This window comes from Siniperca chuatsi, linkage group LG10 (assembly GCF_020085105.1).
Source record: "Siniperca chuatsi isolate FFG_IHB_CAS linkage group LG10, ASM2008510v1, whole genome shotgun sequence".
Lineage (NCBI taxonomy): Eukaryota > Metazoa > Chordata > Actinopteri > Centrarchiformes > Sinipercidae > Siniperca > Siniperca chuatsi.
The window spans coordinates 12,292,855-12,437,033 of record NC_058051.1 but is presented as its reverse complement, the minus strand read 5'-3'; the positions used below and the strand labels follow the sequence as shown (position 1 = coordinate 12,437,033).

At 39.0% G+C, this 144,179-nt stretch overlaps 6 protein-coding genes and 1 long non-coding RNA gene across 14 annotated transcripts in view; 3 read left to right on the top strand and 4 right to left on the bottom strand.

Annotated features, from left to right (window-relative positions):
* Positions 1-2,010: 2,010 nt before the first annotated feature.
* Positions 2,011-3,345, top strand: her3 (hairy-related 3). The gene is made up of 4 exons (XM_044210511.1): positions 2,011-2,166; positions 2,284-2,379; positions 2,512-2,593; positions 2,713-3,345. Exons 1-4 carry the CDS (start codon positions 2,113-2,115, stop codon positions 3,183-3,185), a joined length of 705 nt encoding a protein of 234 aa, XP_044066446.1. The 5' UTR covers positions 2,011-2,112; the 3' UTR covers positions 3,186-3,345.
* Positions 3,346-7,639: 4,294 nt separating this feature from the next.
* Positions 7,640-41,963, bottom strand: LOC122882768 (probable G-protein coupled receptor 153). 3 transcript variants are annotated; one of them, XM_044210509.1, is made up of 7 exons: positions 41,496-41,963; positions 26,745-27,370; positions 21,607-22,036; positions 15,697-15,886; positions 13,661-13,690; positions 11,274-11,293; positions 7,640-10,663 (listed from the first exon to the last, which is right to left on the bottom strand). In XM_044210509.1, exons 2-7 carry the CDS (start codon positions 27,116-27,118, stop codon positions 9,818-9,820), a joined length of 1,890 nt encoding a protein of 629 aa, XP_044066444.1. In that variant the 5' UTR covers positions 27,119-27,370; positions 41,496-41,963; the 3' UTR covers positions 7,640-9,817. The 3 variants fall into 3 exon arrangements, with proteins under 3 accessions (XP_044066444.1, XP_044066443.1, XP_044066445.1); XM_044210508.1 differs by lacking the exons at positions 11,274-11,293; positions 13,661-13,690 and adding an exon at positions 12,927-13,111; XM_044210510.1 differs by lacking the exon at positions 13,661-13,690.
* A 3,511-nt stretch (positions 41,964-45,474) lies between these two features.
* On the bottom strand, positions 45,475-106,795 carry acot7 (acyl-CoA thioesterase 7). Of its 5 annotated transcripts, none has more exons than XM_044210502.1 (10): positions 106,458-106,673; positions 99,337-99,454; positions 96,399-96,555; positions 83,207-83,298; positions 82,763-82,877; positions 81,610-81,624; positions 81,323-81,409; positions 66,493-66,609; positions 57,390-57,574; positions 45,475-45,909 (listed from the first exon to the last, which is right to left on the bottom strand). In XM_044210502.1, exons 1-10 carry the CDS (start codon positions 106,505-106,507, stop codon positions 45,811-45,813), a joined length of 1,035 nt encoding a protein of 344 aa, XP_044066437.1. In that variant the 5' UTR covers positions 106,508-106,673; the 3' UTR covers positions 45,475-45,810. The 5 variants fall into 5 exon arrangements, with proteins under 5 accessions (XP_044066437.1, XP_044066435.1, XP_044066439.1 ...); XM_044210500.1 differs by lacking the exon at positions 106,458-106,673 and adding an exon at positions 101,263-101,522; XM_044210504.1 differs by lacking the exon at positions 81,610-81,624 and having other exon boundaries at positions 106,458-106,795.
* A 655-nt stretch (positions 106,796-107,450) lies between these two features.
* Positions 107,451-108,935, bottom strand: LOC122882767 (transcription factor HES-2-like). Of its 2 annotated transcripts, none has more exons than XM_044210506.1 (4): positions 108,780-108,935; positions 108,581-108,676; positions 108,380-108,467; positions 107,451-108,269 (listed from the first exon to the last, which is right to left on the bottom strand). In XM_044210506.1, exons 1-4 carry the CDS (start codon positions 108,867-108,869, stop codon positions 107,953-107,955), a joined length of 591 nt encoding a protein of 196 aa, XP_044066441.1. In that variant the 5' UTR covers positions 108,870-108,935; the 3' UTR covers positions 107,451-107,952. The 2 variants fall into 2 exon arrangements, with proteins under 2 accessions (XP_044066441.1, XP_044066442.1); XM_044210507.1 differs by having other exon boundaries at positions 108,380-108,464.
* Positions 108,936-118,496: 9,561 nt separating this feature from the next.
* Positions 118,497-119,950, bottom strand: LOC122882765 (transcription factor HES-2-like). The gene is made up of 3 exons (XM_044210499.1): positions 119,708-119,950; positions 119,414-119,597; positions 118,497-119,303 (listed from the first exon to the last, which is right to left on the bottom strand). The coding sequence occupies exons 1-3, from the start codon at positions 119,933-119,935 to the stop codon at positions 118,969-118,971; spliced, it is 747 nt and encodes a 248-aa protein (XP_044066434.1). The 5' UTR covers positions 119,936-119,950; the 3' UTR covers positions 118,497-118,968.
* A 7,613-nt stretch (positions 119,951-127,563) lies between these two features.
* LOC122882764 lies at positions 127,564-129,806 on the top strand. Its single transcript, XR_006379454.1, has 3 exons — positions 127,564-127,951; positions 128,705-128,750; positions 129,623-129,806. It is a non-coding gene; the product is annotated as an uncharacterized LOC122882764 (long non-coding RNA).
* A 225-nt stretch (positions 129,807-130,031) lies between these two features.
* The window catches only part of espn (espin), a 53,192-nt gene continuing 39,044 nt past the window's right edge, over positions 130,032-144,179 (top strand). Inside the window, 2 exon segments of the mRNA XM_044210488.1 lie at positions 130,032-134,416; positions 137,448-137,641. Coding sequence (XP_044066423.1) covers positions 134,117-134,416; positions 137,448-137,641 — 494 coding nt within the window. The 5' untranslated portion in view covers positions 130,032-134,116.

Sequence of the window (144,179 nt, the reverse complement as noted above, 5' to 3'; positions counted from 1 at the left end):
AACGCTTCAGCATATGGCACCACAATTGTGGCCCGCAAGTTTTCGGTACATTTCACGCAATTAGTGTCTTCTGACACAAGCTTGACATGCCTGTGCTTCAACTGTAGTCTATCTGAATGATCATAGCTTCGACATTAAACTGTGATTTAGTTGTGGGAGGCCAAATCATCCAGTATTAACAATGGGAAAAATGCATCGATTTTAGAGCTATGTTATGCAATAAACGAAAATATCTACTAATTTGGTTTCAGCATATAGATAATGCCGTTTGAACTACAGTATTTTAAACATCGGGTAGCGCCTTGGTGGCACTTCAATCTGCATTTCATGAAACTATAGTTCACGTAAAACAGCAGATTGTACAGGAAGTCGACTTTATCCTGCTAAAACGGAATGAAGAGAGGAGTATGTTGGTTCACTTTAGAAGTGGAGGGAATCTTTTGATGCCCACACGTTTGTGGTCACAAAGCAGACGAAAAGAAAAGATCAATGGCGCACTATTATAAACTGGCCTCTTTTCATGCGCGCGCTGCCCAGACTGAATACAAATGCCCCTCCTTTACCCGGGTCCTCAGTCATTTTAACACACGCATTGTGTACCGGATCAGGCAAGAAGACTTGGGCAATGTAAGTAAGGGTTTCTCAGCGTTGTCGAGTGTCTTTCAAAACGCGCCATCTAAACCAACCGTCTTTTTTTAGTTCTGGAAGTACTCAAGCAACCCTAAATGACACATCAGTTAATTGGATACAATGAACACCTTTACCTTGTAACGACAGTGATACATCCTAGAATTCCATAAGTGGGTGTTTATAGCTTTAATTCATTCCCATTTAGTATTTTCAGATGGTCTGCGTGTGAGCACAAGATGCGCAGTGGACTGCATTGAGCCTATAGTCAATACATTGTTTCAGCTGGTATGACTTTCCCAAGCCTTCGCCCCTTTCAAGGAGCAGTGTGGAAAATCGGGAGGCGAGGGACCGAGGACAAGGGGCGGCCCGCGATTCTCCTCGGTGCCTCTCCGCGCCTGGTATGAAGACAAAAACTGGCGACGCACAATAGCCAAAGAATCCTAAAGTTTTAACATTTTTTCAAAATATCTTGTGCTTTTAGTGCTTACACGTTTGGTGGGTATAAACAAAAGCATAGCTGCACATTTTGCCTAAAAATAAAAGTAGGTTAGCTGATGTAATAACATTTTGCAGGTGTAACATTTTTACTACAAGTGGCCACCAGAAAATCGAAATGTTGTGGGGACACGCAGGGAATTACCACGGTGCTGCCTTCGACCTGGTGGCGTGAAACTCACATATAAAAGATTGAATACAGGAGTCAGTAGTCCCCACACCATGCTCGCCAAGTAGAACCATTATGATTACCCATTATGTTTATGATTTTTACGCTTCTCTTTAGCTTCTTGCCCCACACGTTGTTTCTTGGGTATTTGCACTTAATATATCCATTACGCAGTGGGCTATATAGGCTACTGCACCTACCTAGATTCGTGGTCTGTGTATGTTTTGTGTTTAAAACCCCAATGGTGATGATTTCGAGTTCATAGATAGATAGATAGATAGATAGATAGATAGATAGATAGATAGATAGATAGATAGATAGATAGATAGATAGATAGATAGATAGATAGATAGATAGATAGATAGATAGATAGATAGATAATCCCAAAGGGAAATTACAGTTTTTATGCACAACATATATATAAATTGTGATGTCTGACTATTCCTCTGCAATCTAAAGGGCCAACAGGCTGTTGTTAGTTGACTAAAATTAACTAAAGAAACAAATTCAGAAATCATTCCGTGGTGACGTGGGTTTGTAATAAAAAACGAGGACTGATAGAAATAACATACAGTAATTTAAAATGTATTTTTTAACAGCATACATTTATTCACTCTTCTGTGGTGCGTTTAAGTCTTTGTGAGGTTTTGGCTGTCAAATGACGCCAGTGTTGCTCATTTGAGCGCAAGAGACAGGCAGGACTGCTTGTATTGAGATGTTAAGTGGGTGTCTCTATATAAATCCACTCGGGGTCAACTCCTTCATTCGTGCACCAGAGAGGGAAAGAGATTATCTTCGAGGGAACCAGAAAAAACACAATGGTGGCCACAACAGACTGCGTAGAAAAGTCCAAACCCATCGCTGGAAACAAGGTGTGTAGAATAACGTAGTAAGAGGTACTGGATATAAGAGTAGAAAAATAAATACCACAAAATTGCTGAAGTGTATTGTATGCAAAAAGAAGTTTACCCGCTTTTTTTTTTTTACAGGTATCCAAACCACTCATGGAAAAGAAACGAAGAGCTCGCATAAACAAGTGTTTGGACCAGTTAAAATCTCTTCTGGAGAGCTACTACAGCAGTAGTGTGAGTATGCAGGCTGTAACTTTAGAATTTCGACCACAATGGTTTTGTTTTTTTTACTTAGTGACAGTTATTGCAATTAATGCTTAAGTAATGCTAAAGAAAATGGCTCAATAATGTAATCTCTTTATTCAGATTCGAAAGCGCAAACTGGAAAAGGCTGACATCTTGGAGCTCACTGTGAAACATCTAAGGAACCTCCAAAAGATCCAGAGCTGTGAGTTATAAGCCATCAAACATTCAAATACTCGGATTTTATGGATACCTCAAGTTTAGCTTTACGCACAACTTTTTTCACAGATTATTTACCTTAACATGTCTTTCCATTGCTTTCAGGCACTGCCGCTGCTTCCAATTTGTCTGATTACCAAACTGGCTTCCGCAGTTGCCTGACAAACGTCAACCAATATTTGCTGATGGCGGACAACTTGAACGGGAGCGACCGCTGGATGTTATCGCAGCTTTCCAGTAAGCTCTGCCGCTCTCAGGCACAAGAGGAAGTCTTCAGCACCACGGACAGCGGCCTGGGCCAAGAGGAGACACGGGATAAGGCGCGGAGACTTCTTCCATCGGCAGCTGGACCCGAGGAGAGGAAAACGGCCAAATCGGAAGCTCTGAAACGCCATACCCAGTCTCGCTTTTTTCCGAGTGAAGACGCACGGCAGTCGTCTGGGACCAAACAGGCTGTCCTTGTTGCGGCGCCCACACAAAATACTCATGAAAAAAGTTCCAGTCACAAGAAGTTTCACTCTGTCAGTCACACGAATGAAGTTGCAAACACTCAGCACAACGTCTGGCGGCCTTGGTAGAGCTGATGGAAAGCTGTAGATACCCTAAGTCATAGCTTGATTGAATGTTTATAATTGCACTGTAGAGATTTCCACAATATGCTATTACCTATATAGGTTATACTGTACATGTTTTATTTTCTTAATAAAATAGTCGAAAGAAAGAACGTGTTGTCTTGCTTATTAAAACTTTATAGATATAAAGAGAATAGATCTTAACCTTCCGCTAACGTGAAAACGGGTCGTTTAGTACAAGGTGTGGTAGATTTATAGCAAGTGATGGCTGATCTGTAGTGTCAAATGTTTATTTTTTTCGACGTCATACTGGTAAAAAGAGAGATCGCAAGTGAAAACATGATTGATTGTGGGTTATAGTCCTTACAGAAGCTAAATTGATTCGTGCTAAAACTGTCAAACTGAAGGAAAATGACATAAGGGGCATTCTGATCCTCAAACAACCAGGTGTATTTTTCTTTTTTGCATGGCCAAAGTAAATGTGTAGGCATTGAATTAAAATGTGTCTTACATTCATCAAATTGTGCTAAACATTTGATAATTCATCATTATATAATCACGGAGGTTGTGCCATGTTTTCAAACTGCATTTGTCTTTTTTGCAATGCATCGAATTTATTCACAATTAAGAAATAATTTTGTGGAGTTGACATATAGAAAAAAAAGAGCCTGGAGAGTGGGGTTTGACTGCTATTTCTTCCATTCTTCTCTGGTTTCACGCATAAGTACCGAAACAGTGGCGGGCAAATCAGATGCTTGTCGGACAGCACAACAATTTTCTGCTATAGGCTACTAATTACACGCCATGCTCTCTGCTCTGTCTCCTCTGGACCTGGAGACGGTGAAACGCTGAAAGCTACATTGAGAAAAGAAAAATTGTGAAACAATGCAGTTTAAATTTCTGCTTGTAGTTGAAGTTGAATTTCTGCCGGCTTAACTGTTACCCCCTTTTCTGAAATGTAATTTAGAATACCTCTAAAAGTCAAAAGTAACCTCATATTACGTCCCTCAGGCGGCTTATTACTTCCTGGAGTGCCAGACAAAATTCATAAAATGTACTGTAATCTTCATTAATGTAAAATAAAAATATCACCTTCCTCTTCCTGCATGTCAGGAAACAGGTTTAATGTCAGGTGGCGTTTTTTAAAACAAACCAGAGACACAGATATTAACCCACAGTTACCTAAACTAACTGCAATTTCTCATCTGAACTATAGGCTAACTTACTAATGAAAATGAAATGACATATTTGAGTAAGAAGGACAACTTTTATTTTGGATAATCCATAAGTGACTTTTATATTTTTTGCGTAGTAGTAGTAGTATTCTTGTATACTTAAGTAGTATTTGTACGTCTTATACTTTCTGTATTTTTAGTATACTGAATACTGTAACATGCAGTACCCATCACTTTGTTGCACTACACTGATTGCAATTATATACTATAGGTCATATGCTCAAGACTGCAAACCTGTCTATCAATCAGCTTTTTTAAAGTACCCTGTAGTTTTCTTCCGCTGCTTTGGCAGGGATGTCATAAATTGTCTCTCCATTCTTGAGTTGCAGCGCTGGAAAGGATGGCACCTCACAGCGAGGAGAATCGTTGAAACGCCCACAGCTCAGATGGTACAAAGACACTGCTGCCCCATGGAAGAGGGGTGCTCGTGTGCAGTGCGCAAGGACAAAAAAGTACACACCGTCTGGTTCAAGTTTTTTACCCACAAAATAACAACTGGCCTAAACGCACAGCTCCAAACCCTCTAATGGCAAGTATTTGTTATTCCAGCTTTTTGTTTTAGTCTGATCAGCTCATAATCCCCGTCTGTAGATCTTCTTACAAAGTCAAAGCTACTCTTTTGATGAGACCAACAGAGGAACATGGCACAAGAAAAGTTTGTTTTATCCAAGAAAGGAAATGCCACGTGACTTTCACACTGAATGCCCTTAAACTTTTTCTAAGAATTTCTATGAACTCTTCTCAGCATTGTTTAAGTAACCTAGTTTGGTTTGCCACTATAGTAGCAACGCATATTACAGCTGAGAACCGAAGGGAGGGAGAGAATAAGTTATTAGCATTAGACTGGGCCCAGTCAAGCGCTCTTAAGAGAGCAGACGTGGATGAAGTGCGCCGCAGACCCCTGCGTTCACTGCTCATTTTGCTGGTAAATATGCTCTTACTAGGACAGGTTCAGCACGACTGCTGAATAGCAGTATGCAGTGTTATCACTTGATGACTTGTGCATTTAAAATATACAGTATGTGACTCATCCAAAGACTCAGAATTAAGCGCGAACCTTATATACCTTATACAGCTGTTTCCAGCTAGACCCACACACCGTGGAATTACCTTTTGGCTCGAAAGAGCCGTGTCCATGTTCACTGCTGCGGGCATGTAGGGCAACAGAGAGCGCAGACCTCTGCACAAAGCTTTAACCAGGGGCTGCAGGGCAGAATCAGCTGATAAGAGACACCTGCATCAGAAGACAACACTGCGCTCTTAGTTTAAATCAGTGCACTCACTACATGTCAAAAGTTGAAACAGGGATCTAGTAAATAAATAAGCTTGAGTTAAATGTTCAGTAAGCTACAAACAGAGCTTGCTAGTCCGTATTCCGTTATTAATACTTGTGAGACAATAGAGGAGTAATTATTGGAGTAGCCTACAGCAAGTGAAAGGAAGAAAGGCAAGGGATTTTAAATAGTGGGAGGTGTTCAACGTTACAAATGCATTTTTACACAAAACTGAAATTATTTTGCGAGTAAATTGCTTAAAGAAGAATAGTAATTGAATTTGGGTATTTAACTTAGGCTATACGGTTTAATGAAGTCGTTATAATGAATGCCTACACATTTAAGTAGCGTATTAACTACTTGAAATTCGAAGACCCATAGTGGGGACATGACGAATCTGCGGAGCTCATGTTTCATTTCCTCTGCGAATTTAGTCTGGCGACGTCGGGCTTGGGCTCTGAAAAACAAAAAAATAATAAACAGCTAGCAGAGGATGGTTTCGATCCATCGACCTCTGGGTTATGGGCCCAGCACGCTTCCGCTGCGCCACTCTGCTTACAAATATGAGTGACTTTACTATATATATAGATACACACACATAGATAGATAGATAGATAGATAGATAGATAGATAGATAGATAGATAGATAGATAGATAGATAGATAGATAGATGTTTCGAGGGTTATTTTGTGTATATAACAGAGCACAACGGGTAATAATAAAGAGATGTTTCTTGTGGGATAAACTCAGTCAAACGATGTTAACAGTTAAACTAGCTTAACGTTAGCTGTTATGTAAACTAACTAGACACCGTGGTTCCAAACGCAGTTCTTGCTGGTTTGTCTTATAGCCTATAGCGGTTATGCCAAAATATCATTAACCTAATTATGACATTTGGTGTTAATGGTAGCTAGTATGACGCTAAACGTTTAGCCTGTTACAGTAGCTAATACGTGTTCACGTTATCATTAACTTACCTGCATCGTCATCATCACATCTCCTTTATGAAGGAAACACGCATTAATGACGGAGCTGGCCTCACTTGAACTTCCGGAGCTCAAAGCTAAATACAGATATAGGCCTACACGAATACAACAAATAAAAAACATTCTACCTCAGTAAGGAAGGGAAATAGCCAAATGAAAAGCTGTAACTAGCCGAAACAAGTTTCATGTCACCATGGCAACCACCTTGTTAACTGCTACTGAAACTCTAGTCCTTTGTAAAAAATCTTCATGGGGAGTATCCCTTCCTTTTCCAGCTGACAAAAATTACAAGGCTATCTATCTGTGTATCTATCTATCTATCTATCTATCTATCTATCTATCTATCTATCTATCTATCAATCTATCAATCTATCTATCTATCTATCTATCTATCTAACTCTGCGTGGGTCTGAGTGTTATGGTAAGCTTTAGTGAGTGGCCTAATAATTCAAGACTCAGTTGTTGGTTTAATTCATTCATTTTCTTCAGTGTTGCCATGCAAATTGGAGCGAAATCAGAGCAGATTCCCTAGGGTTTATCATACAAGTTTTATGTGATGTTCAAAGGCAAATGTAGAAAATTAGTAGCTCCATCAAAATTTTGTTATAACCAATATTTAGTATTAATTGTTTCTGTAGATGTGTGTCATGTCCTACTGAAAGCAGGATATAGCCAAAATGAGGGACACGGATCAATCGTATCTCATATCACTGTGAAAGACACCAAAACTTGGTCTTGGTCTCCTGGAGAGCTGCCTGGGTTTCACTTTTATGTGGCCATGGTGACAAGTAGAAGAATGTTACTTCACTATGTCCATCACCATGTGCTCAAACTCCTGAGAAGAAATAAGAATTAAAGTGAAAAGAAGAAAAAAATTACCTCTCAAATGGATGCATACTACTGCTCCATATAACAGTATAAAATAAAGTGCATCTGCCTCAAAATTCTAAAAACACACTCTGAAGCATCATCTTGTGAATTTAATCAGTCATATCTTTTTAACAAAGTCATCACCTGAACAAGAAAATCATAACATTTAACATCATTCATATTTCAGTCATAAATCTTTGAATATGTTACAAAATTATATTTTAATATTGTAAACACAACAAAATGCAAAAATCTATGACATAGCAAAGTCTGACAGGGAAATGTGATGTTATGCTTCCAAAGAAAGATACATTTCAGTTCATTTGGCCAATGGAAAAGCAGTGTGTGAGAGGTACACTAATACATGAGAATTCAAACTAACATTTAAAGGACCGCAGATGAGTGAAAATGTATATGCCAAACATGTGCAACTTTATAACTTGGATGGTAATAGCAAAAAAGTTTCACAACCCCATAAGGCTGTCAAAAGGGATATTTTCATTTCATACTGTCCTTATACTCTTAATAATTCTTTTGAAAACTTACAGCTAATTTGTGCAAATACATTCATGTTAGCAGTTACTGCCCATGAGAGGTCAAAGCCCAAAGTTAGTACTGCTATTATTTGTCAGTAGAAGAGCTTTCACTCCTTTTAGTCAGCATATTGTCACATTTGGTAAACATCAGAAGTTCTTCATTAATTTAACAGTTAACTTGCGTCTATTTTGAGTGAGGGTGCTAAGTGAGAATTTCTCAAAATCGTGGGGCATTAAAAGGCATAATACTATTTTTGTCCTTGACCTTTTATACTTTGCTATGATGTGAAATCATCACATTCTCTCTCCAAATACATATTTATAGAAAATTACTAAATATAAACTTTAATTTTCCCACAGCATCCCACACTGAAGCTCTGGGGATGCTCACATTGAATTTACATTACTTCATGGGGCTTAGATAAATTGGGTGTTAAAAAAGTCACTTCACACTAAAAAACCTCCCAGAATAAGACCATTAGCAGTCTTAGTGCATGTTATGAGAGAACATACAAACATCAAATACAGTGTCTGTTAATTGACATTATACTCCATTTCCATTCTATTCACAATGTTCCTAATTTGTGCTAACATATTTATGGATTTTAGTATGACACTAGCGTTTAAGTTATGCTACATCTAGTCAGCCTGAAGGCTGTGATTATTCAACTTTTGGGCCATTTGACATCTTTTAGACGTTCCCTCTTCATTGGCTTTTAGAAAATCACTATGGGTGCTTTCTAACACATTTCCAGCTGCATTCGTCTGATGTATGTAAATATGTAATGTGGTGAGCAACTGCTGTGGCTGATGAGCTCTTAAGTAAACACAAACATTGGAATAATAAGAATTGGGAGGAAATGTTCTAAGCAAAGGTCTCATTAAACAAAAAAGAACACCAAAACCATAAATCCAATATCCTTCATATATACATGACATGTCAATCTTCAAACTGACTTCACATTTTCATTAAGAATTTAGGGGTCTTCACGTTATATCTCGATATCTCACACAGTAACTGTAAAACTATTAGGCATTCAAGAGTTTGGGATTACCACTCTCAGTTTACTTCAACATAGGGTGCTTGAAAAAAGCTTTTCATGTCTTTTTAATAATAATGTTAATAGAAAAGTTGTACATCATGATCAAAATAAAATAAATATGTATAATGTGTCATATTCTTAAGGTTTGGTTTGAAAGCAAATGTGTCCATACAACAAAACACACAGCCACTGCAGGCCAAAAAAAATACAATTTGAAAAAAAAAGGGGGGGGAACAGAAACTGAAAGAAAAACCACCACCCTAATAACTACCTCCTCCAATTATTTGAGCATTTCATAAGAAACAACATCAAACAGCAAAAACAAGGTGTGGGAATGTTCACGCCATTTAAAAACAGTTTATTTGTGCCAGTGCTGGAAAAAAAAGTGTCCTCAGCGGATATTTTGTGATGTGAAAGTTGAATAACAGGACTACCCAACCTTTTCACCAGCCAACATCTAAAATCAACATTAGCCCCATTCACAAATTATGTCCAAAGCTCCCAAGGCCATTTAGCATAACAGATATTTATTGGTGGTAAATATAGGCTAGTAAAACAGAATAGTGGCACAAGTAAAAAGGTCAAATAATCCAGTACCTATGTCACTTCCCCATAACCACCAATATTCCAGTGGGTTTCAGTATGATAATAACTTCAGTAATAATGTTGATATTAACAAGGGAAAACTTTGCTTTTAGGTGGTGGAGCCGACAGAATCGGAGTGAAAGGTGATGTATCCCGAGGACGATGCTGAGGGTGTGCTTACAAAACTGTTAGTGCTTCCTTTACTCTCAGCCTTGCTCAGGTGCTTCTGATGCCCCCAGTCAGCTCCAGCACCAGCCCGGCCTCCACCGCCTGTCCTGGGCCTACAGGCAGGCTGCCCTGGAGTCTGCTGGCTGCGCCCAGGTGAGCCCACTTCACACTGCTGTTTCCCGTCTCGCGGGTGCTCCCGGCAGCCTTTACCAGAGCCACAAGCCCCGGGGCTCTTCTTTCCAGCAGGTCTGTCTGGTTTGGGGGAACCCTCAGGCGAGTTGCCCCGACTACTGCTCCTTTTGTGTTCTGAGAGCCGCCTGAGCACTTGAGGCTCACGCTCAAAGTCTGTGAGCGGGAAGTGAGGGAGGATGACTATGTGCTGTTCATACACATTGGGGATAAGTGAGATGGTGGATGTGCGCCGCGGGCTCTTCCTGGGGCTCGGCAGCGGCGTCTCATCTATAAAGTTAATCACCTCATCGCGGCTGAAGCACCGCAGTTCGTCCTCATAGTGTTCCCCGCCACAAACCGCGCGTGGCAGGTGCTTGAGGGAGTGCATACTATCTTCAGAGCGTCGCCGCTTGCGGTGCGGGTGATGGTGATGGTGGCTCTCCTCGTGGTAGGAGACCAGGCTGTTCCTGCGCCTCTCGTGGCGCGGCAAGGTGGAGCTGTAGTGGGCACTCACTATCATGTCCTCGGTGGAGCCCCATCGGTGAAGGTATGAGGGGATCCGGTCGCTGGTCCACATGTCGGTTTCGTCGTGGGAGTATCTTCTTGTAGGGGGCACCTGGACGCAACACACAGACCAAACCCTTCAGTCTATCAATAACTTTGACATTCACCTACAATTCTACAGCAACACATAATCACTCAGCATTGTGGCACTGCACATTAAATAAGTAGCCTAACATGTCATATAACATTATTATAGATTTGAATACACCTACATTATCAATTATAAAGGATATTACATGTAGGATTCTTCAAGGTTATGTGGCTGCCAATGCCACTGTGATAGTACACTGCAATTTTAGTAATAACACTGATTTGGAGTAGTCCCAACTGCTTTGTGTAAATATTTGGGGTGATGACATATAGCTCAGTGAAAAACGTTTTTACAATGTTATCACTACAGAAAACTGGCTAGTTTCAGAATTCTTTCTTTTTAGTACCCTGATTCAGCTGTTTGTGTTTGTGTTTGTGTAAAATCCTACATGTTGCACATAGTGCAATTTTAACTTCTTTTTTTTTTAAATAATCCCTCAGACATGTATGAACGTTTTTACATTTTAACATTCTAACATACATCAACAGGATTATAACTGAACTATTATTGACCTCCATTATTTGGAGATGAAAACTGCAAAAGTTGATAGTTCCCTACATGTTATACTCACATTCCATTCTGTTCTGACAACTATGCAAGAGAGAGAGGGTTTGTGAGGTGACGTCAAGAGCCACAAGATTGATATCAACCTGCCCCCCTGTGGTGGGTTTTATTAAATGCAGAGAAATGAGACAGCAGACGATACAGTAGCATTGAGTGTGTTGGGTGGGAGGGCTGAACAGCAGAGGGCAGCACAAGCATTAGAATGAATTAAGATGCAGGACAGACTTGGCAAGATGGAGAGATAGAGAGAGACTCACACAACAAGCCAATAAAACCAAAGAGGCTTTATTCTGCAATCAAACCACTTGAGAAGTGCCATAGCAATTCTCAAATGGAGGTGCTACTTGATAATGATTTGAAGGGTTGATTCATGATCTAATTGGGCCTTAACCCTTGTAGCAGCAGCTAAAATAGTGTGACTGTATCACAGTTCAGCCAGTCTTCCTGTAACTGAAATCAAAAATGCACCTTATTTGTTCACCATCACACATATACAGCAAGGATTAACACAGCTAAATATTACTTTACAATCAAATGAATCTACTGTCATGTGAAGAGGTGTATCAGACACAAAAACAATGGATGGAGTAATGGTTTGGTCTAATGAAGTGATAGCTACTGTATACATCTCTGTTTCAAGGCTTCTTAAAAGGTCAAATTGAATAGTGATCCAATCCTCAAGGAGCATTAGTCTTTGAAATGTCCATTATAATGTTGGACACCTGAGGTGTTATACTGTATCAATTTAAAAGATCAACTTTTTTGTGATATTCAATAAGCAAATTATTCAAGTAAATGTAAACTGCTTGGGCTGCAGGCTGTACTGAGAAAAGTGAAGCCCTTGTTAAGTTGTTTCTGACAAAGATGACACAGTGTTAAAATGCTTTGTTAAAGTTAATATTGTGTGGGTTGCATCAGTTGGTTCTGAAGTTACATGCCCTCACCACAGTCTTCCAGGTCAAGTCCAACAAGATTTTCATCATCATCACTGCTTTAATCAATAATTTTCATCAATTTTGATCCCATATCTGATTATGGGCCAGAATTTATATTTTACAGCGTTAAGGCAGTATTGGAACCAAATCAAAAAATACGGTTTTGATGAATTGCCCTAGAAGGCTGCATGTTAGAACAAGTTTTGGTGTTAATGCAGGCTAAAAAATGGAGCATTTCACAGCTCTGCATGTGACTGGGATGGATGCCGGAAACAATGGACACAATGCTTTTGGGTAGAACATGAGCAGATGTTTATAGTGCTTTCCTTAAACCTTGAGGCATTCCTGAAATGTAGAAGGTAAGTCAGTTATTAAACTCTTACCCGCTTACAAAATAAAACTGTTTGCATGTAGGTCCATGGCTAGGACACACTAGTCAATAAATGAAGCACATCTAATATGTTGATGGGACTGCCGATGGTCATATTTACCAAACATTAGTCAGCCAGAGTATATTTCTGATTCACGTAAAAAAGACCAAAAAGAATTGGCGGCATATCTGGGGGAGATAGCATAACAAAATGTCTGATGATTCCAGAAAATTCAAGCAAGGTACTGTAAAGGCCCATAAGGCCATTTCACCATGCACATAAGCAATAAAGTGTCATTTAAAAATAGTTCAATTGATCAAGTAAAAGAAATGAAGAAAATCAATAAAAATATACCTGCAAATACTGCATTTTATCTTCCTGTTGTTCCCTCAATGGATACCCTTGCGGAACCCCCCTTTCTAAGGTTGAGAACTCATACTTGGCATTACGGTCTACGGTCACGATTTCAGGCGCCGAGCTATAGTCATATGGTCTGTCATATATTAAGTCGGCATGAATTCCTCCATCTTGGCTGTTTTCTGCAAAGTGCAGAAAAGCACGAGCGTCAGGATTAGAGAGCAACGAACTCAATACACAAGACAGACAGACAGACATACGAATAGATAAGAGAGACAAGTTCAATTGTTCTCTGATTTGTTGAATTTTCCTACGGGTCTGTTCAGGAATATGGGGTTTTTGTTTCAAAAAATGTTTTGCTACAAAAATGACCAATATTTCAGTTTAAATGTATAGTAAGGGGATAAAAAGCCCCATATTGGTTCTAAATTCAGAAACCATGCGAAATAGTTGCATAAAGAATCTTTGAAAGTATAGGGTTTGCATTCTAAATAACAAAATCATACAAACAATGTCAAGTGTTCTTGGTGTACTAATACCCATCTACCAAGTTTATTTTCCCAATTACTGCATTCATGTTCATTAAAGATCAATTGGAGATGGGTGTAAAATGCTGATCTTGAGGAAAATGTTGGCCAAAAAGATGAAAGATGAAAGTAGCTATTTGCACAGGCAGCTTGGCATGCAAGTCAGTAGCTTTGGAAAAACAGGAAAACAATCCTTATACATACAACTGTGATGAGTTATACATGGCAAGCCCTCTGGAAAAAAGCAGAGAACTGGCAGTGTTAATTATCACACAGAATATGGACTGCCCTGTGTTGTTTTATGGCTCCTGCTGGACAATGAGCAGTTATCAGGGAGGGTGTCAAGAGGGAGAGGATCAAAAGGTTTGGAGGGTTAGAAACAGGAGAGAAGGGGTTCAGATCGGGTTGAGTTTAAACAGTGCCAATAGAAAAAAAAGACAGATGGTTCATACTGTCATCAGTTTGCATGAATTGTGGAGATCTGGTCTGTCCACGAGCCTTTTTCTATGATTATCATGTGACCTAATTTTGGGACCAAATTTTGTTGAAGTGTCTGTGATTCCTTGGTGAAATGTCCCCCCCCCCCCCAGAATACATTTATATTTCTGTGATGAAAGATGCAAATCTTTCCACTTTCTTTCTCTTTTATCTATTAGTCAGATATTTACTAAGTGCAGTTTCATTTTGCTCTTCAAGTCATTATAATCTGACCAGTAGGTGGGAGTCCACATCACACAAATAAATATAAATAAATAAAAAACAAACAAAAGACCAAAATAAACATATAAATACAAATAATTAATTTGATATCTATTTCAGTCGTGTTTCCAGACAAAAAACTTGGGTATATCCCTTTGTGACTTGAGGGAAATATGACCATCATAATGACATGAAAGTGCTTTTCAGCTTTACTGCAATCTTTCCAGTTTCACTTTGGATCCTAACAAATAAATGGGAAACCATTTATTATATAATTCTCTCATGCTAGGGCATTCTAGAGGAGGATTGCACAGTTTAAATGCACTGGAGTGAAAAAGAAAACAGTGCTGCAAGGTAAATATGTCCTTTGTCCAGCAATATGTCTTTTTTTTTGTAATGACATCAATCTCATAGCATGGTAAAGTAGAGCATTTTATAAAGTACACACCACAAACAAAAACACAGAAAAATATATTTTAGTATAGAATATATATATATATATATTTACACAGACACTTGTCACTTCACATCAAAGGTTGCATGATAGGTCACATGATAACATTTGACCACTGATTTCAGACCTCAAACTACAACAAAACATAATGTAAGTAATAACGACCATTCAAAATAAATAATAATATAGTATGTGTATAATTCTTCATTTAAGAAACATGCACAAACTGACAACTGATGTGCCAAAATCACGATTGATATTGTAAAAAGGTCTTAACCACATAATTTAACCAAATGTTAAAAATGTCCCTCTAAATAGGCTGTAAATGTAATAAATGATGTTATTTTTGTGATCACTTATTGTCATTTTTATGTTGTTATTATATATTATTATTTATTATAATATTTTATTTTAAACTTTCCCTCAAAAAAAGGGATTGGTATTATGAATTACAGCATTTCTTAGTTGCTAATGCACAAATGCGATGCAAGTAAATTAACTTCTGAGGACTGTAAATCACAGAGATGACACCATACTGTACCTCTAGGACCGGAGGTAGAGATCTCTATCAAACATCAGGCTACAAACTAGAGATATTTTAGTGTTATACTAACCTCTGTTCCCTTCCTGCAATATTGCTTCCCTCAATTTACCCAGTACAACTACTCCCTAGGCTAAGAGACAGAACTATTCAGGTTGATAAATTACATTTGTCACTGTAATTCCTATGGCTAAAGGCAGTGCAGCACACTTCAACACAAACAGCTCTCTGTGAATTCAGAGAGTCATGCCTAGACTATAACTGTCACTTGGATTTTGTAAACTCAGGCAAATTACCTGCAATTTCACTTCAAAGTGTCTTTTAATTTGAAACACTGCAAAAATATACCAAATTTAATTTAGAACCACCATTGTTCAATTTGTGCATACCCTTAGATAGCATTTAAAAGCACCAACTCTACTCTTTAGAGCTTTTACTAGTGCACACTGAGCTGTCTTAGGAATTAGGAATCATCATTTACATCATCAGGTGAAGAGGAAGGAAAAGGGAGGCAGGACAAGTTGGAAACGCCTAACAGTGGCTTACCCTCATCCACGTCGTCGTTGGACATGATGGCAACGCACTTCTCCCACACCATGCGTATGTCAGCCCGATAGCGGTCACAAGCCCAGAGGAACATGGGCAGCAGGATGGACTGGGCAATGGAGCACCACAGCACACACAACACCATCCAGTTGTAGGAGCGGTCAAACTTCAGACTAGCAAAGCTTACCACCTGGTCAGGGTCAGCAAAGAGTTAGAAAAAACATAATCAGCTATTATACTCTATGGCGAAGTCTCGGACTGCTTACTATGGTAAATTCCATGGTCTCATTAAAATCCATTCAGCGATATTCAGAACACTGACAATAACATGGATTGGGTGGACAGGTCAGTAGACGAAGCTACTATTTTTTTAGTCTGTAACACAGTTAATACACTGACTAATGCTCTAAGACAGGACTCATATGTTTACTGCAGCATTGCTTTCCAGGCTGTTTTGTTTAAAGGTTAGCAAAAATAAATCTTGTCACCATGCTAAAAGACTGATTTGAAATGGATCATGTTATTTTATTTTAATGGATCGTGTTATTTTAGCAATAACTCTAATGATGACTCTCCAAAATCACCTGTTGCATGTAGTTTAATAGTTTGTAATTCAATACAGATGATGTAGAGAACAGGTGGGCAAGGGAGGTGACTGAATGAGCTGCATGGGCATCCTCAACTGCTCCAGCAGGGCTGCTCAGTGGTCAACAGATACTACTGTGGTTGTACTGGGGTCCAAGTGTAAATAGGTGTATTTATCAATAAAACAAAACTCCATTCAGACATCCAAACAATAATGTATTATCAGACAGTGGTGACTTGAGAGGGCATAAGACGTATTCTACAGATTCACCAGATAGTATCATTGATTAGGTCAAATAAGCAAAATGAGTGAGTGCAGATACATCACTTTGGTCATTAAATGACACACTTGCCGTTTGACCTACTCCTGCTACTATATTTAGGGTCAAATAACTTTTCCAAGTCACTCTTAGAATACGAAAGAGGAACTATCATAATTAGATTCTGCAAAACTTCCACAAACAAGTAAGCTGCTGTAGAAATGATTTTAGTTCAGATTGAGCCTGATCCAGATGACAGAACCTGCATTAAGTATTCTGAACTTTACGTGATGCTGTTATTGGCCTAAATTCAGTGAAAGATCTGCCATGAGAAGTGTCTCTGTTAAAACATTTAAGAGATCTTGCTCTAACACCGCACCCTCTGTTTTCTAATATTCAAGCTGTAGTGGTAGGCATCCAGTCCTATATATTAGTAAATGTGACTATGTAAAGGCAAGAGCTCTGGCATTAACCAATTCTACAAGCAGCCTACATACTGTTGCGACACACAGTATACACAGGACAAATACAGTGGCCACTGTCATCACTTGAGCTGGTGCTGCAACTAATGGATTATTTTCTTTATCAATGTATCTGTTCTTTTGTTCAACTAATCGATTAATCATTCAGTCTACAAAATGTCATTTTTAAAAATACAACATCACAAAATATTTAATTTACAATGATGTAAAGCAGAGGAAAACAGCACATTCTCACATTTGAAAAGCTAGAATACCGGAAAGACTTCGATCAACATAATTAATCACAATTAATCAATTATCAAAGCAAATATTTTTCTGTCGATTGACTAATTGATCAGTCAACTAATCATTTCAGCCCTTACTTGTACTGTCATTCAAAGTAAGCCAAGTTTAAAGTATGAGCAAATGTAATATGCAAGTATAGTCACATCATGACTGAGCTCCAACACTGACCTAACACAACCGTCCGATAAATCCTATGCAGCATGTAGACTCCCAATCAAAATACAGAGAATGAACCAAATATGAGGAATTATATATTTTATATTTTGTATCTAAAAGCAAAACCATGTCCCATATAGTTCAGGTGGTGAAATACAACAAAAACAAAGCTGAAAGCTTTATGTACAGGTTGCTACTGTATAAGAAATAATGAATTTTGATGTTTTTGTGTTTTCCAACATCATAACTGGTTCAGATGTATTTAGGACACTCATTAGATTTTGAATTAACATAGTTGCATCTAATTATCTTTTTATTTAAATGTCATCTCTGCATTCAGCCACTGAACTGTTCCTTAGTGTAGGGAAAGGTGACCTTGTTTTGGGCACAACACAACAAGCATTAGAGCTAATATGGGTTACCACAGTGAAGCAATAGAGTGTATTAGGTGATCATCAAAGTCGACACGTTCAGTGGCTAATCCTCATCTCTAACGCATCGGACCGAGACACTGATAAGATTGATTAACTCAAACTTATTTTCTCGAGTGTCACCTCCTCTGGTCATACCTTTAACTCAAGCACCAGCCATACAGCAGCAGCATCACTACATGACTTGATGAAGTCTCAACCTGATATTGATCTCGCTTGTCTACTGAGCTGACCCAATCTAAAAACTGCCAGACAGACCAAGGACAGTGGAGACAACACAAGACATAACCCATCACCAGCTGATTTTTAACACACTTGCAGCGAGAGAGCATAATAATTAAATGCAAATCCAACATAAGCATTAAAACACTCATTCTGGCATCAGAAAATGTTGTAACGCAATACAATGCATTATGATTCTGGAAAAACTAGGTTGTGATGCTGTTACAGCTAATGTATCTTCCACTTACGGGTACTTATTTTGTTCTTTAGAAAGCTTATGAGTGGTGGAGTTCTTATCAGTGTACCACAGTGTGTTTTAAACTAAATATAATATAAAATAAATATAATGATGTAACTACTACTCTTACTAGGAGTTATATATTGAGTGTTGGTGTTGCAATTTCTTAGATAAACAAATATATGGTGGCCACTGTTTTTAAATATGACATATCATAACAGCTTTCACTTTCATATAAAAAATGTTGGGAGTATAAGTAGTATATCACTTCACTGGCCAGTTCTTGAGTATATGTTCATATAAGTAATTCTATTTGTTTTTTGTTTTTTTAGCATCTATAATGGTTTTCCAACAGCGGTGATGCTATCCTGTTCTGTTCATATATAAACTCCTCAGTATTTCTCTGTGTGTTACAGCTTTCCATGCATTTAAATAGCTCATTACATCAGATCATAAAGATGGCTAACAGACCTTTTGTTGTTTCTGCCAGTGCACTGGAAATATGATCTTTTATCAGTACTATACAACCCTCTCTGTTGTATGTGTGTTATGCACACACATACAGAAACACAACAGGATGTTGTTGTAAAAGTAATACACCACTGTCTTTTCAAATCAACTTCCAGCTTATGAAGCAACAAGAATGCAGTTTCACCTCTGATACTGAACTCAAACATCTCAGTATAGAGGTGTGATGTTGTTAAACCTTACAAGGGAAAAGAATGACACACACACACACACTAATTAAGCTGCACTCAATAACGACAGATGCATTGTACAAAGAAATGGTGGCATTTCTTCTATTCATATTTCATCTTACACAGAAATTCATTAATTCATAAAAAGCATTCCCCAGAGTTCTGATTCTTTTTGAACCAGGAAGAGCAGCTGTGGTGCCTAAAGACCTGTGATCTCATCAATGCTGAGTAATTGCTCATACCAGCAAGGATTTAATAATGAAGTTCATTCAGTCTCTACACCTTTATTCACATTATTTTTTGGTGCAAACTTTTGGTGCTATTTTTTGGTGCAAATTTTTTGGTTTTTGCTTCTGGTAGAAGCAAAAACATGCAAACATTGCTGTTTGCATGTTTTTGCAAACTAAAGAAAAAGTGCCAAGGTAAAGGGAACTCAAGTAATGTGTGCTCTATACACAGGAGAGGGAGGGAGGGGGAGCAAGTCCTGCTTATTTTTGTCAGCTTATTAAAACAGAGAGCATTTTTGGTAACGCTTATTATAGCTCAACTCTTGGTGGGCAGATATTGGCAAATAGCAGAAAACCGAAAGCATTACTTTCAGCCTAATTTAAGATCACTTTAAAAGCCAAGACCTGAGGATGAGAATGACATGATATTGTTATGGATATTTAGAATCTCCTGCACTGCTGTTTTCATCCACTCACACACACACACACAGAGAAACAGCATTGGAAAGTGCATTCAAAAAAATAATTGATTCTTCTGTGTATCTTTGAAGCAGTAAAATACTGTTGGGCAATGTTATTATTACTCAAATGGCCACATTCCTTTTGAATGGTTCCAACAATATCAGGATATGAGGTGTTTCTTCTAAGTCATTGCTGGAATTGAAGCAAACAATGACGACCGCACAATTAAGAACACTAAAGCATATTTCTCCTGTGATTATATGGCAAAGTACTAGTTATCTTGCTGTGTGCTCCATATTTCAGCATTAAAGGCTTGTGCAGATAGTGGTGCTTCGTGCAGACGTTTTTGTTTGGCTTGCCTCAGGTGTACAACACTTCATTAAAAAAGGTTTGTCTAATGTAAAAATGACTACTAACAGATGGCTTGTACAAATGATAACAGAACTGAGGCAATGTATTATATATGAACTGATGCTGAGGCACTTTGATACACATAATGTTCTTCTATTTAGAAATAATAGAGTGACACCATATACAAGTCAAACCTCATTTAACAAAACCTCTACTGTTAAAATAGACACTTGCAATTAAAGTGTTCAGACTGTGATCCACACTTAAACATGAGCAGAGGGTACTTGATTTAACAAAAATAATAGCTAAGTACATTTTCCTCATGGAAATAGCTCTACCATGGCCACCAATCCTGTCATCTTAAAATCAAGTCACCATGGTAGAGCCAGTGCTAAACTGTAACCTATACATGGGACCTACACACATTATGTCACAGGCCAGGATAAATGAGACTGTTCGAGATGTTTCTAATTATGTTGGCCAACATATTCTTCTTTTTATTTTTATCATTACTCTTCTCCAATAGACATACACTATAGACTGTATATAAAGACACACACACACACCATCTATACACACTAAGCCTGACCTACTACAGCCCCAGATGAGCAGAAACATGTAAGTAACTGTAAATAATAAAACAGTATGGTATGGTTACAGGAGCTACAGTGGATAAACTCCACCCTCAAACCGTTCTTTTCACCTTAATTTTTTTATTTTTACCCCAAACAACCCTGTCCACTGTCTCTCTCTCTCCAGTGCTGACTCAATTAGCCTCCCTCACCCTAAGCAAACTGTCTGAGTGAGGACAAAGTCATAAAAATGGCTGCCACCAGCCAGTAGCCAGTAGTGTGAGTAGCTGTAAGTCATAATCATAACACACGCTGTGTTAACTTGGTGTATATGTGCAAACCTTAATTCATATGAACTGTCAGGTTTAAAGATACACTGCACTTTTTTAAAATGCTTATATAATAATGCATTTATATTTTTTGCGTCAAATTGAAAAATGGAGATATGTTTCTTGCAGCTGCCATGTTTGTTTGGATTAGGAAATACAGTTGCAACTTTGGAAGCAAGTGAACAATTTTTTTTTTCTCGTGCAGAAGACAAAATATATTTTTATCCAAAGGGGCAGAAGACTCTTTGAGAGTCCTGGAAATACCGGCAGGCAGTGTTGTTAAACAATCTTCTGGGTTTTTGAAAGATCACTGGGAATTAGTGTTTTAGACGAACAGATGCTTAGCTCTGTGAATCAAATGTCATGATACTGTAAGACATGAGAGGCACAATCTTGGGCTACAGGAACACTAGAGATTTTACAAAACACTGATGAAAGCCTGAAACCATACACACATTTGCGTCTAAAGTCTGACCTGTTAGCCCACTGAGCCCATGGTAATACACAAATGTTTTCATTTGGAATTTTGATTTATCAGCCAGACCTTTTAACCTGTTGGTTTTTCGATCAGCTCCATCATTAACTGTAATCATGTTTAGGCAGTGAACTCACCAGTATGGGGAAGCCAGTCAGAAAGTCGTAGATGAAGACGATACCACTGATCAGGTAGGTGATCTGCAGTGACGTCTTCAGAGGCTCTGATCCATCGATGGATGATCTGCGTTTCCCCTGGGCGTCCTCCACCACTATGGTGGGGACGTTGAACTTGTTCTTGTCCGCATTGTGGCCCGCCTGAATGGAGAAGGTCTGGAAGAGAGCGATGCCAATGCAAATCACACCCATGGCCACGCTACCACCGATCAGCAGCAGAAAGCACACGCCGAAGCCCAGACCAATCTCTGTCACAATGAATCGGCAGTCAGAGGTGTAGAAGCGGTCAATGGTGTCGTGCCAGCCCACTGCTGGAAGCGTGGACAGGATGAAAGAGACCATCCAGATGCCCATCACTGTGTGCACTGCCTGCTTCTTGGTGTTACTCAACCTGGAAGCAGAACCACAGATTTTAGCATAAAGTAAGTCGACCTGCTGTCAGGCCTTCAAGTGAAATGGAATTTGGCTTTTTTTTCTGCTGTGTACTATATGTCCTGTAGCACATAAGAGTCTTAAACTGGTGACTCTGCCTAGACTCTGATACTTCTGGATCTAAACGTCACGATACTACTTCTGATCAGACTTTAACACAAACTGTGCAGGTACTTGGACAACTAATACTGAAAGTATATGCAGGAATGCAGGAAACTTTAAACAAACAGTTTCCAACAAGTGAAACCTGTAAAAAAGACAAAATTAGGAGATGGTGAAAGGTGGGCCCCTAATAGTAATTACAGCACATTAAGTGTCACAAACTCACACCACTGTGTGAACTCAGTGTGTTGCACAAAATAATTCAATACACACACACACATAATACACATAATAATTCAAACGGGCACTAATGAGACGTCTGACAGTAAAGTTATATTTTATATGGAGGAGACTGATGGTGAAGAAATATGTCTAACTGAGGAAGTCAGAACCTTTGTAAAACTACAATATACCTTAGCTATGGCAAAATGCTGTAAATGCCACAAAATGGCAGATCTATGGGACATATAAGCTTGAAAAAGCACTATCCCACACAGTCATCACTTAGATAAACTGGAGTTGAATGGCGGGAAATTGATGCTTTGCTGATGGCAAAAGATAGCTTTTCACGTCCCTCGGTCTATTTGTCATCTAGGTCTATTTCAGCGTGAGGGGATTTCTATTTCCTCTCACCTCCAAGTAATTGTTACAGTCGAGCAATTTGCTGAATGTTTTTGTGTCTTCTGGCAGTGTGGCACTTTTCAAGGTTTGCAAAAGCACACGTACATCTAAAAATATGGCAGGCAGTTACTGGTGTTCTCATTTCCAAAACTTGAGAAAGACTGAGCTTTCCTGCCAAAACATTTACACCTAAGGCTGAGCTGTTCAAGGCATCAGCAACAAATCATATATAGATACCAATCCTTTTTAGCTTGTAGAATGTACAGTCTGTTACGTTTGAAACTTTGTAATTTTATTGTCACTTCAGTCCAGCATCTATAAACTGGCCTCCTTTAAAAGTGGATTTAATAACAAGGGATAGGTAGATATGTAGACAGAATTCTACAGTTTACATAAATGTACCTCTCCTGCTTCATTTGTGTTGGGAAGGAATACAGTGAATACTCTGTTAAGAGTCAGTTGTCCAGGAGCAGTTTTGGCAGGAAACCCAATCTGTCTCCCTCAAGAGAGCCAGAGCACATGTCGCCAATCCTCTTCTTCCTCTTATTAAAATCATCTGGTGGAGCACTGGCTAGATATAGAATTTATCCCCTCACATACAAAATGAGTCAAAAATATAGTTAAAATATTTGTAACTAGTAATGTATTAGCTTACATGCACTGACACAATATGAGTGGCACAGAGGGGGCAGCAGTAGCCTCTATCGTTGCACTATCACTTTGTGCAAAGACAAGTAGGTCTTATTGTCACTGTGAGTAATTATGCTAACCTTTCCTGAATGTGCCTGGGGTACATATGATGGGGAGGTTGCGTCACCAAGCTGCTTGAATCTATTACCAGAGAGAGAGCGTTGCGAGGGAAAAAGCTCCTAAAAGATTGTGAGCACATGGTGATGAGAATAGCTGCCGAAGTACAAGGTTGGAATTCATAATTCAGGCCTTCGGTGTGTGTTAATGTCAGAAACAAGGCAGTCATGCTACCTCAGCAAGGGCAAATGTGGAGCGATTTAAATGAAAGATGAACAGCAATTACACGGTGCATTGCCTGAGCTATCACTCCACCATATCGTTGTTAAAAGTGACTTGAAAACAAGAAGAGGAGCTGCTGAGTGGAAAGTCAAAGTTTCCAGACGGGAGATGAGAGAGAATATAGTCAGATGAGTGAGACAACAGATGAGGAAGATAAAAGCATTTGTGTAAAGCCTGATATCTCAGGCATCAGCTAATAATGACAGCTGCACAAGCAATATAGATAGCAAGATTGGGCATAGATTTAAGAGGAAGTTTGCATTTCTTATTTGAACTTCTGCTAATCTGCAAAACTGGCCAAGCTGACTGTAGGCTGAGCATCTGCAGGCCTGATGCCACAGGAAATACAATGACTCTTTGTTTTTCAGCAGGGGAGGGAGTGTGAGGTAACAGAATACTGATCTTCACCACATGTACCACAGTATCAGTTTCTGCACCATTTGAATAACCCACATAGTAGCTTGTTTGTATTGTGCAAAAATGAATACCGAGTTCATATGTGCTTCCGCCTGTATTTACCACAGTATTTGCTCTAGAAATGCATTCATCTGCAAATGACTGTTCTGTGCCTAATGACCAGAAAATAGCCATGAATAGCAATGTGGCTCAGGAGGTACGGCAGGTCGTCCACTGATCGCAGGGTTGGCAATTCAAAGTGTCCTTGGGCAAGACACTGAACCCTAAATTGCTCCCGATGGTCAGGCCAGCATCTTGCATGGAAACACGCTGCCATCGGTGTGTGATGGGTGTAAATTGATCATTGTATGTGGTCAATATACTTTTAGGTTTGTTACTGTACATTTATCATTATCATGTATCATTGCAGATAAAAATACCAAGCTTAAATCAATGACATTATAGAGCAAAACCCTGGTTTTGAAATCAGAAATGAGTGTAAAATGTAAAAATAAGGGACGCCTCGGTACCTCACCTATAGTATTAGAGCCCGTACTATGTATCACGGCTGAGTCCTTACCACGGTGGCCCAAGTTTGATTCCAGCCCGGGCCCTTTGCTGCATGCAAAGCCCCTCTATCTCCCATGCCTTTCCTGTCTCTCTCCAGCTATCGCTATCATAATAAAGCAGAAATGCCAAAAAAAAACTTTTAAAAATTTAAAAATCAAAGCAATCCAAATAGATTTATCCTCCTTAATGATAATGGTGTAATTTAAGGCTGCACGATATGTTAAAAAAGTTTTGATAATATTGCGATTAATTGTGCAGCTCTACAACATGTTACTACAGTGGTTCATAGGCTGGTAAATTTAAACACATCTTTCATTTTAGAATAAAAGCATTATCCTAGCCATTATCAGCAGTGATCTGAATTTAATTTGTACCAAATAATAGTGACTACTCTGATTTATTCTTTTTTTATATAGATGATAAAAGAAGTTAATGGAGCACATGATCCTTCTTAGTTTTCCTTTTTAAATTTAAATCAGCATTGTTACAAGTTTTTTATTTTCTGGCTAAACAGACGAGATGTAATCAGATTACATCACCCTTTGTGAGTAATCCAACAATCACATATTCTGTCAATGTAAATTGTAATCATTACTGGAAAATGTTTTCCAAGTTGTCAGCATCACCCTAAAATACAAGAGTAACCACCAAAGCTAATATAAATAAAACCTGTTTTGGCTTTTCAAACTCCGAAAGTCTCCAAACTCATTTATTGAGCCTGTTTACATTGAGGCTGTAACAGGTTACATTTATATTGGGCTTGTTTTTGAAGCTGCGGTTGCTTATTTGTCTTGCGATAGTTGGCAACACTGGAGAAAGAGTAGATTTTTCAGAATTTGTTTTTTTTTACTTTTTATGTGGGAAAACCATGTTAAACTAAATATTTATATCGTAGCAGAGTATTTTTACAGGGGAACTTTAATAACCATTAGAACAGGTAATGTTAAAGCAGCACTTGTGCATCCCTGAATACAGACCGAAATAGCATCAAAATCTTGTTTCAAGGGAAGCAGCAATGTTGCTCAGAACATCTGATTACGTGTGAACAGCAGATGTCCTGGGAGTCTAACAAGACCAAAATGGTGTTACTGCAGCAGGGTGCTTGACTATTAATGTGAGGTGAACCTGATCTTTATTATTCAGTGTTACTTAGTAATATCACTTGTTTGTTGTGAGGAGCCAAATGAAGCTAGAGCTGACAGATGCTCAGTCTAGAGGGTTTTACATGGTGTTACCCCAAATAACTACAGCCAGCAGACGTGTTGGCAGGAGAGAGATTTCACCTGATGCAGAGCATCCCTCTCAAAAACTGAGGTAAACAGGCTGACAAGTGACATTAATCTAAACAGTGTCCCCATCCCATCTGAGGGATCTGCTCAGAAATGCAGCAAGTAGCCCAAAATTTGCAGATTAAATGCCAGAATGTTCTTTTCAGGTGGTTTTGGCAGATGTTGTGTTTATGGAAAGCCTTAAAAGAGGTTAGAATTTAAAATGTCTTTTTACAAATTTGATTGCTAAGTATTTTAAAATACTAAAAATGGATGGTTGAATGTAAAAAAGGCAAAGGTCTGTAACCTTATCAGAATCTACAAAAAGGTGTTTCATTTTCAGTACATTGGTATCTACAGTATCTAGCTTAGTAAAACACAAATTGATGTTACTTTACTTACATAATTACAGAATATACTGTATGTTGAAATGTGTGCGATGGAATGTACTGACACATCTTAAAGGGTGTGGTTCCCCTTAAATTATAAATAAAACATATTTTCTCACTTTCCTCTAGTGGTATGTAGCCATGGAGATAATCTACAAAACACACTGTCAACAGTTTTCATGGCGACTATTTCTTCACAAGAAAGTAGTTCCTATAAAAATAGTTTACAGTGAGGTCTTTGGATTATCCAGAGTAACCAGTCATTTTTTAATAACAGACTCATGTGTCTTACCTGTAGTTTACAGGCCAGCGTACCATCCACATGCGGTGATAAGAGAGCGAGGTGACGGAGAAGCAGGTGACCAATGTGAGAGTGTAGAAGGTGGAGACAAACACCTTGCACAGACCCTCGTTCCACTCGTAGTTGGAGTGCTGACGGCGCAGCGTTATGACACAGTACATAGTGATGGGGATGGCCATGTTGAGGATGTGCGTGCCCGCGAGCGTGCAGATGAGAAACTCCAGCGGTTTCCACTTTTTCTGCTTGGCACTGACGCTAAGGATGCTCCAAGTGTTGGCCAGGATGGACACGCCCGAACAGACCAGCCAAGCCAGCGTGTTGGCGTTGATGACATCATCCTTCATGGTGGTTACCTCATCCACCATGTTGGAGCAGGGCGGAGCCTGTAGGGCCGCAAGGAACTGTTGGCAAGAGCAGGTACACGCGAGGAGAAGGAGGAGGTGGTGATGGGCAGGAGGGGATGCAGGGCATCGGGCAAGGCAGGCATCCTATCTGGGTAGGCGTGCACTCTCCATGGGATGGGCACAGCAGGCAAAGGACATGGTAGTGGTGCGACACAATGGGATGTTAGAGGGAGAGGATGGAATTGCCGGGCCAGTTCCCTTACAAGCCTGAGACTGGAGAGGGGGAGAAAACAAAGACAGTGATCAGAGGAGTGAGGATGTATAGAAAATTATATGAGTCAGTACTATTCAAAATAATCCTTCATCGAACTACTAGGGTTATGTTAATTACAACAGTTTAACTATTACTGTTAATACTGAAAACCATTAATTTCATGTGGTTAAGACAGAGCAATAATCAGTCAGCAGGGCTTATTTTAAAAATAGCATAAAGCTACAGTCATATGCAACTGCTTTTTTACAGAAAAAAAGTGAATCACAGAAGTGAATCTAAAACTGCTCTAATGGTCACAATTGTGCAGGAAGAAATAAATACTGAATAAGGACATGATGGGAACAAAAGTTATTTTACTGCTGCTGAAACTTAAAATCAATTCATTGTTTAAGTCATTCATCGAGCAAAAAATGCGAAACATCCACTGGTTCGAGCTTCTCAAATGTGAAGATTTTTACAGATGACTGTAAACTGAATATCTTTTGAGTTTTGGACTTTTGGTCAGAAAAGACTTCACCTTGTGCTCTGCAAAATTGTGATGGACATTTTTTTTGACAATTTATAGACTAAATGATTAATCATGATGATATACAATCAACATATTAATCTGTAATGAAATGCTGTCAGAGGTGTTTTCAACTCTACAGCAATTTTTTAGGCAGCAGTTTGTAGTGTCGATGTACAGGGCTTCATTATATTGTAAGGTGTTCCTGTCATTTTGTCTCACCCCTATACCCCTTTAAAAGGGTGACATAACACAACTGAATCTTATGCAATCTTGTTACAGGGAGCTATCAAAAGAACACATACAAAAAATAGCTTGCTACAGTTTTGGTACGTTTTTTAGGGCCATGTACAGCATAACACAGCTCCAGCCAGAGAATCATCAGAAGAGAATGACTTTGGTTCCCCCACTGTAAAGTGAAAAATGCTTGGCACAGCTGGAGCATTTTGTCACATCTATTTCCTGTCTTTTGGCTTGTCCAAACACTCATGTGCTGTAGGCAAGACCCCTAAGAGGGGACACTGGGAATGACAAAAACCACATCATCATCACCCTGCTCTTACATCCACTGCTCTAATCCTCCTTTCTCACTCTTCCCTCCAGTGGCACCCTAACTGAATTGAATTGAATTCAGTCCTGCTAATGCAAGAGGTTATGAGGCAGCATCTATATACTCATCCAGACCTGTGTAACCATATGAATCAGGGGATGATCCTGTAAACACATCATGAAATATTCTGCTGGTTCAAGAAGCTGCATTTTCACACCGAATCATCCAACTCTAGTGACTTTACTATTTGGCCGGGGGAGAGCAACACCAATAAAATCAACCCAAGAAAACACACTGTGTTAAAAAGTGTTATCACACTCTCAAAAACCATAAAAAACACATTAAACCAGGCTGAGATATAAAAACAATGATTCATTGCTTTGATCCAGGAATCCCGAGGTGGGTGGGATGGACTGAGCCGCAGTCTGTTGACTGTGGACTGAAACCTCAGTTGAGTCAAACACTAAACACAGAAATTGTGCCAAACAATCCACCAGCCTTGAACCAAATCCTTCCCATGTCCACCTAAACTTGTGCCATGAGGAAAAATACAGTAATTCTGTTTTGTTTTTAGAAGCACCAGAGACCAGAGAGTCAAAGTAGCACCATAAAGTATACGTGGGTAATGTTGTTTTGCCTGCCAGTGAAGAAATAGTAGGGTTTCTTAATGAGGAGTTAAGTTTGGTCACAGTGAGAACCATTTTCAATTACAACTGAACAGACGAGAAGTATTTGTCTGACTCTCAGCCAGTAAGAGTTCCAGTTCAACGCCTTTTCAGGTCTTAGACCCGGAGTGGATTACTAGCTCCCTCTCAGCCTTTGGTATTTTTTGATAAAACATAATTTCACCTTTTCACATATCTCTCAACTTCTGAATCACAGACGTCTGTTGCCAGTATTGCAGCACCTGAATTTTCTCTGTCGATTACCCCACAACTCCTCTCCATCTTCCCCACAATGTGAAAATGCTTTACTGTGTCACCCTTAAATTCCTTTACATGTTAGCATAACTATCATATACAGTATGGACACTGGGGATAAGTATAATGTCTGCAAGTATATACAAGTAGTCATCACATGACTAGCTGTAGGTCAGGATATTTCAGTAGCAGATGAAAATTACTAGCTGTATGGATTCCAGACTTGCGTGTACAGTACATTAGTGATTGCACTACCTAAAATAAGTGTACCTAAATAAGCCATCTGAATGTTAAAAACACTGACTGTGTACAATTTCTTTGAGGGTGTTTTAAATGTCTATTAGATTAAATGTATCAAGAGCTCCCAACCTTTCTGCTTTGGTTCACTGTCATACTGTCTTTCATAATGTCACTAGCAGTTGCAGGCAGATTTCTTCAGTGAAAAAGCTCTAAAGGCAGTGGTGGAATGTAACTAAGTACATTTAGTCAAGTACTGTACTTAAGTACAAATTTCATGCCACTTTTTACTTCTACTCTGCTACATTTCAGAGGGAAAATTTGTACTTTTTATTTAACTACAATTATCTGTCAGCTTTAGTTACTAGTTACTTTACTAATTAAGATTTTTGTATACAAAACATACAAAGAAAATAATGTGAAGATTTGCTTTTTTTAAATGATTTTAATCATTTTAATTTATTTTTAATAATTTAGATTTTTGTACTGTTGGTTAGACAAAACAAGCATTGTGAAGGTGTCACTTGGGGCTCTGGGTATTTGTGATGGGTATTTCTTCTCTTTTCAGAATACAATCAAACAATCAACTCATTAATCCATGAAAATGAAAATCATTAGCTGCAGTCTTATACAAAAGAGTTAAAAGTTAGCTCCATCTAAACCAACTACAACAGTAAAATCCTGCTTTTAAATTAATGGATGGGTAATAATAATCTAATGAAATAATATATAATAGTATAACACTGAGTACTTGTAATACTTTAAGTACATTTTCCTGACATACATTTAGTTAAATAACATTTTCAATGCAGGACTTTTATTTGTAACAGAGTATTTTTACAGTGTGGTATTTATAAGTTAGTACTTTTACTTGAGTAAAGCATCTCAATACTTCCTACCACTGGTAAAAACCTTATACAGTCTATGGTAAAAACCCAGTGTACGCTACTTGTCCAGCACCAAACGGCATACAGACTAAGTTAGCGACTAGCTGAATACAGTAGTGGAGCATTTAGCAGTTAACCAGCTGGATATTTCCTTAACTTTCAATTAGTACTTATCCTTCCATACTTGAGGCTTCGTACCTGTCACCACTTTACTTCCGGCGGGTCAGTCTTAGTCTCAATGAATCTATTAACATTAGTTCTTATTGTCCAAGTTTATCCTGCAGATGAGAATTCAGTTAACAGACTGCAAATTTATCAACTGCATTTCTCTAACCTTCTGCTGTTGTTGTTTCTGTTCCCCCTAAAGCTGTCAAACTGTGCATGAAGTTAAGAAGCTATCTTTGCATATTGAGAAATCTTTGTATATCTGTTATCGTTGTTTGTCAAAACTTTGTACCTTGTTTGTATATCTGTTAGGCATAGGGATATGATTTGTGCCCTACCAATTACAGTAGAGAGTTCAATCCTTTAGATAAATAAACTGAATATGCTATTTTTAATAGGCATGGATCACAAATTGTCTATGGTTTAACATCAAACTTTGATTTTGGGTTGTTGTGCCTTCCTTACAACCACAGAGTTAACTAGAAATAAGAAAAAAAACATTTAAATTACAGTGAAGGAATTAGCCTCTTGGCTTATTTTGAGTCATGTTGAATAAAACATTTTTTGTTATTCTGGAATTTCTCAAAGACTGCTACATTATACCTCTTGCAGCCACAGCAACACTACAGAAAAGACCACACAACCAACAGTGTGCTCCATTACCAAGTCATGTTTCAACTTGGACACAATATACCAAAACAATTCCCCTTCAGGGGCATGTCCAGGGGAGTCCACCCCATTATTCTAAACTCTGACTGGCTATCTGCCCAGTCAGAGGCGGGACCTTTGTTTGAACCAACTGTTCGAGGAGTAAACCGGACTTTCCTTAATAGGTCTTAAATCTGAGAGGCAGCAATGTGCCGGAGTAGCGCCTAGCCTGCCAAAAACCCAGAATAAGAATAGGATTTTGGTAATTAAAGTAGATATGACTGGTCGAGACAGATGGTAAATTAATGCTATTCTGACGTGTACCCCTGCATAAGCCAGCGCTCCACTTGGGCCACCCCAGCCAAAAAAGTCTGAACACGACACTGTTCCCCTTTCTATCTATCCAGCTGTGTTTGTAATTTACCAATGTAGGCAGAGAGCAGCAAAAAATATACTCTGAGGCTTTCTGCTTGGGTGACTCATGAGGCTGAAGAGGGACAATGACAGCTTTCAATTAATACAAGAAACTGCAATAAGGTCTAACAAGATTATTCTGGGATGTTTACAAGCTACTGCAGTTTTTCTACCTCTGGGAACAGCTGGAGGTACTGTGAAGACTTAAAACAAACAATACATGGATGATATTTTTATGTCAACTTTGATCTAATTTTTGCTGGTTTCTCATTTTGATCGTTCCAGCCTTTATGTAGTCACTCTCTACCTCAGTTTGAGCTTCAGAAATAGGATGTGTTAAAGGGCATTATGTGTTAATGTATATGATGTAAGACTCCACTGAGAATTCACAGATGACTTCTAGATGTCTGTGAGCCTATTAATGCCAATGTTGATGCAGAGCATGAGCACAGTTTATACAGTCTTCAGCATCTTACCAGTTCTGTTTATGTACATTTGTGCTTGGTGAAATTCTTCATCATTCTTGACTAATATTCAATTAAGCCAGCCAGTCTCCTCAAGCAGCACTTAACCAGGCCATAACATGCAGAAAAGTCGATTAAAATGCACCTAATCACTGTGCTGTGCTACACTGCCTTCAAAAATATTTTTTTCACAGTGCATATTCAGAGACCAGTAATGGAAAATTCACACAGTTAATTATGTCTATAATGTGGGTAAACTCTGCAATACAACCCAAAGTACAACACCAGCCTAGACTACGAATTAGATTCAGATAATCTGCCGTTAACAATTTTGTTTGAGTGTCAAATTTAAACTTCACCACATTCCTCTTTTGTGTAAGTTGGATGGAAAAAGCAAGAAGAGCTGGCTACTGAAACAGAAACCTAGTGACAAATACTAATACCAATTCAGCCAACCCTATAACTAGACACAAACGTTGATATTGCAAGATTCTGCAAAACCCTGGATTACCTCCAGTGACATTTTTATACATTCAATGCCAGCGTTGTCAAAATCTTGCTTTCTACAATATCTAGGCATGGCAAATGAGGTATGCTTAAGTTTACGAAAACATCATTGATAAAGCTAATAAAAAGGCAAAAGATTTCATTCGAAGTCAGATTTGCTCACCCATCACAATCTGCCTCACAACATAAAGGGCACACCACTTCATGCATCAGCACTGAACATTGGCATTGGACGTAAATTATGAGGTGCAGAATCATCCAGTATGAAGGTCATTCCTAGGATATTGGGCTGAATTAAACATGATCAGTGGACTGTATTACTAAAAATTTGGTTTACCTTCACTTCATGTTTGTTCATTTGGATCCCCATTAGTTGTTACTATTGGCAACAACTACTTTTCGTGTTAAAGGGGAAAGCATAGATGAGGATGACTTAAAGTTTATCCTCTGTTTGGAAAATGCACTGAAGGCAACATGAAAGGATTCAAAAATACAAGACTCAGGAAATGAAATGTCAAGAGGACGAGATCGCCCTTGGACATGGACCTGCGCAATATCTTTGACAATTATGTTTGTGTCTGGCTTATTCTAGTACCTCCCATCCAAATGTGAGCGGGTCTATTTGTGGAGTTTAATTTCTTGGTTTAAGGTTTTACAGAGACAATGTTACTCACATTATCTGTAGTAACACTGGAAATGTCCTGGACCATCATAATGATGTGGAAACTAAAACAAGTCTCTCTCTTTTTTCAGCCTCAGAGTGACACTAAAGAGCACACTCAGTAAAATATTTGCAATTTTCTCATTACTAGCCCTCATTAGTAAACCTTCAAAGAAATATGTAGCGCAAATGCTCTGTTGTTTAAGTTTTTTAACTGAAAGATTATGGACCATAATCAGCTGCTCATTAGCATTTTCTCTCCATTCTTCTCTTCACTTTCTCTTACCAGAGGTATATTCTGAGCTAACTTCACCATAAGAAAAACCTGTTTACTGTAAACTGCCATGAACAGGAAATGCAACTTTTGTATGCATGTTAGACATCACATTTGAGTGTAAATCTGGTTTAACCAGTCTTTTCTAATTACAGAAATCACACAAATTATATTGCACTTTGAGCACTGCTATATACTTATTTGTATATATATATATATATATATATATATATAGAATATATATTATACTATATACTATATATGTATATGTAGCACTGGTTTTATTTAAACACTGACGGGCTTCCTGACCATAGTGGAACTAACAGCTTGATCACCCACAATCCCGTGGGCCTCCAAGTCATATCTGTCCTTACACAGGGGAAATCAGCACTGACAATTTCACACACGCTATAAAGACTTTCACTCTCTAACATCAAGATGTTGAATGTTGATATTCATTGAGGAAGATCAGGAAACACAAATGTGTCACGGTAGCTTTAAAAGCATTTTAATAATGACATGTTTTGCACTTTGCCTAGCTTACGTGAACTGTTTGTGTCCAAACGTGAAGAACTGCTTTAGAGCAAAGGTACGGTAAATCATTTATATTTTGACCTGATGAAATTTGGTGGAACAAGCCTTGGAACAAGGAATAACTGATTTCTGAGACTTCTGCCATCAAACAATGCTTGTTTCTTTACCTATAATAACTATGACACCAACCAAGCTAAAGACTTTGTTCCAAATAATCAGGTTATGCTTACTGGCTCATAAAATCAATTTATCTTAAAATTCTAAATGATAGAAATGATGCCTTTGGGTGTAACAAGCTGTGGTGGCCAAGGTACATTCTTCATAGTGCTTTAGTTCCTAATAAAGTACGACTAATGTTTAATCAGGGTTTTACATTATAATGGTCAGATTAAACTTTGCAAAATTATTTCTCAGAGTAGCATATTAAATAGCAATAAAATAGGTATATAAACAAAACTGGTTAAAAATAAAAGTATTATAGGGTTAAGTGTTTCTTTCTATTAGCTCTGTTAGCTAGAAATATCAACAACTTCCCTCTGCAAGCTGTAGAAAATATTAGAAAACACCAAAAGGACTCCTGATAGCTTACTTGTATGTATTACATTGCTTTTCCACGCTATTGTTAAAGTCTATAATATTTTGTTTGTGTTTCAGTGCAGATTAGTCAGCATTGCTTTTTTCATTTCTAGGCACAGCATAAGTCATTTACTGCTATAATGTATCTGTCAGTTTAAACATAAAGGTCGACAGTCTGGTCAAAAGCATTTACAGAAATACCAACAGCATTGCGAGGGCTGGTGAAAGCTGCTGTGTAGGATACTGCTTTTCTTCTCCTGGGTGACAAACTTATCACTTTGCACATTAGTCACATTTTGAACTGCTGAAAAAAGGGACCAAACACTTTTTCATTCTTCATCTCAAACTATAATCAGCTGAGATACAGAGAGGAAGAGACAAGTGTGCCTAGACAGATTTTGGCAGGCATAAAGACGGATGTATCTGTTAAAACAAAGGCCAAAATGGATGACAATGTGTCTGAATGAGATCAGACCAGTAATTACATGGAAACCTGTTCCAAGGAATATGATGATTTTCAAGGCTCTGTCTAACCATGCTCATCAGCACAATGTCGGTCAGTGTGTTGGGTGTGGAACAGAGTTACAGGTACAAAGCTGGCGTACATGTGTGGTTCTGACCCACATCTCTCAGCTTCAAAATGGCAGGAGCTGGAGTAGATGGAGGGAGTGGACCTCTTTAATAAGCTCCCTTGACAGGTGTGATACATGTGGTCTTATTGTCCGACCAGCCACTCATCCCTGGAGCTGTCAGAGAGGAAAATACTCTGCCCCTGGAGGCTGCACAGCTTTCCCCAGAAAACAGCCTCAGTGTTTAATATTACATCTCTGATGCTTACACATGACAGGTGCTTTACTTTGAAAGTCAATTCAGCAGGTATTCTTTTATTGCAGCAGCAATAAGTCTGCTTGGTCTGTTTTGCCCAGCTGTGGTCTTTGTTGATTGCTGGTCCCAGGTCAGCTCCACCAAATAGAGCTGAATGGTAAACCAAAGGACTACATTTAAAATGTCATTGTCACAGACATCACATGGTTATCCAGAGTTCATAGTTCATAGAAGTGATTAGGTGAAGACCTGCAGGTATTTACTGCAGTTGGGTGAACCTCAACCTCCCATTACTAAGTGCCACCTTGGCCTACTGTCGCACCAGTCGGTAGCAGGAAGGCTACATAAATGTTTAATACTTGATGAATATAATAAATTCTCTCAGTAAAAACATGGGGTGTTGGTTTAATGGAATATTCACAATGATATCAATGTTATTCAACTGAATTATTGGGTTTTAAACATTTTCACAGATCAACCTGGAGAAATGCCATAAACAAATCTCCTGACCTCTGAAGTTACACTCCTTCACAAGATCTTTTATGAAAAGATAGAAAACATTTAGTGTGCAGGCTTTCCATTTGCTCTCTGTGTGGACCAAAGGATCACTCAGTCAGGGAGATGATTTACAAGAAACATTTTCATGGTTTTAAAGGGGGTTATTAAAGGTTATTAAAAATGTTCAAAGTCATGGCCTCCTGGTTAGAGGGAATGGGGATTATAAAAGAATAAATAAGATAATTCATCAGCAGTTAAGGAGAAGGAAATTATCTTTGATGGAAGAGGACACAACAATTTTGATTATTATAATTAGATAATTAAAATTATAACACATATCTCTATTCTAACAACTGATAATTTTTTACAGGACAAAACTGATATGTGTCATTTTTATTATTGTATCAATATAGTTCGATAACTTATATAAATAATGATGTGTATGAAATATAATAGAAAACCTGGAACTATTTCATCACATTTTTAATATATTATCATAGTTGCAGCCAGTTTTCACGTGGTGCATGGTGTTACCCACACAGTGCAGGTGAAGAGCTCTCCTTTACCCCATGAGGGATTACAATGGCCCTCAGAGGCCAAAACACTATCAATCTTACTCATCTCCTGTGAGCGCTCATTATCTAGTTATCAATGAGAGTCCAGGAGAGGTTCCTCCTTGCGTGACAAATGATCAGCAGGACCAGCTTTAACCCACTGTCCTGCAGAAACAGATACCTCTGAAAATGAAGGTGATTAACCTGATATTTGTGACCTCTTTAGAACTGTTTAGCTTTTTAAGAAAGAATTATTCCTGGAAGAAAGGAAATGACAGCCCAGTCATGCCTTTGGATTTTACCCAATAGGGCTTTTTACTGGGTGGGGTTACTTTGTCATAAACACAGATTCATAAGCACAAACAGAGTCATAAAAGAAAAAATAATTGAATTAAGTAGAAATGTCCTCTTTCATCCCTATTACCAGTTTGTCATTCTCATGATCGGCTGAGAGTCATTTCCAGGAGCGCCTACCAACTCTATGACCTCATTACTTAACTATCTGTCTATCTATTTTATTATATGTGGTTCCATTCAAAATGCACATGTATCAAAGCCCAAAATGGGCCAACACTCTATCAAGATTCCTGTTACCTCTGTCAGCCCCCTCTCACTGTGTTCACACTGGGCTCTATGCCCAAAGGAGGAAGCACAGCAGAGTATTACAAACTTCATAAAGCAGCCAGTAGTAACCAGCTCAACTATGACCTTCCCACCAGAGTCAAAATCCCTTAGACCATGACCACGCTTATTGTGTCACCAAGAACTGATATGTCCTTATCATCCCTTCACAAGATCAGCCATTGGTAAACCGCTATCACATTAGGCACTCTGCTCCACTGTACTGGAACCAGACTGGATCTCTTATTGTATATGTTGCATAGCAACTGCATCAGTCTTGAAGAAAACATTCAGCATAAACTTTGGATCACACTAACTGTGTGTTTCCCTTATAAATATAAAAAAATAAAGCTGTGAATTAAAATGTTATGTTCAACATCAACCTAGTCATATTTTATGCTGTTTTTGAAGTTGGTTGATTCTACATTACATTTATTTAGCTGATGCTTTGATCCAAAGCCATTTACAATAGGTGACTTCCATCATCTGCATTCCAATATAACCTCATCATTTTGCTGGTTTGTGTAGTTATCTACATTTGACCTATGAAATCACTGCAATAGTTTTTTTTCCATAATTAGGAATGTTGAACTGCAGTGTAGAAAGTTAATTTGCCTAAATACAGGCCAAACCAGCCTCATAGAAAGAAGAAAACTTCAGCTCCATCTCCAACAACAGTTAGTCTATTAATGGCCTGTCTGTATATTTGAGTAGGATTGCACTCAACATTACATTTCATATACTGTATAATGATCTTCTTATAGTGAGTAACTCTCCTTAGTTGCTGTCATTGTAAAGTATCCACTTACAGCATACGACACCGCACAGCAAATATGCACAAGCACTCATACTCAAGGACTGAAACAACAACAATAACATGTTGTGAGCAAATGCCCCTTCCGTTTAATCACAGCATTTCACTAATGCACAGCAGGGAGGCAGAGTGAGTTGGCAGTCTGCTCTCCAACCAGCCCTTGTGTCAACCCTGCTCTACTGAAGTCTCTAAACCGAGCCAGTGATACAATATCAGCTCCAAACAAAAGAAAATAATAATAACTTCTGAAGAAGATGAAGTTGTCCCCCCCCCCAATAAATAATTTCTAAATAAATTATGTAATTGAAAATATATATTTAATAGAAGCCAACTCCACTTTTGAAATAATTCACACATAAACACAACACTTTTTGAAAGTTTTGTTTATGCCCCCCCTATGTATTCTGTTCAGTGGTCTGAACCGTTGTATATGCTAAACTAAGTGGGAAGTTAACAGTTTACTTCATCCTGATATATTTGCTTGCTATTGGACTACATTTCCCAGATTCCATCTCTAGAGCATCTCTGTAGCATCTCTGTAGCATCTCTGTAGCGTGTGAGTTGCATCTTCAGTGAGTCTAGTGGCTGGTGACTGCTAGGACCATAGGCTAGTCCTGCGACAGATGCCATGTAAGTAATTTTGTTCAAACAAAGATAAAGTCTACCCATCAACAGAATAAAAGGTTTAAAAACTTAACCAGACTATGTTTACCGCCTCAAGTGAATTAACTTATACCCAGCCAGATCCATATTTAGAGATAGCTAGCTAGCTAGTTTAGCTAGCTTGCTATTTAGCTTGATAGCTAATGTTACACTGATCATACCCATAAAACTTCATGAGAAAATTCCATGTTTGTGGTTCCCCCCTAAGCTGTAATGAAATATGTGCCTCTGGAAAGAGCCATAACCATCCAGCTCTAATTGGCTTTTTCAGTGCAGTAAAATGGAGTCTGTTGTGTTCTTCCATCAAGATATCCTCACTGGGTAGTATTTGCTTCCAGAGTTAAAATATCCAAAACCTATATTGCAACTCATTGGAGCTTGGAGCTTGTAATTTACTGGTCTATTAAAAAGCTACATAAGTTTTGACTACTTCACTTGCATTTGACATAGAAAGCATCAACAAACTACTACTGCATCTAAACCTGACATAATTTTCTTAAATACTGTGTGCAGTCATTAGAAAACAGCAAGCACCCAGCACTGATTTCCATAATTCCCTTCTTGCACTTAATTTTCCAGTAACACAAAGCTGCAGTAAATACCTAAGATTGCCTGCCGTACCACTGCAATCAGTGTCAATAGGATGCCTAACCACAAATGTACTAATAACATAAAAGTTATTAAAAGGTCACAAGCCAGAATCCAACATGCTGTTTGATGTTCCTGAGAGCAACCAGCTTGTCACAGAGTAAGTAGTTAAATTTTCCATCGCAAATGTAACCCTAGAGGCTCTCTTCCTGTTTATGATAAGCTACCTCCAGCTATGACTGTAGCTGGATCACTGGGCACCATATGGCAGAGGGTTTACAGTTTGTCTTGGAAACAGGCATACAATTTAAGTATATTCAGGTGGTAGAATAATGCCCTACAATTAAAAAAAAAAGATGAATTAATTAAATTCAAACTGGTGCAAGGGACTTAAAGCATCCAGAATTTTTAATCATTTTTAAATACTCTTCTCATTGGCATTAATATACCATAATGCTGCCTAAGGGGAAGTGGACTCGGATCAATGTGTTGTGTGTGAGCACAAAATAGAATAGTGTGAACACGGGCTAACGCGGTCACAAAATGACAGAGCCAAACGTGTGACAAACAAAATGTCACATATGCCCTGTGAAACACTGAGATCTGCTGTGTGGCTTTGTGGTGTAGCAGAAACTGTCACATGTAGGCTACAGCACTTTCTCTGAGCAGTGAATGTGATCATTGGCTTGTATGGCCACTTTCTGACCTGTGACTGCATGTAATCCACTCTCTTGTCTATTTCTACTGTGACTTCTCTAGTGGGAAACTAAAATAGTATTTGAAACAATGCAAAGATCACCTGCCTGCTCATTCTCTGTCTTTTATAATTAACATGGGCTACAGTAAAAAATAAAATAAAATGGTGTTGACACGGGTGCACATACAACACACAGTATATAAATGAATAATAAATATATGCATTTTATTAATATTTAAATTTAAATAGTATACATTTAAAGCATGACTTCACTTTCTAAATCTAAAATATAACTCTGGTATCTTACTTCACTTGTAGTCTAGTCAGGAGTTAATGTCAAGGAAAGTTCTCAAGAATTAGGAAACATGTAGATTGTAAAGAGTAGGCAATAATTTTGTTTCTTTGGAAAAGGCATCATTGATTCAAGTCACTTCCAACCAATCACTTGATTGAATGGGTAAATCCTTTGGCCTAGTGTGGGAGTTGTAAATGTCCTAATCAGTGTCAGTTATGGCTAGTTAAAGGCATCATTACTGTGAGTGCTACTGTAAAGGCAGGTGTCAATGTGTGGCAATACTCAATACTTTCATTCCAAACTTTGGATCTTTGGACTGAATGCAGTTGAGAACTCTGTCAGGTGTGTAAATCATGTTCTATGATTGTTTTAATTCTGTTCTGCTGAATTTTAATATATACATATATGAGTATATATGTTTAGCTTTTTAGCAGCTTGATTTTAAGCTTGAATATCGACAAATTACATGCACCATTCTAACATTCCAAATTAAAATATCAGATTATCTATTACATCTTGATAAAGACAGATATAAAGAAACACAAGGAAGACAAAAAGTGTTGATAAAAACAAAAGTGGAGGTGTAAAGCTTTGTTAAAATTGTGGTCATCACATTGCAGAAATTGCCTGCATAAATTTGCATGTCCTTCTTGTAACGCTATGTGTAATAAGCTTTGTGACTGCAATATACTCAATATTCGTATGTCACAAACTGCCTATAGCCAATGTAAGTAGCCTACACTATCTGGGTTATTTGTTCCAATTACTGGTGCGTTTTTATTTCTATCAACAACAGAGTGTTAACTAAGTGTCTAATCTTGGTCATTTCTGGTAATCCCACACCTAGCAGCTCTGTGTAATTACCATTCTTAATCCAGCACACAGATGTGATGTAAAAGACGCTCCTCACTCAGTTTAAGTTAGTGTATAACTGTAATTCAGCCTTTCAATTAGGCCACTTCCTCATCCGCATTTGTCATTTGATTATAATGCCATCCTCAAAATAGGTCAGATTTGCACGGCAGCTCCGCAGGAATGTTACATTTTAATTCAAATTATTTTCATTTACTTTTCCCTCTCATCAGTCGAGCTGCCCTTGCTGCAGGACATCACCTGTTTGGATGAAGCCTTGTTGTTTTCTTACACCTATCAAAAAAAAAAAAAAAAAAAAGCTAATCGCCAGTGAGTCTGACATTATTACAACTAGCTGTGTGAGTCTTATCTTACCTTTCACAAGACGTTTAGGCTCCTAACGGCTCATTGTTCCGGGGGAAATGAAAACACTCTCGTTGAGTCACATCAGTTCAGGTCCGTTAAAGTGGCTTCCCAGCGTTTACATCCCCCAAACTGAGCAGCGTCAGGAGTGTCTACAGCATCAAGTTAAAGGAATGACCTGCGAAATGAAGGATGAGCCCTGAAACACCACATTACCACAGCTGTATTCCTCTTGTATCTTGTTGCCCTCTTTGACTCATTGACGGGGGGGGGTGACAAATTATCGACGAGTTTGGATAAAAAATGCAGCTTCTTCACCACGATGCGGGCGGTAGCGCGACAGCACGAGCGCTAAAAGACCGGGTAATTTTAGGTAAAAGACGAATTTCTTCTATTTTCCGACACTGGTGAGGCGAGCGACGGATGAGGCATGATTGCTGCGCGCTCCCGACACCACAGGCTCGTTCGTGGGTCAGACGCTCAGTGGCCGTGGGAGTGAACCGCAATAAGAAATAATTCATGGAAAAGAGGTCGGCATTTTGACAGAGGGAGAGCTGCTCCTGCATGTTGTACATTTGCTTTGAATAAAAACTGGTCATTTCATTCCTGCGACGGGAAGGAATATTTTTCATTAAAGGGCTCATTTGAATGTGTTGATTATAAACTGACTTCACTCAGCTTTCATAAAGAGAGGATGGAAACCAGAGAAAATAAGAGATGGCTATAATAACCTATTGCAGTTATAGCTATTGGTCTCTAAATTCCACTGAATCTAATTTGCCATAGCATCCATTTTCATTATCCAAACATTTTTTAAAGGGCTACTGCATTGAACCTCCTATATGTATCAATCGCATTAATTCACGTTATATTCTCATGTTATTCATGCTCCTTTAAATGGGCCAGTTTCATTGACATTATACGACTTGTTATGTAAGACCCCTTCCCTGGATGATTCTGTAAGAGCGGCTTTCCTCCCTCAGGGCTTAGATTGTACCCAGTGAGAAAAATAATAGGCCCTATATGAGAGGAAAGATAGAGAGGCCCCTGGTGCCTTGGTTTTTGCCACTATTATAAAGATTATTTTCATTTTCATTTATTTGGTGGATGGTCTGATGAGCAGCACACGTACTCCCTGCTTCCCATTCATTAAAACAGATTCACACACCACACCTGGGAGCTGCCCAAGCAGTACACAGCCAGGCTGTTCAGTACTGAAGTGCCTTAAAAAGAAAAGCTCCTCCAGGTGCTGAGGCATGGTATGAAAATTTCCCCTGAGCTTCACAGCTGGTCCAGTCAATACTTACCTAAAGCTACAATGCAGCCTCGAGGTTTACCTTCTTCCTTTTATTCAAATCACATAATGGGACAGAAACAACACATTCAGTCTAAATAAATACTGTAGATTTGCCCTGTTTGGCCAAAATAATTGCAGATATTTAAGGGCAAGATTTTCTTTTTAAAGTTGGTCCAAAACCACAGTGAGAGTTGTGCTGCAGAGAAAGCTAGACTTGCTAAAATTTTCTTGTCTCCTCAGAGGAAAACACAAATGCCAGAGGGCAAGGACTTGGAAGGTCACTAGAAGGTAAAATGAAAAATCCTTCAACCTTTCAAAAATTAAACATTTTTAGAAGTACAGCATCTCTTGCTACCAGTTAGGAACTTTAAAGCTTTAAAATTCCATTATGTTTAACAACATGGGTCTTTAGCCATAGTTACATTCAGTTATGACATTTTGCTCACCAATTTCATTGAGTGGCTGGAAAGCCAAAACTGAGTGGAAAAAGATGTGTTTTTAGATTTAGCTGGCTTACTTCCAAGTGTGAAAACAAAGAACATTACAAGTTTCCTGTGTTACCAATTGCTATTATATCTTCCATAACACTTCCTGGTTCAACTTTGACCTCCTGCCCTTACCAGCAAGTATGCAGTTTTGTGTGCAATGGACCGTTACAACACACTGTTTTGGGGTGTTACATTTTTGGTTTCACTTCAAAGTAAGTGGTTTAAACAATTTGTATAAACTGGAGATTTGAACTCTGGTATGTCTGAGTCTGGCACTCATGTTGCTTGCCTTGTTGGCCTTTATTGTAAAGCAGTGTCTAATCATGTCACTGCGTCCCCTGATCTCAGCAATGAAATTGGAAATAGTGGTCATGTAAACAGGACCCAGGTTATGGCCCTAATCTACCTTTATCTCAGAGACTCTTTAAGATGTTCCTTATTAATTCGCCAGGGTAAAGTGCGTGCATGAATTAGCAATCCATTACAATGGGCGTCAATTAATTCTGGCCTCCTACACTTTATAAATGGTTTGCAGCAAACAAATCAAACACATTTCCATTACCAATTCAAACCATTGGTAATGGTTTGAATAATTTTAGATAAAGCGTGTAACAAAATGAGCAGATTCTGAGACTCCTGGGTATGATGTGTATGGGTAAAGACAGGTGCTAGGTGTAGACTGTTATGGATGCTTTATTTTTGTACTTTCAACTTAAATTAAAGTCCATCATTAGAACTGGATAGAGCAGGAGAGCTTGAGTTTGTTAAAAGAATCAGACTGCCCATCTCCAGCCTCGCCTGTGTGATGCTAGGTGACCTGGAAGTAAAAAGCAACAGAAGGCATTCCCGCCCACTGGCTCCACTGGCACCGGGCTGCCCCCACTCTCACCGTCAGCTCCACCATCACACATCACATCACATACACACAAGCACAGACACAGCAGCTCTTTAATACTTTACACTGTTTTGAATGTCCTGCTGATGTGCTCTCTTACAATCTACTTTTCCATGTCCTCTCAGCATTGCCACCTCTCTGTGTGGAAGAGTTTGTGTGCCTTATAGTCTGCGGTAGTCTAATTTAGTAGTAAGGTCCCCTGCGGCTGAAAAAAGGGAGGTTCCAGGCCAGACGAAGTAGGGCCCATCACCTACTCCTCTGCAAGGAAAGCCCTGCTGGCTCCAAGCCCAGATAGCAGAGGAGGGCTGTAGGACTCGTATCTCTGCTCTGTGAAGGTGTTCCAGGAAGCACAAACAAAACAACGTTTACAAAGAAAAGGAAACATTGAGTTGTTTGACTGTTTTCTGTGTGAGGATGACGTCTTTGAGCATCTGCAACTTCTGCTGACACACTTAAAAGAAGCGGTGCCTCATACAAATATTGACAGACTTATTTTCACGAGTGACCTTGAAGTATAATGTGCATACGGTCCAAGTTTCTGTGTCTTGTCTCGTGTGGAAGTAAAGCCTGTGCTGTCAGAAAATGACTGACGATGGAGACGTTCCCGAGCTGTGCGCACAACGAGGAGAAAATGCAAAGCGGGTCACTCTGTAATGAAAGCAGAGAGTTTTCTCAACCGCCCCGCTTTATCATTTATCCTTCCTTCAGAGTCCTTAATGTTTTTTCTCCTGTACCAGAGGATCATTCATCTTCTAAGTAGCCTTGTCAGAGAAGACTGCTAGTCCTCTGATTTAGATGCGAAGACATGAGAGGAAATATCAGCTGATGCCATTGTCATACTGAATATATACTGCAGCTCATGTGTGGCAGGCACAACGATTACTTACATGTGTGAGTCTTCACATCTCATCTGGAGACAAAGGCAGTGAGACAGTGAGAAGACTGGGGGAGACAGAGGGACAAATAGAGAGAATGAGAGGAGGAAGAAAGTGACATTGCAAGAGAATGGAGATGGATGAGGACATGACGGTAAACAGGAGAGGGAAAGGAGAGCACGGTAAGGCAGAGTGAACGCTGGAGTCAGAGTGTGACAGACAGGCAGAGGAGAAGGAGAGCAGAGAGGAAGGGAGGAGGAAGGGCAGGCGTAGGAGGGATGCGAGTTGAGTCAAAGCCCCCGAGCTCCCCTGATTTCTCTGTGAAAGACACAGTGCTGAAAAGATAGATAGCATGTGCCCTCTCTGCCAAGGCATGCCCAAGACAATGACATCATCATCATCAAACTAGCAAGGACACGAGTCGAGAGCCCCAGACTCACACTTGGATCTTTTATTCATTATTATTCACTCACTTATTCATCATTTTCCTTGTGTTCAGACTATCACTTTGCACTGACACAGATCATGAAGTCTTCATACATCAATAAAAATCTCCCCAAAATAAAATATGTACTCTTACTTTTACATACATATACAGCTATATGTGGACACTTTGGTGTGCAGCACAGGAAAAATTAATCACAGGTTTAGGTTTAACAGGAGGCTACAATTACAGAACAGGAGAGAGGGTTTGTATTCCCTTTATACTGTATGTGTTGTGTGGGGTTGATATACTGTTGCTGCAGGCGTTTCATTCTGGTGAGCAGCGGCGTCACTGCTGGCGCTCCTTATCTGCGAGTCTCTTTGCTTTATTCTGGAGGTAACGTGCTTTGCCCTCCTCGAAACGCCTTTGCTCCTCCTCTCCATCGATCTGAAGAAAAAAGACAAAAGATTTGTTTTCAGATTCCATTCATCATTCACACATATGGTGCACTGGAATGTTTCTCCTGCTGTTATTATATTAACCGTGGGCATGAAGCTCTGATCTAATTTGCCATTCTGTGCTATTGTAATTGCCATTCATCTTCTTGATGAAATACAGAATGAATGATTGAAACTTAGAGAGGCTCTGCTTTATATGCATACAAAGTATGCAGTAGAATGCAAATTAAAATGAATTAAAGCACATGAGGTGATTTGCAAGACATTTGCAGGACATTGACACATTTGATATTCCTTAAACTGAATGCTTTTCAAGGCATTTCAACAACATATTAGACAACACAGAGAGCTTGGTGACTGTATGTGTCGTCTACAGCAAATTTTGTATTTCTGCATCGCCGACAGCAAGGCCTAAGGATTGCAATGTGAGTCAGCCAGTCTGTCCATGAGTCCAGTTCTTTGGTCATAAGATATCACATTATCAAGACTACTTAACAAGATTGCATGAAATTTCAGGTGAATATTATAGTTAAGTTACCTAGAAGATCCTTCCTATGATTTTTAGTGACTAATACCACCAACAAGTCAAACCTTCTTTAAACCAATATTTTGGTCCATGACAAGGTAACTCATGGCAGATTGCCGTGAAAATGGATGTGGATATCCATAGGCCCCCAGCTGAATGAATCCTAATGTTTTCAGCTGTACCATTGTACTGTACTGTAGCACCATCATCTACTTTCATAACAGGCGTATTCTCAATTCGTTTTAGCATACCATATACAAAATATATTGCTGCTATGAATCACTTTTTCATTTCTGTTTTTATTCTGGGCAGCACTTTGAAGCCTGTGAATAACAAATCTTCTCTTTCTCCTTCACTTAGCTCAGTTCGGCTGCTGATTCGTGGGAGGAAGCACTTGCTAGCCTCCACAGTTTAATTAGACTGCCTGGCAACCCTGTGACTTAAACAACAATACCACCACCAGTGTCAGCACTTACTTTTATGGTGCTGACTGCTTTCCCACTCCCTCATCTACACACTGTTCTAAGGGAACAGGGCATTGTGTTGTATGTGGGCATGTTTGTGTTTCTGTATGTAAAATATACTGTACAAGTGAATACTAGTATTATTGACATGTTCAGATGGAGGCTATTTGCTATGCACATTCCAGGTCGTTGGCAGATTCATGAGCACCTGCCACTCAGCAGCACTCTGGGTGCAAAGCTGACAGATGGCGCCTTAACTTTATGGAGAGAGCAGGGTGATAACAGATATGACAAAACATCATGCCAGGGACAAGCCCAGGGGTCACGACTCAGATGTGATGAGAATATTTAAATAGTGACAGTGAGCTACAAACACAGCATCGGTGGGAAGATCTGATCTGTAGAACAGGTTCAGGAGCATACAGCTGTAGTATTGGTGTGTTTGTTGTATGCTGGTTATATAACAGTCAACATACTGCTCAGTCAATTTTTCTTTTGCCACTCAACTGAAAGTAATGGATAATTCCAGTTCATTGACTTTCAAAAAAAAAAAGAGAGCGAGAAAAAGTTTTACCACAGTTCCAGTATTTTCAATCATTTACATAAATGCAGAAAATGCTGCTCAGATAATCTATTTTTCAAAAAGTGAATTTCCTTGTTCCAAATCCGTAAAAATGTACACAACTGTGGATTCTTGTTCTAGTGTGTAAAAGTTGCAAACTGACTGTGTTACGTTGCACAGCAAATTCATGGATATGAAATGGACTAACAAATAGTGTAATACCTGTAGAGGCATTTCACATACTAAGAGGAATATCAGTTTTTACCTTTGTTGTTGGGGGCAGCAGTTTCTACATACAAAAGTGTTGCTCTCTGTTCATATGTGACAAATATACTAACATAACGTATTTAAGTGAGTGCTATATATTGTAACAAGTCACAGTGAGACAGTAATATGCTTCTCCTACTTCATCACTTCACAGCGCAGAAAGCTTGCTTTCTTTGTGCAATTCTGTGCATTCTTTTGAATGGTCACCTGTGGCCATGTTGGAAGGAACAAGGCCTCAATTATTAGAATATCTTTTGAGTTGTCTGACTCTAATTCACTGCCTTTATCCATTCATGCAAAGTAGTAATTAGACAGGAAGATTGGGCTATTAGTTAACATTTCAAACTGGACTTCAACCAGCAAAATGTAGATGCAGCTGGTCATTAAAGTATTATTAACAATAAGTCCCAACAAGGTGATTTGGGACCCTGACAAAAAACAGAGGTTTATGAATCATCCTATCACAGCTACTGCATGTACCAAAGACATCCATCATAGAACACAAAACACTGGTGAAATGATTTCATTATAAGCCCAAAAATAGTTCAGAAGGACTGCAGAAGAAAAAGTCAGAGATGCAAATCAATGCATCAAGAGTGTGCACACACAACCACAACCTCTCATATTCCTCTCTTTCTCTCAGGCCCCTGAGGACCTTTATTTAATTACAATTTTAAAACCACACTAAGCTACAGCTTGAGATTGTTTAATGAACACGGCAATTAAAATGAACTGTACACCTGACTACTGCTAATGAAGAATGACTGTTAATAACAATATGACATATGGCCCTCTAAAGTTTATGGCAAAGGAAATAGATGATTCTGGCAGGAGAAAATGTGAGACTGACTGGGTGACAGACAGGTTCATGTAAGCACTGGCTATTGATATACTGGAGTTAGTAGTTTGTTATAATATAAACTTTTATGTTCAAGTTCTCCTAAACTCATTGGTTTTGGTGTTTCTTGTGATTGGCTCAAAATGCATTTTCACTCCTAATGAACCAATTTCCAACTAAATATTTCCAGGTGTTAAAATTATATCAGTCTTATCTCACTTGGCCAAACAAAACTAACGAAAGACCCAAATGTTCCAGATATTTTTTTATTCCAAGAAACCATCCTTCAGGTTATCAGCGGAAAACAGCTTTATCCAGTCTGAAAAGAAGAAATACTCACCAACTGATTTGACTTGCATCATAAGGTGATTCAACCTGCCTCTACAACTTCTAAATGCTGGTTTAAGCAAACTACAAAGTAAATGTTTTTTTTTTAATTATTGTTGATATTGCAGGTTTTTAAATGGCATCTTTACTCTTTTAAAGTAATAGTAGCAGATCATGTGCTAAGTGGACCACAACATCAGCGCTATCACATCCACAAAGCTTCAATACTGGTGTTTGTACTTTTTTGTCCATGTGTATGTCTACGTGTGCACAATATTTGTCAGTCTTATACTTTGTGTGCATTCCTGCTAGGATGCACGTGTGCATCAATATGTTTACGCTCATGTGGATTACATTTGCATAACTCAGTGAAACAATTCAATGCTAGGCTCAAAATGTCCTTTTGGTGTCCCCATGTAATTGGTATTCCCACAGTGGCTCCAGTCTAATAACTATGATTATGCAGGATCATCAACTACTACTGGTGACTCTCTGATGCAGAACCTATCAACCTCACAAAAAGCAGTCATGCTTGTTTTTATAGTGTCTTCAATTTGAATGTCTCCAATCCCATTGCTTTTAAAATTTAGACGGTGTAGTCCCTCATTGGGTCAACCTTTTTTAAAATTTTAGGCAACAAGAAAATTCTGCACTCTGCCTTAACTTGTAAAAATTACCCTATCTCAAGGCAACAGATGCCATGTTTTGGTTCATAAACCATACATGAGGCATACTGTAGCATGAGGGCAGTTTGAAGGACTTGTTTTCTGATTTGTAAAGACTGGTTTCGTTAGTCCCTTTGCAACCTTCTCTTAAAGTTCAACTTAAAACCCATATGGCATAGATTATTGTATTAATGTTTTTACAGTATTTTGTATTGTAATTACCATTTACAATCAGTTAATCCATGCATAGGATGCAGTAGTAGATAATAAATTAAAATGAAAGATGCGGTTATCATATGATAATGACACTAAGCAGAGTTTCTTGTGTTTCACAGTGCATGTTCATCTTTAAATGACCATTAATAAAATAAACATTGTGCATGTACAGTATTTCTTTGCAACCAAAGTGAATGTATGTGTAACAGTTCATACATGGCAAGAATGACTCGTGTTCCACGTTGAGTAAAACACAATGGCTCCTCTTTGAACAAGACTAGAGTTTATAGCCATGTTGGAGGCTCTGAGAGACTGTATATACATTCAATAGCTGATGAGACATTTCACTGAAAACCACAAATGTGAAAAGTTAGGGGATCATTGAAGTAATTAGCATACATTATATAGGAACCCTGAATGTCTGTACAAGTTGTTGAGATATTTTTGTCTGGACCATAGTGAACCGTCAGACCTACATTTCTGTTCCTAGACCCATGCTACTAGCGTGGCTAATAAAAAACACATTTGTTACAATACGAAAAAAATAATAATAATAAATGGTCGTCTGCAAAAGATTGTACTGGAATACATGAAATTATCAATTTGAATGTCATCCACTAGACAAAGTCAGACCTCAGTGCTTTGGCTGATCAGATCAAACGGCCAAGAAAATCAGCTGTTTCACCTGGCAAGCTGGTCGTCCATTAGGTGAACAGTTGAATCGAGTGTGACAAACCAAATGGTGTAAACTTGGAAAAGGGACAAGGCTTGTAAAAGGGACTCCTCGGACAATGCCAGCAAAATGCCAGGGGTTCCTTTGTGTTGGCACAAGCTGTTATTAGAGTGGGCACGAGGCATCAGTGGCACAGCCAAATGCCTCAAAAGTAGCACTAAGCTGTAAGCAACTGGCTGAAGAAAATTAATAGCCATCTGGACTGGCATGAGTGAGAGAGAGAGGGGGGGGGGGGGTACACTCATACACAAAGGGTGACATTTTAGACAATGCTGAAAGGTGTTTCATTTGTAGACATAAAGCAAATCCTTTCAAATACTCTACGCTGGCTTTTTCTGAATGCTGAAAGGACCTCTGTCCATGGATCCATCAGTTCAGTCGTGGTTAATATTTTATACTGTCAGTTTTTTATGTCTGTAGTCCAGCCTGTTATGCAATTATCCCAAATTATTCAATAATCTTCATCACAGTTTCAGCAACAGCAGTGTTGCATAAGTGACAACATGATGTATACAGCTACAATAGGTAGTCATCATTTCATCATCATTTGTGTATTGGTCTGTTGTGGATTTGTAGCCTATCTCATGAATGCAAAGCAGTAAATGAAAGCACAGCACTGGATTTTTCAAATGAGGCTTTCAACTGCAATATCGGGCAACAAACAAAACAAGATAGTCACTGAACTACATCACCTTGCTCAAGCAAGTTTCAATTTGTAGGAAATTAAAAATGGACACAGTGTTTACTCTATGAATGTGTATTTTTGACACTCTCAGAAATGGATTATGCTATGTTGTGTGTCTTCACAAAATGGACTGAGAACTGGCTGTAATTTAGTTTTGGCTATGAATATAGAAAATTATAGGCTTCTATGCATATTTGTGAATAAGGTATAATGAAAAACTCCTAATAATTCATAATTAGCTATCCTTTACAGATTCATGGACTGAGGCGCAATGAGAACAAATGTCAGTATGTTCTCGGTGTCGTGCCTTGGATTACCACAGAGTCAGAAATATCTGCAACTCTGGCACGAGTGTACCCGTTAACCCGTTAATGATTGTCTTGAATGGGAGGCATCTAAAAATAAATGTGCATCACTTCATGTGGACTACAGGAGGTTGCCATGACAACTGGGCTTGTTTTCATGTCAAGAGAGGCCAGCTGAGTCTCTGCCAGCGAGGAGGAAGGAAGGGAGGGCAGGAGATAGAGGAGAAGGAAGAAGGGAGATATGAAGAAAAGAAGGTAAAAGAGTGATGGAAGGGTGGAACAGAAAGCGAGGGGGTTAGGAAGTAGAAGGAGTGTGAGATGAAGGAAACAGAAGGCAGGATATGATAAAACAATTAACAAGAAGGGACATGAATAAAGAGAAAACAAGATGTAACAAGGATCAAACCTACTGTACCAGAAATGAATTCACTTATTAACTGTTTACTCACTTATTTTAACCTTTATGGCTCTGCAGAAGGATTGCTGAATGTGCACACAGTTTTGAGCAACAACCATCTTTTCATTCATACCCTAACACAAATCCACATCTGGGCTCTGTCCAGTGTAACCACAGTACAACCACAGCCTTCCACCACCAGCTGTTATTTAGTATGCACTGGCCACTAGCTGAGGATGCAAAGTGCTGACCTTCTGGTAATGAGCCAGTTTTTTTAACCTTGAGGCAACTGCTACCCCATTAAAATCATCAGAAATACAGAAAGACATACGCTAGTATGGTAAGGTGCTTCCAGGCATTTTCGATTATTTCTACGCTGGCCCAGCGTGCACATATATTATTTCAGTACTTTTCAAGGGTACTGTTGCAGAGAGGCGAGGCATCCCCCCCCAATATCCTCCCTTCTGCTCATGATGTCCTCTTTCCCCACTTCAGCATTATCCACAGTCTAACGTTAGTGGCAGCCCATCTACAACCCCCCACATACACACACACATACACACACAGTCCCTAACCCCCTGCCGAGGTAACAGGAAAATCTAAAAATAGTAAATGCAGCGGGCTCACTCAAGAGAAAGCAAGGGTAAGAGAATGGGGGGGAAAGCACCGCCAGTCAAAAATAGCAGAAGCTGTCCTTTCGATCAGGCTATTTATAGAACACATCTGGAGCAAAATCTGTCATGAAAATTTCATTAGTGAAGGTTTGACAAGGGGGTGTTTTTATGTTTAAATTGAGCAGGATTCAGTGGAAAAAAATAAGATAATCAGTGACAATATACATACTTTAAAGAAGAGGAGGAGACTTGCCTGGTCCTTTGAAATATTTTGAAAATAACAGCAGTGTCTTACAGTGCAAATACAGTATGTGTCATTGTGTGAGTGATTTTGTTTCAGTGTAAAAGGATTTTGAGGAGAACACATGACCAGAGAAACAAAGCAGAGGAGGAACGTAATCTCCACATAATTTGTGTCCACAACACATCATTTAATCCTTTCATGACATTTTGTCAGAAGGTACTGTTCAGAGTGCATGTAATGAATGCTGGTTTTCAGCTCTGGTTTTAGCTGTTTGGTTCATGTGAGCTTTGTACAAATGAACCATCAGACTGTGCTGCATATCTGGGAGAAATGGCAAACTATAGAACACCGTGAGCAAAGACTGAGAAAATGAGTCTACATCTGGGCTTGCATAAAGTTGGTGAATGAAGAGAGAGATTTGGTAAAGACAGCTGTGAAGGAGTGGAATTAGGTGTTATTGAAATACATTTTAACCATTTACAGCAGATCTTGTTCTCCAAAGTGCCTTATATTGAGTTAATGTTTGTGATTTTCAACACTACAAGTGATCAATATTATGGTTTCAAAGTCACAGTGCACTGAGGTACATGTAGACAACCCTCCTTACTAGAATCATAACCAGGCAAAGAATAAACACCTGGAAGAAATAGTAGAAAAAGAGGTTTGTTTGTTTTATAATAAGACATGAAGGTTTTCAGTACAACCAGATGAAGATGAGAGGGATGGGATTTTTTGGGTAAGGAAAAGGGGGAGCAAGGAGGACATGAAGGCAGATTTATTTTTAGAAAATCATACAAGATAAGATGATCTGTAGGAATAGTTCAGCACTGCGTAAGTAAATATGCTTATTTTCTTTTCTTGCCAAGAGTTAGTTGAGGAGATTAATGCACTCTCGTGTCTGTACAGTAATGCAGTAATTTCCTGGAGCCTTGAAATAGTCTCACACATAACCTTCTTTAAAACCACAACTTGTCGTTTTTACACTGCTAGGTGCTGGTAAACGGATTGTGTTACCTTTAGACAGAGCCTGGTTGGAGCTTCATATTTAGCGTACAGATACCAGAGTGGTATCAATCTCTCGGCAAGGTGCGAATATGGATTTCTATTTCTTTAAAAAGACAAGAGAAGGTTTTAAAAAAATAAAGTATCAAAAGCACTAACATACTATATATGGAAAGCTAAATTCAGTCTTTAATATACAGGTACATTACAGAAAATAAAACCAGTGTTCTTCTCATACATACATGTAACAAAAACATTGGTGCGTTAAATAAATGGCTGTTTGATAGGTAAAGATTTTCTACTTAAATCTTGATGTGTGAAACATTTTGTGTAACCAGCCATGTTGTCATGTTAACACAGAGTAGGAAAGCATTTTGTTCTCTGGAGGATGATTTTTGGGGGAACTTTGTTGTCTCAAAAACAGTATAGAACAGCATTTAATATACTTAAACGGAAGCAAATCGACAGAGCTGATTATCCTTACAAGGTTTATTCAGAAAATGTCAGCATTGCTATAGTTTATTGGTCACTCATGCCTACAACCAATTACAATTTATTTTGGGTTGCTTTCATTGTTTGTCTTTTCAACTTTTCCAATGTGGAACAAAAACAACAGTTATAACAACAAGCACATAAATGCAAGTTAATGGGACAATTTAGAATAATAGATGGTGATAGTGGCCCCAAGGAAAATTAAAATGGAAGGACGGGAAGGCCAAATGTTTGTCACGCTTTGTTCAACTCTGTATTATCTGGCATACTAGGCTAATTAATGTCATCGTTGCATTTCCATCCCTCACAGTCCCATCTCCACTGTTATGGGAAATACAGGTGTTAATTGGAGTGAAGTGTTAAACCGTATTTCCTGCATGTGACGCCTCTCTTTTATACACCAAGGGACTGACATTTATGAATAGGTTTACTGGTGTCAATAGAGTTTGGATGGGCACCCCCTTGTTTGGGGTCAATCTCATCCTGCATTTAAGCCCTCAGTAAAGAGTTATAAAGCCAGAATTAGCCCTGATTGAACCTCGTCCTCTTTCTCTCGCTCACATAAATAAACACACACGCATTTGTGCTCAGTGATCTGTTCGGGCACGTGCACATCCAAACGCAAAGCCCACTCTTTCACACACAAACACATAAAGTCTGTCTATATTGTATCTCTGGCCAACATTTTCTCTCTAACATATGCACACACAAATTTCTCTGTTCCTGCCCTTGTTTATCTGACATGCTACATCACAGCTCTGGCAGCCCAGGCTCCATTTAGAGTTCCATTTATAGTGTGGAGGATGAATTATTAAAATCACCACTTTTTTTAGCCTCTCTTTTCCAAAAAATTGAGGTGAACAGAGAAATTACAATGACTCTAATCATCGCTGCAATTCCCTGCTATTAAAACAAAAGCCACAAGTAGCTTGTGCGAGATGGAAAACCAGGTAATGAATGCATGGAGGGAGGCAAACAATGGACGAACCAAACGCGGGGTTTTGTGAAATGGAAATTGGGAGACTGACGGGTGCTTTTGAAAAGGCCGACCAGTGGAGACGCACATTCAATGCACATTTCTGTCTGGCAGAAGCAGAGAAGTCTGTTTTCAAATAGACATGTCATGGCGTTAAAGGCCTGCACCTTTAAGTGTGTGTGAATGGTTAAGGTAAGAGGGGTCACTGCAGCACTTGGTGGCATAACAACACACCTATAACAACCCTTTTCCATGCTTCACTGTCATCCACACTGCCAAACTTGGCTTTCATCCTGTAAATTTCTTATTAGACGCTTGTGTTACTTGAAACACGGCAGGACATTGTGTTATGCATCACTTTTCTTTTAAGATCTTAAGGTGAGTTAGACAGCAATTTTTTAGAATACATACATTATCATTTTCTACATGCTTTGGTTCATTATCTTAGTTAAGGTAAGAGGATAGAAGCAGGTTAACCCATAAAACAGCTTTGTGCTTGACTTCTGTTACTTAAAATATTGCTGCTTGGTCTTCACTCTTAATGCATTTTCATGGCTTACTCAGTGCTCTGCACATACTTAAAGTTTAATGATTAGCTCAGGTGCAAACTCTCTGAATTTTGTACAAGTGTGCACTTGAGAGAATAATGACCTGCTGTTGGTCTGTCAAATTTCACTGAAGCTGCCCACTCAGCCATTGCTATGGACTTCGCTTGACTAAAAAAACAAATTCAATGCCTATCATTACCAAATGTATCAAGAAACTGGTTCATACCATGCTGTGCAAGGCATCCTGTTTCCAAAAAATAACAGAAACCATTCAGCCAAACAAGAAATGTCCAGAGACATCAAATAGAATATGAATTGTTAAGTCACAAAATATGGAGCAATAGTCTTTATCATTAAAGTTAAATAAATGTTAATGTTAAAACTAATTGCAATCCACTACTTGTAAATCCTTTACTTAGTGCTTTGAATGTATTTTTAATGGCTCCTCTATTGTCTAGATACTGCTGACTACCTAACTTCATCTCACATAAGTTGGATGTGTTTTAAAGCGATCAGCACAGAGACTATCAGGGTGTTTGAATGGCAGGAAATAATTTAAATGTGCTGACTTAAACAGATGGCCTGTGTGTACTGTTATTGCATATAAACAGGGTCTGGATCATCGTGTACCGCCGAGCCAGACTAAACAGCAGGCATCTCTCTCCAGTCTGCAGGTAAATATGCACAGTTTACATCCTGACAGCAAGTGCTGAGTCAGTCAGACATAGATGTCCAGGGATGCTGTAGAGATATTAGCATTTAGCCCGCAGTGCTTAATGATAATATGCAGACATAGCAAAGAATTTAATGCACAGAAAAGACACTGATGCGCAGGATTGCCAAATGAGGGACAGTGTCTCATGCTGTGAGCTTTCCAAAAGTCACAGGTGTCACTGACTGAAGGAATGTTACTATCAAGGCAAAGGGCAGAGAAACAGAGGATCAACATTTCTGAATAAGAAGAGAAGAGATAACATTAAATTGGGATGTGATGAAAAATCTACCACTTGTATTTGCACAGAGTTTCACTGCAAACTAACTAGAGAATAACATTTATTCAATGTTGGAAGTAATTAATTATATTTACAGCAGTTGAGTTTAATATAAAGCAGTTATCTAATCTTTTTATATGTAACTTATTTTTGATAGCCTGCAAAACTTTTTTTTGTCATTTCTTTTTAAATACAGAATAGTCAAGATCACGCCTGCTCTGTAAAGTACATTTTATATTTCATCATTTATTTTTATTCAGTGAGTTGCTCAAGGACAAGTTTCCAATTGAATCCTTATCAGCACTCATCCTAAACAAAACTGAAAAGGGTGTACAGACTTTAAAGGTAATGCCTCAGCAGAAAGACATGATGAAAGTCCATGGCCTTTTAAAACTGAGAGACTAAGAAACCAAGGTTTTAAATAAACCTGTGTGCAAAATAAGGTGCACCATACTTGGACACATCAAACAATTTATGTTTATCTCTCAATCTGTGTAAGACCTGTGTAAATTTAGCCCTATGTGGGTATAAAATTATGTATAGGATCACATTAATTCTACATTCAGGTTTTAATAAACTGACAGACTTTAGAAAGCAGAGACGGGATGGTACCAACCTTAAGAGGAGGGACAGGCAGAGGCTTTTTGTCCTTGTCCAGGGAGATGAAGGTGAAGAAGGCAGAGACAGCGCGATATTTCCCTTTCTCTGCCTCCACCAGCGAGGAAGCATCTACCAACACTTCAATTTCCATAGACTTGTTACTGACAAACGTGAGCCGCCCCGTCACCGTCACCACACAGCCTTGGGGAGATGAGGAAAAAGAGGAGAAAAATATGTTGGACGTTCATGCACTATACTGGTTTTCAGTTATTTTAAATACACCTAAGCAATCTTCCATATTTTCATTTCAGTAAGGATAGAAGGTCTCAAACATCTTTCATCTTGATTTAATATTATTTCCTAAGACTTTAACTTTAAAAAAATCTTTATGTTTGATTCAAGCTACTCTGTCCTTCAGCCATCCATATAAAATGTATTTTGTTGTTACTTAAAGTTTTACAAGGGTTAAAAAAATAAGTTGCAAGAGTTTTCAAAAAGTAGAAATATTGCACTGCAACTACCTCACACCAAAATGACTGAAGTTTTAAATCACCTGAAAACATTGAGTGAAAACAACGACATTCTAAATTGCATTTAAATAATGCAAGTTGAACTCAAACTAAGGACCTTCATGTATAGTTACACTGAACACACAAGTGTAAATGAAATAAGCTGGTGTGATATAGTCAGTGGATGAAAATTTAGGATCTGCTGTTGCAATCTACTTCACATTGTTGCATCATGAACTTCTTGAAGTCTGTGCCACCGAGAGAGTCAGCAGAGTGAGACAAGCCGATGATCTCTGGCTGAAAGAATTTAAGAACTGCAGCCAATCAATCTCTCTTGCTGCAAGGTTTTCAGATTAATAAAAAAGGTGTTTAAAAATAAAGCTTTTCGTGTGCTTAAAGTAAATATGTAAAAATTAAAGTAGCATTTTAGTTGAAACCTTTTTTAAGATGTTAATGTTTATAACCACACATTAAGAGGACACATCATGTGCACTGCTGCAGAGCATTTGCAACCCTTGCTTTTGATTTCAACCTGAGCCCCATCTAATCCATCTAATGCATTTGACTCATCAAAAATTTGTGCTCTTCTCCTTTTGTCACTGCAGGGATGTGAAAAAAAAACAGTCAACTAATGGTAGTGGGCATTGCTGATGTGTTTCTTTATTCTCTTTGATGTGCCTGTACTGTATTATTACTGCTGTTGCCATAGAAACGAGGAGAGAAGGTGTTCTCCCAGCAGTCTGAGACAGCTCTCGAGTATGTGACAGTCAAAGTCATAAATAATAAAAGATGTACATGGGAGATGAAAAAAGGCTTTTATCAAAGTATGTTCTGCAAACAATTTCTACAAGAATTAGACTTGAAATTTCAGCGGACTGTTGTGTTGTGCAGGCAACTCTTTAAAAAAAAACTCATGATACTTTGAGTTTGAAGCAACACTAATTGTTTTTGTTCAAATGGTTACAACGACCTATGTTTGCATTGTCCTTGACAAGAGACCTCTTGCGGTCATGCCAATAATAGCTGTACTCTCCCAGTAACTAGGCTGAAGTACAGTGTGTGACTTTGACACCAGAGATCAATGGTTTGTTTCCAGTCTCCTGCTAGTAAGCATTGGTTTCTTTTAATTGTGACATAAATGTTTTATTTAACCTTAACCATGACCACAATCATTCTTTAACCTTAACCAAGTAGTTTTATGTTGTCTGAACTTAACTAGGCCTTAACCATAGATGCCGCTGATCAGAAAATGCTCAGATGAGTTGATTTTGTAACATATGGTCGGTTTTGAAACCACTGATTAACAGCCTACTTTGTCATTTAGGTATGAGGACTTGTTGGAAAGTTTCACTACGATTTTAAGATATGTGGAAGAGTTCACAAGACATGTGTCAACAGAATTAATTTGGTTAAAATTATCTCAGTGTGTGGAGCCTGCTGGAGGAAATTTGGAGAACAATCTGCAAGCTATCTGCAAACCTTTGCGATACCGCAAAATTTGGTGCGGTATCGCAAATTGGTCAATTCTGATACCGATACATTTTATTAATAAAAGCTTATGTACTTTAATGTAGGGGAGGGCAGTGTGTCATCATTTATAAGGTTAATGCATCATCAACAGGCCGGGTTTGATACACACATTGCAGTTAGCAAAGTTTTCATTCACAGCTGTGAAATAGCTCCAAACGATGATCGTCTTTCATTCAGCCATCACTGCAATTATGTGTCAGATTAAACTAGTCAGGGCACGCTGCAGGTGTGTGACACGTATATTGTTTGAGTGTACAGAACAGGACAACAGCAGAGCAGAAGCAAAGAGTACACGCACTAAGATGTGTTCACGACAATGGAATGTTGTTTGCATAGACAGTTCTACACTTTGATGAAATACAAGAGAAAAACTGATCCCTTTTTTGGTATCGATCCTATCGAATAGGATCCTAGAATTGATCTTCAAAACGAGACATAGTAGCCCAGTCAAGCCCAGAACCTACACTCGCCGTCTCTGTCCTCAGAGCCAAGCCGGTTCTTCACAGACCGTGTCTACTACGTCATTACTGGCTACAGCGGACTACACCGGACTCGCCCGCTCTGGAAGAGCGCTTATCCACCCGTGATTGCTTGTTGTTTTATAATAAAGACTGGCACTACTACAATCCAAGTTACCACTTCCTTGTGTTCTGCATTTGGGTCCTTAGATCGTGCATTACGACAGTTACTCAATTACCAGCTTTCATTGGAATAAACAGGTGCCATCTTGGAGTCTAGCATCCAATTCTTATAATACATTCTTGACAATTCTCCACCTTCAACAATGACAACTGTATTTCCCAGAATGCCACTGCCAGACCACAACATGTGTGACAGAAACGGGCACCCCCTAAGGTTTGTATTTTTTTTTCAGGCAGCTGGTTCAGGCAGTTTTCTGTGTACTGGGGAAAATATGACAGCTCTAAATTAGATTTTTTTGGTGAGTGATAAAAAACACTGATTACTAACCAAGACCCCACAAAAAAGGTGATAATGAAAATCCCGCTGAGTGAAAAAGTGTCAAAAGGTGATTAAGTGTAATGATTGTATAAGTAATCAGGATGCGGTACTGCAACATATTTCTATGCAGCTTGCTAACCCAGCACATACACTGAAAGTATTTATTCTCTCCCTTGTTGTTGGCCCATTGGGTGTTTTTACATGTTACTGCAAGGAGCGAGTCCAGTTTCATTCAGGTAAACTATCTCTGGCACAGATGTATTAGGCTCAGTGAAGTGTGCTCTGCTCAATGACATGACACAAAAAATAAGCCTTGATGAGACTGGGTGATTTTTTTTTAAAGACCTTCATGATTAATAATTGATTTATGCAGAAAGTAGATCTTGGACTTGTGTAGCGGTGAAGGTCAGCTACCGTGAAAAACTGGCAGAGTACCATCTCTGAGGAGCTGTTTGATACAGCTAATCTGCTGTGAGGAGAGTCCATGCCCGGGCTTCATGTGTGCAATAAACTATAATACCTTTGAGCCATAGATTTGGTATTTTAGCTACAGCCTGGGTGAGTAGAGTTAAGGTTTTTCTATTACTCTTTTCTATTCCTGGAAATTGCATTTTTGCATTTGCAAGTGGCCAGAAAAGGCTACAAAAGAAGGGAACAAGGCAATATGCAGGTGAAATAACAGCCCTCACTTCTGACAACTTCTCCAGAAACACACGAGGCAGATGAGATTGTTTCTTTTGTCGCAGGGAATCAAAGAAGGTGTCTCATATTCAGACGCATACTGTACTGTACCTTTACTGCACACCAAGGAACTATTCCAAAAGTGTGGTCCAGATAAACATACTGGTCCAGTATGCTGTTTGCCTCCAAGATAAATTCCCCAACTTTATGGATTTCTAAGGCTTATTTTAATCTAAAATGCCATATGCAATATTACTATTACTCTTTATTAGGATGGTAAGTACTATTGCTCACTTTAGTTAGCATAGTTACCATAAATGTACTTAATTCTTTTATGTTTTAAACCATTCACATAACTCAAAACCTCAGTTCATGTTTGTTGGGTCAATGGGTGCTCTACACTGGTTGTAATCTAAGGTCTGAGCAACAAACAGCATTAATACATTTTAAGGGTCAATGCTCCATTTCTTTCCCATGTAAACAGTAACATATAACCCACAGAAACTTTTGCTTTTAAGTTGGAGTTTCTCAAATCCCAGGCTCCAATAATACCAGAAGTCCTCCCATTCACATGTCGCAACACTGAACAGGTCAAGTTGCTCAAAGTCCTCCCAAATCCATAGTCTTCATATATGTTTACAATCTATCTATAATTTTGTCATCCTGATTGTCCATATGGTAATTTTACTATGATGGTCCATCATGTACACACAACATCTATTGTCTGTCCGTCCTGGGAGAGTGATCCCTCCTCTGATGCTCTTCCTGAAGTTTCTTCCATTCTTTCCCTATTGTTTTTGGGGGGGGAGTTTTTCCTTATCCGAATCGAGGTTCCAAGGACACAGGGTGTCGTATGCTGTGCAGATTGTACAGCCCTTTGAGGCAAATTTGGGATTCGTGATATTGAGCTATATAAATAAAATTGACTACTTATTTGAGCAAACAATACATAGAAATGTCAGGTTTGTACAAATCATGCTGGATCAATTAAATGAAATTTTAAAATAATCATTGTGAGTATTCATTATGCAACACTGTTCCCTTTATTTCTTTCTCTTACACTTTCTCTCTCACCTCCCTGAAATCGCCTTTCATCCAACATTCACCTTTTGAAGTTGAATGCCTTTCTTCTCATTCTTTGTACCTCTGGGCATTTTGTTGTAATGGATAATGGAGAGGAGCAGTGAAAGAACACTCCTGTGGTACATCAATGGCCAGCACCTCACTGACTTATATTCTCAGTGCCAAATAATACACATACTTATACTTATCACAAAGTCTGTGGTTAGGGGGAAAAATGAAATGCATCACTGTGTAGGTGAAAAACATAGATAAGACACTATTAAACAAGTGACTCACAAGCTGTAACATGAGTGCAACCATTTTCTAATGTTTAAAAGACTCAACGTAGTGTCTCAGCTCCTCAGCTTAGACACTAAGGTTAACTATTCATACTTCTTTGAAAAGGAAAATCAATCCACTCAACATAGATGCTTTAGCTCTCACACAGCCTGGGATCTTTTGGCTATGTATAGTTAAGTTTTACATCAAGCGTTATTATAGAATTTGGGACATTTTTTAAAGTATTATATAATATCTATACAATGCACAAACCTGCATTCCATCTCAAAACATGCAAAAGAAAAGTGTTGCAAGACAAGATAATACTGCAAACACAAAAGACACAATCTAAGAAAACATTCACTGTCCTCAACAGCAAATCAAAATGCCGTTTCTGCATATTGGACCTCACCAAAATTTTTGTATAGCACACTGTCTGCATGTCTTTACTGTACATCAAAAAGAGACCTCTTGAAGTACAACAGGTCTCTTGACACCTTCAAGTGTTGGTAAAGCAGAAATTGCAAACAGTAATTTAGGTGACAAATGAGGTGTGAGACTGAATAAGATAGGAAGACACATTAGTAAATGGAATAACAAAAAGTTAAATTACAACATATTCATTAAATCATAATTGCTTAATTGAATGCTAATTCTATTATTTTTTTAATAATAGTTTTTTAATTGCATACATTAATGGCAAATGCAATTACTTTCTAAATGGTTCTTAAATGTGTCAGTTAATTCAACAATTAATTAACAGTGATTTTTCTGCTGCTGAACCCCACGTGACAGAACATCTGTGCTATTAGTTAAGTGGACTGCTCAAGCTATACACAGCGGGACCTCCAAAAACTCATAAACATATCATCGGAACATCCACTACATCAGCCATGTATAGACACAGACCTTGGTCTGTTTAATGGCCTGAGTCTTAACTTCCCATCTCACTGTATATAATGTTCATTGTGTCTGTGTGTGTGCTGGTGTGTGGTCCTATAGCTTCACATAGATTTGCATGATATATACCTTAGTTAAACATTATCATACTCTTCGCTTATGGCAAAGTAGCGATGGCCACTTAAAGGAAAATTCTACCTTCAGATATTTTTCCTCTGTCAGGTATCAACAGTCTTTCACCTTTCCAGGAGTTATTTTATCATGAACAACTACTGTCTTTTCACCTAGAAATAGAGTAGAACACATTAGACCAGTTCTTCAGACCTTATATTGGCTTCCAGTGTTTTACAGGATATAATTCAAAATTCAAAATCACTAAATGGCTTAGCACCAAAATATACTGCTGACCTGTTTGTACAATATGAGACTGCCAGACCTCTTAGATTCTCTGGAACTAACTTGCTTGCTGTTCCAAGAATGAGAACAAGGATGCTTAGTTATTGTTGGCCACACTTTAGGAAGAAATTACCAGAGAATCTAAGGTGTACCCAAACTCTGACTGCCTGTAAGAGCAGGCTTAAAACCTTATTATTCTCTGCTGCCTACTGTTTATAGCATGTATATATTTATCTTATCCATTTTCTTTTACATTCTCTTTTAGATTGACTCTTTCAAAGTCTATTTTTTATTTTATACACATGTAAAGCACTTTGAAATTGCCTTAAGTGTATGGATTGTGCCATATAAATAAATCTGCCTTTGCCTTTTAGTGATTTCCTGTTTTTCCCAGAATGCCTTTCACCAGTCCGCCTGGTCTCCTTGCATGCAGCTGGCTTTTACAAATCAGTGGAGAAATTGTAATTATCATGGTTATGGAGCTTTTTGCCCTGAGTTTAGCTTCCCAGGCTGGTCCTACCATCTTAGCCAGAATTGGCAAACCCCAACCAAACCAAATACCCTAAACTTTGACAATTTATAGTTTCAAATATCTAAGTGTTGGAAGTTATTGTGGTAGTACCCTTCTTGTGAAGAAATTCCACCTAAAAGGCTCAGTTCAGGACACAATAATTAATCTTCTATTGGACTAATGATAACATTAAGACTGCTGCTTTCAGTGGAAATGTTTGTTACTCTTCGATGGACTAAAGCAAAACAAAGCCTGATGTTTACCACTGATGTTCACCTCCCTGAAATCTCTTTTCATCTGACATTCAGCTTTTGAAGTTGAATGCCTTTCTTCTCATTCTTTGTACCTCTGGGCATTTTGTTTTAATGGCTAACGGAGAGGAGCAGTGACTGAACACTCCTGTGGTACATACTAAAATGTTTGACTTCAAACTCTACTGTAGCTGTGCTGAAAATGTCTTATCATATATATTTAGCTGGTTGTAGAAAATAATGAAAAGAAAAAACATGGCCTAAAATTAAAAAATAGAATCAGAGGTGCAGCCTACAATGCCAGTGGCTGTTTTTGGGTGGCTTTTTGTTTTGTTCCTTGACCATTATTTTTCTAAGCATACCTTTTGAGTTTTTTGTCTAAACACCTTAAGAAAAATGGGAAATCTACTGGTGACATAACACCTAAGTCACCGTGGAAGCCAGAGGAAATCATGTCACCACCACCTAAACTCAGAGAGGCAGCAACTGGAGCGACTAGAAGCAGCTGAAAGATGTGGACGTTGATCTCAACCAATCTGTACTGTTCAGTTTTCTGGTCCTAAAACTCCCAGAAAGGTGTGTGTTTTAAATGTTTTAAACATCGCCTCCTTCACATCCTTCTCAGCCACTCACTCCTTACTCGGGCCTCCTTGAAAAAACGCTTTTGAATTGAGTGAATTACCCTGATTGAATAAAGTCAGCTTTATTTGAAAATACATGTACTGTAAATGCCGTAGACTTACAGCTGACCTGGCACAGTTGTGCTGAGCTGTGAAGTATAAATATTTTCTTACCACTTCACAATTCAACAGTGGGGAGAGATGTAGCTGGTCCATTGTTTACATCATATCCTGAGGTAATCATAACATCTGAATGTTAGCACTAGATGTCTGGATCACATCATCTCCAGCACATGAACAGATAAAACAGACACTGAGCCGAGAAAAACTGTAACCCATAAATATTATACACTGTTCTACACCACTTTGAAGACACTGCTTTCAGTCACTTTTGACATATTTAGATTCCACAAAAAGTCTAACAAACAAGACAAATGACCAAACTGTAGAAACAATATTTTCATTATTAAATCACCACAAGTTTTTTGGTCCACAGTCTTACTGTCATAATGCTGATTGTCCTTAGAAATTTTCTCTCAATAACAGTATTTAATAATCATTGTTTCAAAAGCATTTCAACCTGACTACTCAAATCATATTCATCAGGAGTTTCTCTCAGGTATAAGAGCTTGTGATGCTCAGTTTCACCTTTATTGGACAGTTTACAGCGAACATACATAGGTCTTGTTTTGATCCAGTTTGTCTGTGGGTGTGTATCTGTAGGAGAGTATGTTTGTTCCTTTTGGATTTATGTCCTAACACTGTCCTGACACTTTGGATTAACTGTGTTGTCCAAACTGTGCTGCCAATAAAACCTTTAACCCAGCGTTGAACTTTCAGGATGGAAAAGCAGTATAAATGGTATCAACATTGTGAGTGGACACTTCTCCCCTCCATTAAGATGTCAAAGGCTAAGTGGATAATGGTGTTGTCAAAATCCTTGAATGAACTTTAAAATAAGAGGCTTAGAACTCGTCCGTATGGAAATTGTCGACCTCACAGTCTGAGAAGCAGGGAGACAAAGCTTGGTAATGGAAAATAGTTAAATCAAAACATTGATGTGTTTTTCCAGTTGTAGCGGCAGCCCTACAAAACACAACTGGTCTTGATTAGCAACAGTGTGACAACTGTTAATGCTTGCTAGCCCAATTTAAAACAGCACTGTCTGAGGCTGAATCTATAGACTGCTGAGTTTTTCCACATTATCATGTAATTGGGTTTTTAAAGAGCGCAGTTCATTTATGGGTAAGAGGCAAAAGTAAAAGAAAAGCAGCATCATGAAAGGTGGAGACACAGCTTCCTGCAGCCTATTACCAACACTGCAGTACATGTTTTGGAGAGGTACACATCCTTCAACCTCTGGACATTTTTATGTATCAGTGACTTAAAGCTCTGAGTAGATTCTCTACGTCATCCTCACCTTTATTGATCTTGCGATGGAAGTTGATGGCATCCACAGAGGCAGTGACAACGTTGGTGTTGCAGTGCCGAGCCGCCACAATGCCGGCAACCTCATCCATCAGCTTCATGGTCACACCTGTTCCAGACACACACACACAATTTGACTTTTGTAAACTATACAGTGGAACCATACCAGCAGATTCATAGATATTTTTGACTTGTTCTGATTTTTTTTTCTTTGTTCTTTGATTTCAATGAGGCTCTCAACATTGTAAAGAACATGTAACATTACTGTGACTAGTTATAAAAATATTACCTTAACACAAAGTCTGTCCTGTACACATAACATAATGTCGCAAAATATTTCACTGATAACTGCTAATGTAGCCCTGACACAGGAGACAAGCCCTGCTGATTTAACCTGAGGAAAAGTTTCAAAGTCATTTCTCAACTGATGTAATTTCCTCTCTCCTTATCAATATAACACCATTATGTTATTAGTTATGAAATTCTTATTGAAACGTCTGTACGGAACAGGTCTATGACAACTAAGCAGACACAATCTGGTGATGACATCAACACTAACGACTTCAACCCAGTGACTATTGATGAAAATGAGCTTTTAGCTATATCTAATGCAATAAATGTATTGCGTTGTCCCTGCAAATAACCAATAAAATAAAATAAGGTTCAGCCGTACATGTTCGAGTCTGATACCAAAACACGGGCAGAACAACCCGAACCAGCTTCACAACTTAGACTGGAGCAAGACGTTTCAGAGTGGTAAGTTATTCATTTGTAAATAATTTATCTTTCATAGGTAACGTTTTAACTGTGCACTGTCTCTACATGACAGTAATAACTTTATGCTCATTGACTGCTAACGTTATTTTAATTTCACATTCAGGTGTGCTTGTGTAAACTGCTCAATTCGTGCATTATGATGCGTGTTACATAGTGACGTAGATACGTTATGGAAGTAAAGGCTGGACTACAATCAAGCTGTTTTCAGGCTGTTCAAGAGCAGTGTTTTAGCTCCCTTTGGGGTGGACTTTGGGCTTTTCCACTTTGCAAACCTATTACATGCACAACAAAGATATATAACACAATAAGGGAAAGGGGAAAAACCAAAAAGCCTAATATGACCACTTTAAGCTATGATAAATGTAGTCATTAAGTTGGAGGGATTCTCTGTCGTGTTTGAGGCACTATATCACTGAGATGAGATAGTTTGAAGTAAAAGCTAATGGGTTTCCTGATGCAATTAGAAAACTATCCACCTGAAGCTAAATTATGAATGAGTCTCATTGCCATGTCCTCAACATTAGCTTCTCATTCAGACTCATTAGTCCACTGTTGACAGTTGATCAGCTGACTACAAGAAGTGTTTCAGTAGACTTTCAGTTAGCTCTCAGATGACAAATCAGAGTGAATACTTCATTGCCATTTCAAGACAGTCGATAGGAATTTGGTTTGGTGAGCTCACACTAAGCAAAACAAAAACAACAAGAACCCCACCTCACATACTGTGTTGTGAATGTGAATTGTTAATAAGCTCTCTATAATTTATGTTACATTCACGTTAATGTCAATAATTTAAGTTCACCTCGTGCAAATAACGACTGTCCTCTCTAGGTAGCAAAAACTGAAGTAGCGTGACGTTGCTATACCTGCGCAAAAAGTTTAAAGAGGCAGTTGGTGTGTTGTGTATACAAAATATGTGACTGAAACAAGAGACAGGCATTTCTTTTAAAGGAATAGTTTGACATTTTGGGGAACACGCTTATTTGATTGCTTGCCAAAAGGGGTTAGGGTTAGTAAATAAGTAAGTATTTGGAACAAATGAGACGGACTACATGAAATTTGATTATGTTGCAGGAGAGGTCTGAAAAGGGGGATCTAGGCACACTGAACCAGTGCCTCAAAAGACATAAAAATTACACGAGATCTGGAGCACATGGCCTTCATCTGAAGAAGACATGCTGATTGTACTCGCTGCATGTTATTAAAAGTTTTATTTATGATCGTGTGCTCTAGATCTCATGGTTGTTTGATAATTTACACCCTGCCATCAAAATGTACCACAATTGAAATCCATTGTGAGAGAAATAAATCCAGGCTGTTCAGTGTGAGAGATTACAAACACTTAACAGCCACCTTTCAAACCTACAGGAGGTGAGTATTTGATACTAAGATACATTTTGGGTGAAGTATCACTTTTAAGATGTGAGAACACTTCAAATAATCCATCATCAAAAAGTTTACAGAGCACTTTGCCAACTTTGCACTAAAAGCTTGCACATGATTTGAAGAGCAAGGAAACACTTTGAGCAGGAAATCATAGTTACAGATTACAGTAATGCATGAAACCCATTATTTCCCTAAAAGAGCAGGGCTCACAAAGTGGACACAGAGGAATTCACAAATCTACACCTGCATTTGTCTGTGTGTGCCACACATACGGCCTTGGCAGCTTGTGTCAAGTGTGAAGGAAACAGGTGTTTGTGGGTTTCTCACAGAAAGTGGCACATCTTGTAAGGAGTGGGTGGGTTGGAGATGAGAGAAACAAGGAAGAGGGTGGCATCTGTTTCTCATCTCAGAGAAAGTGTGCGTGCCTGTGTAATGTGCATGTGTTTGTGAACGTATGCTCATTTAATGACATTCAGACCCTTTACTAGACCTTCCAGTTGTTCCCTCTGAGCTGCTTTTTATATCTCTCATGCTACAGAAAATCAATAAGTCTGCTTACTGGTGGCTGGTTTGGTTCCCAAAGGCTCCTACCATCTGCACTGTGTGGCTCTATTTATCACAGCCAAATGTGTGGGAGTACAAACAGAATGTGCTGCTTGCTCCCAAATGCAGTATTCACTGTAAAAGTGTGCTCGTTGAGTTGATTGAGAATTAAACATGCCATTACTTTGACATTCTCTTATCCCAAATGTCCAGAGCATCACTTTTATTTTATTTAGCTGATAATACTGATATGTACTAAGGTTTAGTTTGGAAAGTAAACTTATTTTTCTGTCCAAGCTAAACCTTTCTCAGAGATAAAAGAAAAATGCACTTAAATTTCCAACAGGATATTTCAGCTAGCTCTGACTTTGATGTGTGATTATGTGGTTAAACTCAGGTCAGGCAGTGTGAAAGTGACAGATCATTTGCTCCATCACACGAAAGGCTCCATCATCTTTACCTCGAACTGAAACCCTGTTGATCGGGGAAGTATAGCCATTAAAAATGCTCTCTCATTAAGGCCGATGATGTGGCCACAGTTCAAAATGGTGACCACAGCATGTCAGGCCTTAAAGTGTGTGTGGACATGGAAATATATCACTTCTTTCCTTAAGCCGGTTGCAAGGCATTTTCCAAAACCCATCTTGGTTTTTTTCCTCATCTCCACTATGTTGTGAAAATTGATGGGATCTCACCTAAGATTGAAAATGTCCCCTGGGTACAAGGTACAGCAGGCTGCTGCTATTCAAAGCCTGGAGTGGTCATGTCTGAGCATGTAACACTTAATGGAGATGGATCACGACCTGACAAGATGATGAAACTGAACGTAAACGTTAAACTGATCCTAAACAGTTCAATTAAATTTAAAACTCATCTATCTATTTGGGATGGGAGCCAATGGGTACTATAACAAAGTCAGCTTGTATATTATACTACTGTATACTGCTATAATAATTTTTTCTAGTGATGAACCCACAGAGAATTATAAACCAACGATGCAGTTCCCCTCAACTTGGACTCTTTGGACCTCACTCTCACCGCTATCATCAGCATTGTTTTCACCCACAACAGGCAGCTGTTTTCTAAAAACCCACTACCTGCTCAGCACCAAACAACAGACAGATAAAGTTAGCAAATAGCTGGTGAACATAGTGGCGCATTTAACAGCTAAAGAGACAGATATTTCCCTCAGGAGTCAGTAGAGACTAAAATAGAACTAAAAGAGATTGAATATTGGACTTACATTTGCCTGGTGGACAGCCACACGACTCCAAATTAATGCTAATGTTGTTCTGTATCTGTTGGAAGTGTTAATAGGCAACTGTTTGCTGAGAAGTTCTCAACAAACAGTATCAACTTAAAAAATGATATGTCAATGGTATGTTCAAAAAAATCAGTTACTGTAGGTTTAAAGAGGACAAAAGTATATTTTAAGACCATTAATCTAGTCTAGAATATAAACTCTTGCATCATATGTTGTAGTGTTACACGTTAACCATTCCTTTAATTAACTCCAAAAGTGACATGAATTCCCACTTACTGCTGGATGGTCTTGCACACTATGATAATAAACCCTGTTTCCCTATTGCTACTATTGAATTGCACTTTCTTGCATTGTCTCTTTCTTATTATACCAAGTCACCAATGTCTCTTTCCCTTAAGCTTCTTAGGTGTAAAAAGACTGCTGGATTAGCTTAGTGCATAATGTTGCATCAACGACTTAACTGATGACCACTGAGACACCAGGCTCTGTTTCAACTGCTTCTGAGGGACAATGTTTTAGAGAAATCTGTTAAATAATTAAATTGCTTGTTTTTAAAATATCAAGGCATTTAATTTCTATCTGTGAAAATAATCTATTGTATTACTGTTCCTATTAGATCCATAACAGTATAGTCTTATTAAACAATTACAAATGAAGTAGCATTCAATAAGATGATGATCTAACTGAGACAGATAAACTTCAATAAACCTAATATTGCCTTTACTACAAAAATATCATTGTTTTTTGTCATGATCATCTCATAGCAGTGCCACAAAATAGCAGCTTTGGTAGCAGCAGTCATGCATCAGCTGATAAGCTTTGATGATATTAATGATATTAATATTCCTAAAAACAAAGACCCCACATTTTTGAAATTTCATATAATTTGATCTTCCATTTGCAAATATTACATAAGAAGAATAAGATTACATTTTTATTCAGTTTCTCTGTAATGGCATGAGGGCTCTTATCAGAATGAAATGACCTTTAGGAGGTAATTTGGGGTAAATAAAAGAATCATAAAGGATGGAGAGAAAGCTCTGCTCAGCATGCTATGGCATGAAGTGAATGCTAATGTGCTAAATGGCTAGACTGGAACAGTCAAGAATATCATTTTATGACATGACATGAACTTTGTAACTTTGTAAGAAAAGAATAAATAAGAATATACTGAGGACTTGGTTATTTCTGGTTTGGATTGTGAATTTGCAACACGTTCTCATCCCAGGTCGTCAAGTCAAGTTTTGGTGCCTAAACCTAACTGCAACTGTTTCACAATATTAATCACGTGTTAAAATGGCGTCTCATACAGAAACTGAAGGAACAATGTGAACAAAATGCTGGTATTTGACGACCTTGGAATGAGACCATGCTGGAATTTCTGAGGGATTTTGAGACCAAGTGGAGCAGTGAGAGTGGGCTCCCGTGGTCTTGTTCCCCGGCTCCCCAGTGTTAGCAGTCTCCAGATGCCTTGAGAAAACAAGGCTGGTGGGTGTGGGGGGATAATTACCCCGGTTTGCTCATGTTCTTCACTTTACCACACTCCCTTAGAGACTTCCCACGGCCTAAGACTAGGCATTGCTATAAGTAGTAAAAAGCTGCAAGTTTAGCCATTGGTTGTTGAAAATACTCGTTTAGCTAGATAGTTCTGATGGCAGAGCTGAGAAGCAGTTATGTACAATGACTGATAAAGGTCTTCATTATCTAAACTGTTGGAATTTTAGTTTATTTTAAATTTTGCTTATTTTTCCTCACCACATACATGTCACATTGTGGGAAAAAGCTTCAGCAATTCCCCAAAATGGGTCATTAGCATTCCTCATTGTCAGCAGCACAGCGACTGTAGATATAAACACAGATGTCTATTCATTTCAGAGAGGAATATTATCATTTCATTAAGCTGTTATGGGGAAATGAAGGACAAATGTGGATGTAGTGCATTGAGGTCTGAATTTTAGATTAGTGTACAGATCCTCCTACAACTCAAAACTTGGATCAAGTACCAAATCATGGTAAGAACTTTTAAACTGTAAGTGCAATGTTCACTTTTTCCAAAACCATTTGCTAATCTTCACCCAGTCTTACTTTTTGTTGCCTTAACTTAAAACTCTAACAATCAATATTTCTAGAATAACAATGAATCGAGTCTACATGTAATGTGAAAGGGGTCACCCACAGTCACAAACCCACATGTATTTATCCCCCAACTCTGCAGTTCCATAAGCTTTTTAACCTCTCTTAGCTCAATGTTTTGATTTTGCACATATTACTGTGTGATTCAGTCTCCCATCGGTAGAAAGACAAAGTTAGCAACTATTTGGTGAAGAAAGTGGAACATATAGCAGTGGACAGGAACACAACTCCAAATGAATCCTAATGTTGCTCTGTCTCATGGATGTGTAAATCAGCACATCCAGCACATTGCTAACATTGGCCATAACAACTTTAGAAAGCGATTATATGTCAGGCTGTGTGTTTGTCTGTTTGTTATGGAGTTCTTATGACTCCAAGTGGCCAAAGAAAGATTAATACAGGTTTAAAATATTAATCCTAAAGACAAGAAAAAACAGCCTAATTTTAAGCTTTTTCTTATTACCTCTAAACATAATGGAATATGTAATGCAAACATATTGCACACACAAGACATCTACTAACACATAACCCTTTAAATTCCAAATAACCTTTTAAGAGTCTAATCTTTTAGGAACCTGATTAAAGCTCTTATATACTTGCTTTTTAACAACACATTCATGTAGATAAGCGGTTGCCAGGCAAGCAGCACTGGTCACACACTTGCCTGCATACTTTGTGTGTACCTAGATTATTAAAAAGAATATCCACTAGGAGACAGATCAGGGACAAATTATTCATTGCCAATACTGGAACATCTTTGACAACTTTCGATTTTGTGCAATGTAAATAAAACTAAACATGATGAAACTCTGGGAGGTTACAATATTGTTACTGTTGATAATTGTGGCAGAAAAAGCTGCAGCAGCAAGAGATATCACATAAATGCAGGTAATTGCTAACAAGCTCTATTAGTTTCTTTTCAAAACTTCCTGCCATTGCTGTTGTCGTTTGTTCACAGTCTGCTGCTGCCCTTGCCTTACATCATTATACACCTCCCCCACGTATCATGTGCTTTATTGCATCTTGCAGACATATAGCATTTATTCTACCAAAGATCCAAAGGAAGCATTGGTTCATGTTCATTTCACAAAAGAATTACGAGATTACGAAAAAAGTGGAGGACTGTACTGTCCTCGAGTATCAGAGATGCTTGTCTTTATTAATCACTACCATCAGTGGAACTGTTAATGCAACTCCTGCAAAAAACCCTCTCCTTGTACAGTCAATGTAAAAGGCTGAAGTGAGGCTCAATGTGAGACTGCAAATGAGGACAAGCGAGGCCAAGACAGCCCAGGGCCTGCCGTTACACATTCACAGGGTGACATGGCACACTATGACTCTCCCTTTGCTGTAGGGTGGGAACTCGAACGCAGAGTGGGGGGTGGGGTGGGGTGGAGTGGAGTTGGTGTGTATGAAGAGGAAAGACAGCTCACTCCAAATGGGGGAAAAAGGGCAATTAGTAACCAAGTCCCTAGTGCAGCCCAGTTGGCCACAGGGCAGAATACCTCTGTGATTAGATTCCTTCTGACGATTTCCCCAAATCTTCTCGCACAATGCTGTCCATCGGCAACAGGCATGAGAACAGTGAAGGGAGTCTTCCGGGCAGCTCTTGTCGCTCATAAACCCTGTCTACTTACTTCAAGCCCTTTTAATTAGAACCAGCTCAGACACAGCACACTACGAAAGGCACCCACTGATGTGAGGAGAAGAGAGTGCGAGACCAATAGATATCGACAGTGAAGAATGCGTGACCTCTGCCTCTCTCACATATTCTCCCATCACTTCCTAAACTTACACCTTCCATCTTTGTATCTCTATTTCTTCCCTGTCTTCCCTGTTCTTGCCCTCTGCCTACTTTTATCCACCACTGACAATTCCCTCTCTCTTTCTGTCCTTCTCAACCCTTCCCAACAAGAGCTTTAATCATGGACAGTATCAAACAGCTCAAACTGCCTCCTAATGAGCTGTTACTATAGAAACAGCTCCTGTTAACATTACTGCCACGCAGCAACCCACCCACATCTTCTTAGAAAGTCCCATAAGCTGCATATTATTTTGTATATTTTACCATTCCAGCTGTAGTGAGCTTTACTAAACACCGTAACAAATTAGTGAGTGGCTTTAAGTTCTGCAAATTGCAAGCGAGCGCTGTCATGGTTACTGTTAAACTGTAAGCTCCATGCACACCACAGGCCTGGGAAAATCACTGAGATACGATTCCTGTAATGGAAATTCTGTCAGATAAAGGGCTTTCAGATAAAATGCACCTCTGGCTGTGATGGTAAAGGTCATCGGCTGCTGCAGATTACTTTTCTAGATGTAGAACTTGGCCTTTGTAACAGTAATAAACATGGTACATTTCTGTTCTGCTTTTAATTGGATAATGTTCATTGAAACATCTGCTCCATTTCGTGTTTGGATAATATCAGCTTGTCATCTAGGTAATACTGGTACCAGGCAAGATACTGGGGATCAACTAAATGTGATTTTAAGTAGTATAGTACATTAACAATACAGTAATTTTCTAATTTCTAGAATTTCTAACTACCATTGATATGGAAAGCAGGCAGAGAATAGCAGTTGGTTCTTTTTTTTCTTTCATTGTGTCCATCCCCCAAACCTAAAGCTAAATTCAAACCTAAGTCCATGGTACCCCATCAGGTAACCAACGCTGTGTTGGCTACTTGGGGCATCTTTAGACATTTTAGGGCCCCTGATCACAGATGATAGAATAAATGTCTTGATGTAAATAATAAATATCTATGTTCCAGGCCCTTTGTGCAACTCTGTGAGCCCTTAATCATTCAGTGTTCTCTGCCTCCAGCTGAACCCCTGCATCATTACATGAAGACCAGTTACTTTGCAGACAAACCCGAAACAAACTATTTGTGCGATTTAACGAACTGGTTTCCCATTTACAAACAATAGAGGATGCATGTAAAGCCGAGGAGCAGAAAACACATTGCTGATGATCATTTTCTGCATTTAGAAAAAATGCAACTTGCTAGAAAATAATATGAATGCATTTTTAAACAGCAAATATGTAGGAGAATCTAACAGCTTGTTGGTATCACTCAACTTATGTCTATTTCCTTCTGTCTGGGTTAAATGCTGTACACATACACATAGAGTCAAATACAGGCCTTGTTACACCATTCTTTGGGTTGTTGTGCTGAATCAATTTGGTTCAGGTCGTTAAAGTTGGTGCTTTTTCTCTCTTGTATTGATTCTATGTTAGCGTTTAGCACCAGTAAACAAACTCTCCATTCAGTAAATGACTGGTTTGAACGTGGTGAGGCTGCTCTGTTGTGTTTTTGGTTCATTAAAGCTCCTCGGTCTCAGACATTCAATATAGCTGTGGGATTTGCTGCACATGTCACAATAACCATATTCAAGTTTCCTCGCTGATTTCACATATAACTGAAAGCCAGACAGAACTATGGAGATTTTTTAACTTTCGTTTGATGTTTTTTTGTAACTTATGTACATAGATTGTTACATAGATTATATGATGCATGTATATCTATACAGTATACATATAGATTTAGAGTATGGTTCTAGTTTTTAATTATTGTTCAGTTTCAGTTTACTTATGTTTTCTATTACTTATTTCTTATTTACCTCTGTCTTTAGTGTCTTTATGTTCTTTTTGTTTTGTGATTTTTATGTGCTATTTGATTGCTGTAACTCTGCAATTTCCCTTTGGAATTAAAGAAGTACTCTATCAATTAATATTCAATCTACCAGGGTAGGAGCTTGGTTTTCAAGACTCTTCTCCTGAGTCTCTAAAAGGTTCCATCAGTGCAGCTGATTCAGTATTATATTTCCGAATCAATGTTGATTTTGGAGGAGAGAAGGCTAGAGGTAGTGGAAGCAATCCACACACACGCACGCACACCCACTCATAACAAAGGTCGATCACACAAGCTCCAGTGGACATATCCCTGTCTCCCTGAATTCCTCTGTCTCGGGCAGTGACATGTTTATATACCCACTGAGCATAGATCAGAGCAGAGGGCAGATAATATAGAGCCACTGCGATGGATGTGTTCCTGTACTCAGGCAATCCCTGGCTCAACTCTGTCACATACACACATCCTGCATTAAATCTTTGCACACCAACCACTTTATAGGCACACATCTGTATTTTCTCTTCTCTCTCACACACACACACACACAAACACACAGTAGAGTAGATACGTGGAATGAAGTAGCTTTACACAGAAGTGAAAAAAGTGTGCACACAAATACTGAGAGAAAACACAGAAATGCAAACATAAATTTGTGACATTAGTACACACACTGACAACCACTAACCAATGATTTTTTGTGCACAGATAAAAAAAAAAAATTTAAGTGTCTTAAACATCAAATCTTGATTACAGGGCAATTCAGTATATTAACCGTACAAGACACATCACAACATCTAACAATGTGAGGGTCATTTTGATTTTTTTCTCGATTTTTTTTTTGTCTATTTGTTTTACTCAGACTGCAGTGGTGTCCACCTGTGGCAATCAACTGCTGTTCCCATGGAAACAGGTGGTACGCTTCCTTAGAACATGAGCGAAGGATGGGAGCGAGTAGGGAGAGAGGAAAGGAGAGCTTGAGATAATGAGGAGAGGTGGGCAGACGCTAAATAATAAGCAACAAAGAAAAGGGAAGTAAGAGAGAGAAAGAAATGTTGAGTTATCATGGGGAGCTCAAGTCGAAGTTTCTGATCCTGTGATCTTTCCAGCATTTAGAAAATGTTCAGGCTTTTGTTCGGCACATTGGAGACTTTCATTACATATCTATCATTTGAGGAGCAACTGTAAAATTGCAGGCCTTGTCCCCACAAAATCTGGCATTGTAAACATTTGGGGTATTTATTAGAAATGTTTCAACACAGTGTGCAGGCTATTCTCCTTTCCTACTGCCAATCACCTGCCAAGCAGTGCATGCATGTGTTATCGATTGATAAATATTGACTCTGAAAATGTGATCCATTCCCCACAAACCTTAAAACTACAGTTCAAATCAAAAAAAATATATATACTGTATATATATACATATATATATATATATATATATATTCTCACTTGCTCCTGGTGGTATCTAGTCACGCATATAGTTTCGGTTTTGTGTGATCAATTTTTGAGATATCTGTCCTTAATCTCCTGCTGCCACCGCAATATATGGGGATGAAAGGAAATTACTGTGCCACTCAAGTCATTGAAAAATAAAATATTATTAATTAATTAATTATTTAATAAAAGCAACCTGTGATTCCAAAAATGTTCAGTTACTCTGGATCATCCACACGTAAAACATTTTTCACAGGGACTATTTCTTCAGTAGAAAGTTGGTTGTCTTTTGAAAACAAATAATTGAAAAATGACTTGCTAAATGAGGAATGTGATGCCCACACAATGCAGAATGGACTGTCAAATCATTCCTGACCAAATAGATGGTATTACATAATTTGACATAATTGTCAAATCTCTGGCTGGATGGATGTGGTGTCATTTTGGCTCTGCTATTATCATCTGCTGTCAGTCAGTCAGGATTCATAGGTGTTTATAGAGAAAATAATTATGAATTGTTTGCAAGGTGCATATGCATCCACTTTGTCCGTTTACAATATGAAAATGCATGCATTGAATGTTCATGTGTTTGTGCATGTGCCTTATGTCTCCTTAGGCTCAAGCTAAGTAGGCCCCCTTTTCCATCCCACAAAAGCAAAAACATAAAGTAAGTGAAAAGTCAGTTTGCTTTTCCCCAACAAGAGTATAGAGAGAAGGGGGAGCGAGACAGAGTAAGACACAGTAAGAGAGAAAGTGAGAGCGAGCACCCTGGCAGCCTGACCTGACTCAGTTATGTAAACAAAATAAGTGTAGTGAAAGCAACAGCAGTGAACAACAGGGAACATTGCCTAATGAGCAATGGCATGTACAGAGAGAGAGCGTCGGAGTGTGTGTGTGTGTATTCCAAATGACCTGCATGCTTGTTCCACATTTGCTTTTTAATTGGACAGATTTCTCAGTGAGCTCGCCAAATTAAAAAGGCAACCATGACACGTGCGACACTTATCTGTCCCGCCCTATTCCCTCTTTCTCCCATCCTGCCGTCCTGTCCAATCTCCTTTTCATTGCCTCTCTTTCTCAGTCAACATCTCGCTTCTGTTTTTCTTCCTCACTATCTGGTGTCTCTCTGATGGCCTCTTTACATAGCTGACCTCAATAGAAATGGCAGTATGAGGCAAGAATATCCTGCCAGAAACAATATACCTTGAATGATAAAAAGCATCTGTTCTGAGCTGATAAACTGCTGGATTTGTTACAGATGCAGTGTTTCCCAGTGAGGGTTTGCTTTTTTATGTTGTTTGGGACATCAGATAACTAGGTTTTTGGCTACGGGTGGCTAAACCATCAAATCTGGATATGCACTCATTAAATTAATTGTTTGTCTTGCTTTTAATCTTAGTTTGCTACTTTCTGTACTGTTTTCTCAGTGCTTTGGGGGGGGGGGCACTCAGGGAGAAACAACAAAAAGACAACAGGAAGCGTCTTGCCTGCAAAATGTGAAAATATTTATTAAGGATTCTGATGTGCATCCAGTGCTTCAATTGATGGGCTTCTGTGAATGTATGCAGAAGAAATGTTTTCACCTTTTGCAAGCAAGGGGCCTCCAAATGCCTTTTTTGCAGGCACCATCCAAATAATAAAAATAGTTTTTCTACTTAAAGATGACTGAATTGGCCAGGTCTGAAATGTTAACGAGGTCAAACGACGAGTCACAGAGGGACAATTTAAGCCTCTGAGTCGTCTAGCTTGTCAGCGAAACACAGAATTGGAAACGACATCAGCACCATACACTTCTGTTACAAAGGCCTTCTATTTTCCATTTGTTGTTCTAGTTGTCTATCTCCTGCTTCGTCCTTGTCATTCTGTTCTTCACCATTACAGCCATGCTCATAACAGCACAGAGTGCTGTCAATGCAAGTAACACAGAACTACAACAACCCGAGCAGTTACGTCAGCAACGCAACAGTGTACACATACACACAAATGCAGAATAATCACTCACTACAACCCCAAGTATTCACACTCACTCCCAGACATTACAACCTAACGACAATTTTATTCTCACTTCCTTCCTCCATTCACTTAGGAGAACATAAGTACTAAAAGCCATAAAATTCTTTGTCAAGGACATTTCACTTTGGATTAAATTCAGCAGTATTTCTTCCTTTCTGCCTCCACTGTGTTGCCACAGGACACGCTGTATCAACGTACAGTCGGGGGGTTAATGCCAAAGGTTATAAAACTGGGCAGAACCTTGTCAGCGATTCATGAGCAAACTGCTAAAGGTGGAATAAATGGAATAATGTAGATACTGTAAACACACGTGAACATGTACTGTATACTGTATATGTGAGTGTGTGATTGTGAAATTGTGAAATGTTTCACTCTTATTATAGATGTTTCTTTACACCTCGCATTCTATCTTTCCTCAACTTTTACGTATATATTCTTCTTCTGCTCCTATAAATCTCTCTCCTTCTGCCCAACCCTCTGTGTCTTTCTATCTGTTTTCCACTGTTGTGTCTCTGTTTCATCCTCTCCCCTGCAGTATTTCCATACTGTACTGAGGCTGTGGATGGTCAGGTCTGTCCCTGCCTTGAATACCAAACAGCCTGATGCTGTTAATGAGCTCTTTGTTTCACATGTGTGAGAATGACAAAGAAATCTAACAGATACTGGAGACCAAGTGGCAACACTGGGCTCTGAAACGGCTTGTCAGCAGCTATTAGTACTGGATCAATCACACAGTGTGGTTGTACATTTGAAATTATAAACTAAAAAATGTGCTTTGCATTGATCTGAAATACTATGGGAATATCAAATAAATTTAAGTTCACCGCTCCGTGTTTCAGTGAAGCCAGTGTATTAGATATTTGTTACTTTGCATATCTCCCTTTGAGTTACATATATGGGTGTGTTTTTTTTCAGGAGATTAAACCAGGATCAGCCATGGTGTGGAACACGCACATATGTACGTAGCCATCATAAGAGACCTACAGTATATTTCCTGCAAGCTTTACCTTGTAATGCAGTGTCCTTGTATAGACAAATATAACAATTCACACTAAAATCATCAGTCTGTAGCCTATTCTTTCTGCTAACAGAGGGTACAAAAGTTGGAGAGTCTGAATAGTGGCCTCTACCACGAAAAGGTAAATGAAGACACATTGGTCAGCTTAATTGAGAACAGGAACTGCATCCTCTTCTCTTACCATACAGGTTTTCATGCACCATCAACCACTCCTTGTTGTTTTTGAACACTTTAGTCACCAGTCAACACTGAATTAAGTTATTTTTGACCACCAGGGGCAGAAAAATTCCATGCCATGAGACTCAACCATACATTGTTTGGTTGGAGAACTAAATCAATTAGCTAAACTTGGCTAAAAGCTTATTAGAGCTGAGTGTGAGAAAGTTGGGTGTGAATTCTCAGTGGGTTTGGCACTATGAGTGACCCCTCTCACATTGCAGGTAGTCATTTCACAGAATTGCTTAATGGCCCATTAAAGATTCCTAATTTTTTTCAGTAACATGTTACGGACAGACTCTGGAACTGACTGCAACTTTCTGGTATTAAGACTGAAACTCAACTGTCCACGTAATGACCTGCTCAACCTGCAATCGGGAAATGAAAAATAAACAGTTAGACTCACCTCCATGAACATAGTCATGTAGTGTGCAGTCAGAGGGGCCCACCAAATGGATCAGACTGGACTGGCTGAAGCCAACTGTGTGTTGTTCTGCAACGCAAATGCACAAAAGCACACACACACACAAAACAAAAGAAATGTGAAAATGCAATTTTTGCATTGGAAAACTTGCTACTGTGTATTTTGCCCAAGCAAGCCAACACATGCTTGCATGCACACGACATGCTTCTGTATGGCGTCCCGGCAAAGTCACTGTACTGACATGCAGCTTACCAAGCAAGTCAACATACCTTTTGGTGGATCCTCTGAAGTTGAGTGAACATGACAAAAATTAGAAAATTTGTTATCAATTTTACTATCACGATGATTGACTACATTTACAGGGCAAATATGCACCTCTGATCAACTTAACTTTTACTTAAAAAAAATTTAAAGTTCTTTTTGTGTGTCCAATGTTTAGTGGAAGGCACAAGTTAGCAACAGTGCACCATAATACATTAATTACTGAAACCACATGCAGGATTCTTCACTTACTCCATAGACAGTTGCCATTATTTTACCTCAGTATTTAGCAATAATATGTCAATGTAATTATTTGTTTCACAGTGTGACAGCAGAAAAATTTAATTTATCTGAATGTCCAAACCAATCATTCAGACATCTTTAACAATTATCAAAGCTAGCTAAAATAAAATGTCTTACACTGAAGAGAATATTTGCTTTTGACTGCAGTTCATTATCTTATATCTATATTCTGTGTAATACTTCCCTGCAATATTAGTTTTCCCCTTGTTAGTTTTTTCTTATTTATTGCTACTGATATTATATACCTCAATTACTCTTCGGCAGTACATGCACCTCCGCTTATTAATATTATTTATTACATAAGGAGTTACATTGTATTTTAGACTGTACTTTCATCACCAACCAGTAAACCCACTTAGTACTTGACACTTAGTTTATCTTATACTTATACTGACAGGATACTTAATTTATTTCTGACCTGTTTTATAGTGTTTATTTTTTTCTAGTACTTTCTCCTGTGTGCACTGACGTAAAGACGAGCTACTGTAACAAAGAGTTTCCCTACGGGGATCAATAAAGTATTTCTGATTCTGATTCTGTTCTCCTTTTACTACAACCACTACACCTTATATTCCTGCACACTGATTGTACAAAAACGGATATTAATTCAGGCTGAAATAGTTCTGTGAAGTGCCTCTGTGTTAAGTGGAGGTGTTACAGTATTTGCAGGTTAAATCATAATGACACTTTCAATGACAGCGTTAGCATCAATCATAACAGACAAGGAATTTCAACTGATATTTGCAACATCTTTCAATCCAAATGGGAGCAAGATTATCTACACCTCAGATTTCTGTTGTATATTAACTGCATGTTAGGATTTGATTTGAGCCGGTAGTAGCCAGGGTAAGATGTCACCTGTGTTGGGTGGTGGTGGCACCACCTCTTCAATCCTTGCTTTGGTCTCCAGTCTCTCCATCTTCTGAGCCTCATAGCGCTTTCTTCCTTCCTCCTCTTGCTCTGCACTGGCATACTACAGACAGAACGTATACAGTATGAACATATGCACAGGTGTACACAATACCTGTCTCTGCATTGGTGCATGCAGTATAAGCAAAGAACTTTACCACATTGACATTCAAGACAAACAAGACAAGTTAAATGGACTTTTCACACTGTTAAATGTCAATATTTTTATCTTGACCAGATGGCCTCTCTCATGGATTCCCTCTCATTGACTTCTGGTCATGTCATTTCTGATACATATCGAGAGACAGAGTCAGGTAGATACAGAGAGAAGCTGACAGGTAAAATGCCAAACTTCGGTCCATGAAGGTCAAAGCAAACCAAGTTTCCATGTACCTTGATGGGCGGCACCTCCATGATCTTGTCGACATTCTGCAGAGAGCAGGGGACGTACCACAGCGCTGCCTTGTTGGCCAGCTTTTTGGCACCTGCAGTCACAGAGAAAAGGTTAAATTCTTGTAACAAGGAAAATGTCAGCAAGGAATTTAACAGCTTTCTTCCACCAAATAAACTGACACAATTTTCTCTGAGTTTTGTGAATGTAAACCAATAAGCAAGACGTTTTGACACGTCTTTTAAATAAAACAACAATGGAGCAAACAATTTTGAAATAGCTGTTGTCAAAACAGACACTCTTATTGACACCCCAATAAAAGCCATTCCAGTTTTTAACAAATCCAGTGGCACTGCCTGCAGAATAGTCTTTTTCATAAGCAGCTTTTAGGTGAAAATATAAGGTGTCAACTGAAAGTTATCATTTCAGTGCAATGTCTGAATATATGTGCTATACATCAATGATTACTTAGTTTTTCTTACTTTTGTTTTGTTCTTTACCCAAACCTCATTTGGACTGACAAACATAAGTGTTGAATAAAACTGCTGAAATCCTGAGAATTTTTTATAGATCAGGTCTAAGCTAATCTTTGGGGCAAATTGACCATCTATTAGTGATAAGAAAGGTCAGTAAATAATGCTCATTATTGGAGTATTTAGTACTCCTTGTGAAATAATGGACAATTATTTGAGTAGTGTCACTGTTTAGATATTAGATCTTGAAGTCTTGTTTCATTTTCTTGTGCATTTCTGGATATTACGTGTTATTTTTTGTCGTATGTGTGAATATCTTGGAAAAATGTCGAAAACATTTTATCCCTTAGATTTTCCTCTCTTGTGAATCCCTAAATAAAACCATCTTCATCTTCAATTAATGTAGTGCATGTATGCATATTCCTCTGAATAGATAGGATCTGATATTTCCATATACTTCCATATAGTACATGAAATGTTGTGGTGTTTGGAGGCTATAGCATTAGCGCTGCATTCCTACGGAAAGTTAAGAACTAGAAGATCAGAAGACAAAACTCATGGAAATCACATCTCATAGCAATCAGGCAAAGAGGTTGCCATAGTGATATCTGTTCTATTCTGCCTACATTTTTTCTCTTAATTCGCTAACAGAGAGAGAGGGGCTATTTTGAGGTTGTGTTGTTATGGCACACAAGGGAGGCACACAGATTAAAGACAGCACAGGACCAGCAGGTTCAAATTTATTCACTGTCTTTAAGTGTTAAAGGCTAGTACTTGTGGCTGCACCATCTGATGAACTTAGTGTGTTAATAATGTACCTTATTAGGACTGATAAGGTTTATATTCAGATTCATTTATTTGATGCTATGGAATTAAAGTACTATTTATTTGATCTAAATCTTGATTGTTGCTTTGCCCATATTTTTACTATACTTGTGTCAAATACATACAAACTTAAGGCTGTATAAATGTGCACTGCATCGACGTGGATATCAAAATAGGACATCTCATAAATAAAGAAATCTTATCAAAAATAAAGAACTGTGACTGTGTGCACTGTGATCAACGATAAACCAGACTTTGCAGAAGGAAAAGTGAAGTTAAGAGAACAGCGTGGGAGCAGCGACTTATGGCAGGTTACACTTGGGGAATAACATTTGCAGTTTACACCCGAGTTAAAACCATGCAGACAGCCGGGCCACGTTGCCATGCCGACCGCGCTTCTCCCCTCCTCCTCCTCTCATTGGCTGCCACCGTTGCCAGCAACCAGGAAGTTGCCCACAGGAGAAAGGCATATTTACATATTCTTGACTCTACCAAGAATGAGTGACTCTAGTCTATTATTGGCTCCTGCTGGACCTTATAAGTGAACTGTGTTTAGGATGGAGGGAGGAAGAGTAGGAGTGAGAGAGGGACGGAGGGTGGAGGGTGAAGCACTGGAATGAAACGGCCGGCTAAGAACCATTCCCAGTCCAACTGATGACCTTTCTGAAGATAATGTAACCAGGGAACTGGCTTTGAATACCAAATCCCTCTGCATCAAATGAAGACAATGTCATTGTTTGACCATGCCATCGCCTGGACTGCACCCTTATTACTTTCACAGCATGCCTTCTAAAACAGCACATATTACTCCTCATCATGCGTGCAGTATCATGCATATTGTTAAGGGAATACCAACTTGAGACAGACCACAGTCATAACATGTACCTTACTACTACATGTAGAAAATGTATCTGGATTCCATTCATCTTGTTTGTATTGTAAAATGCCTGTATCCAGTATTATAAATGCACATTCATCAAATTTCTGTGATCTGCCGGCAGGTGAGCCTCCATCTACTATGACATTATTTAGTTTGACAACAGATGATGAAACTGGTGTCACCATCTACAGTACATGTGCACTAGACCCTGTTCCTACCACCCTGTTTAAATCCAGCTTCCAGTGCATCTTCCATGAAACAACAAGAAAAATTAACACATCTCTGCAGTCAGGTCCCTTCCTCTCTGCTTTAAAAACAGCTTTAGTAAAACTGCTCCTTAAGAAGCCTGATCTGGACATTAGTAACCTTGCTAATTACAGGTCTATCTCAAATCTTCCTTTTATAAGTAAATGTCTTGAGAAGATTGTATTTGAGCAGTTACAAGGTCATCTGAATTCCAATAATACTTATAGATAGATAAATTCCAGTCCGGCTTTCGATCCAACCATAGCACTGAAACCGCTTTATTTACAGTAGTAAATGACATAAGAAATTCAACCAACTCAAACAATGTAGTTCATGCCTGTCTGAAAGAAAATTATTTGTTAGTTTAGGTAACTTTGTGTCACAGACACTTGACATCAAATACGGCATTCTGCAGGGAAGCATTCTGGGTCCTATTCTCTTTTCTTTATACATGCTCCCTCTAGGCAACATAATTAATCACCATAATGTCAAATATCACTGTTACACGGACAATACACAACTTTACATCTCTGTTTCACCAGACAACCACAGTTCCTTAAATGCTCTTTTTACCTGTCTTACTGACATTAACATTTCGATGAGTAAAAATGTTCTAAAAAGAAATGAGGAGAAAACTGAAATTCTACTCAAGACGAGTCAGTGCTAGCTAGCTAGATCATTTTTAACTAAGAACGATGCTGAAATGCTGACACATGCATGTATTACTAGTCGCTTAGATTACTGCAACACTCTTTTTACTGGTCTCCCTAAAAAGTCTTTGAGAAAATTACAGATAATTCAGAACGCTGCAGCCAGGATTTTGACCAATACAAAAAAAAGAGATCACCCTCTGCTCGCATCACTGTACTGGTTTATTTATTTTCTTTCTTCTTTCTATTGCCTTTGTTGTTTATTAGTGATATGATATGTCTCGTGAAGCACTTTGGCTTGCATCTTTGCATGAGTTATGCTACACAAATAAGGTTATTATTATTATTGTCAATTACGCCCCAAAGCTATCGAACATCACTACCTATTATCAGCCAGCTCGTTAAACTTTTTTTAAAAAGCAAGCTAAAAACTTCACTAGCCTTTAATTAGCTTTCCTGATACAAGCCAGAAACTCTGAACTAAAAGAAGTGCAGCAGTTCCAGTTCATTGCACATTGCACGTCTTTCATGTGAAGCACTGCATGTAATTTGCAAGCAATTGAGCTGCATTTCTTGTATGAAAGGTGCTATACAAATAAAGTTTATTATTATTATTATTATTATTAAAAGGATTTATTGTATGTGTCGGTTTCTATGTGATTACAGAGAACTGAATTCAGTCACAAAGGAGGGGTCTCAACAAACAGGAGGGACAGCTGGCTTACTTAGTCAGCATTAATGAATTAGTGAATAGGAAGGTTTTGGCTGCATCCACCCTGAACACAAGCTCCACAAATCTGCTCACTCAAATTTCAACATTCTATGGCACAATGCTCAATAAACTGTTCAATAGCACAGTGACTGTGCATGGTTTTTCAAATTCATCTGGTGGAAGCTTTAGGAGCTCCATGAAGGGCACTCTGGCAACTATGATGACACCTGAGCCAAATAGCATCTTTGTTTAAATTGATGGTGTATTCGGTGCAGTAGTGCATACAGTGCATAAATGTGCAGGAAGACAATTACATGTGAGCGGAAGGATATTACACCCCAGACAATCCAACTAGCATCACTTGGCTGATTTTACAGGAGTATGACATCAACAAACAGAAAGCACTTAAGTGCTTATCACCATAAGCAGTGATAAAACATACTGATGTAACCATAGCAACAATGGAAACTACAGCCATAAAGTCTGGCAGTCTGCTGTGGGACAAGCAAAAAACAAAACGAATCAAATTAATCAGATATATAGGATTTAGTGGCATCTAGAAATTGCAGTTTGCAACCATTTGAATACTGCTCACATCACTCTCTCCTTCCAAGCGTGTAGGAGAAACTAGGGTGGATGAAAATCGCAAAAAACGTGAAAGGCCCTATCTAGAGCCAGTGTTTGGTGTGTCCGTTCTGGGCTACTGTAGAAACATGGCAGTGCAACATGGCAGCCTCCGTGGAAGGGACCCACTCCCTCTGTAGATATACATGGCTTATTCTAAGGTGATAAAAACACAACAATTCTTATTTTCAGCTGATTATACACTAAAAACATACTTATGAATATTATATTCCATTTCGGCCAATAGATCCTCCTAAATGTTACACACTGGACCTTTAACTATAAAACAAACAGCACCAGTAGCTGTTGTCGAGCAGGCTTAGACACACAGGTAGACTGTGCTTTTTTTAACTATATGATAGGTAGCAGAATTCCCCAACGCTATGCTCTGTCATATTTAATTATAAATTAGAGCATTTTTGGGTACTAATTTGAGTATTCACATGGGTGCTTAAGTGGGTGAAACGTCCCTTCAGCACTACTTATGCATGATCCAATCCCTTTAATCTAAGTTTAAGGCATCAATCATTACTTCATACCATTCTTGAAATTTCCTAAGTGCACATTTTCTTTTCTCAAAGGCTTTGAAAAATCCTGAATCCCAGTCTGCACTACCCTAAGATCTTCAATCTCTCATCTTCTTGTTCTTTTCCTCTTCTTTTTTATTCTCTTTCTCCACAGTCTCTTTCCCTTTCCATCCACTATGCCCTCATTCATTTCTTTCAGCTCAAGCACCTTCACTTGATTTATTGTTGTCTTTTTCTCACTCAGCCCTCTGCTCTGCCCTCCCCTTTGACTCTTACAGAATCAGAATCAGAATCAGAAATACTTTATTGATCCCCGAGGGGAAACTCTTTCGTTACAGCTGCTCACTATCACGTCAATGCACACAGGAATAGAGGTACTAATAGAATAGAAATCGAAATAATAATAAAAAGTCCGCAACAAGACAATTATTTCTAGTAAGAGATGTGCAAATCAAAATATAATACACTATAATACAGCTAAGATAAATTAAGTACAAAAGTGGATATAAAGTATAAAGCTAAAATAAGTGTAAAGTACAAAAGTGGATTTACAGGTTGATAAGTATAGTACGGTATAATACAATGTAATAATATAAGTAATAAGTAATAGTGCAATAATGAGTACTGTCAAGTTAAGTGTAGCAGATTAACCAGATTATTAGATGGTGAATATTGCACAGCAGTAATATAAGTATATAAGTATATATAAGTATATATATCACATATATATATCACAATTGAGAATGACTTCCGGATGGGAGCCGAAACGTCTTGATTCTGAAAACAGTGTCCAGATGACTACGACTGAAACCTTTTCTACGATAGAACACTCCTGGACGAATGAGGGACTACACCGTTTTATATATAAGTATTAATAAATATCAATAAACAGGGAATATTAAACTGAAAACAGAAAATATTGCACGGGAGTATTAAACAGAGAATATTGCACAATATTTCAAGTGTTGCAGTGATGTTAATGATCCAATGTCCAGTTTAGTGACTTAGGGTCATATAGACTTAGAGGGAGTAGTTAAAGAGTTTGATGGCCACAGGCAGGAAGTACTTCCTGGGGCGCTTTGAAGTGCATTTTGGGGGGATGAGTCCTTCGCTAAAGGTACTCCTTTTTTTGACCAGCACGTCATAGAGTGGGTGGGAGACACTGTCCAAAATAGCATGTAGTTTAGCCAGTGTCCTCCTCTCTAACACCACCGACAGAGAGTCCAGCTCCACCCCCACAATGTCGCTGGGCTTACGGATCAGTTTGTTGAGCCTGTTAGCGTCTGCTACCCTCAACCTGCTGCCCCAGCATGCAACAGCATACAGGATAGCACTGGCCACCACAGACTCCTTCAACATCTGTCCGGCAGATGTTGAAGGAGCCTCCTCAGAAAATAGAGGCGGCTCTGGCCCTTCCTGTAAAGAGCTTGAGTGTTCTTAGCCCAGTCCAGTTTATTGTCCATGTGTACTCCCAGGTACTTGTAATCCTCTACAATGTCCACACTGACCCCCTGGATGGGTCACTGGTGCCTTGGCCCTTCGTAGATCTACAACCAGCTCCGTTGACTTTGTCAAAGGAGCTTACACACTACCTTTCATTCCTCCTCCAAGCAGAAAAAAAATCCTTGTTTTCTTTTCTCCTTCCTGAACAGCATGTTCCAGGCTCAGAGACACTGCAGTGAGGATCGTTCTTTTAGTGCCTGATCCCCATGATCTAAACCACAGATTTTCCATTGTGCTGAGCCAAGGCTCCATTACTTTTAACTAGACTACAGTCCCACTGCGGGGTGTTACAGCCTGATAGAAATAGATTAAATCATGCCAGGAGCAGAGTTTGGAATGGAGCATTTTGACTGAAAAGTAATATACGATACTCAATTTAAGCATTATGGTATATTTCAACTGTACAAGAATTAGTATTGAATATTGATATTGTGAGAACCTCTCTTCTTAAGCAGAATTCAGAACTGAGAGGCCCAACTGTAAAAATAATCTGCTCCACAGTTGATGGATTGCAGAGTGATTCTACATACACATAGTTTTCTGTTGTACTCAAATGACCTTTATTTTGTGGTAGTGTTGTCTGTCCTGCTACAGAACTCAGTTATGCCCTCAGGAAAATCTTCTGTGCTCCAAAAGTCAAGCCAGTCTCATACTTAATTGTTTAAGGTCTTAAAGTATTTTTTTAGTTTTACATCTTTTATTCAATGTATAAATTTAGATTTGATAGATTTTCCATCGTAAAAGCTACACATCTTATTTCTCCTACTCTTGGTGTTAATGACTGAACAATTTAATTTAAAAAAGCATGAATAGTTTTGCAATGTGCAACAAGCTGCAGAGCTTAATAGAAACCTCAAATTACACTTTTTTTGATTGTGTGTATGTATGTTCACATAGCACTCTTTCAGTATGTGCAGTTATGTGACCCACTAGGATCATTGCAGGAACTGTCATGCTTATTTTAAGCCTCAACCCACAATGCATTGCTCTCAGCTGTGTGTGTGTCTGTGTGTGTACTTGCTACATAATGAGGACATTTTTGGAAAGTGAAGACATTTTGGCTGGTCCTCACAACTTCAAAGGGCTGTTTGAAGGTTAAGACTTGGTTTTAAGGGTTAGGTTAAAATTAGGTTATGTTAGGGTAAGGGTTAGGGTTAGGCATTTAGTTGTGACGGCTAAGGTTTGGGTAAGGGGCTAGGGAATGCATTATGTCAATGACAGTCCTCACAAAGATAGAAGTACAAGTGTGTGTGTGTGTGTGTGTGTGTGTGTGTGTGTGTGTGTGTGTGTGTGTGTGATTGTGACTGTGTGCGTGTATATGTGTATGAGACTGTGCAGTTTTCAAGGTATGTATGTGTGTGTTCATGCATGTTTGTACATTCATGGATATGCAAATCTGTGTGTGCCAATGTGTGTGGGTCTGTGTGTGAGTGCGCATGTGTGTATGTCAGTGCGCATGTGCAATCCCCCCAGCGGGGACAATCATCACGGCTCGTGCCCACAGTAGGCAGCCTTCCCCTGGGGGGGCCGTGACTGAGGCCTGCCTGACGAGATGCTGCCTGACTGACTGTGGAACCTGGATGCTTGCCTCCACCCCCAACACATACACACGTGGAATAAACATGAATGCATAAATACAAAGATGCATGCACACAGAGTGTAATATACATGCTGTCACAGTATACAAGGAGCATGCACGTCTACATATACACAAAGCTGCAAAAACATGCCTATCTGCACAAACGCAGACCCTCTAATGTTCACAAAGGTGCATAAAAATATAAACAGAAACCACATATGCAAGTCTACAACCAAACAGTAAAATTCCTTCTTCTGTGTTCCATTTCAAGCCATCCACCAATCCTTTGCCGGAAATGCGTAAAACCCTGCCAGTCCTGCCTCAGTTTGAGACTTCTTTTAGAAAGAAGGGAAGTGTGTGTGCTCAGTGTGCATCTGTGTGGGTGTGAGAATGTGTAGGTGTGTGACTTTTTCTATGCAGAATGTGTCAGCATGTGCATATCAGGCTCTGTATGCAGGCAGGTTGTCCCTACACAACCGCATGTGTGTGTGTCAGTATGTGTCGGGTGCGTGTGTGTGCGTCGTGTCGGAGCATGTGTGCAGGTACATCCACTTGGCGTCCGTGTCTGACTGGGCCACAGTGTGCGAGGCCTGACGTTAAGCCGACATGACAGAAGCAAATAATGTCTGCTCCCGTTATCTTCTCTTCCCCCTCGGCCCCGCAGGAACCTTTTAAAGGGCCAAACACTGATGAAATCACACACAGATACCCATGCACGTGCATGCATGTATGCAGTACAGATGTGCACATCCACTGTGCATATACATACTGTGTTACACATGCACACATGTGCAAGGCGCAAAGAGAAACACACAAATCTAACGCAACCTTTCTCAATTATTGACTATATGAATGAACTCCTGCAGAAATCCACCATCTAAAACCTAAACATGTACACAAACTAAAACATGTGCTCAACCATTTATTTACACAGCCCCACGTACTGTGAATAAGAACGGACAATTCTTCAAGGTTTGGATAGAAATATATCTGTAAAAACACACATTTATATGGAGAACAGCTGTGTCAACTCAAATGCACACACCCATTTACACAAAATGACTTCCTATAGCTATGGAAGACCACCAAGTAGCAGCCTGTCCTCTGGCTCGCCTTTTAATGTTGTTGCTGCTTGTATTTCTGATTTGAGGACATAAACTAATGTGTTCACTCTACCAGTACTGGAAAATAATCTTTATATACTGCTAATTCATTTTCCTAGATTGGGATAGATGGTTAATATGTGTTGTACTTTTACTTTTTGTAAAAACACGAGCTGGAGCTACGCTCATCTACACTACACCCACACTGCCCTGACACTGAACCTACACTTAGACTTCAGAACTACTGACTCTTTTTTTTTGTTTATATATGCATAGCTTCTTAATTATGAACAACTTATCATTTTCTGATACTAAAACAAACCCTAGTTGACATAAAATACCAATATGGCGAAGAAATATTAAAATAGGCTTCTAAAAGTGGAAATGTCTGATATTTATAACGAAGTATATCAGGATGTCTTGGCAAAATACTTTGTTTCTAACATTGTTTTTGCCCTATATATGAATAAACATAGAATACAGGAATAAACCGTGGATTCCATGTTATTCAAATGTGATGACTGCACTGAATCATAAATCCTGTTATGTGCATCAAACCAAACGGTGCCATGAGAGTATTTGTTCCATCAGCTCTCTTCCTGATCTTCCCTTTTCGGGGTCCTTCCTGAGAAGGCCATGTACTGTAGCGGGCTGTCCATGCCGATGCCTGTATGTATGTATGCTGCTCTCCACCTGTCATCTCATATTTCTGCCTCCGCCTCCATCAACCTGCTTCCAGCCCAGCAACCAGCCAACCAACCAGTAAAAGCCTGTTGCTAGGGCAACGGCTGTCTAGGGGATACTTCTTTTGTTTCTCACACCTCCTTTCCTTCATCCTTCTTTCTCTCTCTTCCCTACTCTCACTCGTTCTCCCTCTTTCATTCCCTCTATCTTTTTGCCCATATAACAGATATGTCTGTCTGACTCTCTCCTCACATCTGTCTTTCTCTCCCTTATTCGGTCTCTTTCTCTGTCTCTTACTCTCTTGATGATGGACAGGTTGCTCTGATGCTACAGTACCTTCTCGCTACAAATTCATTAAAAAATCAAAACCCAAAGTGAGGTTTCCTTTGTAACATATCAAGAAACTCCCCCTATGATACTGAAACTCTGTCACAACCAGCATTACCATGATACATGTATTAATAGGTGTAGACATCATCTCTCCATCTCTCTCTCAAGCAGTTACAGTACAGTCAGCACATTACATTTGGTTGTTAGAGACAGTCTGTGCATCGCTGTTGCCACTGGCATTTAAAGGTTCAGAGATAACGCTAGGTCAACCCAATGTGATCCTCCCTGCATCTTTACTCAAAGGACTCTGGGCAGTGTGTGTGTGTGTGTGTGTGTGTGTGTGTGTGTGTGTGTGTGTGTGTGTGTGTGTGTGTGTGTAAGCCTGCATACACATATGTGTGTGCATGCTTTTACGTGTACATAGTGCACATTAAATGTGCACATATCTTAATAATAAACAAGAATTACAGACTGCATCACTTGGCAAACATTCTAAAACTGGATACCAACATGGCTCTTAGTTTCTATTCCCCTGTCACATCACATAATGCAGCACCTCATGAAAGCAGAGTTTCATCTTTCATGCTTCTCAGGGCTGTGTTACTTATTGTGTGCTGCCCTCTACTGATCAAACAGCAGAACATCACAGTGAGGTCTCCCCCCCCCCCGTCCTGATCTATCCAGACTCAGTGTTAAGTGAAATATCCAGCATTTGGACAAATTACACTTTTTCTAATTAAAAAAAAAATTACCAAAAACACAAACAGTAGGATAGTAGGTTACATGATTTGTTAACTTATAATAACAATTAAAAATCTACTATATACAATCCCGATGACAGTAAGTGACAGAATTAGATTCATGATTCCACAGTAGCTTTACAGCATTTAAGAAAATAACTTTTCCAGTCCACATATGGCCAAATTCATGGAACTTAATGATTTAAATTTTGAGCATTACAGTGAGATGAAGAGTATGTACTCTGACAACCTGCAGCCAGAATGATTCTGACTAACAAATGTAATCAAATTTAATCAAGAAACTATAATTTAATAAGAAACTATAGGCGCATGCAGCATTTGGCAGGGTCTGTTTACAGATAGTAGATTTTGGTAGTAGTAGTAGTATTTTGTTTTGCATGCTGACTATGTAATCGCAACATCCCAGGTTCCAGTCCAGCTGGGGACCTTTGTTGCATGTCATTCCCCAGCTCTCTCTCCCTTCATTTCCTGTCATCTCTACTGTCACCACTGACACCAATAAAGGGGATAAAACAAGCCTTTTTCACGGAACACATTGTGTTCACATGTAGAAAAGCACAGGTGTAAATAATAAAATGAATCATGGCTGAATTACATTTAACTGCTTCACTTTTAGGGTCCTGGTACAGTATTGTGAACGTTGGCTCACTGTCACACTGTCATAGCTTACTGGGACGCTTAAATAGAGCAAAGCCATCATAAATGTTATTACAACACCTGTGCTTATCAAAATGTCTGCTGTACATTCACTTGTAAAATAAATAGTAACAGGTGCGTAGGGAAATAAAATCATCTTAATCATAATACAAACCTAAATCATATCGTAGAATATTTTGCCCCAACAATAACTGTTTTTTCATTAGAATCTACCGCAGTACGAAAAATCTGTCAAATATATTAGCTTACACTAAAAGTGCAATACATCAATGTTGGTGACTGAACAATGTGACGTGTCTCACTTGCCTACATTACTGACAAACTGACTGGTACTGGACTTGTGCTGCTGTATTAATTGATACATGGTTGCTATGAATTGACCTCTTGAGTTTGTCAGAAAATCAGTAACCTGATATGTAAAAATTAATTGAAGCAGACGTGGCACCTTGTAAATTAAATTACAGAATAGTTTGACACTTGCACTGCTAGTGCTGTCTTTGTAAGATCTTACACAGTGAAAGATTTGAACGTCCTTTATACTGAATTATATGGCCTTAAACCTCTGTTTAATCTGCAGCAGGTCAAGTTAAACATAATACAGTCTATGTCTAAACCTCAGATATACTTATTGACATTTAGATGACTTCAACAGGACTGAACCTGAACTGCAGATAAGCTAATAACAGAGCAACAGTCCCCATGTCTCCAGGTTTTGGATTGTTTTGCCTTTTTGCAGCCTTCAACACTCACACACCTACTCACATACACTTACCCTATGGATGCAGCTCACCTTCACACCCCACGCTTATCCTTTTGTAAATAGTTATTTTGGTTTAAATACACATTAACTGTGTTAATGAAAATGGGCATTTTCACTATTTTCTGACATTTTATAGACCAAATAATTAATGTATTAATCGGTTAAAATAACCAATCAATAATGAAAATTATCATTAGTTGCACCCCTAATTATTATAGCATATATTGTAGGTGGCAAGTATTTTTATACGTGTGTATGTGGGTGTGTATCCTTGTGTGTGTGTTTGTCTTCCTGTCAGTGAATACCTGTGCACCTGAATTCCTGTCATTCTTTTTCTCCTCTGCAGCGATGTGGGTGAGAATGAGGCTAAAGGTGAACCTGCTGCACAGGTGAGGCAGCAGGTTCAAACAAAATATTCAGAATTCAAATATCTTTTTTTAATTTATCATATTCTAACCAGAGGTGTAACGGCATTATGAATATTACTTCTATAAACCAAGGCAGAATTTTAATAATTTGCCTAGAATGGTATTGAATTTTAATACTCATTTGAATATATTATCAAACAGTTTAATATGTTCCATATGGTCTAGCGGTTAGGATTCCTGGTTTTTACCTAGGTGACCCGGGTTCACCTCCCTGTATGGGAATGCTTTCAGTCAACATTCATTCTATCCTGGCCTTATACACACACTTTATATCCTGCACTTGCTTATTGTACTTCTGGTTAGACCTAAACTGCATTTCGTTGCCTTGTACTTGTACATGTGTAATGAAAATAAAGTTGAATCTAATCATCTAATCTTAAGGACAGCCTGAACTTACTATGTGGCATGTGCCTGTTGTCAAAGTATCAAATGCCAGCATCAAAATTAGTCACCTGTGAGGATGTTCTCAGCCATGACTTTGACCTGCACCTCTAGTGAGTGCTTGGAGGTGTAAGTGATCTCAGCGGTGACGTGGGCTACCTCGCCAATGAACACAGGGAACAGGAACTCTGTTTTCTCCACCCGAACCAGAGCTGCCAAGCAGCGGTCCTAGAGAGTAGAAACAGCAAACTTAAAACTTATACAAATATACATACATACAATTGCAATTAAGTAAACAATGACTTTCATCACCCTCCACTGATGATCGGTACAGGAAGCAACAGCATTAGCAAGCATCTGACATTTTTGTTCCAAAGAAAGTGAACTGCAGGATTTGGTGTGAAAGCCATAAATCTCAGCGAAAAAAATCCCTAATTGTCATCGGTATTGATTTACCCTGTAAATCCACTACTGGTGTAATGTGGTAATTTTGTGCTTTAGGGTAAAAAAATCTAATAAAAAATCTAAACTTGAAAATGTATCTAACCTGTTTAGTCCTACTGAAACTAATTATCTTATATTTAGATTTAAAATCTAGTCGGACTTGTTTTAAGTATGGATTGGATTATTTAGTGCTGACTATGCAAGGCTGTTTGACTTAATTCAAGAAAAGGTCACTTCCCTTGTCTTTCATCTTACTTGGGGTTATGTTTTGCTAGATACAAGAGACACATCTGTCACAGGACCTCCAGTATGCTTTGACACTTATTTTAAACTCTGAACTTTCAAGACCAAAACATCTTATTCCAAGTTTTAGTCTTTTGGTTTACATGAGGATATATTCTCATCTTTATCATGGGACATTCATTTTTTTCAACCTGTCACATTCCATTGATAACAATAGTGCTTCAGATGGTTTACGCCCCATTCAATACAATACAAAACTCAGAATAATTATTAGACCTAACACCCTTCTCTGATGATGAAAATAATATAAACCAGAATGTGTCAGCATGTTAGCATGCTTAACATGTTGAGATATTTCACTAGATAAGTGAAAACTTTGACCTGCTGGTGGCACTAGAGGAAAAGTCAGAGGGTCACCAATGTCATTTAGATTCATCCTCTAGGGACCATGCATATCTGAATTTCATGGCAACCCATTCTATAGTTCAAACTCAAAACCAAAAAGGTGAACCTCATGGTGGTGCTAGAGGAAAAGCCAGGGGATCAGGGGAAGACATCATCTCGGGAACATGAATGTCATGGCTACAAAGTATGTCATGGCTATCCAATAGCTGATGAGATATTTCAGTCTGGACCAAAGCGGTGGACTCACTGATCCAGGGGCTTCAATTTCAATTTCAATTTCCATCATTGACATGTTTCATGTTCATCATCTGAACTGCTTTTAATTCATTAAAAGTAAGTAAGAGCAAGGCCAGGTGAAGAAACAGGAACGGAGTGGGAAAAAGAACTGTATTCACCAACATTGGACTGTAATGTCTCCAGTGCCACACCACTGAGATGTTAATCAGACAAGTTTAAAGGTACCATGATGTCTGTAAAAGATCAATACAAAAAACACACTTACAAAATATGTGCGACTTTTGCAATCAGTGTAAAAAGATGACCAGGAGAAACTCAGACCTTAAGCATATACATGACCGTTAAGGTCATACTCGAAGAAAAACTACTAGAAAAACACATTGTGAGGAGATACAGCACATACAACTGATTATGATGACCCATTTCTTCTGTAAGTGTGTATTTTCCTGGTTTACACACGGTGTTTTTATGTGAAGTGTAACTTGATGGAGCAACTGTTCAAAACAGTTCGAGAGTTAAACAGTTCTTAGTGACTCACTGTGAGCTCTCAGAAATCTTAGATGTTTCAAAATCAATGAATGGCAGACACTATGATTTTTACATTTGTAATGTCTTATTATCAACTTGTCAGTCATATGTAAAGCACTTTGAATTGCACTAACCTGTATGTATGAAAGGTGCTTTACAAATAATGTTTGATTGATTGATTGACTGATTGTGATGGTCTACATATACTATGACATAACCACTAAACATAAACCATGTAATTTGATATAAAAACATGAATTCATAAATGGTGTACAGTATTATAGGAAGTAATTTCTAAATTTACTTTCACTTTAATATTTTAGATGATTTCAAGAGTACTATACTACCTGTAAGTATTTTCATTCTTTATTACAATAGTTCAATGTGTCTTTATGAAGCAGAGGTGTACTGTAATATATGCAAAAACACAATGTGTCCATAAATGTTTTTGTCTTAATGGCTTATCTGAACGGTAAAAGGACATCGGCAACTATGATCACAATGTTGTAGTAGGTGAGATGACAATCAAATGATGCAAGTCAAAAGCCGGTTAAAGTTCACCAGGTGAAAAGTAAAACCAAGACAGTGAGAAGGAAAACAAATCTGGGTGAGGCAATACTGAATAAAAATAATATTAATGCAGCCATGCAGTTTGTAAATAAGAGACTCAAAAGCTGTTATACAAGGTAAACTGTGGGATTTTGTCAGGGTTTTCTTATTATTTGAAGACTGCTTCTCAAACTGTGTGTTAATAAACATTTTATGTTCTAAAGTGGTTCAAAAAAAAGCTTTCTAACTCTAAATCCCATAAAGTAAATGACCCAATGACCCTTCACATGCTGGAAAGAGAAACAACTCTACAAAGAATCATTTTTCCCTTTTAATGTTCTTCATTTGCCTAATTTTTCATTTTCTTCCCAATTTTTCATATTTTCCATATGTATAAAAGAAGTGGTTAATATAAGTAATTTTATTTGTTTATTCAGGAACATATAGTACTGGACAAATGTATGATTGTACAGATCATATATCTTTCTGCTAAAAATTAACATTATAACAACTTAAGGAGAGAAGTCCTGCGATCTTTATTTACCCACAGTAGTACAATAACATAGTTAATAGTGGGGTCTGAATGTAGTTGTTGTCTCTTACCCCGTTCTGTGTGTTGCAGTGTCGTGTGCCAACGATGCATCCAGCTTCCTCGATCATCTTGAGGACAATGCCGCCGTGGACGTTGCCCACAATGTTGGCATCATTTGGCCTCATGATCCTGCAGTACAGAGAAGATTAGTTGGCATGACTGTGGATCTGGTAGGACTACATGTGTTATTAGCATTATTATAAGTGTTATTGGCATCCTGTTGGAAAATAAAATACTATTGATCAATAAATGTGAAAACCTGACCAGCCATGCTAAGTGATAATTTAACCTTTCACATATTTTTTAAAACTTTTGAAGAGTGGGAGGCTGCAATAGGTAGAAACATAGTTATGGAATGATTTCAAGAGGTAGCATCTTCTTGCTCTAGAAACATCTGGTACTTTAAATCAAATTCTTAAAAATGCAGGACTGAGGCAACAACTTGAGACAGTGGGCTGTGGAGGGCAGAAGATGTGTTAATCAGCACAGTTTAACAAAATGTTTAGTTATTGATTTATTCAGTTGAATAAGGCTGACACTTAGTGGAAGCAGGCATTAATGTATGACAGGTTGTTTGTTGAAACCAAAAGGCTAGGACAACTATCTAGGAACATATCTGTTGTGATGTGTTTCTAGATAGTCACTCATGAGTTGAAAGGACTTCTATAGAGCACTTTTCATATGGTGTGCAAGCTCAACAAAACATGTTGTTGGAGTATTTTCTACAAAGTCAAGAGTATCATGTTTTTTTGACTTCAGCCTCACCTCTCCATGTCTATCTGATGACTCTCAGTATCATTATCACTGACAGTGTTGTATGCTGTCATGTACATCAGCTGTTTCCAACTCTTTAGTGTGTGGATTAAACTAGTTTTACCAGTTACAATCTAATCTGTTTACAGGCTCAGAGAGTCACAAATGTCAAACCAGACAGGAATGCACAGTTGCACTGAGATCTGACTAATCATGTGAATCAGATGGTAAGGCTTTACAGGAGTGTGTGTGTGCAATACAAAGCAAGAAAATCCACATCTTGACATCATTGGCAATCCCCTATTTAACAGGAAGATGATTGTTTACTTCTAATAGAATTCACTGTACAATAGTCATGCGTAATGTTTTGTTTATGGTTGCAACAGTAATGAACCATTTTAAGATTACAACTGATGCCATTTTGAAATGATTAATGTTCTTTTTTATATGAATGACAGATGACTTCCTATAAAAACAGTCTGAGTCAGAGTTGCATTTAGACATGTGGGGAATTTTACAATTGCGACCGTAAGTAACAATTTACTGGCATCAAGAACAGAGCAGGAGTACTACACTTGACATTGTTGTATTACATTTAGTAACCAGAAAATAAATTAGTAACTCACGTCTATTGCAATAACAGCACTGTGATAAATACTTCTGTTGTGAATCGTATAGTGTCAGAGAGGTGTTGATTTACCTTTGTTTGTCATATCTATGATATGAGGCTGTAGCATATATTGAAAGGACATTCAAATATTAATATTTTGTGCACCCCATATACATGAAGCAAAAATGCTATAAAGTGTTTATAATATATTGCAATCCAATTAACAGCACAAGCTACAGCCTCAAACATGACCAGAGTTCAATCAACACCTCTCTGATACATTGTGAACAATTAAAAAGTTTAACAAAGGCAGTATTTAATATTAGTAGTATTTTAAGTATTCTTATGACGTCAATTTTTTCAAAAACCACAATTTTTTTGTTTTTGTGCATGTGTGTGAAGGGAAGAGAGAGAGAGAGAGAGAGAGAGAGAGAGAGAGAGAGAGAGAACGAGAGAGAGAGAGAACCAGACAGAGTATCCTGTATATTCAGCATCACTGGGTATTTGTGTGTGTGTGTGTGTGTGTGTGTGTGTGTGTGTGTGTGTGTGTGCGCGCGCGTCAGAGATTAACTACCTGCTGAGTTGATAGTTAGAGCCCTGCTGAGCTCCTGCCTCCACAACTTCCCTGACATCTCTGCTGACTTGCAGACTTTGACTCTCTTGGTGTTTCTCCACCACCGCTGCTGTCTTATCCACATCTGCTGCCTTGCTGCGCCGAGGCCTAAAGCAACGCATCTTTGCACTCTAACTGACTCTCAGTCTTACTCTCTAATCCACTTCCCTTCTGTATGATCTCTACATTCACATCTCCTGAGATTTTGGGCTCTGATGCTGCTGCGGTGAGTGATGTCATGCAGTGCTAATGTTGACCCCGCCTTGTTGGTGTCACGACTGATCAAACTGGATCTCAACACACCCATTGATACACAGATAGACAGAAGTAACCAATAAAATCTTGCATCATCACACCTAGGTTTGTGCGCCACAGCTGACAGGCAGAGTGAGAAATATCTCAGTAACATGGGTGCCAAGTGGCCCAGATACACATGTGAAGCACACTAAAGAGTTAAAATAATGTTGTTTGTGTTGAGTTAGAATGTGCATTTTCTTTCAGAAACTGTCTGCCTAATTAAAACATATCTCCATATTTTTCTTCAACAATTACAAAGAAATCTACAATTAGAACAGTGAAAATAACAGACCAAGATCAAAATCAACACAGTTATAAGCGCCACAAGACATGTCTGTTTAATATTTTCCACGTAAATCCAGTCGGTTTTAGAAACATCGCACTGGCAGACAAACAAACAAGATAACAGGGGCAAAAGCATAGCCACACCAAAAGCCACTGATAATGCTTTTAGAGAAGGGGAGCTGAAAGAACAAAAAATGTTGCATGGGTCTAGTCTAGGACTAGTCTGAAAGACACTTCAGCCCTTTAAACGTGTTCACATATACCTTCCAAAATGAAGATCATACTGGATGGATCACTTGTATTACGTACAGTGTAGTACAAAAGTCCTTTATAATGTCAACTGAAACCTCACAGGAGCACAATGTCAGCAACTCCTCATTCTGTATGTGCTGTTTTGTGATGCACTGATAAGCTAAAGTAATGTATCACTGAGGTATGAGGTCTTGTCTGGTTAGTTAAAAGTTCCCAGCAAAATGGATTAGTTAGAATTAGTAGAGGTGGGTGAGAAAGTGGTTAGTGTAGAAAATATTTCAATGTACCCAACAATGTATATTTATATGAATATTACATATCTAGAATATACAGACTTTCTTTACAAGTCACGGTGGGCAGACTTTTTATCTGCCTATATGTATCAGTTTTGAAGTTGTAACGCCCACACACTACACCTAAAAGTTGACCGTGTTTTTTCACATTAATTCTCATTAGTTAGAATTAGTGCCATCTGGACCAGCTCCACTATTAAAATATACTGTAGCTTACAACTAACTGAAAAGACAGAGTGAACAAATGTATAAACCATAATCAAACTCGTTCTGCTGCCTGCTGAAACAAACACAAAACTTTTACCTGTGTTGAGAAGAATAGTGGCGAAAACTGTGAATTAGCTTCAGAAAAGCATATCTTGGTGTCATTTCTGTCCCAAGCCCCGACAGTAAGAACACAGCAAAGCACAAAGAACTGACTGGGGTGGAGGGGATTGTGCATCACAGACAGGATCCAACTGTACTTTAGCCAGGCAATCTTACATTACCAAGTAAGACAGGTATTTGTCAAATAACCACAACTGTATACACACAAACTTCAAAACACACACCTCAATCCCACATGTGCATTACTGCATGTTTGCACAGACAGATACACACCAGTTGACTACACTTTACTTAAAAAGGAAAGTGGAATTATCAAAAGAGTGTAGTATTAACATTAGCTGCCAGAGGGAAAACGTTATATTTGCATTTTAGACATTTAGCTGATGCTCTCACCAAAAGCAACTTGCAAACAAGGAGAGTAAGCTTAAGCCTAGATTACCACATTTGTAAGCAAGCAGTAGTAAGCAAGTGTCAGGGTCAAAGTCCCAACAATATTCCAGTGATCCAAGGTGTGCAGAAAAGAGTTAAGCAGTCTGAGGCAGAAGAAGAACGCAGGGTTACAGTCAAGAACCTTTTAGGCGACTAAAAGTTCATTCAAAGAAAAAAGTCAAGATTTACTGTTGAGCAAATCATGTTATATTCAAGGCCAAAATGAAAAACGGCAATATAGACAGTGTAAAATGTTTTCAAATGTACTGTAAAACTAATGATGATGGCATCTCTCTGGGCTCAGAGAAATCCTGTCTATTTAGAGTACAGTGGGTATGCATTGTTTATCGCAACTGATTAGACCAAATACATACAATACTTGGTTATGGGATATTTTTGTATAGTTCTGAAAAGAAGGTAAGAAATCACATGGACAAAGATTCATCTCTGAAATACCAATTTTGTTGTTTGGTAGTGTTATTTTGGATTATTTCTGCATATTATCCGTGTGTCTGATGAAACTGCAATGGTGTTACAGTGGAAATATTTCTGGACTGGAAAAAGTTAAGTCAACAGGATGTAATAAAAAAGTCACAAACGTGGACTTGAGAGACAACATTCAAGTTTGCAGCCCAGGAAGAGATGATATGACTATATCATTAGGTTCTTCTTAAAAAGAGAAAACAATTGTGACTTGTTTTTTTCCAGAGAGGTAGAGGCCTTTTATCACTGGGAGTTGGAGTGAAGGAGACAGAGCAATGACCAGGCCATTTGGGAATGGGAAGTCTGCAAGGGTGGCTTAAGTGGTAGGATGTTTGAATTTGACATAAGCAACTAAGGGCAGCGAGTCAACAGAAAGAGCGTAGGGGGGAGAGGCAGGGGAAGGTTTGGAGAGGCTAAAAACAAAGCAGTTTGCATTTTTTTTGGACACATTGTACGTGCATAATGAATGTTTTGGGAGCTAGCCACAGTGGTCCAGAAAGTGGATCACTTGCAATAACCTCGACAAAGTCCAAGGTTCAGAAAGTTTTCATTTTGACTCAGCAAGGCAGAGTGCAGAAAAGTTAATGGGGCAAATGCACACAAATGTCCCGGGAAGGTTTTTCAAAAGACTTTAATACCAATTTTGTTGTTTCATAGTGTTATTTTGAATTATTTCTGCATATAATGTGTGTCTGATGAAACTGCAGTGGAGTTACAGTGGAAAATCCTAACCCCAATCGTATAACGAGAAGAGCATCAATGTGCAGGTGACTCCAACCAGTTTCTCCAAAGGGAAGAGCAGCCTCAGCATGAGGGGAGTGGCTACAATCACTGACAAAGCCCTATATATAGAAACTAGCTGACAAACTGGCTATATTTGCATACACACCCACCTTTAACTGTTCATACTGTTTGAACAGAAGTTTAGTAATTCTTTTCTGACATAGACAAGGCAAGTTCAAGGAAATTAGATAAAACAACAAAGTAACATCTCATCATAAAATAATCCTAGAACACACTGAGCATCACACAGCTATAGTTCATGTTCCATCATGCTGCATCATCACACAAATATGGAACCTTAGTACACTATACAAACTGTTATGACTTTGTTGCTCATGTTTCGATCATTTAAAGGCTTGAACAGGTAAATCACATAAAGTCAAGAAGGCTTCACAGCTCCCACTCAGGCTAGAATCACCTGATCAGCCTTGTATTCCAGCACTTTACGACACAATACAGTTTATGGCACATACAGTAAACCAGCTTCTCTCAGTGTGGATTACATACAGTGTATTCAGCCTATCTGCAGGCTGTAAGTAATTGCATTTAGGTTATTACTGACTGATACAGAGATTTTTATTCTTGACCGAAATACTATTTTTGCTTTAAGGATATGTTTACATAACAGAAAATGTTGTCAAACCCTTATCAGTAACATTGATATTACAACCAAACAGGTGGATATTTTCATTGTTAATTTTACTTGGAGTCTAATATGTTCATAAAATTGTATCACTTAACTGTAATGCAACTTTATAACCTGGCAAATGCCATGACACATTTGTGGAAATTTCTTAAAGTGGTAATTAAAGGAACTATGTGATTTTACTACCATACAGGGCGAAGTATGATGACAGATTCAACAATTGAATCTACTTTCGGGGTCTCTGCTGAACACAGCATTCAGTAAGGTTTTAGATAACCACTTCATGGAGTGATTGTGACATAAATGTCTTAAAATCTCAGGTTGAAAATGTCCCCTTTCCTTAAATCCAAACATACACAAACCAGTGATTGGGTCAACAGTGTGTCAAAATGTGGCACTAGTAGCTAAATAAACTTTCAAATAATGCAACTGACAAGACAAAACTGGACATATCAATGACACAATAAGTCATAAAACTAATTTTAATGCTACTGTTTTGGGAGCATTTAAAGCTATGGGGCAATCTATGGGGATTTTTAAAAATCAAATTGAAACAAAATGTTTAGTTCTGACATGTATGTTTAGTTCTGACATGTAGACTATGACAACACTACAAGCTTCGACGACAACTTTCAGTTTTCACCTGAATTGTCAGGGATTCTTTGAAGCACTGTGACAGAGCTATATGGCTCCACCTACGGGCCAGCACGAGTACAACAAAGTCCGCATGCTGCTGGGATATGGCGCCCAGTCATTGCAAAGGTATTTTAATAGGTAGCAGTCATTACCACTAACTATATCTCTCACAGCTAGCTGTTTGCTTTCAATGTTCTTCCTCATGTTATTATCTTTGGAGAAATAATAAAGGGGTCAACTAGCCGCTATTAACGACACAGTCCAGAAAAAACTATTTACAGAGCCTAATTATTCAAGCCTGCGCTATAAAATAAAACTTTTATTGGAGTTTCGGTAAAATGATGGCGACCTTAATGTGTCCTTGGTAGTTTCAGCCCGTGTCGTACCGGTGCTAACCGCGTTAGGTCATACAACATGCGACATAGATGAGCTGCACCCCCACAGGCTAAATAACAGGAAAACATGCCGTTTGATTTGTAATAAACTAGCCAAGATTAACTACCGGCAGAACACAGTGTGTCTGCGTGTCTGTACCGACTGTAGTGTACCTACTGTGTATTATGACAGGACATGAAGCGGATTATCTGGGTTATCGTCCTGTGAGGAACGTAGCAACGACGCCGGTAGCCGTGCGCGCTATTCTCGTCATGTGTCGATCACCAGCACGTTAATAGCATGTGAAGGTTGCTCGCACATGTGTCTGTGTGTCGTATTAAACGTCCTACCTGCATAATTGAAGGGAGGATGCTGCCCCGCGCGACTGTGGTACCGACATGGTGGGGGATGATGATAAGGTCTCGGTGTTCGTTGGTCTCGTGCTGCAGCGAGATTCCTGTGATGTGACGGGAAATCAGACTCCTCCGGTGTCCGCCGGCCGCTCTGGTCACAGCCTCTTTGAGAAATGAGTCATCTCGAGGAAAATGACTTGGACTTCACACAAACGCAAAAAAAAAAAAGTGTAACGTAGCTAAATTGTTTGTTATGCTACGCTTATATTACAAGATGACGTTAAACAAATGACAGCCATTTAGCTTACAGGTAGTGGCCGGTGGCTTTCAAAGAGGTTCATGGGAAAGACGTTAGTGTGCAGCAGAAGTAGACAGCATAACCATGTCAATACTTACAACCGTCGGAAGAGGGCAGCAGAGACCGCATTTACTCCATAATTCAACGTAGGGGCAGTATTTCATGTCGCCTGTTGTGGGCGCGACTGACCACAACATTTGTCCCCGATGACTAACGGTTTTTATTCTGTTCAAATCTGCTTAACAGGTGTGTCGCCCAGGCCTTTGTTCATTAAACAGAGGTGTTCCATGTAAGTAAACATTACATAGCCTAACATTTGCTGCACCAAGGTTCAGTTCAAAGTCTGGTGACGCTGTCTATATTTTTCATGCTCTTATTGTTGGAAGGAGGCAGACCCAAAATATGTTTTGACTCTTGCCTTTCAATAATAAGCATGTTAACACACAGTAGTCTGTGTATGCGCTTTGCTGTGTGATATTTGTTGTGAATTGTATTTTCTGTCCCTGTAATTTGAATGCAAAGCACATTCAGTTTATCCTTGTGTGTTAAGTGTGTCGACAAAATAACGTTTTCTTTTCCTTTTCCAATTGGCCATCATACAACCTTTTATGGCTGTGTGTGAAAGATGCGTAATTACGCACATGCGTAAAGACCAATATTCTTACAAATGAAGGGTAAACAAAACAACAACACAAGATCTAACCACGACATCGTAGTTTTATTAGTGTTTATATAACATATATACGACATTTGCTGTAAATAGCAAAAATAAAACACATCCCAACAGAGATACTGACAGTGACACATAATAGGTCTACATATTCCATCTGCACAGACACTGAAGTCTATGGTGCAAATTCATACACACTGACCCTTTGGGTCTTACAGGGCTGTTTCAATGGCCCTTAATCACTTAGTCCGCAAAGAGGACTAAATATTTAACGTATACATACATGCAGATTTAAAAAAATACGACTGTCTAAACTTGTCAACTTATACAGGACAACAGACTCGTGCGCAAAACGTAAGTATATAATACTCAACCAATACGATTTAACGATGAATTCTGGCTTTTCATCAACGGAAACGAGGCGGTGAATCACTGTGCATATTTACAAGTAATGCTATCTCAACGTGTTGCCTACATATGAAACACTTTACAGTCTTTTCACAGGCTTTTGGGAGACCCGACCTCTACCAAGGTCTCCACATGGCAGCGCTGACAGCCTGCGGACCTGGCTGAGCTCGTCTGGGAGCCACTGCGCCGCTGCGGGACTGGCTCTCCTGTCTGGAGCTGAAGCTGGATTTGAGGCTCAGGAGTCTGTGCTGGATCTGAGGGAAGCTCTGAGCGCAGCAGTTTAGGCAGGCCGGGGTGACTGTCGCGGACATGGACTGCTGGACGAAGTCATTCACCCGCTGACACGCGTCTTGGTCTAGGCTCGTTTTGGGAAGCAGAGCGGAGACGCGCTGGAGACAAGCTTTGTAGCCTTCCTTGTAACTGTCTGCGGAATCTGAAAAGACAATGAAATGTTAGTTTCGTTGTTCACAAATGATAAGAGTCCACTGTATATATATATTAATCTACCAATAAAAGTGTTAAACAAGCAGAACCATAACTCACTTTTGGTGTTAACAGGGGGAATGTCACTGAGGAACCTCACAGTCATTTCCAGGATGTCGGCTTTCTCGAGCTTGGAGTAGCGAGTCTTCTGGAGAAAATGATAAAAAGCAAATGTTAAACATATGAGCCCAAACGTTGCCTTAACTTTAGCATAGCTGAAAACTGTTTTCTGCATATATTGAAATGTATACAATAACTTACATCTCTGCCTGTGAGGGGAAGGATGAGGTTTTTCAAATGGTTCAGGCTGTCGTTGATACGGGCGCGCCTTCTTTTTTCCATCAAAGGTTTCATAGTCTGAAAAGAACACATACTATTTAGCATTTATTCATTACATTTAGTGTAAGACATCAGAGAAGATGTTAAAAATAAAGAAGCAAAATTCAGTGACTTTGCTTACCTTTCTGAGCTCAAGAGCCTCTTTTCTTTTGGCTACAGTTAGCCTTGGAGAAAAAGACTGGAGAGCTTCACAATTCATGTTTGGAGACATTTTCAGCGTTGCCTTTGTGCCAGAGAAGTGTCCAAAACAGAAGTCTGCGAAGATGTGTCTCTAACGGCTAAGGGCTGCAGTATATATCCAGGTTCGTGGCGTCGGTTTGTGTGCGTCACGGGTACGCCCCCAAGCCTACACGAAACGATTTGGATTGGCCATGTATTCGATGAAAACAACACAAAACCATCAAATTTAGTAAGATAACCATCTGTCTTCTACTCTAATCCATGCGTAACAACTGCAGTGCGTGTCTGCGTTATGATCCATTGACTAAATCAAACAAAATGTGCGTCAAGAAGCTGAAGAATTGTGTGCGTAAAGAAGCTTAAAATTTGGACACCCCCAATGCTCATTCGCCAAATACTAATTCTGCCAACTCTTCAGTTTACATCATATTAAATAGTACACAGTTAGGTTCATTATTTTATATATAGTAGATTGAATGGGTTGTTTGTAATATATATATGTGTGTGTGTGTGTGTGTTTGTGCGTAATTACACATTGCTCAGGGGTGGCTGGGAACAAAATGCAGGCTATATAGCATTCATTTATTTTGTGATCTAACTATGAAACATAATAGATTACATTAAAATAATATATTTTCTCCGCAACAACAATTTCTCAGTTTGCATTATTAAGATTTGTTTGCCCGCTGAATTTCCTGTTGCTGTTCGACACAGAGGTTTTATTGTATTTTATTGTGTGTAATTTGCCCAAGTTTGATTACATATCCTTTAGATTACATATCCTTTTTAAATAAATATGCACACTTAGAGCAACGGGGTGCAATACATACATTACTGTCATAGGGGTCAGGCTTGCGTGTATGGAAAAGTGTCCACAGAGATGCAGACTCTTACTCCAATCTCATACCCAAGCCACGCTACTTTCAAATAACATCTGCTCTTAGATTTTGACAAAACAATAGTTTTGCATATGGCGTTTTTATGCAGTTTCAGCCCGGGGGAGTGTCTACCTGTAGGGTGTATCCCGCTGCTGCCTACGCCTCACGCAGGGCGGTGGGGGCTGAAACACAGAGGGTGAGTAGTGAGGCAGCATGTACTTCAATCACAATAGCCACCGCGAAATATAAAATGAGCCTGGGTTTTTAACTTATTAGGTGATATAACTATTTAGAGTATTTACTTGGGGACTTGGACTTGGCGCATTTAATAACCAACCATCGTGCCCTGCGAGGTATGAATCAAACTTTGAATTACAGCTCTGCGAATTTCAGATTTTAAATAAAAACTATAGAGACATGACAATCCATCAAATACCACTGCACTCGGGGGAACCACGAGCGCAGCACGCGCCACGGGGACCAGATGGCTGTCTGTCACCGAGCCTTCGACCGCGCCCCACCCCCCACACACTCCTCCTGCAACACACCAGCATCCTAAAGAGCCAATGTCGCTGTCCCATCATATCTCATCCATGCGCCCGCGCACACACAGACTGCATTGCATATACTCAAGCTCTTTTTCTATAAACTTTACACGCATGACACATGATCTCCACGCAGTTTTGGCGTGGGTAGCCCATCTGCATGCTTCTTATGGGTCCATGTTGTTATTGTCCAACTGAAACAAACCCCCCCCCCGCCCGGGTTGGAAACTCCGCGCTGCAATTGTCTCCTTCAGCTTGACTTACGGATATTTTAGCGTCCAAGCTATCATGAAATGCTTGTTTATCAATATTATATGGTGATGACGAAACACAAAGCTCAGTCTGTTGATGGAGATAAAAACGCACATTGAGAATCTTTAAAAGCATGCAGCTGTAGTTTTATTCTGACGTGGTGACAACTTCCCAAAATAGAAGCACATAACCCATACAGACTTACAAATAGCCTACAAAATTGTAAAATATATGAAAGCAAAGGCAAACGGCCATGCAAAGGGATTTGGATTTCACAGATATATCGTGCCTTAAATAAACTTTAAGTTGTTTTCCACCCTGCATAACTCATGCAGTTTGATTTTTTTCCTTTTTTATGGCGCAATATTAATGTTTACGCGTTGGGGGCAGATCAGCTATGCACATCTTCAGAGTATTTCTACAGCTTAAAATGAAAATAAAGAAAGTCTACAGAGTCGAAATGTGAAGGTCATCATGATGATGTTGTGCAGCTTCAGCAAAGCCAAGCGCTGCTCTGAAACTAAGGCACACTTGCTGCACGCGCCCCTCACCGCCCCGCTGGGATGGAGGGATGATGGGGGATGGGGGGAGGTACCCTTCTCCTCCGTTTCGCTCTTACGGTTAGAGTCCTCTTTTGTCTTTTCAACGAAATTCGGCGATGGTAACCCATCTGTGCAGGCCGGATAACAGGGAGCCTTTGTCTGAAAATGTCCCGACACTTCATGGGAATTAAGAGTCACATGCGGACTGTGGGATGGGGGAGAAACAGCGAGCGGGACTCCACCTGACTTTTGCTGCAGCGTGATGTGAGCTGAGAGAAAACGGGAGGCTTTGGTGTTTTGTTTTGTTTTCTCTCAAACACAGGAGAACACCATATCCAGCTATAACAACTATAAACAACGTTTGATCTCGACATGTGACCATCAACAGGTCTAAACTGTTTCAGTTAGGCTTACCAAAACGAACGTGAATGTGTTGAGATTATGTATAAAGGCTACAGTGTTTTTCCCTTTTTCTTCCAAATATGTAGGCCTAGTGAAAGCAGTCTGCACTGCTCCCCAGTATAGAAATGAAACATTAATGTGACTACTTGTTTTGTTTTGGGGGGGTTTTCAGGTGAATACCCTTTGCAATAGTGTTCCTTTTGTTTGACTGGCTGCTTGTGCCACAGGACGAAATCAGAGTCACTCCTGTGACTTGGATGTAGACAATCTTGAGTCATGTATTTATTATGATAAAGATTTTGTCCCTGCCCTATATTGCAGGTATTTGTTCTGCTCATACATACATACTATACAATAACATCCATTGAACAAAGCCTTCAACTCCTTACTGCATCAGAAGGGATTCTAGTTAAAGGCAGCAAACTGTGGTTTTACTTGCAGCTTCCATGTGTCAGTCTGTGTGAGTGCAAAGCATCAGACTGGGCGTAGCTCATCTGATCTTTCAACAAATAAGGGTTTAAATGGAGTCAAAGAACATACAGTGTGGGCAACATGGATTTTTAATCCATTCAAATGAGAATTAATTTTCTCCAGTACACTGTAAGTTAAGTTGCTCTTTGCTACTTTCTACCAGCTGAACTTGGTGGTATCCCACCTATTATGAAATATGATACCACTGTTCAGAATCAAACAATATAATGTGATGCCAAAAAAGGCAAATACAGTTGCAAATCTCTACCCATTAAAAGACTACGCCAATGATTTAGCATTGCACTTGTAAAGTTGGGAGACTAAAAGGAGAAAAATGGAAAACACACCAGCTAACTTTTCATGAAAGGGGTCAAGACCCAATTTCTGTCCATGAATTTAATTTTTCTTCTCTTTTTCTTCTAACTTAATGCAACACATTTGTAAATGTAGGTGATGTAGATTCTGACATATGGGATGATTAATCTGATGTAATGTTTATACATAATATTTGATATTTTGAAGTATGGCTTTTCTATTACTGTTATTCTCCATGTACTTTTTTTCTATGTATTTTATTGAAATGTTAATTGTTTTTGGATGTTTATCACCCGGGGCGGTTTTGATGGTTAACCACACCTGCCATCATAGAGCTTGTTGTAGAGCTTGGTGTGCATGTTAGATAAATATGGGTGTGTTTTCCATTTTTTCAACATTCTAACCTGACAGAGATCCAAGCAGGATCAAAACGTTGCCATTATTAAACTTTTGTGGCATGGAGTAAGTGTGCAGGCATTACCTTTTTCATTGACGCTGTTTTCTGATAGCCCATGTGATGTGCATATAATTCTTCTTCTCTAACTTGAGACTAAAAGGAGACACGTGAAAAGACGAATAGTCGAAACAGAAGCAGCAGTGGCCAAGATATCCTGTTACTATAGCATGGATCAAGCTCCAAAAACAATCCTACAATTGCTATAATGCAACTCAATAGCAGCTTTCATTAGACCCTTCCTGCTACTTAAATGCTTGCTTTTTTCAAACCCCAAACCTCCAGTTTGTAACGCAAGCAGAGATAACCCTGATGACGTCATCAGGGTCGGAAAGTTCCCTCCAGAGCCCCTGAAGACCTTATACAAGTGGCTGAGTAGTGCTCCTCTTGACAAGTAAACTGAGCTTGATGTGTAAAGTTTAGTTGACTCAGTTTTACTGTGTAAAATCAACCCTGTCCCCAGACAAGAACCGTGATATTGGACTATTCTGCAAAACCCCAGAATACGTTCAACGACAATGCTGCGCATGGTAACTACAGTATGGTTAAGGTTAGAAAAAGATTGTGTAGTAATTGTAGGTCTGTGATGGGATGAGAACTCCACAAAACTCAGACCCAACCACCACCCTGACCTTTGCTGGACCTCCACACCCTCACTTGCTACATAAAGGTCACACTGCTTGCTAAATTGGCACCTAACTTTGGCACTGGACGTAAATGAGTTGCAGATTTGTTCAATATGAACGTAATTCCTAGGAATACTGGTAAAAATCGATGGAGTACTTCTTTAAGACGGTAATGTGCACAGATAATATAATGTCCCGATGAAGCAGGAACAGTGTCACCTTTTTTCCCAAAGTGTGTTTTGTTTTTGCTTTTGGAGAAGAACAAACTGAACAATGTGGATCTGAGTCTTTAGAAGTTACTCATAGGACTATTTTCCAGTGTTACAGTGGGTACGGAAAGTATTCAGACCCCTTTAAATTTTTCACTCTTTGTTTCATTGCAGCCATTTCCTAAAATCCAAAAAGTTCATTTTATTTCTCATTAATGTACACTCAGCACCCCATCTTGACAGAAAAAAACAGAAATGTAGAAATTTTTGCAAATTTATTAAAAAAAGAAAAACTGAAATATCACATGGTCATAAGTGATTGGACTTGATTAGGAAAGGCACACACCTGTCTATATAAGACCGTACAGCTCACAGTGCATGTCAGAGCAAATGAGAATCATGAGGTCGAAGGAACTGCCCACGGAGCTCAGAGACAGAATTGTGGCAAGGCATGGATCTGGCCAAGGTTACAAAAGAATTTCTGCAGCACTCAAGGTTCCTAAGAGCACAGTGGCCTCCATAATCCTTAAATGGAAGAAGTTTGGGACGACCAGAACTCTTCCTAGACCTGGCCGTCCAGCCAAACTGAGCAATGGTGGGAGAAGAGCCTTGGTGAGAGAGGTAAAGAAGAACCCAAAGATCACTGTGGCTGAACTCCAGAGATGCAGTAGGGAGACGGTTCCAGAAAGTCAACTATCACTGCAGCCCTCCACCAGTCAGGTCTTTATGGCAGAGTGACCCGACGGAAGCCTCTCCTCAGTGCAAGACATATGAAAGCCTGCATAGAGTTTGCCAAAAAACACATGAAGACTATGAGAAATAAGATCTTCTGGTCTGATGTGACCAAGATTGAACTTTTTGGCATTAATTCTAAGCGGTATGTGTGGAGAAAACCAGGCATTGCTCATCACCTGCCCAATACAATCCCAACAGTGAAACATGGTGGTGGCAGCATCATGCTATGGGGGTGATTTTCAGCTGCAGGGACAGGACGACTGGTTGCAATTGAAGGAAAGATGCGGCCAAGTACAGGGATATCCTGGAAGAAAACCTCTTCCTGAGTGCTCAGGACCTCAGATTGGGCCGACGGTTCACCTTCCAACAAGACCATGACCCTAAGCACACACTAAAATAACAAAGGAGTGGCTTCAGAACAACTCTGTGACCATTCTTGACTGGCCCAGCCAGAACCCAGACCTAAACCCAATTGAGCATCTCTGGAGAGACCTGAAAATGGCTGTCCACCAATGTTCACCATCCAACCTGACGGAACTGGAAAGGATCTGCAAGGAAGAATGGCAGAGGATCCCCAAATCCAGGTGTGAAAAACTTGTTGCATCATTCCCAAGAAGACTCATGGCTGTACTAGCTCAAAAGGGTGCTTCTACTCAATACTGAGCAAAGGGTCTGAATACTTGTGACCATGTGATATTTCAGTTTTTCTTTTTTAATAAATTGCAAAAATTTCTACATTTGTTCTTTTTCTGTCAAGATGGGGTGCTGAGTGTACATTTATGAGAAATAAAACTTTTTTGATTTAAGCAAATGGCTGCAATGAAACAGTGAAATATTTAAAGGGGTCTGAATACTTTCCGTACCCACTGTACCGGGCTTCTCATGCACAATGTTAGTCCTCTTTCCTCCACTTTTTTAGACAAAATGAATTTCTTGGCGAAGGGTTAGACCATGTAACACCTTTTCCAGTTCCACAATAATGTACATTACATTTGTGTAGTGCACTATGCCAATGTTTTCTGAAGTGTTCTGTCTCTTAAGGGTTAAGCAGACATTTGTGCTTTTTTTTTTTTTTTTAGCCTAAAAACAGTTAGGCTATTTTGGAAATAAGTCCTGCTTTTATTTTGAGGCAAAGGAAAAACTTTTCTCTGCTGTATTTTTGTCTGTTCTTGATTGTCGAGATGCCTTTTACAAACATTGGACTCTGTTTACCCCGGCACTGAGGTTTATTACTAACTCTGCTGCCTGCACCATCATTGTGTTTTGCAGATAGGGTTGTCTCGCCCTCATGGCTTCATGCAGACTCACCCACTGATACACACTGATCTGCATATATTTGCAATTTTGTTGTTCGAAACTAGACTGGGAACTACAGTTTCCGCCGATGCAGGAACCTCTTTCTGTTCCTAAGGTGCATACTGAGAAATGGAAAAGAGCCTTGATGTATGCTGCTCCCTGCAATTAGAACATGCTTCGGTCAGACAGATTCAAGAACTCTCTCGCTCTCTCTCTCTCTTTACCAGCTTTTAAATCCATAATCTCTGAACTGGAGGCAAGCCGATCCAGCTGCCAGTGATTTTATTTATCCATGTTTGAAAGAATCTTAATCTACTGCATATCTGTTTCTATATTACTTGCTATGGTATATTTATTGCTAATATTTTATCAATCTTACTTTATCCTTTTGATTTGATATGTTTTGTGATCCATGACTATTCTCTTCTAACTTCATCTAATTCATTATGCATCTGTAATGCAATCTCTGTTTTATGTTCTATGTGGCTGGCCAGAACACTCACATTTTTAATCTCAGTGATGCCCTTTCCTTGTTAAATAAAGATATATAATATTGGCAAATGCTTTTGTCCAAACTTAAAATAACTGCCTTTATCTTCCATAAGAACAAGGGACATTAACTTAAAAAATAGGTTTACATATTTTTATAAATCTTACTTACATACTCACATGCCCATATGTACATTCAAAGAGTTATTGGTCGCTGTAATCATTCCTCCTGGCCAAACTGATTGAGAGATCCCTTCATAGCGCAACATTAATTCAAGAGATGGGGGACAGGACCTCGTTCTGTGCACAAATAAGTTCAGCTAAAGCAAATAAGCTTCAGCAGTCTGAAACAGATCAAGTGTACATAATTCCCTCTTTGTGTTACTATCCCTCCACTTCAGCTCAGTAAGGAAACACTGTCTGGAACCACAAAGAGGAGTTTCATACGTAAAAAACTCAGACTGATAAAGCCTTATGTTAGCCTCAGTTGAACATTTGAATGTATTTTTGCCATCACGTCCACTGCAGTTGCACTAAGAATAGATCTCTTCACAGTCCGTATGGACAGCAGGAATAATAACTGCGACCAATAAGCTTTAATGCACATATGGGCATGTGAGTATTGTTTTTAGACTTGAAAAGTCTAGACTTGTGCTTTAAAGGACCATAACTGTGGTTTTGTATAATTGCATGTCCTTTGCATTGTTACTGGCCATTTTCCACAGAATGAGTTTTCATATGCATTTCCTACCTCATAGGGAGCCACTGGTTTAAGTTCATTCAATTCGACTTTATTTATTTAGCACCAATTCATAACAGAAGTTATCTCATTGCAGTTTTCCTATAGAGCAGGTCTAGACTGTACTCTTTATAATATTATTTTCAGAGACTCAACAAATCCCACCATCATCCCAGTACAGTTAACCTGGAGAGACATAAAGTGTGCTTCAGATACAGGCGGTAAGCCATTAGGGAATATTTCCTCATTGTTGGTGATCCATTCAACAATTCTTCAACATCTAAGAGTTATGACTCTTCTGCTCAAAGACAGAGCATACACAACTATACTGTCAGAAAATCCTGAGTGTCCTGAAGAGGATAATCTGAATGTGTGTATTGCATTTAAAAAGTTGTGGTTCAAATCCAGGATGTTGGACCATCCTTGAATGCAAGGGGTTTTCAAAAGTCCCTGCTCTCAGCTGCATTACCACAGGAGGATGATATCACGTTGAATAAAAATTAACACTAGGTTACCTGTCTCAAACAAGTCTCTACAAGTTGATTTTCATACCATATTAAAGTGAATGAAACTAATGGCTGCCTAAAAGCTAAGAAATCAAACTCCACGATATTCTTCTGAGCAAGAGTAACTTTACCTCCTTTCACAACATTGGTCTGTGCCAATAAATGTTTCCCATTTACAGAGCCAGGGCTGTGTACAAACACCGGACGTTTTTTCAGCGCGCACACAGAGCGGACAGCTAGCGGACCGTGAGGAGATATTCGCTGAATTTGACAAAAAATTGGATGAGAATCGCTTTATGGTGTTGTGTGTTTACAAATAACACTAAAATAATACTACATAGAGTCAATATTAGAATTGGTCATTAATAGTCTGCCCATGTTCACTGAAATGTTAAAAAGTCTTATTAATATTTATTCATAACGGCTAGAGAATGTAGTTGGTCTGCTCAGTGCACAGCTCATTTTCTGCTTCATGGAATATTTTGTTGTTAAACAGACAGTATAGGCTACACTGCTTCCTACTAGACTAAATGCATATATAAACTGTGTCTACTGATAGGGGCTTTTAAATATGACGATCCTATATGCTAGGATAAATAAACACATGGGAAACAGAAGTACTAATTTCGAAATATCATTTAGGCGAGTAAAAGGCTAGTAAAAGTGGTAAATTAGGATTAAACAGGATACTAACCATCTACAGATTTGCAGAAAAACAACCAAGCCTTATTGTAATGGGTTATTATTCCTTTGAGATGTAAAATAGTATGATTACCAGTTTGCCTATACATTTATATGCCTGCTATTGACAAATCACAGGGATATTGTTGAATATTTTTTCGTAGGAAATATTAGGCCTAGCCTACATATTGTAAAAGCAAGTGTTTTTTTTCGATTATGTCAAATCTGTCATTGTAATTCACAACTGCAGTCATCTCAGTGTGTGTCACATCACACAATCAGTCCAACTTCTTCCCACCAATTTGGGCGGTAACTAGAGAGGCGCCTCACATCTACAATAGAGCAGCTGCTCATCAGAATCAGTAGGCTCAGGCTGACCGATGGCTTTATGCGTTTGCGCGCTTTTTTTTTATTCCTTTCACATAACTGAGATTCCTCTCATTAAGACGTCTGGCTTTAATGATAAATTTGAGATCCTTAGACCACCACAAAATCAAAGATCAAACAACACAACCATCTTCGACAAGAGTACATTTATTGAAAAGCTTTTGTAAAGGACAAAACAGTTGAAGTTTCACAAAACGTGTTTGTTTCTTACATAATGTCAATGAATAATATATAATCCTATTTAACACATAGTGTTTACAGACTAATCTTTTGCACAGACCAAAATACTTTTAAGTCAATCGTGCAAACCTCAAACAAAATAACCCTTGGGGTTTTACAAAAGTGTTGTCTACAACCCATATCTTTGAAACCCCAAAGAGGATTGCATTTAAAAAAGTTCATAGACTTTTCTTTGAGATCTGTGCTCGTGTGCCTTCTGGCAATAAACGCAAAATGAGCCAAATGCTGAATTAAATTATTATACAGCAACTATTCTTAATCGCTAATAGCCTAATACGGTTATTGGAATACAAATAGCATAAATAACATCACAAAATAAAAAACACGCATGAGATGAATGTCCATCTACGGTTGCCATCTAATCTACCAAGGTCTCCACATGGCAGCGCTGACAGCCTGCGGACCTGGCTGCGCTCGTCTGGGAGCCACTGCGCCGCTGCTGCTGCTGCGGGACTGGCTCTCCTGTCTGGAGCTGAAGCTGGATTTGAGGCTCAGGAGTCTTTGTTGGAGCGGAGGGAAAGTCCTGGAGCTCTGAGCGCAGCAGTTCAGGCAGGTTGGGGTGACGGTGGCGGACGTGGACTGCTGGACGAATTCGTTCACCCGCTGACACGCGTCTTGATCCAGGTTCGTTTTGGGAAGCAGATGCGAGACGCGCTGGAGGCAGGCTTTGTAGCCTTCTCTGTAACTGTCTGCGGAATCTGGAGGGAGAAGAGATTTTATCAGTGACTTGAATTTCATGTGTAGCCCGTAGCCTCTCAAATAAGATAGTTTGTGCAGTGCATATCGTAGTTCAAGAGATGATGCTTACCTTTGACTGGAGTGGAAGGAAGGTCTCTGAGGAAACGGACGGTCATTTCCAGAATATCAGCTTTCTCCAGTTTGGAGTAGCGTGCGTTGTCTTTGCCAACCAGAGGAAGAATCAGGCTTTTCAAATGACTGAGACTGTCGTTGATACGAGCACGTCTTCTCTTCTCCAGCAAGGGTTTAAGAGTCTAGAAGAAATGATGAAAAACTGTTATTCAGCTGCACTTTTGAAACAGTCCAACCAGAAACATTTCCAATAACATAACAGCTATGAGGTTTCTTTCTTTTCTTTACTTACCTTTCTCAGTTCGTTGGCTTGTTTTCTCTGGGCCACTGTGGACCTGGCAGGGAGAGGCTGGTTGGCCTCACTAGTAATGCTGGGACTCATTTCGTTTGCTGCTTGTTGTTGTGCTTTTTGAGAGGAGATACTTGCTCTTGGAGCTGCTGAGCTGAAGTGTGCCGCAGAGCTGGAGAGCCTCCTATTTATGTCGGCCCGGCGCGTCAGAGGGGAGGGAACACAAGCCATTGTGCTGGGGGTTTGACACAGGGGGGGCGATGCCTTTGGGAGATGAGCGCAGCTCCTGTCTGGACCATCTGGTCCCGTTGGGCCCCTGCGTCTACCGCTGGTATGCGGAGTTTCGCGATGATGTTGCGCTTTATTGTGTTTAAAATATAAAGCTTTAACGTTCATCCGAGATCCAATTACGCATACAAGGCATATAACGACGATGTTTTCCTTCACATATAGGCTATATCAGATAGCTACTCTTTTGTAATTTTCTACAGTAAGGATTGCCTCTCTTCTCGCCTGGCTTTGTTATTAAATTGAGAATCGTTCTGTTTATTGTCGTGTTTATTTTTGCTTCGAAGGCTCCACCCAAATGAGCGACCAAATCCGTAAAAGATCATTTTAGTTTGATTAGATACCTGAGCGTTGCACTGCTATAAATGAACAATTAAAAAGTTAGATCAAAATACATAAATTCACTGTTTATTAATGCTTATGGACTCGACTTGCCTACCCGCCACAACAAAAGAAACACAGAACCAGATGAGTGATTCTGAGGTGATAAGATGAATCTATTCCTACAATTAATAAACCAGATACCCAAGCCACGCTATGTATGGATTAACATCTGCTTATGGACCCGGAGCAGCTTGTTTCTAATATCAACAACCCGGTGTTTACCTGGAGCAGTGGGGGAGGAGACTGAGTGAGGTGGACAACCTGCAACATAAGCAGATAGGTGCGTGCATCTGCGCAGCATGAACACAGTAGATGAATATTTGTATAAAGAAAAGCCATGCAATACACAAGTCTGCTCTGACACTGCATGGACAACACGGTGAGGAATAGGCCTATAATTCAGTAAAAGACTTAACCCTTTTGAAGTGATACTCCCTATATTCTATGAACACAATAATATTAATAATATTATATTTAACATTAAACCGATTTTATTTCAACATCTTCGAAGAGTTTCTGTGAACTGCCGGTAGGATTCACGCGTTCGGCACGCGCCACAACCGCGCAGCAGATGGGAAACCCCCCTTTCTCCTCATCTTCCGTCTCTACACACCACACACACCCCCCCTCCTCTGTCTCCCACTGTTGCACCACTCCGCTGGTGCTCCCATCAGCATCCCGGCCCCTGCTCCCGTCCTTGTGCCCCCTCACCATCAATGTGCTTTTTTGTCTTTCTTTAACGGCGCAGTTATATAGCAATACTGTTTCAATACAAATCAAACCAAGTCAAAACAACAATGCACAACAAAGAAATCCAAAACCGATAACTTCACAGGAAAGACATCAAATAAAACAAAATAAAACAAAATATTTTAAAATCTTGTTTTTTTATTCAAAGTGACGATGTAGCCAAATGTCCTATAACAGATCTTTTAAACCAAATTCAGTTATAGATCGTCTTGTGCTGAATATCATTGAACACATTTCAGACCGGCTTTACGCACAACATTTACGCACAGAATTGTTTATTGAAGCAACTCCAACTTTATGGCTCAAAGGGAATAATAAAGAGCGCGAACATGTTCAACACACAGACATAGGATTCAAATTTAAGTTTATTTATTTGCATTTGGAAACATATACAGTTCAACAAGCACATATCATTTTGGTTTTTAACAAAAAGTAACGCTGATCCTCGGCTGCAAGCTGCCCTGCAGCTTGAGGATTTTCAAAAAAACAATTTCAAGCATTATAGATGCGCGATTTTGCACGCGTCCTGCCCCATGGGCCCCCAAATAACTGCCATCAAGTCCAGTCTGGGAACGGGCCCTTCTAGATAAGAGCCCAAAAAAAAGTCAAAGGGAGGCTTCAGTTGGGACCCTTTTTGTCCTGGTTTCAGCGTGGGTATCCATCTGTGCAAGCTGAGAGCACAGTGATCCTTTGTCGAAGGACTCCAGGAAAAATGGATTCACAAAGAATTCTCCAGCAACTGCATGGGAAAGGGATATGATTAGCTTCTTTGTTTTCTTCCAAACTATAGGCTATTGAATTCAGTGCCTGACTATCCATGTCGGATGTAAGTCAGATAAAGGAAAAACTGACTAACTGTTTTACTACATATTATTATTACGGATTATTAAGTATTATTGTAAGTAGGCTATAACTACATCACCATCGCGTTTTGGCCAAGAGTATAATCTGGAGCAAAAAGTATCTTATGTATTACCAGAAAACATCTTGAAGCTTGATCCTTTAGTTTATGATTAAAATTCGCATAAATTAGAATTTGGTCGTATGAAGTGCATGAGACTGACACGAGCCAGAGAGAACAGAGACAGATGGAGCCTGCGCGGGTTTATGGATGCATGAAACCAAAAGCGTCGACGGACTCTCTGTCTTGCTGAAGGTGATCGTCTCCATCACGGCTACATGGAGGCTTGCAGACTTCTAGGTTTTCCAAGCCTTCAAAGCGTGAATGTAGCTGAAAGGCTGTCTGGCATCCCAAGCCAAAATCTACGCCAACATTATCCGCATCATACTGAAGCATCTGTAGTCTTTAGAGCTGCTGGCTGGTGTTTGGGTCTGAGTACAGCATTGAGACAGACATGGCAAAAGTTTGACTGCGCTTCCTGTTGTTCCCAGTTTGTGATCAAATCCGACTTGATGTAATATACATTCGATTAAAATGGTCCTTTTTTTCACCATAAGACACTTTATTTCAGGTTTTGTATCCTAATATATTCGGATAAAACCGTCATGTGTCATAGGTGTAACACTGACATAATTGTTGTAATTCTCCTGAAATGCTAACAGTAGTTACAAAATGTATGATTTCAAAATGAATCCACGTTTAAATTGCGTGGTGTGTTTTTGAAATATAAGGACAGTTAAAACAACTTATTTCACAGAGTAGGTCTGTTTCCTGTGTCATCCTTGAACCAGGTTTTACATCTGAAAAAAAATCTGATATTCATGTCAATTTATTAAAATGTGTCTATTTATTTTTTTTAAATGGTTAAGTCTGTGCATCACTTACTCTGAGCCTAACTGTTTATTCTTTTACTTAAAAAAACTAATTAATACAGGTCTGTGAAAAGGGAGCATGTATTTAAGCATCTGAAATGTATTTCAAAGCTATACTTAGAAGTTCAAAATAATATGATTGTAACAGCATAAATTACACTAAATGCTATTACTTGCTCTATTGGTCAATTTATCAGACTTAGTACATTTGCATTTGTGAGTGTCTAAGAGGAAACAATAAGAAATGTATTAGTAAACCTTGTTGTACATTTTTTTTCTAGTGGAAAAAAGCTGTTTGATTGTAACTAATAGTCAAAATCCTAGATGATTGGTACTAATGAATCCTTCAGAAATACATTGAGGAGCAGAATGGTGTTTCTAATAATCACATTGAGACTGATGTTTGAAAGCCAGTTTTGCAATATAATGCCAAAATTTAAAAAGCAATTGTTCAGTATTATTACACAAACATTTGACTTGAGCAAGTTAATACACTGAAATATTTTGTAGAAATGCAGAGCTATTGAATGAATCTTTAAGGCTTTAACCGTCAGAATTCCCAAAATCATCAAGTCTCAAGTCTGCAGACACTCTACAGTGGGCTAACCATTTTGCTGTCTATACAGCAGGTTTTAAGTCACAGACATACAGTAGAGTGATGGGTAGAGAAAAGGTCACAGTGAATAGTTGTGTCATTATTGTTTTGTTGAGACAGTTAAAAGAGAGTCAAGAATTAGATATAAAGATTTTAAGTGATAAGCTTTTCTTGACTTTTCCACATTACACACTGAATTGATCAAAGCCAACACTGTCTTGTCTCCCCTTACTGCCTGTGTGGTACAGTGTGACTTACCCATATAACTGATTTCATAGGGGAAAAGGACTAGAACACACTGATTTGCAGCCTTTAATAGTGCAAACAGACTAACATTTTCCCTCTGAAGTTTGCTGTCCTTGTTCTGAGAAGCACCACAGACAACAGCTTTCTCTTGGCTCTTGTGCACATCTCTCTACTTTCGTATACCCGGGACTTCATGTGCTTCCAGCACAAAGCACAATGTAAAGCTGCTCTCCTTTTCCAGTATGACTGTGTAGCAGTTATGTTGGGTTTTGACACAAGCAACAACACAGACAATGGAGAGAGTTCAATTAAATAACAATTTAAAATAATAATAATAATAATTTCTTTCCTTTCCCTTTACAATCTCTACCCAACTTTTATTTATTATTAATTATTGAAGGGCATGAACTTTCTGATGAGTTAGTGAGCCGTAAGATGTACTGCATATCATGTAACCACAGTATTCTGGGTTTGGATTCAGCCCAGATTCTTTGTTACATATCGTCCCACCCTGCTTAAATTATAATAACTCTCCACTTACAACTATTTAACACAATATAAATGTATTTTTTTTTTTAAAAAAGCATGTCTGTGGCAAATGTTTTCAGGCTTGGACAAAAAAAGCTTAATTCAAGCTGCAATAACTAGCTTCTTCCATCACTTTCAACTGCATCTCATAGTCTTTATCAGCAGATTGAGTTTGCTCAGTATGATGAAGGCCATGAGATGAGGTTGAAAGCCCTGAAAAAGCTAAGTAAGTGGACCTTTTTTTTGTCAAACTGTTCTTGGGTCAAGAACCACATTTAACACTCAGGCTACTGGGATGACCATGAGCAAAGAAAACTTCATGAACAGTTTCTTTCTTCTCCTCCATTAACACGACAGAAAGCAACATGTGCACTGAATTGTAAATGGCTGCATTTATATAGTGCTTTTATCCAAAGCACATTACAATTTGCCTCTCATTCATCTATTCATACACACACACACACTCACACACCGATGGCAGCCAGCTACCATGCTGGCCTAACCAATTGGGAGCAATTTCGGGTTCAGTGTCTTGCCCAAGGACACCTCGACATGTGGGGGATCGAACCGCCAACCCTGTCATCAGTGGACGACCCGCTCCTGCCACTGCATTGATATCAAGGTAAAAGGATTTTCGAGATATTGTAAGGTATACGCTCCTTTCTCTGGCTACTTCTTAAGGGCTTCAATTGTGGCTTTGCATCTCTGATCAAGAGGAGTCAGGTGTGGGTGACTGGTTGACACTTTTGCTCCATGTGGTGGTGCTTTGTAAGGTGACCACTGTCCATGGTGCTGAAGAGGGAGAGGGTGTCTTGACAGGTTGAAAGCCATCTGTGGTGCTAGATTCTGGCTCTGAAGTGCATCCACTCAAGCCTGACAGTACATGTTATGTTGGTCCTCATGTAGTAATTGTTCTCTACCACAGAAAGAGGTTTGGGATAACAAAGACGGGGAGGAACTGGTGCTAACTTGTGTTTTCTTTTGTTTAGATACCCAAAATGACATCTTACTTACCTGAAAATCTGCATGAGATGTGTGTTAATGAAATAGAGAAGGGACTGCTGTTTGGACTTTATACTGAGAGGAACTAACTAACGCCCTGCTAGAATGAATGACCCATCCAACACCAACACTCAGAAAAGTGCTAATAACCGTTTTGGCATAAGATCCTGAAAATAGATGGAACTTACAGTCACTGGACACTTTAGGCACACCTGTACAATCTAATGCAATCCAATTCAATAGCTCTACCATGAATTCTACTTTTACTAAAGGTGTTAATTCTTATTTATGTTTATTATTGAGGTCGTAGTGGGCGGTGGTGTACTGGAGTGCGTTATATTGAACGGTATACCAGCAAAGTGGCCAGTGTGTGTGTGTATTGCTGTCTCCCTTTGTTAATGTGTCCCCCATGTAACTGCTTTTATGATGTCTGTAGGTCCGTAATGTTTCAATACTTTAAAATGTAAAAAAAAAATCAAAATAGCCTGATATCTTCAGCTGTAAACAATTCAATATACATGTCAGTATGTTGACAGTAGAGATGCTCTTTGTGTGGCTTCAGAGCGGAGGGTGGGGGGGCTGCGGGGGACATGAAGGAAGTAACAGCGGGCATCTAAATATATAAAAATGTATAATTTTACCTTGTAAATAAAAAACTGTGAAATATTTGTTTGCAAATGTTTTTACATAGCGTTGTTTTGAAGGCGACTGTTCCACTTTGAAGGCTTTGTCAAAACACTGATGTGACATCGTCGCTTTTCCCTCTGGGGATCCAAAAGGAAGCCCTATCAAAATTTGTGAAGAAGCTTCCCACGCCTAAACCAACGCTATTTTCATAACGCATCTGCCGCACCAGTGACGAAAGTCCAAACTTTTTTTCTCCTGCATGAAGTCCATTTGACGTCACGGATTCTGTCCCAAAGTCCGCGTCAGAATCCCGACAGGTTGCGTGCTAAATGAGACGGTAACAAAAGATACTGAAAGGGATAACTTGTAGTAATCTCTAAATAAAACATCTCTAATCAGGCAGTCGACATGATGCATAAAAGTTGACCTCCTTATCAAATAGGCCTTTCGATTGAAGTTATTTAAAATCTTAAATAGAAATCAAAAAGTCTAAAAAGATGTCACATTATTTCAGCTCCCTCATATCTTCTAAACAATGCCATAAGACAAGACATAAAGACTGGAGAGATTTTGGAGATTTCATGCAAACACTAATTGTGCTTTTATAACTTTACAGACACTTTGACATGTATTACGTCCATTGTCACTGTTCCCCTCTGAAAATGAAGTCCATTACAGTGCAAAGCATCGAGCCTGGCGTCGTTTTCAGAGGCAGAGAAACATGTTTTCTAATTGCACTCTGCATAAATCAGAGGGATGGCTCAGACAGGATTTGAATATCCAACCAAGCCTAACCAAGCCAAAAGCCAAGCTGTAAGGCAGGGCACACATCTGGTGGCGCACATTTGTTTTGCGCTTCAAAGTTGACAAAGGTAAACTTAAAGCGTCGCATAGGCTTCTCCACCAATAGCTGTCGTCTCCAGCTCTGACAGACTCCCAATTCATGCACATCAATGTGCGCTCCACAAAAAAGCCAGCAGTCTTTGTTTCACGAAGAGGCGTGAATGATAAACTAGAGACACCATCTAAAACTTCAAAATAAATTGCTGTTCATTTCTTTATCTTTTCGTAAATATTCGAGTATATTAGGGATTGGAGCAGACCCAGCTACAGGCGAGGCATTGGACAGGCAGGCGGCTTGTTGGCGGGTTTTTTTTTTGAATATTGGATTTCTGATTGAGGGGAGTGTGCTGCCATATCAGGGGCACGAGAACAGCACGAGCCAAGCGAACAAAAGGCAGCAGATGGCTTTCCTGCTCCGATGAATTATTTTGAAGTTACAGAGACACGGGGACCATTAAGAGTTGTCCGGGGGGAAATTAAGGAGTGGGGGGTTAATCACGAAAATACATTTATAATAAGCTATTCTGCAATGTCCAATACAGAAGAAAGTAGTCTCAAAGTGGTCTACTAAGGATAAGGCAGATTTCTTATTACTCATTTCATTGCTGTAACTGGGCATAACAATGGAATAAAATAAGAATAAAGGGTTCACATTCTGCCAAATATATAAATGGTACTCAAGTACTCAAAATGTATTGTTGCCAAGGCAATTATAGATGTATGCCCATCTCCGCCTTTCTGGATTTCTTTGGAACATTTACCCAAGACAATGGCGTTTTTTTATTACGTTTCGAATTTAAAAGGAACCTGGCAACAACAAATAAGCAATTCAATTGCTCTTCTTCTGGTCTAACTACTCTTGCAGAGAGACCCAAGCTTGCTAATACAGTCTCTAATAAGGCCATGTGAACAAAAACAAAACAAAATCAACCCTACCCTTATAGAATTTAAAATCTTAATATTTGTTGTATTTTTCTGGCTGTTGCATGGTTCTGCACAGTCCTTCAGGAGTGCAGCTGAACCAGGCCAGGAAGGCGTGGCCTGTACGAGGTGTCCGCCCACAAAGACAACGCTGTCTCTGTCATTGAGCACCAAACCTCGTGATGTAAAAGGGCGCTCAATACAACTGCAGTCTTCAACCAGCAACGTCCTGCAAGCACTGCTGCATGGGCTTTAAATGACGGGCAGAGGGGCAACGAAGTCACACCCTGGTATGTTGTTGTTATTGTTTTTTTCGTTTTAAAAATGTAATAACAGCCTATATTTATACCCGTTTGTGTTTTGAACATGTCACTTATATGTAGCCTAGTATACAGGACTTAATTTCATCTCAGTCTCAGCCACTTATCTTCACCTAGGTCTATCTCAGTTTGCTGTTTTAATATGATAAATGTTTATGGCCTTATACATGAAATAGCTTGTGTCCGTATTGGATGTTATGTTGTCTGACCTTGAATAATGAGATTTGTCCAACAAGTTGACAAGAAAATGACATCTACAGTAGCTATAACCAAGGCTATCGTAGAAAAGGTTTCAGTCGTAGTCATCTGGTTTTCAGAATCAAGACGTTTCGGCTCCCATCCGGAAGTCATTCTCAATTGTGAAAAAATTGGACGGGGCTGTTTGAACTGTAACACGTGTGCGGGTATGGGGTAGGCTACAGGAAGCTATTCTGACTACTTTGTATGGATGGTGTAGGCTACAGTCAAATAACTGAGGACCTTATAGGTTACCTTATAAAATAAAATCAACTGAGACAGAGAGAAACTATTTAAACTCCACTTTACCATATTGCCAGTAAATTACATCACATCAGAGTGCCCAAAACTTTCTTTTTCTTTTCACTGGCGCTGCATTGTTAAAACGCCTGTCTTGTGAAATTAGTTTGACAGGCGTAGTTGTTTCTGTCAATCGCTAATGATCCGGAGTGTGAGAAAGTCTGACCGTAGAAATTCTCACTGCAGCTCACGGATGACTGGGTCGCTGTGGGAGAGACATCACGCCTGCATGGTGAGTTCAAGGGGACAGAAGACATCTAACTTATGTCTCAAGGCTGTGAGAAAGAGAGAAGGAACAAGATGAACTTAAGATGCTAGAACCTATCCCAAACAATCACCTACTTCAGAAAACTAGTTTATTCCTGCTTTTGTTATAATGCTGGTGGATATTTCTAGAAATGTGAGTGCAGGACAAGTTTAGGGATCATCATAGGGGAAACAACCACAAACTATAAGTTGCCATAACCATGTAACTATACGTTATACAGAAAGTAAACAACCACATGAAAAAGATTTTTATTTTCAATTGTTAAAATGTGTTTATTAAATATTTCAGTACGGAACATGATAGAAACATAGACAATATTAAAGCTTTCATATTTGTTCATGGCCTGAAATAGCCTCTGTCTGAACCATAAAAAATGGAGGTTTGTAGACTGTTGATGTTTGTTATGATTATGATATAGGGGAATCCAAATCACAAAACTCACAATTCAGCAAATATGAGTATAATCATTGTACATCAAAATAAACAGTAGTAGGCTAAATGTCAGCATTTCAAAAAGCATCTTATAATAGCCTACTGGCTACCCCAAGCCAGATTTTTGAAGGAATACAGCTGTAGTGTTCATTTACTGCATATAACCATTATTCATGGAGAGTTTGACTTAAAATTAGCCTTTTTTTAAGCTCCTCACGTCTCAGATGTAAAGATAATGTTCACAAATTCGCAAAAATTAAAAATATAATGTATTACATTTATAATTAGTATGTACATATGTATGTAATATTAACTTTTTAATGGCCCCCGTAGAGAATGCTTCACAAGAGACTACTTTAAGGTGTTTTCCTGATGTTTTCAATTTGATTATAAATTAATTTCAGCTCAAGCAAGACTATATGTCAATCCAAAGGACTGCAAGGATGAAAGGAAGGACAAACAAAGAAAGAAAGGTTAAGGAAAAGACGCAACCCGTTTGGGGATGCGATGATGGAGAAGGATAAATAAAGTAATTTCCTCTCTTTGTGTGTGTTGGTCTTCTTTCAGCTGCTCAATAAAGTTTATTTTGTCTGGTCTCTTTTTTTTAATAAATAGTATGTGTACTTCTCAGTATCGATTATAGTGAACAATGTGTGAATTGTATTATTGATGTTATATTACGTAAATATGTAGTGTAGGCTATGTGATGTAGCCTATTCATTATTATTATCACTAATAATAATAATAATTATTATTATTATCATTAGAATCAGTATTATTATTATTATAATTATTATTATTATTATTTCAGATCAAACATTAAGGTAAAGAAACGCTTATCTCTGTGGCTCAACATAGACTGAAGGCATCCTTACTGCACGCGCCCAGGTTTACTCAAGCGAAAGCAATTACTTTACGGCACGCGCCAACCAGCTGGGCCGTTGCAGATGGGCGCGAGGAGCTGCTCTGTATAACCACAGGCCTACCGGTATATTGTGTATTTTGTCATAACCTAGTTTTAAAGGTGGTTTTAAAACTGTAACGCCTAACGTGGTAAATGGAGATTTGAAGGAAAAAGTAAGATTATTATTATTATTATTATTATTATTATTAGGGTTTATTATTGATAGCCTACAAATCAGAAAATTCGAACTCAAACTCAAATTTTCTAGAGGTCATTCTCGAGACTTGCCTTCTCATAAAGATGCTTCTGGGCCACCGATGAAAGTGTTAAATGAAATATGCAGGCATGGCCTGCTACTGTATGTCGTTTTAAGGCTCAAATGTAGGAGAACACACGTAAATTGTTCAATAATAGCATTGAATTTGGTACTTCTCTGGAGTGTACTGTTATAAGGTGAACTGGGGCTATTTACCGTTGCAAACAGGCAGTGGGTTAGGTTAGGTTATAAGCAGCATGAACTTGAGCAGAAAATTTGAATGTTCCCGCGCAGCAGCAGCTGTGACCATACAATAGATGGGGCCCACGCATTGCATAATTGAGTCCAATTTGAATAACTGTCGCACGTCTGACGCGTGCAAGAAATATCCCAGCTTTCCCAGGCTTTGGAGGAAAACCGTTGGCAGCCCCTTTCCAGTTCAATAGGGATTTGGCTTCTCATTGCTTGAAGTTGTGGGAACGTCTTTAACGAACCTTGGGAAAATACCCCAGATCCCCTACACATGATTAAATCCTGTGTTAGACCCTTCATTATAGAGCTGCTAGGCTGCAGCTGCACCAAATAAGTGTTTGATAAATGAGGTCCAGACATAAAGCGCAAACTGGTAAATAAATAAATAAACAAACAGGCCTAATTGATATATAAACATCATTTCAAAAAAGACAGTACAGTCTAGCCGATAAATAATCAGCACCCCATTTTACACAAAACAGGCTATGGAAATGTCTAATTTTGTGTAGGCAATATGTGCCATTATATTTTTTAAACGTATTTTTAAAAACAAACTGTGGGTCCATCGTTTTCCTAAACGAAAAATCACTATGATAATTCAATTTAATTTACTATATTGACAATACACTCAGTTGTCCAGCCTGGGTATACATAGTAAGAACAAATACATATATTCAACCAAATAGGATGCCTAATATTATGATATTGTTCAAATACCTTAGGCCTTGTCATTTAGGCCTGTATGGGTTTTTTTATCTGCAAGTAGGCCTAACATTCCTGCAATGGAGGATATGTATGCAAGAATATCATTGATGTAGTGTCCCCCGTCAGTCGTGTTAGGGAGTTATTATTGTCAATTTCCTTTAGGGAAGACCGCTCGTGGGAATTTCCCCTCTCCTCCCCTAAATCGGCGCGTGTCCATGACAGTTGGACCAGTGCAACAGATGGTCCAGAGAGGCACGCGCCAAGCACGAGACTCGCCCATAACCCCCACCCCCCCACCCCCTCCGCAGCAAACCCACCCACATCAGGCAGAAGCCGCTTGAGCGGAAAAACCAATCAACCTAATCTGACAGTGAAGAGGCGGAAAGTGCGGAACCTGGTGTGAGGCCGCAAGTTCTCTTATTGTGATGTTAGCTCCCAAAGTATCGCGTGAACATATAAGACAACGTCAAATATAGGAATATACGTTAACCTATAAACAAGACTGAACAAGAGTAAGCTATATTGGCTTGAATTTAAATAAACCTCCTATTTTCACAGTGTGTAAATAAGCCTTCAAAGCAGTGAAATTGGTCCATTGTTTTAATAAAAGGTACGGTACTTTTTTTATTTTTATTAGTAGTAGATTACTTATTCGGATATGTTAAATGTCCAAACGTGTGTGCTATAGCTACAGTGATTTAGAGAAGCCAATACAACATAATGACTTGACACCTGAACACCTCCGCAGGTGGAACTATACCTAGGTAAATATGAAGCTTTCCTGCCACCGTTTGGTGGTTAAAAGTATTACAGTTAATCACAACGTCACGTTCATGGAAATATGGGTATCTGCTATATCCATCAAGCCTTCTTATAAACCTCTGTCATTCAAGACAAGGTCAAACCAAACTAAGATCGTAATTTGTGTGGGGTTAATTTTAACAGCATGCATTTCTGTACTGCAAGTGAAAGTTAAAGCTGCGCAGAGAAACTTTTAACTGAGTAGACTTGTAGGCTTCAGTTGATTTGTTTGACTGGGTGATGTGTAGAGGTTTGGACTTTTTCCTCCTATACACACATCCAGTGGTGGTAGGCATACTCAGATCCCACAGTGCACGTTTACTCTGTTACAAGTAAAGTCCTGCATTCAAAGTTTTACTCGGGCAAAAGTACCCACTTGTTATAGCCTACTATATATTACATTATTTGATAATTGTTACGGATACATTAACGTTTAAGCAAGTCGAGGTGGAGCTATTTTTAACTAGGTGGCTACTTTATAAACTGTTAGGCACTTTAGCCAATAACAAATCATCATATTTTAGAGGCTGATAATATGTTTTGTACATAAAATCTTAATATGCAAAGTAACTACTAACGTCAGAGTAGAGTTTAAAGTTGCATAAAATGGGGAGACTCAAGTAAATGTACGTGTTTGTACCTCAGAATTATACTTAATTACAGTACTTGAGTAAATGTAATTCCACCACTGCACACATCACAACAAAACAATGCAATTAAAATATTTTTTATTATCACCCATTCATCTCCCAAAAGTAATTTGTTCAATTCTTGGCAGGATTTATAGGCTATGCATCAGTTATGCTGCTCTGGTACACGCATGCATACATAAAGATTAGAGGTTCTTTGTGACCACAGCCATATTTAATTTAGCAAAACAACAAACACTAAACTTCTACTATTAGTTAAGGATGAACGTATTCTATTGTGACTCAGTAGCTATAAATAAAGAAAACAATATCGGTTTTAGCTGCAAAAGCAGAAAATGCTGAGGCATGATCATTTATAACGGACTATCATAATGACAGTAAAATGAAGCGGTTAATTGCGTTGATCAAAACAGTTACACCCGCCAGCTATAGCAAGATTCTGAACTTGTAGAATTCTTCAATAAACAGTGGAAAAACTTCAGAAGCTCAGTTTTCCAAAAGGCCACCAGATGGACCTCTACAGGGTGCAAACTGTGGGTGTCCAGTCTGCAGATTTCCCTGCTGTAGAAAATGAATGCCGGTGAGGCTGCATGCAAACAAGACTGGGCGTGGTTTCAAAAAGTCCATTGCTGAATTAGTATGTAGCCTTTGGCCTGTACCTACTTGACTGACACCCACCACCACAGTTGAATAGCCTAACTTTCTGGCTATAATCAGAGGTTTAAGCAGCCTGTTCATAGTACTGCCCGGTACTGCCCCTTTAACTTCTGAGCCGATTTTCCAGAAAGCAACAACCTGTAACAGGCTCAGCGATCCTCCCCCCCTGATGGATTATTTAACAGGCGCTGAGTCCCATGTCGCCATCTGCTATAGGAAGAAAAACACTGCGAAATATTCTCTGAGGTACATGTTAGACGTTAGCAAACAGGGTAAACAAATACATTAAACAAAAATAGCTTACTGGAACACAAAAACCAAACGTGTGCAACAGGTGTTCAGCATCCTGCGGGCGTCAGAGAGAAAAGAAGCGGACAACAAAACATAAAAAGCTGGTTAGTTTGTCACTCAGATAAAGAATAATGGACTGAGTTTATTTCAACATGTAAAATGTATCACATATTAAAATGTGTGTGAACGGAAACGGATCTTGCTTTTGACCATTTGGCTCTGGGAAGATGCGGGGCGATAACTGAGCCTTCCCACAAAATTAACCGGGTGACTGAGATGATCAGAAGCTTCGCAAAAATGATGCTGACCCCATCCGCACGGTGAACTTGATCGGGCGCAACGCAGGCAACCAAAGGACGGAGTCGGCCAATCTGCAGCAGTCATGGTGATGGAGGAAGACAGGACGCTGTTCGCCGCAAGGCAAGGGGACGTGCAGACTCTGAAAGTGCAATTAGCGGCAAAAGCGCTCACCAGCGACGTCAAGGATGTGTTGGGGGCTTCACCGGTCCACCACGCAGCCCGGGCCGGGAAACTAACCTGCCTACGTTTCCTCGTGGAGGAGGCAGGACTGCCGGGCAACTCCCTGGCGAACAACGGGGCAAGCCCGGCGCATGACGCAGCAGCCACCGGCAACCTGACGTGCTTACAGTGGCTGCTGACCCAGGGTGGATGTCGGCCAGAGGTGAGTGACTTGAGCTATAGTTGGACACGTTTAAGTGTAGCAGACAGGAGCCTAATTCAGTGTTTAATCTGACCTGGCTGCCATTTCACAGCTGTGTAGCCTACTTGCCAAACCCCCGCACCCTATCTCTCTTTCACCTCACCAACTGGGTCCAGTTTATTTGGGTTTTTAACTAAATGTATCTGTTTTCTGAACCAACATTTAGACTATCACGAGACACTAAACCCATAGCCCACTAATAAAATTACAGGTAACGTTATAGCAGCTCCTCAAGGCAGGGTGACCCATCTGCTCTTTTTCATAGAGGAACCCCAGAGATACATTACAGTCTATTTAATTGAGAATTAAGTTAAGTTACTAAATAACATGTTTCAGTTACATTATACACATTTTACAGGGCGTTTTTGCATTGCAGTTCAAAGATGCACTGCCACAAGGCCAGTAAATATGGTTTAAACCTAATCATGACACCATTATTTCACTTATAGTCCCCATTGTTCTGAAACTGCAAGAGAACCCTTTTATTTTGAATGGTGATCAGTTATGGGTTTGGTGATACAGCAAAAGATAACTTCATCCAAGATGGCAACTGCCTGCCAAAATTCATTAATAACAGATTAAGCATCAGGACCTTACCCAGACATCACAACATGGTGATTTTACAGTACACACACAGTACACACACTGCTCCCTATTAAAGAAAAGACACCCTCAGATATTCACAAGAGCCTATAGCTTTTTTGTTACTGTTTTGATGAAATATTGAAAGGAAGCATATGCTAACACTCTGAGGAAGAGAAAATAAAGGCATCTAATTTAACTCACAAAACTTCAGCACATGTAAAATACTGTCAACTGGTGGGCATTTGAAAATGTTAGAGTACCCCTCAGAACTTCCCAGGTAAAACTCACTATGCTGTACTGCCTCATGTTCCCATGGCAACGAAGTATGCAAAACTGGATTTGCAAATTCTTTATACAGCACATACACTAACTCATGAAGTGCACAAATAGAACTACATAATGACAGTGTAGTTTGACTCAATTACCTCATTTCCATGTCCCTGCTGGTAGTAAGATGCAAACACCAGGAAGGAATGCAGTAGGCCTTTTGAAGGAGTCTTAGTAAAAGCTGTAATACAGTTGTACTTTATTGTTATCTGAAGTATACCCTCATGTACCACTAACTTTATATGTGCATATATTTACCAGCACTTGTAGACATTATAGTCTAGTGCCTCTAATTCTAGTATTTTTCTATAATACGTTGTTTCTCTTTAGTAACACAATATAATCTAGCCATCCATTTTCTATACCTGCTTATACAGAGTATCCCAGAGTATCTTATACAAAGTTTCCCAGCATGCTTTGGGTGAGAGGGAGAGTACTCTCTGGACAGGTCCCCAGTCTATCACACAGAGGCAGACATGACATTCACAATTACTGGCAACTTAGATTTTCCAGTTCACCTAACCTGCACATGTTTTTGACTGTAAAAGGAAACCCATGCAAACTTCACACAGACAGGTCAGATTCATCCCCATGACCTTCTAGGTCTGAGGCAACAGTACCAATGACTAAGCCCCCCGTGCTGACCCATATTATGTCTTCTCTTACTAGAAATGTATTTAGCCTAACACAACACAAACAGCAGTACCAAACCTGAGTTAATCAAAAAAAATTGCATTTTTTGATGAAATGCAGCAAAAGGCCCCAGGTTGGACTTGAACCAGGGCTGCGGTAAGGACTCAGCCTTAATGGTACACGCTCTACCAGGTGAGCCCCTAACTGATAAGATACTTGGTGACATTTAGTAAAACCTATCAATTACTACTTGCAGTGCAATCTACTTGATGGGTGGTCAATGCTAGCTTCCACATTTCACCATTGTGTCTTTTGCTTTGTGTCTTTTGCTTTGTGTTACTGCGCTCTGATCCCGATTTTATCTTATGTTAATGATGTTCATTTGAGGCACTCCACTGCTTCAGACTACAGATTTAGCTTTTTGTTGATAAGACTCGAGTATTAATAATATTAAATATAATGTTAGCTTTTTTTCCATCTCTTGACACAAATAATAAAATATGTTACAGGTAAACAAGTTTTAAAGGAACATGGAAGCCGTAACCTCATGTCTTTTTTGAGTCAGTGTTGGATGATGTAAAAGCTTATGATCTGTGTGTTTTTATTCTCAGATTCTCTTTTCTTTTTCTGGGTCAGCTGATTATACTGTAGATTTGAGTGCAATTGTCAGTCTATGCAGCTTAGAAATGCAGCAAGTTAGAAGCTCAAGATATACTAAATTTTCTCATGCAGAATGTTGCGTATATGGACAGTTTTCACAAACAAGGTATGCATTCATACGCAAGGACTTACTTCCATGCTCAAATATGCCTGCTACTCTCAAGTAGTGAGGGCTCCATATGCATTTCAGAAAATCACAGCGTAAACAACTTTGAGCAATGAACGAAATTAACCTGCAGAATCATTCAAACGAACTGTGTATAAACAATACACGAAACATTAACCTTTATGAAAATGTCATATGACCCATTTATCTCACACAGCACAAGAAGTTATATGATTGATTCCCTTAATTTTAACAGTGGACACTAAAATACAGTAGCCAATAACAACAATAATTTACCCTTAAATTGAACTGTGGTGGAGTAGCACCAGTCACTGATATGGGTTGCTAGATTACTAACATGGCCTTGCTCTGGTCTCTGGATGCCAACCAGTGCAAGTTTCATGCATGTTAATAAAGAAATCTTAAATAGGTCGGAAATTTGCTGGTAGTTACTGCTTTCTCAAAAAACTGAGAGATTAAATCTTAATTTCATAATGTGGAATCAGACTAAGAGCTGGTTTCTACAGGAACATACAGTACCGTATATTTTACAGTTGATTCACAAAGTAATACTGTACCTCTTGGTATTGCCATTTTGCACCTTTAAAGTATTTTAATTATGGGACATTTAATTTCAGAACTGCATATTTCAGCTCTTTTCCTCTTTTGTTTGATTGACAGCACAGGGACAGTTCTGGTGCCACCGTTCTCCACCTTGCATCCCGCTTCAGTCACCATGAGATCACCGAGTGGTTGCTGAAGAGTGGCGAGGTGGACCCCGGGGCCTCCACCGATACAGGCGCCCTACCTGTTCACTATGCTGCTGCCAAGGGAGACCTGCCCTCTCTCCGACTGTTACTGGGGCACAGCCCAAAGTAAGAGCAACATGTTTTTTGTCTTTACAGCAGTCTATAAGCTTCCTTTCACTGTGCTCAAAATCTGAACTAACTCTCAGTGTGATTTATAAGTTGTTGATTTCTTGTTGCTGTTGTCTAATGGTGATTTAATATGGTAACTTGTAGGATTTAAGTTGATCTTTTGTGCAGGGAATGCAAATGGGAATGTCTTTGTTTAGAATACAATCTCTAAAAGCAGGCTGGGTGTCATTGATTGCATTCCTAAAAGCACACAGTACTCAACACAAATTCTACAAGATTTTATCTAAATATATCTTTTTCAAATCAAGTGTGATATTTTAGAAGTTACTTTCAATCATCACCATTCTATTAGTTGCGTCCTCTGTAGTTAGATAATGTTCTACCTTTTTCAAAGACATTTTAATGTATGTTACTGAAACTGGGATTTTAAAAATTGAAATGAAAACCTGAGGTTGTTTCTTAGCTGGGAAAACAGCAGTTAGCTCATGTTAACTGTTTAATAGCTATGATAAAGTTAGGATAAACAGCCCAAATCAATATAAGTAAGTACATTATCAGAGTTATTTACATATACAGTAGTGTATAAAGCTAAACTCTCATACCTAATACACCACTCTCATCTACTATTCAACTCACTACTACTGTTTTTCTTTCTCTCTTTGACCTGGTGCCCTTCAACACCCTCTTCACCTGTGAAAACCACAGCGCAAATGTGATTTTAAAAAAGCCTTTAGACTACAACTTTTATTTTTGTAGGCTCTAGTCAGTTTTCTCCTACTGTAACTGAGACAGTAGATCCACTGTTCAGATTTAGATTTCAGACTGATATAGACACAGTATAGAGTTTTGGTCAGTAGATCAGCTTTGGGCTCATACTGTAGGTAGTATTTACAGCACCAACTGGCACTGGTGGGAAGCAACCTGAACTTTGCTTTTTTTATATTTGTGGTGCAATCCAAATACTTTGTGTTCAGATTCGATTTAGAAAAAAAACTCTTTGTGGTTTTATTTTTCCAAAATAATGCACACTACCATAACCCTGTGTGCTGCTTATATAATATAGCTAGAATAATTTCCATAATGTTGACACAAGTCTATATAGCTGCGTGAGAGCCCTGTCAACAATCAAATAATATTTTTGTTCCCAACCTGCACTCTCGATTGCAAAATTAGGTACAATGTAAGGCTGCAACTAACGCTCATTTTTCATTATCGATTAATCTGACAATAATTTTCTCGATGAATCGATTAATTGTTTGGTCTATAAAACATCATAAAACAGAAAAATGCCCATCACAACATCCTAGAGCCCAAGGTGACATTAAATGTTCTGTTTTGTCTGACGAACAGTCCAAAACCCCAAAATATTCAATTTACTATAATGCAAGGCCAAGTAAATCAGAACATTCTCACATTTGAGAACCTGAATCATCATCAAGTGGTTGGCATTTTTTCTTGACAAATTACTTAAACGATTAATTGATCAAAATCGTCACAGATTAATTTTCTATCGATTGAATAATCATTGCTGCTCTAGAGTGTGTTTTTGTGTGTGTGTGCGTGTGATTACCCCTTGATGAATATCATCCCTAATCAGTGCAGTGTCAGACCCACCAGTGCCCTGTAGAGATAATACCCTCTCATATGGACGATTACATCGCAGAGGACACAAGTGAAGCGTTAGAACAACTGAATTGTCCTTTCTGGGAAGCAGCACTGAGCACACACAGTGTTGTAAGTACAGGATGAGCACAAACCAACACCACAGACTCATTATAAGCAGCAACCAAGTCGTTTGCAGGTAATATCTGCTAAAAAAAAAAGGAGGCAGGGTTAGGGTCACCACACTCCCATTTTTTAAGTAATTTAACTGCAGATTTGGCAGCATCAACACCCCAGTATTCAACAGCTGTTATGCAACTTTGACCAAATATCTGAAGTTAGTATAGCTGTATCATCCAGAGTATTGAGAGGGTACCCTGAAAAAGCTCCTCTGTCAGAGTCATTACACACCTAGCCTCAGGTGAGATATGAGAAATGAAAGAAATGCAGCATTGGCATTGTGAACTGCAGTTTTGATGTATAGTGTATTATCATCAGATCACTGTGAAATCTTTTGTAACCCCAAAAAAAAAAAGAAAAACAGTTACAGTCGCTAGTGACTTGCTCAGTAGCATGGCTGTTGATTGATGCCTCCCTACAGAGAGTAGTAAACAATTAATACTTTTAAAACTTAAATTAGATGTTTCTATTTTAGTGATATTAAAGTGAATTCAGTACACGAACAGATCCCTCTGGGTAACGTTAAGTAGGCAAGACGATTGGCCTTGTTTTGATTGTTTTTCAGACACCTGTTGGGTTATAAAATAATAAAAAAGGAACTAACTGCTGCCATAAAGAAATAGAAATGTAATGAATTTACGACTTAGTCTTTAAGCTAAACAGCCTTATCTGTTGAATTGCTTTACCTTATATCTTAGCAGGATGAGCAGCTTGTTTAAGGCACTAACCTTGTGCTCTGCACCTCCAATATTGTTCGGTTGCACCCCAGACAGGTGCATAGCTGCTGAAAATTTAATGAGCCTCAGGGACATGGTAGCTCCCTGATAGCTGGGCCCCATTCACTCTTCTCCACCACCACTCCCACTGTTGCTATTTACCGCCATCTCCACGGCGACACACAGTAACGCCAACCGGCGATAAGATAATGAGGAAAACAAATCCGTTTGAATAGACGGGCTGCTTTCTAGTCACTAGCCTCAGGCATTGTTTAGAATTGAACTTTGCAGAAGAGAGATAGCATTCTTGTTTCAGGATTTATTACAAGCTGCAAATTTGTATCAGTGAGTTTTAAGAGGTAATTGGATGGCTCAGAGTTTGTTCTACTTGAAAAATCACAAGGACAACATGAACCCTCTCTGTTACATCATCACTTTACTAACTGGGAGCCTATTCATGGTACAACATAATGAGATGCACAGAGGTAAAAGTACACATACTTGGTTTTAAGTTCTATTTCACACCCTTACTCAGCCTCAAGACCCTCAAACCTCTACACAAGACCTCATACTACCACCTGGGCTTTGAACAATGTAGACTTTTGAATGCTGGTAGTGTTGGCTGGTTTGAGGATTTATATATATTTGATATCTACTGTATATCTTAATCCAGTCTGACCTTTTCATGACAGAAAATGCAAGGATCTACAAGAGTTTCCCCCTGAATTTTGTTCATGATGTAGCATTTAGAGCAACTAAAACCAACCACTGAAACCCACTCAAAGTAAAACTGCAACTACCACATCTATTTACAGAGCCCCCTAAAGGTCATGGCGAGAATTTTTTTGAGGACTACTTTTGCATTCCCTCGCAATATTTTGTGTTCCCTCGCAATAAATTTTACGTTCTCTCACAATACTTTTCTTCTTCCGTTCCTTCTGAGCCGTATGTCTATTTGGAATGCAAGGTAGTGTGGAGATTCTCAAGTTAATGTACAATGTACAACTATTTAGCATAGTTTATGGTCACCTCACCTTATAAGATGTCCATTGCAAAGAAGTTTCAGATAGAACATTATCAAACTTCTGGGTAGGAGCTGTATGTATAAGGAACATCTTCTTCATCTTACAACTTATAGCAACAGGCCTTCTACCTGAACCTGTTTCAGCATTGAAGGTTACTTTAATTAGTTTTGTGCAAAGAACAGAGCACACAATGCAAAAAGCTTTCCAACTTGCGTCTGCATTCCTGATGTATCTCTGCAAGTGGTTCAATGCTGTCTGCTCTTTCTGTGACAGAACCACAGACTCTGTTTGCAGCATTTCAGTCACCTTCTTATTTGTTGCTTTTTTTTAAATCATACAAATACAGCACATTAGCTTTATGAGGTAGATTTAACTGCACATCTGTAATTCCACCTCTGGAGACGTCTCCTTTTCCTCAGTGAAACCCCTCTGGGGTACAGTACAGAGTAGGCTACAGTAACTGTTGAATGAAAACTTGACAGCATCCTGCAGATTACATTACTGCTTTCTTCTGGAGAGACCTCTTGATCGAAGAATTTGTTTAATTTTACTTTCACTAATTACAAAAACATGCATGCCTATTGAGCAGTAGTACTATATCAGCATCCATAATGCCCAGTTCAAAGTAAAATTGAGCTGATATACTGTTGCGTTGTGCTGGGAGCAGCTGAGTGGAAGTAGACATATGGCTCAGAAGGAATGGAAGAAGAAAAGTATTACGAGGTAACGCTAAACATATTGCGAGGCAATGCAAAAGTAGTCCTCAAAAACATTCTCTGTGCATGTCATTCTTTGAATGACATGTGCACAGGTCAAAAGTCCTCTGAAGTGAAGACAAGTACTCAGGTAACCATATCATAAAATGACCATAAAATGGCTGCAGTATTCAGCTGTCTGCAATGTTGTACTCATTAAGCAATCACATTTTTTGTGTGTTACAGATGCAGCTTTGTTTCTCGATATTTTAGTGTTTGTTAGATTTACAAGCTACATCTGTATTGGCAGCTCATTTGTCCGTCCATCCCAGAGAACCAAAATCAACAGGCTCATGTGCTGTGTCTCTGCTGATAGCCTCCGTACACAAAAGACTGAATGAATGAGAGAGGGTGAGAGAGAGAGAGGCTACAGACAGGTTATGCAAGCAATTAGTGCAGATTAAGCTCTTTGGCCAAACCATAATTCCAACATGCAGTTAAGAAGGGTAGGCCTCTGCATTAGGATATTCTAGAAAGTTAGCTGTTTAAACTTCAGTTGGAAACAGACAAGGTGGACTCGGGAAAATCACCAGTCTTCTAATTTCTTATTTAATCTTTTCTCAATTCTGTCGTTTACAGAACAGCTGCTGAAACAGGATTATGTAGTGTATAACTCAAAAGGTTCATATAGTCCAGCATAATATGAATTTATTCTAACATTAATTTCCTCACCCTCAAAGAAAAGATTTTGTTCCAGAATGAGGCAGTTCATCCTGTATCCAAGTAGCTGCAAGGCAAAGCTTCAGAGCTAGCATAGATTAGAAAAGTCAGAAAAGTCAAGACAGTTATTAATATTAATAAAATATTAATAAAGATGACAAAATGAAGTGATTAAGATGGCTGTTAAACACTAGGAGTTTTTCCTCAGGAAATGAGTACCCTCTCTGCTTCTTCTCAGAAGGTCATTTGTGTTGTTGAGGTTAGAAGACATTTAGCATGAGCCTCTAAAGTCAGCCTGATGCTTATTGTGTATTGATGTAGCAGCTCACAAAGAGGTCCAATTAGTGCTCTTTCAAACTTTGAGTTGATGAGTGGTTAGTTCTTAAGTTAGGTGGCATTCAGCATTAAGTAAACATGGAGAAGTAAATAGGTGAGTAGAGTTTTTCACTCAACCAATGGCTAAGCTGGACGTATTTTCTTCAGCACCAATCGTTTTAATAAGTTCTTGGTACAAGAATAAAAACCCCTCTCTGTTCTCTTTTTTACGACAAGAGGTTTAAACTGAGAAAATACAATGTAACGTGCCATTTTGAGAAGATTTTGGGCAAAGGGCCCACAGTACAGCTGCAGCCTCTAAAAGAAGATATGGATAAGAGCTGCTTTTTATGTAATCAGTAGATTTCCATGATAACATTTCATACACAAGAAACTTAAGTCACATAGCTAAATAAAGTGCATACATTTTCCTACAACATTCTTCATTATTTAGACAGGAAAAGCCATTAAGAAGCTAACAAGTCTTTATCGGGCAAGAAGACCATTAGTACGACATCAATTACTTTGCTAATGAAAATAACCTTGGTCTTTGTTACCGTGTACATGGGTGGAAGGGAGGGGACAGTGTACAGGCAATTACTGAGGTAAATTACTCATCGGCGCTGAACTGGAAAAAATATCAAATGTCTGCTACTTTAAAGAGTGTTTTTTCTCCTTTGAGTGACAAAGTGACTGACGAGGTAGTGCCCCTTGTGTGCCACTTGCTAGCTCTGTCGTTACACAAGGCTAACCTCTTTCTTAGCTCTTTGAAATCTACACCTGTTCACCAAAAGCACTTGGTTAGTGGAGTGTTCAAGCCTCTAACCCTAACCCTAACCCGCTTTGGAGAGTTGTGACAAAGGCAGTGTGTGCTTTGTTAGAATCGTATCCATCTTAACCACAAATACACTCAACTTTGTCACGAAGTTTGAGGTTAGGAATAATGACAAATGTAAGCTTCTTTCCTACACAGACCCCAGTGAGCAGGGGAACTTCAGCCCACTTTGGTTACACTCATGAATAATTAACCTGTCCTGCCCACTTCCTGATGACAGAATCGCAGATTACTTCCCCTTCTTATTTTGAAATATTTAAGATGTGCTTTTTCTTTACTTGGAACTTTTCCCTCGATCTCACAGACTTCCATTGCTTATTCTAAAATTTTTCCCGAAAGACAAGCCTGTGTCTCAAACATAGGCATATATCTGATTAAATATATTTGGTGTACCTAAAATTGCCAGAGAAGATGTTATTTTAAGAATGTGTATGTCTTTTCTGGCTC

Bases quoted from the DNA above. Each gene is read 5' to 3' on its own strand.
- her3 (XM_044210511.1), top strand. From the start codon at position 2,113: ATGGTGGCCACAACAGACTGCGTAGAAAAGTCCAAACCCATCGCTGGA. The intron at 2,167-2,283 runs GTGTGTAGAATA...TTTTTTTTACAG, and splicing joins AACCCATCGCTGGAAACAAG to GTATCCAAACCACTCATGGA. The intron at 2,380-2,511 runs GTGAGTATGCAG...CTCTTTATTCAG, and splicing joins AGAGCTACTACAGCAGTAGT to ATTCGAAAGCGCAAACTGGA.
- LOC122882768 (XM_044210508.1), bottom strand. From the start codon at position 27,118: ATGGTGGATGAGGTAACCACCATGAAGGATGATGTCATCAACGCCAAC. The intron at 15,887-21,606 runs GTGAGTTCACTG...GACCCTGACCAG, and splicing joins TGACTGGCTTCCCCATACTG to GTGGTAAGCTTTGCTAGTCT. The intron at 13,112-15,696 runs GTAAGCCACTGT...TGCACTTTGCAG, and splicing joins CAACGACGACGTGGATGAGG to AAAACAGCCAAGATGGAGGA.
- acot7 (XM_044210500.1), bottom strand. From the start codon at position 101,423: ATGCGTTGCTTTAGGCCTCGGCGCAGCAAGGCAGCAGATGTGGATAAG. The intron at 99,455-101,262 runs GTAGTTAATCTC...TCTGTACTGCAG, and splicing joins TCTAACTATCAACTCAGCAG to GATCATGAGGCCAAATGATG. The intron at 96,556-99,336 runs GTAAGAGACAAC...TCTACTCTCTAG, and splicing joins ACTGCAACACACAGAACGGG to GACCGCTGCTTGGCAGCTCT.
- LOC122882767 (XM_044210506.1), bottom strand. From the start codon at position 108,869: ATGTCTCCAAACATGAATTGTGAAGCTCTCCAGTCTTTTTCTCCAAGG. The intron at 108,677-108,779 runs GTAAGCAAAGTC...TGTTCTTTTCAG, and splicing joins AGGCTCTTGAGCTCAGAAAG to ACTATGAAACCTTTGATGGA. The intron at 108,468-108,580 runs GTAAGTTATTGT...CATTTTCTCCAG, and splicing joins TTCCCCTCACAGGCAGAGAT to AAGACTCGCTACTCCAAGCT.
- LOC122882765 (XM_044210499.1), bottom strand. From the start codon at position 119,935: ATGGCTTGTGTTCCCTCCCCTCTGACGCGCCGGGCCGACATAAATAGG. The intron at 119,598-119,707 runs GTAAGTAAAGAA...CATTTCTTCTAG, and splicing joins AAGCCAACGAACTGAGAAAG to ACTCTTAAACCCTTGCTGGA. The intron at 119,304-119,413 runs GTAAGCATCATC...TTCTCCCTCCAG, and splicing joins TCCTTCCACTCCAGTCAAAG to ATTCCGCAGACAGTTACAGA.